This window comes from Notamacropus eugenii, chromosome 4 (assembly GCF_028372415.1).
Source record: "Notamacropus eugenii isolate mMacEug1 chromosome 4, mMacEug1.pri_v2, whole genome shotgun sequence".
Taxonomy (NCBI): Eukaryota; Metazoa; Chordata; class Mammalia; order Diprotodontia; family Macropodidae; genus Notamacropus; species Notamacropus eugenii.
In genome coordinates, this window is record NC_092875.1 from 79,794,382 (window position 1) to 79,924,109 (window position 129,728).

Genomic DNA, 129,728 nt, shown 5'->3' on the forward strand with positions numbered 1-129,728 from the left:
AAGATTTATTGTTGTTTTTAAATACATTAATAAATACTTTTAAATTTTATCAGTTTTAATCGCCAATATGACAAATATTGGTATAAGTAAGCACATAATAAAACCTCTTTGGGGTCCCCAATAATTTTTAAGAGTGAAAGGGGTTCCTAAGATAAAAAAGTTTGAGAACCACTCATCTATTTCATTTCTCTCCATCTTCTCCACAAGAATAGAATAGGATACTTTAGCAAAAGCTCTATTAAAATAGAAGCAAACTAGACCCATTTCACTCCCTTCATTTACAAATGTACTAATCCTATTAAAAATAGAAATGAGCATAGTCTGGTATCAACCTGTTCTTGATGAAACCATGTTGGATTTTTGTAGGTATTAATATAGGTATTATTTTCCTTTTTAGGTGTTCATTATGTCTTTAAGAATATATTCTAAAAAAGAAGGCAGAATAGGAGGAATAGATAGAGTAAGCACTCTCCCCTTCCAACTCCTCCAAAAAGATCTTTTAGGCTTTTGGCTTTTCTCCCTGTTGGGGGTGTAAGCTCAGTTCCATGTGGACAGTCTCAGGCGGGTAAAGGTGAGAACTTCTAAACCTTAGAGTTCTCATGAGGCCCCCCAGGGAACAGCAGGGAATTGAGGTGTGAGACCGAGCTATCTTGTGCATTTCTGCCTCTTCCTGTGGGAAAAGCTGGGAGAGAGCATCCCCGCCCTCGAGATTGGCCCGGATCTGAGCACACCTATTGTTGTCTAACAGGCACGGTATTCAGGTGCAAACTATGCGGCAGGAGAACTTAAGTAGGGTCAGGAAAGCCTGAAGGCACTCTTAGCGCTGAGGGGCCCTCTCCTCTCTTCGCTCTTCCCTCTCCCCTCTCTCCCCACTTCCACTTCTGCTTTCATTCTCTTACTGTAAGATCTTTGCCTCCTTGGGAGATTTCCCTCTCTCCTAAGGAAGAGTTCCCCCTGCACATGTAACCAAGACCCTGAATAAAGCCTAACCCTCGTTCGACTCTGGAAAGTCTCTTCTCTCATACGTTTATCCGGTTTGGCCAGCCGAAGACCTGTGATAGGTAAGGTAAGACTCGGGTAGCCCTCAGGCCTCTAGGCCTGGCACTCCCAAGCTCGGTGCCAGGATCTGCTATTTCAGTTGCATCCCAGAAATAAGATGGTGAAGGTCAGAGTCAACAGATTTGGCTGTATTGGGGGCCTGGTGACCAGGGCTGCATTCACCTCAGGTGGAGTAGACATTGTGGCCATCAATGACCCTTTCATTGACCTCAACTACATGGTTTATATGTTTCAATATGACTCCACCCATGGCAAGTTCAAGGGCACTGTCAAGGCTGAGAATGAGAAGCTGGTGATCAATGGAAAAGCCATTACCATCTTCCAGGAGAGGGATCCCACCAATATCAAATGGGGAGATGCTGGAGCCGAGTATGTTGTAGAGTCCACTGGAGTCTTTACCACCATGGAAAAGTGGGGCTCACTTGAAGGGTAGAGCCAAGAGGGTCATCATCTTTGCCCCTTCTGCTGATGCCCCAATGTTCGTGATGGGAGTGAACCATGATAAATATGATAATTCCCTTAAGATTGTCAGTAATGCTTCCTGCACTACCAACTGCTTGGCCCCCTTGGCCAAGGTCGTTCATGACAACTTTGGCATTGTGGAAGGACTCATGACTACAGTCCATGCCATTACTGCTACCCAGAAGACAGTAGATGGCCCCTCTGGAAAGCTGTGGCGTGATGGGCATGGTGCTGCCCAAAACATCATCCCTGCTTCCACTGGTGCTGCTAAGGCTGTAGGTAAGGCCATACATGAGCTGAATGGGTAGCTCACAGGCATGGCCTTCTGTGTTCCTACTCCCAACATATCTGTTGTGGATCTGACCTGCCACCTGAAGAAACCTGCCAAATATGATGATATCAAGAAAGTGGTGAAGCAAGCATCAGAGGGACCCTTGAAGGGCATCTTGGGCTACACAGAGGACCAGGTTGTATCCTGTGACTTTAACAGCAACACCCACTCTTCCACCTTTGATGCTGGCACTGATATTGCCCTCAATGACCACTTTGTCAAGCTCATTTCTTGGCATGACAATGAGTATGGTTACAGCAACTGTGTAGTGGACCTCATGGTCTACATGGCCTCCAAGGAGTAAAGTGGAAAGCTATGGATCTTCATCCCCAGTCAAAAAAGGAGTTCCACTACTGGGGTGCCTACATTCCTAACTTATGTTCCTGTACTGGGGATACCATGTCCCATTCACATCCTTGTCCCAAAACACCCTTGTAGTAGGGGGGGAGAAGCCTAGAGTCCTATATTGTGTACCACCAATAAAGTCAACACATTCAGTGCAAAAAAAAAAAAATCTCTTAAAAAGATGCACCAGACCTTAGTTCTGTTGCTCAGATTCAAACCCAGGTCAGGAATTTGCAGAACTAAGGTAAGGAGACAACAGTCACACTTTACTATGGATCGGACCATTTTGGGAACAATAAAAGCCTGGGATCCAAAGCTACCACAATTCAATAATTCTGAGAAAGCAACATCAGGACCAACCTAGAGATTCCTTCCAGAAGTGCACAGAGCCTAGCCTTAACATAAAGTCTGAAATCAAGAGTTAGCAAACAAACAAAACATCCCACTATAAAAAGTTATGACAAATAGAGATGTTCAAGATACAAATTGAGAAGAGAATGATTCCACCACACCAACAAGCAAAGCCTCAGAGGAAAAACTCAGCTTGGGTACAAGCTCAACTGGAATTTCTAAAAGCGATAACATAAGAGTTTTGTTTTTTTAAAGAGGTAAAATGTTTTGTTTTGTTTTTTTATTAAAAAAAAAGTGAGAATGTTAGAGGGAAAAAATGGAAAAGAAACAAAGGCTATGGAAGAAAGAACTGGAAAGGGAATTAATAGCTTGGAATAAGAGAAACAAAACCTTGCCCAACTAACTGTAACAACAAGCACCCCTGCTAGCACAGGTTCTTAGATCTGCTTTACTAGGAAAGATAGCTGTTTGAGGGGGTCAACTGTCTTCTTCAATTACATTCACTAGGTCAGGGGAAAAGTCAGCACCCTGAACTTCAGAGAAAATACAAGCAGAGAAATAAAGACCAACAGACAGGGCTCTACTGCCTGAATCAAAGCAATATTGCTACACACTTTACACACATCCCTGGATCAAGAGAGCCTTTACTTCTGAGCAGTTGGGGTGGGGGGCGGTCTCAACCAGGGAATCACAAGGGCCTTCTCATATGTGAACCCCCCCCAAAGTAAAATACCATCCTCTCAGTATAGTTAACAAAGACTCAGCTCCTGATTGGCTCAGAGTCAGTAGGCACAAACCTACACAACTTAGGACAGCTGTGAATTATCAGGGTTCAAAGGAGATCAATACTTCCAATGTTTTCTTTTATATATATATATATATATATGTATGTATGTATGTATATATATATATATATATATACACACACACATACACACACACAGACATATATATAAAATTTATTTTTAGTGTTCTACAATCACTACCATATAACTTCGATTTTTTTTCCTCTACTTACCCCCCACTTCCCCCCTCCCTCCCTGAGACGGCATACAATTTTATATAGGATCTACACATACATTCCTATTAAATACATTTTCACTATAGTCAGGCTGTGCAGAAGAACTAAAATGAATGAGAGAAATCATATAACAAACCAAAACATAATACACACACACACACACAAAATGATCTGCTACATTCTGTGATTGAATAGTTCTCTCTCTGGATGTGGAAGGCATTTTGCCTTAGAAGGCCATCGGGCATTTTTTTTTAAGTCCTTGCAGTGCTATGAAGTTCCAAGTCTACCAGAAAAAACTCTCACACACTGTGATCGTTGCTGTGCACAAAGTTCTCCTGGTTCTCCTCCTTTCACTCAGCATCAGATCATATAAGTCTTTCCAGGCCTCTCTGAAGTCTTCCTGTTCATCATTTCTTATAGCACAATAGTATTACATTACATTCATATACCATAATTTATTCAGCCATTCCCCAATTGATGGGCATCCCTTTGATTTCCAGTTTTTGGCCACCACAAAGAGAGCTGCTATAAATATTTTTGTACATGTGGGACCCTTTCCCATTTTTATGATCTCTTGGGGATATAGTCCTAGAAGTGATATTGCTGGATCAAAGAGTATGCACATTTTTGTAACCCTTTGGGCATAGTTCCAAATTGCTCTCCAGAATGATTGGATGAGCTTACAGCTCCACCAACAATGAATTAGTGTTCCAACTCTCCCACATCTTCTCCAACATTTATCATCTTGCCATTTTATCATGTTAGCCAATCTAATAGGTGTGATGTGGTACCTCAGAGTTGTTTTGATTTGCATCTCTAATCAAAAGTGATTTAGAGCATTTTTTCATATGATTATAGATATCTTTAATTTTTTCCTCTGAAAACTGCCTGTTCATATCTTTTGACCATTTTTCAATTGGGGAACCAATGTTTTCAATAAGCCTGAGCCTAGGAAACTGAACTCCAAAAAGAAAATACCAAAAATCCCATTTTGGTTGCTTTTATAACAGCAAACTCTCTAAAAATTAGAATGGACCCAATAGAAGCTAATGATTCCAAGAGAAAAAATGAAATATTAAAACAAAATCCAAAAGACTGAAAAAAAAAGAAAATGCAAAACATCTCACAGAAAAAAATAACAGATTGGAAAACAGATCAAGGATTCATAATTTAAGAAATGCTAGACTAACTACCTAAAAGTCATGACCAGAAAAGAGCATAGATATCATATTCCAAGAAATCTTAAAAGAAAATTATCTAGATCTCTTAGAACCTGAGGGTAAAGTAGGAATATAATCTACTGGTTACTCCCTAAAAGAAACCCCAAAGTGAAAACTTCCAAGAACATCATAGTTAAAACCCAGAGCTTTCAATTCTAAGAAAAAAAAAACACCACAAGCAGCCAGAAAGACCAAGGAGACACAGTGAGGATCATACAGAATTTAGCAGCCACCACTATAAAGGAGAAGAGAGCTTGGAATACAATATTATAAAAGGCAAAGTATTATAGCTAAAAATAACTTATCCAACAAAGCAGTATTCATGCTACAAGGGAAAAATGGATCTTAAATGAACTAGAAGATTTCCATGCATTCTTCATGAAAAGACCATAGCTACATAAAAACTTTGAAATTCAAACATCGGAGTCAAGAGGTAAATAAGCAAACATGACTGAACAACCACAAAGGACTAAACAAGAATACACTTTCTATTATGGGAGATGATACATATGTCAGGAGTCTAATTAGACAGAGCACCTGAGACTTGTTATGTCATGTCTTGCTGACCTTAAAAAAATAATGGAAAGAGGAAAAGAGGAATATAGTAGAGGGAAAAGGGAAAAGAAGATTAGGGGAAATTATTTCACATAATAGGGGTAAGTAGAAGTCTATACAAAGATGAAGGGGTGGAAGAAATAGCTAATACTTTAATGTCACTCTCACCTAAACTGGCAAAGGAAGGAAAAAGACACAATCACATTTTATTTAACAGGGAAACTGGAGAGAAAGGGGAGATGTTAGAAGCAGGGACAGGATGGAGGATAGATTAGAGGAGGGATTAACTCTAAGCAAAACAAATTTTAACTAAAGAGGTACAAAAATATTCACAGCTCTTTTGTGGTGACAAAGAATTAGAAACTAAGAGGTGTCCATTCACTGGGGAATACCTGAACAAATTATGGTATATAACTAGTGTGGAATATTATTGTGCTGTAAGAAATTATGAAAGGGATGGTTTCAGTCAAACCTGAGAAGAACTGTATGAACTCATGCAGAGTGAAGTGCACAGACTCAGGAGAACAATTTATATATGCAGTGACAAAGATATTATAAAGACTAACATCTTTGAAAGAATTAAAGAATCTGACTAGTGTAATGACCAACCATGATTCCAGAGGACTCATAATGAAACATGATACTCAACTCTTGATAAAAAGGTATTGGATTAAGAATGCAGAATTATATATACATATACATATAGCCATTGTGGGAATTTGTATAATTTGACTATACATGTTTATAACAGAGCTTTTTCTTCTTTCTCTTTCTCAACTAGAGGGTGGTATGAAAGTGAGGAGGTAGATTTTTGCTAACTAAAAAAAATAAAATTTAATTTAAAAATGTACAGAATTCTGGAAAAATATTCATTCTGGAATTTTCCCACATATGAGTCAAAATCATTGGTCTACAGTTTACAAACTCTGTTATCTTTACATATATACTTATATATGTGTGTATGCATGTACACATACATACATATATATATACATATATACACACATATGGACAATATTTGCCTTTGTCCAATCTTGTGATCCTTCTCCTGGTACCACACTCTTTCAAAGATTACCAACAGTAGTTCAGCAGTCATAATTTCCACTTCTTTCAAGAACCAAAGTGTCATTTATCTGGACCAACTGACTTGAGTTCATTAAAGGCAACTAGGTCCTCTCTTTCTAAATCCTTATTTATTTTAGGTATCAACTCCCTCTTGGTCATTTTTGTCCTTTCATTCCCAAGTCAAAGGTCATTTTTCCTGAAAACAAAAGCAAAATAGGAATCAAGCAGTTCTCACCCAATGTGGAGCAAAGTTGCTAGCTTTTTTTATGTCTTCCTTTTTTTCCATATGCATGTATATATAATATATGTGTATATGTATGTATGTGTATATATGTACATACACACATATATAGTGGGTAGACCTGGAGTCTGGAAGACTCATCTTCATGAATTCTAATCTGACCTCAGACTCTTAGGGGCTGGGTGACCCAGGGCAAGTCATTAACCCTACTTGCTTCAGTTTCCTCATCTGTAAAATAAGCTGGACAAGGAAATGGCAAACCACTCCAGTATCTCTGACCGAAAAAAAAAATGTTATGAAGGGTCGGACATGAATGAAAAACAACAACAAATAGGTCTGTTGTTTTTTTTTAATCCACACTTTTTCATTGTCTTCAGCTTTCTTCAGTTCATTCTGAGTTTTTGCCTTCCTGATCACACTTTTACTTGGCTTAATTTCCATCTTTTGTACATTTCTTTAAGATACCTAACTAGGTTGGTGATCTCTCTGTCCATCCACACCTGGCTCTAAAGACAAACATCATTTTTTCTCCTCATTGGAATTCTTTTGGTTTATGTCTTTAAAATTTCATTCTTAAGCATTTCCTATCCCTCCTGAGCTAACTTCTCTTCAGCATTTAAATTCATGATATCCCACCTGATGGGGAATGGGATTCATACCGGACCACCAAAAGGAAAAGACCATGTCTTTGGGACCCGGACCCCAAAGCCCCTGACCCCAAATCTGTGGCATTCCTACTGAGGCACCTGGCCCATGCCAGTCAATAATCCTTTTAACTGCCCTTTCCTTGTGGCCCTCAGTGTCTGCATCTGGCCCCTCCTCCTGCTACCAGCCACTCCTTCATCCCCTCCAGATCTTCCCAGTCTTTCTGTATAAAAGTGTCCATCTTGCTCCCATTAAATTGTTCATATTCTTAAAATCTCAGTCCCTTCTATTAGCAACAGTCATTTTCTATGTCTGAAAGAAGGCTTGAGGGGTCAAGTTATTTTGAGATAGACCCAAGCCTTTTATCCTTACATTTTGGGGTTTTGGGCACCCCTAGATTGCAACATCCCATTTTCTCTAAAACATTTGTGAACTGCTTTTCCAAAATCTATAATGTATATTGACTATGTCTAAATTCCTTCTCTTCTATCACAAATCCTGTGACGGTCATGGTCCCTCCACCACAGAGTTGCCATCATTTCTATCCAAGCAACTAATTTCTCCCTGTTAGTAAGAATTAGATCTAGAACAGCATTTTCCCTTGTTGGTTCCTCCCTTTCTTGAAGTATCAAATAATCACTAAGGTAAGTCAAGATATTATTAGCTGCTCTACTTTTTGTCTGGGGATCAGGGTGGAGGAGAGTGAGAGAGAGAGAGAGAGAGAGAGAGAGACAGAGAGAGACAGAGAGACAGAGAGAGACAGAGAGAGACAGAGAGAGAGAGAGAGAGAGAGGGAGGGAGAGAGAGAGAGGGAGAGAGAGAGAGAGAGAGAGAGAGAGAGAGGGAGAGAGAGAGAGAGAGAGAGAGAGAGAGAGAGAGAGAGAGAGAGAGAGAATGCTCCAGTAGTTGAATGAAATGAATGTTTGAAAAGTATTAATTTATTTATTAAATTAAATAAAATTAAATAAATCTATTTAATTTACTATATGCTGAGCACTGGGGATACAAATACAAAATTGAGACAATCCCTAAGAGTCCCTGGATAATTGGAGTCCCTCAACATTATTACATTTTGCTTTTGTGTCAGACTTGTGATCTGTTTCCCAAATTCCTCATTTATTTCCTTTTTCTGTCCTGGTAGTTTATAGCACATGTCAATGAGAAAATCACTTCTATTTCTCTCTCCATTGACCTTCACCCAAATACTTGTGATCATTTCCCTGTTCTGGTTCCTGGATTTTTTTGAATAAGGTCCATCCAGAGCAGTCTGGTTACGTATTTCACCCCAACAATTCTCAGTTACCTATGAAGTCAAATTTACTTCTTCGTGTTGGACCTTCCAGTTCCTTTTGTTAGTATAAACATTTGAGACCATGGACTTGATCACTGGCTCCTTTCTAGAACTGTATCTCCCATTAACTTTGGGTTATCTCAACCATTATATTTCTGTATGCACTGGTAGCATAGTGTGTTGTGGAATTTTGGAGAGTTTTTTTTAACCAGTTATACCACTTATCTCAGTTGTGGTTCAGCATCTGGGGTAAGGGATCACTCAGAGCCCTTCTGAAGGTTCAAACAAAGGGTTCTTTTGTTAAAAACATATTCCCATACCTTCAACAGTATACCTTCAGCAGTTCTGAAGGCAATTAAAATCTCAGGCAGTTAAAATCAGACAAAAGCCCCATGGCTGGGAGATTAAAAGCAGTCAGTAAGAAGGTTCCCTGGAGCTCTCCCCCAAAGTCCTCCAAAACTGCTGCCATATCTTTGTTGCCCAAAGGTCCTCCAGCAGGATTGCAGGTCAGTCTACCTGGGGCAAAGTGAACCCCAATTGCGCCCCAACTTCTTGCTTGTAAGAGCACTGGATGGAGTCGTGGGATCTGGGGGAGCTTTTCACCCTTGTCCACTTTCCTGCCAGGGACACGACCACAGGACGTAATGGTTTCTAAAACCTGAGGTGGTCTGGCCGACTGATTCCAACCGATAATCGCTGGTGACAGAATTGGAAAGCCGTGCCCAGGGGTTCGGGGCTCTGCCCCCACAGCCCTGAGAAGAAACAGCTAGTCTGCTAGGTGGAAGAGGAATCTGGACTAGACCCTACGAGACTCCCGCCTTGTCTGGAGAGTTTTAAGGGCTGCAGTTTTACATCTGTTTTCTCATGGGAGCCTCCCCACACCGTGAGGTAGGTGCCACGGGGATTATTCTTATTACAGCCATCTTACAGGTGAGTACACCGAGGCTTGGAGACGTTCTGGCTTCCCCAGGGAGCGCAAGGTGGTATCAGAGGTGGCATGAAAACCAGGCCCGTTTTCGCAAGGTTTGGGGGGTGCTCCCACTCCACGCGAAGCGCTCCGGTCGGGGCTCTGGCACGGAATCAGGACAGAGTCCCGCACTGGGAGGGGACTCCCCGCTCCCGGGCGGTGTGTATCCGTGGGCAAGTCCTCTCCCGCCCCTGGGCTACCGTTCCCTCTTCGGTAAAACGGGGATGGGGGATGGGGCCCACGACTCCCGGCTAGGACCTCTAGCTGCACCCTCCTCTCTGGCCATGCGCCGGAGCTCTCACCCTCCAGGTTCCCAGGGTGCTCTACGCACCTCGGCGGAGAGGGGGAGGGGGAGGTGGCCGCTCTCTGCTCGCGCTCCGTTCCCTTCGGCTGACCTAGGCCCCACCCCCAGAGCCTGCAGCCCAATCCTCGAACGTTTGAGCCGCGAGGAGGCGGGTTCAGGACCGGAACGGGGCGGTGCTCCTACCGGCTGGGGTGTGTGTCTCTTTAAGGATGCTTCTATGTCGCGAGCCTGCCGGATCTCTGACGCAAACGTGACAACGGCGGTTCCCGTTGCTAAGGAAGTGATGTGTTGGCGGGAGGGGCGGGCCCGTGGAACGCTCGGGTCCGGCCCCCCGGAAGCGGAAGGGGAGGGCCGGAGCCAGGCCGGAGCGAGAGGGGGTCTGGCCGGAGGCGCCGTAGCCGCAGGGAACCCGAGCTAGGCGGGATCGGTCTGGCGCCAAGATGGTGGATTACAGCGTGTGGGACCACATCGAGGTGTCAGACGATGAGGACGAGACGCACCCCAACATCGACACGGCCAGCCTCTTCCGCTGGCGGCACCAGGTGCGTCCGGGCCGGACTCTACTTCAGGACCTTTCTCCTCCGGCTCCGAGAACCGGACTCGCTCTTACCCTGCCCCGCTGTCCCCCCTACCTGCACCCCCGGGGGCTCCCTTACCCCGAGAGCCTCGGGCCCCCTTCCCGCACTGCTCATCCTGCCCGCGCTCCCGGGACCCGAGATCTGGGCCTCCCCTGGAGCGGAGCTGGGGGCATTCCTCCCCTCCAGTCCCCCGGCCGCAGCTCCCGCCCTCCTTTCCTGTCCGAGGTCCGCCCATTTAATAGGAGTCCGCTTGGCGGCGTGCGGGGCGAGGGGAAGAGATCCTGGCACGGATGTCGGGCCGAACCCCCCTTCTCCCCCATATCCAACCCCCCTAAACTGATGCAGCGACCCGGGCCCTGTTGTTGTGCGAGAACTTTTCCACGACCCCCAACCGCAGACTTTCCCTTCCCTTTCCTTTCCGGAAGGGCTTGGATGGGCCCGAAATCTCCTACCACCGGAATGTAGGTGGGTAGGCTTCAGGAAGGTGGCAGGGTGTCTTCAGGCACTTCCCAGGCTGGCCCAGAAATTTCCATTCCTGCTGGAATCCCTGTGGGATTTTCCTGTTACTCACTTCCTTAGCCTGGCTCCCCTGTGAAATCCAATGCAAGAATTTCTAGGGTTTGAAACCCAGACTTTACGTCGGCTGCCTGTGTGACCTAAATCACTTTAATGCGGGGACTCAGTTTGTAAAATAGCCTTTCTAGCTCTAAATCCGGGGAGCTTTTCTGGTCCCCCCCCCCCCCCCAGATGTCTTTAGTTCTTTGATTGATACCTTTTCCTATCTAAGATGTCCCCTCCCTGAATTAACTTCCTAGGCCCACTGCTAGGGTCCACTTAAGCCCTCATGCTTAATTACTGGCTGTACCCCCTCAGATGATAGTATGGGGCCAATAGAATGTACAATGTAAGGCCCTGGAGGGCAGGTACTTTGAAAAATTTTGTCTTTGTGTGAATCTTCATTGCCTGGTACAGAAGTTTGCATAACTTGGCATTTAATAAGTGCTTGCTGGATTGGACCTGGATGCCTGGGGCCTACAAGACCCAGATCCAGGCCTGAGTCTCCTGACCAAGTCAGTTGTGGTTCCAATTGAATACTGTGATACTCTGCACCGAAGCCAGGTCTAAGCTACATATTTCGCTGACTGTTCGTGTATAACTGTTTATTCACATATCTTTATTTAGCTCAGCAAGGGCGAGGATTTGGCATCTGTGGGTGTTAGGATTGGGCCCATGGGACAAAGAGCAGTCTGCCAAGCTAGCCAGAAGCACTTGTTCCTCTGGATCCCCACAGAAGAGGAGGCATCTCAAAAAACCTTCCACAGAGCAAATTAACTCAGGGACAGGGTGGGGCTGACTTGGGAGGTAGGCTGAGCCCAGTAATAAAAAACCTGTGTTAAAATGGAAAAAGCACCAGACCTGAAGTCAAGACAGTTAGTTTTGGTCCCAGTTCTGATACTTCCTAACTGTGAGATCCTGTGCAAATCACTTCTCCCCACTGTCTGTTTCCTCCTCTAAAATAGGGACACTAGTATTTGCATTACCCATCTACCTCACAGGGTTATCCAGAGGGAAGTGCTTGGTAAACCTGAATGTGAGTTATGATTAATGTTTTTATTTTATAATTGTATTTTTGGATGATAGTGGACTAAGATTAGCTCTTTCAACCCCAGGGCCACCATGCTGCCTGCCCTTCTTTCTAGTTCCACCTCCCCTGGGTCTTTCTGTGTATCCTGCTTTCTCCTAAGGTGGTCACTGCTCTCTGCAGGCACGAGTGGAACGCATGGAGCAATTTCAGAAGGAGAAGGAGGAGCTAGATAAAGGATGCAGGGAGTGTAAGCGGAAAGTGGCCGAATGTCAGCGGAAACTGAAGGAGCTGGAGGTGGCTGAGCCCAAAGGCGGCCAAGCAGAGGTACAGCGACTCCAGGCAGAGGCCCAGCAGCTGCGGAAGGAGGAAAAGAGCTGGGAGCAAAAGCTTGATGAACTGCGCAAGAAGGAGAAAAACATGCCGTGGAATGTAGACACGCTGAGCAAGGATGGCTTCAGCAAAGTGAGCTGGGGACCAGATGTGTGTGTAGCAGAGGTGTCCTATGGGGAGGGGGACATGCTGAGCAAGGGTTCAGGATCTGGGGCTTCCTTGAGGAAAGCAGCATCCAGTTATCTTTTAACCAGTTTCCCTGTGAATAAGCCTGCCTCTTTTCTCTAAGCCTGAATGAATAGACCAACTCCTCCATCTTCCTTCTCATGCAAGGAGGGGAGCCAGGTAGAGGGGCTGAGCCTTAGCATAGGGAAGGTTTGGTTTACTGGTTTCTCTCCCTCACTTTCCCATCACAGAGTGTGTTCAATATTAAGCCAGACAAGGAGGAAGATTCTGAGGAGCAGAAAGAACAGAAGCACAAGACCTTTGTAGAGAAGCATGAGAAGCAGATTAAGCACTTTGGTAAGGCCTGACTCCCTCAGTGCGCACTGGGCTCTCCCACCTGGGATTCTGCCATAGCAGCATCTGCACTTGAACCATTCGTGGGGCTCATTTCCTCAGCTGGGAGAGTGCCCATTGCTGGAGAATTTCCATCTGGGTGGGAAGACTTGATGAAGGCACAAGGTTCCCAGGAACCATAGCCTTGAAGTTATAGTCAGACCAAAGCACTGTAGACTATAAAATGTTTTCAGCCTCGGTTCCTTCACCTGTGAAAAAGAGGATTGCACTAGATGATCTCTAAAGGCCTGTTCAGCACTAACATTCATTTTTCTGGCTTCCTGATCTCAACTTGAGGGCAAAGACAAGGGATATTGGGGTCCCTGAGTGGCTTTCCTTCCTTTTTCTACCTCTCCCAGTGTGTTAATGTCATGGATTCAAAAGGAAAGAGATGTTCAGTCTGTCCCCAAATTGACCCTGAAGTAGAATTGGTATTCTGAATACTGCCAGTCCCTCCAGTTACTCAAATCAACCACTTACATGCATCCTATCTCTCCTTGCCCATGATGCTACTGTGATCTGCTATGGAGGATAATGAAAAGTAAAAGATATAACTTCTAGCTTTATGGAGATTCTGAGCTCATTAGACAAAAGAAAAAGAAACAGATTTATACAAAGTGAAATAAAATTAATGTCTTTGAGATAGTGCCTGGCTTGAAATGTGAGCATAGGTTGTGAGTTTCTCTGAAGTGTTTGCTGTGTCTCCTGGCATGTGGGAGAGAATGAATGAGTGAAAAAGAATGTTTTAGTGGAGAGAGATGTGAACGTATGGGCTTAGTGCATCGAAGACCCTGTCAGTGCCATGTATTCTGACAGGCATGCTTCGGCGCTGGGATGACAGCCAGAAGTACCTATCTGAAAACCCACACCTGGTCTGCGAGGAAACTGCCAACTACCTGGTCATCTGGTGCATTGACCTAGAAGTGGAAGAGGTAAGGACATCCAGGAAGAGGAGCCTTCACCTGGCTGGCCTAGAACAACTACAAGTATAAATCAGAACTGTGTAGAGCAGGGGTGGGGAACCTGTGACCTTCTAGGTTTTTGGGTGTGGCCTTTTGACTGAGTCCCAAGTTTTACAGAACAAATTCCTTTATTAAGGAGACTTATTCTGTGAAGTTTGGATTCAAAGGAGTGCACTTGAGGAACTAGAGGGCTCATGTGGCCTTAAGGCTGCAGCTTTCCCACCCCTGGTACAGAGCAAGCATTTCAGTAGTCTGAGGCGTGGAGGTAAAGGAGATCAGGTTTGGGGAAGGCATGGTCTTTGTATAGCTCCCAGTTTAGTAGAGGTGTAAAATGTGCACAGATAACTGCAGTGTACAACATTACACAATAAATGCTCTGCAGAATTGCCAGAGTAAATGTTTAATGAGGCCCCTGGACAGAGTAGAGGACAGGGGTCCTATCCCAAAGGATGTGCTAGAGCTGGGCCTGGGGAAAAGACCCTTGTGACCAGTTTAGCTTTTTTTCCCCTTTAGAAATGTGCCCTCATGGAGCAAGTGGCTCATCAGACAATTGTTATGCAATTCATTCTGGAGCTGGCCAAGAGCTTAAAGGTGGATCCCCGGGCCTGCTTCAGACAATTCTTCACCAAAATCAAGGTGAGTCTTCAGGGTTCTAGGAAGGGACATTCCCTGGACATGCAGGATCTGCTGCAATCTGAGCATCACCGGACACCCTTGAACCACTGAACATCTGCTAGTTCAGGACACCAGCCAAAAGGTAAAAGGAGCCTTGTGCTCCCATTTATTTCAGCAGAAGAATTGTTCCTCATCTCTCTTCCCTTGTTCATTCCTCACAGACAGCCGACCAGCAGTACATGGAAGGCTTCACAGATGAGCTAGAGTCCTTCAAAGAGCGGGTGAGAGGCCGTGCCAAAGTGCGGATTGAGAAAGCTATGAAGGAGTATGAGGAGGAAGAGCGGAAGAAGCGACTGGGCCCTGGGGGTCTAGACCCCGTGGAGGTCTATGAGGCACTGCCTGTGGTATGTTCTAGCAGCGGGAGCTAGTTGGGGAGCTGCTGGGCCCCAGGGAGATGGAATATGCTAGGGCTCTCTGAGCCCAGCAGGCCCAAAAAGGACTCATGCTCTTCTCCCACTTCCTTGCTGAACCTTTTTTCCTGTGATTAGCTGTTGTCTTAGTCATTGAACACCCTGTGTCTAGCTGTCCTTTTCTGTCCTTTGGAATGCCCAAATGCTGGACAACTCCCCTTATCCATCCCTGTACTTACTTAGGAGCTCCAGAAATGCTTTGACATTAAGGACGTACAGATGCTTCAAGACACCATCAGCAAAATGGACCCTGCGGTGAGTGTCCAGTAGGGGGAGCCTTGCCATGGCCATTGTCACACCCGGTTCCTTAAGCACCTGGGGTGTGGTGCAGGATCCTTGGCTGCTTTTAGTTTCCTTCCTTTGTCCAGACTTTTTATCTCCTGGGCTCCACTTCTCCTTGGCAGTCAGTAGCTGACTCATTCTCCCACCCTGGCAGGGACTAGAGTCACAGGGGCCCACAGCCTTTATGGAAAGTCCAGCCTGGCAGAACTAGGCCCTTGCCTTGTCCCACTCTCTCCAGCCAGGAAGCAACCAGAAGCTTTCTTTTGGAGCATGGCCTGGAGCTTTGGAGCTTCTGCCATCTCAGCCCTGGTGGAGCAAAGTGTTCTGGCCATCAGCACCTGCCTTCATGTGTGTCTAGGAGTTGTGGGTTCAGCTAATGGGCTACACATGCATAGCTGGGGCTTTGGGAAATCCAGGGTGGAGAGAAACTTTTAGGAGAGGAAACATGCTCATCAGTGGTGGAGTAACCTCTTGTTCCAGGAAGCAAAGTATCACATGCAGCGTTGCATCGACTCAGGCCTCTGGGTCCCCAATGCAAAGGCAGCTGGAGGGCAGGAGAAAGGAGAAGATGAAGCCCCAGCTTCAGACCTTGTGGGTGAGGCCAGGAAGGGCAGGGTCGAAGAAAAGGAGAAAGGCAACGTCTGATCTGGCCCCTGCTGCAAACTTTATACCAGACTCTCTTTTAAGACGACAAAACCAACAAATATAAGAATATATAAAATCTGTGAGCTTTCGAGTCTCCTGCTCGCTTTCCACACCAAATCCCCAGTGCTGGCATTCCTCCCAACACCCCCTCTGTCCCAGTTCTGATCCAGATATCTGCTTTGAGTGTGAAGGGGCTTCCAAATGGCTCTGTGTACCACCATTACTGCCCCCTTCCCCCCATCAGTCATTATCTTGCCCTGTGCCCAGTAGGAGTGGGAGCTGGTACCGGGTCTTGGGGGAAGGTGCTTGGTTGGGACTTAGAGCTGACTAGGGTTGTAGGCATGGCTCTGGGCACTGTTATTAACCCATTAGTGTGCTGTTGTGTCTATTTTTGAGGTGAGGGTAACTGGCAAACATCTTCAAATAAAAGATTTTGAGGAGTTGTGACCAGGGTTGGCTTCTTGACATAATATTTTGAGTGTCATTTACCTAGCTTCCCTTGTACCCTTTCAAGGTGGTTTTTATCAAACCCAACCAGATGGTTATCCTGTCTTTATGGACAAATAGGTTCCTTCTTTCTTCTTCTGCCCTTAGCTTGTCACACATAGATATGAGCCAGTACCTGCCTTCCTGTGACCCTTCTATCCCTAGGCATGAGGACAAATTTGGGATAAAGATAGGAGAAATTTTAGTGGCCACCTTCGAATTTCTTAAGTACATCAAGACTGGGAGGGGGGGACTGGAGGAAATGGTAACTTTGATGGTAATAAGGAAGCTAAAAAGGGGAGGGTTTATGGAGAAAGATGAATTAGGTTTTGGACTTGTTGAACTTTATACGTCTACAAGACATCCAGCCCAAGATGTTCAGTAGGAAATTAGAGATGTGGGACTGGAGGTCAGGCTGGATAAGTAGATTTGAGAATCATCAGCATAGAAATGATCATTGAATTCTTGGGAGCTGATGAGATCCCAAGTGAAATAATCCAGTGGGAGAAGAGAAGTGGTCTCAGGACGAGACTGGGGAACAATAAGTATTATTGGGCAAAGGAGGGAATGGAAGGGGAAGAGACCGATAAAGAGAATCCACAAGCTTTTGTGAGAAAAGGATTCCAAAGTTTGCCTCAAACCTTACCAAAATCCAGAACTTTAATTAAAAATAAAAAATTGGCAAGTACCTAAGAGGAGGTAACTGACATTAAAAAAAGTAGAGTTGTAATCATGTAGGTCCTCATAAGAACAAAAAACAAAAGAAAAAGCTGGACTATGATATGCCAAAAAGAGAAAGTGAATTGAAAATGCCCTTACATGAAGGAAAAAGAACCTTTTATAGGATGACAGGTTTTAATAATTTGTTCACAAATCAACAGATATAAGCAAGGCTTTGAGGTCCAAATTCATTAAACTGAAGCTAATTATATGCAGATTTGATAGCCAGAAAGCTTTATATAGAAAGGCAATGTTTCTGTGTGTTAAGGAGTAGATTAAAGTGTTCCGTAGAAGTCCCATCTGGCTTGTGGGGAAACAGAACAACTATCGTTAATCTCGATAATAGTATCAGACTGTCATCCTAAAGGAAGGTTAGAGAAGAGAGGAAGAAATTCATTTAGTCTTTTTGGAATAAAGTCCTATGTGTAGTGCTGCACCAAACTATTGCCAAGGAATTCAAACAAAAAATATTGAAGAGAGTATAGGGAGATTGTGATTAGATTGTTTTAAAACAAAAACAAGTACCTCCTGGGATTAGGAATAGGGCTGGGAAGGAAGGGGTGTGTTTTGAGAGAGGAGATCGGGATAGTCATATTTCAAGCCAAATAAGGTACAGTTAGCAGTACTGTGTTGTAGGTGGTTGGTTTTTTTTAATAGGTTATTTAGCAGGATTTGATAAGAGGGAAAACATTAAACAATAATATCCTTTTATTATAATGACTTTTTCCTGTGTGGAGTTAGGCCAAACACATTGGAGTGATTACAGATCTTATTTATGAGACCCTGAAATGTTCTGGAGCTGGATGCAATCAGTGACAGCAGCAGCACAAAGGAGCATGTAGAGAACCTCTTTGGAGAAGTCTTCTTTGATTTGGTCTTTGCTCCGGATATTGTTAGTGACATTGGGGAACACGTGGAGTGAGTCTGTCTCCCCACTTTTATTACTTGATGGTTCTCAGCAATTAAATGGACAAGAGTTCATAGTGCTAGCCTCTAAGTCCATACAACTTAGACACAAACTCCATAGGAATGATGAGCTAAGTCCTGATTTGAAGAGGAATAAGAAGCAGAATTATTTTTCTTTTCTTTTTTTTACTAGACCTGTAATTTCATCTACATAGTAAACCCAAAGAGGATCTTTCCCCTCCCAATACAAATTGATACCTACTCTGCAATTTAGAGTCTTCAAGAGTTGCTTGGGACCTTGGGAAGTCTAGTGACTTGTCCAGAGTCACCCAGCCAGTATAGGTGGCCAGACATGCACTAATGATGGTTTCTTTGCTCCGTGGCCATATCTGTGGTAAACTTCACAGCTCCTTTAGTGGTAGCCACCACCTTAACCTTGGAAAAAAAAAGTTCTTAAAGCAAAAAAATTTTTTTGGTGATGTATGACTGCAAGTTATAGAATTCCATTCCCCAAAGGATTCAAGTAGATCACCCAGAAGACAATAAAAAAGCGCTTGGTAGGTATGAACAGACTGCAACACTTTGCAAAGAAGGAATTATGTTGGAGACACAGTGTGAAGGAACGGCCTTGAGGGATTTGAAATCAAGGTATATGTGAGAGCTAGTTTTGCTCTGAGCTGAAGTTCCTGAGCCCTCCCTCATGTCAACTGATAAAGGATGTCATTAGAGAATTGTATGGGGGGGGGGGGAAGGAGATAGGTGGCTCCTATGGTGAGATAAAAGGATAACCAATAGGTATCCCAAATATTCCACTGGTACTAGTGAAGCATCAAGAGGTATAGAGGAAAGCTCTAATATATTATGTGAACCCTCCGTGGCAGATTTACAAGGGGACAGAGACAAAAGTTGCACAGGATAGATAGAAATGGATGGGCTATAATCTATCACTGGGGAGAGTGCCCACATTGATGAGATCAGTGATCTAATGAAATAAATTAATATTTTCAATTTGCCTATGAAGAAGGAAACTATAATGAATGATTGGTGAAGGAAAATTATAGGGATACAGAGGCTTACTGGCAGTCTCTGCTGGAGTTTGTGACCATTCAGAGAGAACCAAGAGGTATCTAACTGCAGTGGCAACATCTTGGAATCCAGAAAATATAGGAACATCCCTAAGGCTCCATTGAGCCAGTAAAGAAGACATTCAAGCTGTAACAAAACTGAGATTAGCTGATGATCCTAGCTCAGATGCAGGCACTTGTGGGTGAAATCTCCCATCCCTCACTCCAGCAAAAGAAGGAGCTGGCCTATTATTCCTTTCCTTAACCAATCCAAGACTCTTTTGGAGGAGGTTTCCCAACCTATTCTGAGATAAAGTGGAATGACCTTATTTTTTGATGCTTTACTATTAATTTCTATCCTGATTAAATGTTTTGCTTTTTGTCACCTAGATATATTTGCAGGGTAAGCAAATAAGAAAGCAACATGATGTAGTGGATAGAGAGCATTGGTCCTGGAATCAGCAATACTCGTGTTTAAATTCTCCCTCAGATATTTAGTAGCTGTGTGAGTCTGGGCAAGTCACTGTCTAGGCCAAGGTTTCCCCATCTATGAAATGAAAGTTTGGATTCAGCCTAAATCTATAATCCTATGACTATTTAGACCTGAGTTAACTAAAGAAGTTCTCAGTTTTCTAACTGGGTAATGAGCAAAAGAGCAAGTCCTTACAATTTGAACTGTAGTCTTAGAGGATCCAGAGATGGGAGGATCCATGGACTACAATTAAGTAGAATATTAGCAAAGAGGCTCTAGTAAAAAAAAAGTGTTAAAAACAAAACTTTCATTATGACCAAGTTACATTTGTACCAAGATTTCAAGAAAGTCTCAACATTAGGAAAACTATTAACACATTAATTATTAATAACAAATACATTTCCTTCTGGCTAGGAAAAGGCGTTGACCAGGCTCAGGATGAATGCAGACCTCTTTCTGCTATGCTTATTGGCATATCTGGGGCTTGCCTGCAGAGGAGGGTAGTGAATTCATTCAAAAAAAACAATTAGTAAGCAGAGCTAAATTGGCTTAGCTTCCTACAGTGTCACAGGCTTGGGCACAGTGGTTCAAAGAGGAATAACTGTCACAGCCCCAGATATGAAGTGGGGACAATGTTTAAACAGCCCGTAAATGAATAACTGATTTGTGGGAAAAGTTTGCAGGGTAAGCTGTGGCTAAAACACATTCAAGCATTTTGGAAAATAAAGTGTGTGTGTGTGTGTGTGTGTGTGTGTGTGTGTGTGTGTGTGTGTGTGTGTGTGTGTGTGTGTGTGTGTGTGTGTGTGTGTGTGTGTGTGTGTGTGTGTGTGTGTGTGTGTGTGTGTGTGTGTGTGTGTGTGTGTGTACACGAAGAGGGGGCTGTTTGGAGGAATGTGGCTGTCACTCCCAGAAGCGTAGGGTGCTTGTTTAATGGTACAGCCTGAAAGATAAGAACTACGCGACCCTTGCTCTAGATTCCTTGCAGGGAGATCTTCTACCCTAGAGAGCAGTGGAGGGACAGTTAATAGGAGGGGCCTGGTCCTCTTGGGTGTGAATTTTTGGGGGGAGGAGGTTTAGGAAAGGATTATCCCTTTAATGACTTGGGAGTGGAAGTAACTGCTTCCTGTTGGGAGAGGAATAGGAACTGAAGGCTATTGCAGGAAGTACTCAGAGGAAATTATGGTGCATGTGAAAGCCAGGAGTCCTCTGAGCTGAAGCTCCTGTCCTCTCTTGAAACGGCTCAGCAGCCATCTTCCCTGGTCTCCAGGCCCGGAGCTCTATCCACTGAGCCATCTCACTTTCCCTCAGCTGTTAGTAACATTGGGTTAATCCCTGAAAGAAGTATTTGCCAATTATGTGACAGGCACTGTGTTAGACGATGGAAACAGAAAAACTAAAGAGAAATGAGGAGCTTTCATTCTAATGAGGGAGTCAAGGTGAACGTTTATTTATAAGTAGATACAAAATATATAAAGGAGATACAAGGATGGAGAAGGATCTAGCAACATGAAGGAATGAGAGTTGAAAAGGAGATAGAGAGGTTGGGATAAAAATCTTTTGAGACCTTGACTGCCAGAATGAGGATCAATGACTTAGAACTGGAAAGCATCTTGAAAGTCATCTAGAGCAACGCCCCCTTCCCACTGGGTTGTGATTGGTCAGTCGTTGTAGTCGTGTCTGACTCTTCAAGACCCCAGGTGGGGTTTTCTTGGCAAAGAAACTAGACTGGTTTGCCATTCCCTTCTCCAGCTCACTCTACAGATGAGGAACTGAGGCAAGCAACGCTAAAAGACCTGCCCAGGCTCCAAGGAGAAAGTGAGGCTGGTGACTTTGCCCAGCCCGCCCTCACTTAAATCCAGTTCACTAGCATGTCACGGCAGCACCTCGCTGATGTCCTGGTGGTCTTGGAGAGTGAAGGACAGACAGCTTCACATCATCTTCCACAACACTGCCGGTAGCGTCAGAGGCCAGACTTGAAGATGGCCTTGCTGAGTCCGGCCTGGACCATCCAGCTGCCCCTTCCCATTTTTCAGATGAGGAGTGGAGGCTCAGCGGGGTGCAGTGGCAGGGGCAGAGCTGGACCCCAAGGGCTCTGGTTCTCAGTTTTCCGGTCTCTCCACTGCACACCACGCACCGTCTAAAGATCCGAACTTGATCCTACAGGAAATGGGGACTTGGAGAGCTCTTTATCAGGGCGTGACAAGAAAGTCCTTTCAGAAGACTCTTTCCCCCACCGCCCTTCCCATTTTCTCATTTGGCCGAGGGAGAACTGTAGGGACCGCCCACCTCTTAGGGAGGAAATCTTCCTAGCCCGCCCCCTCCCCACCAAGCCCCCATCCACCTTTTCCGCCTTCTTTCCACTGACCAATCACTGTAATCTCCTTCTGGGCTGGAGGGTCCAGCCAATCAGCTCCGAGCACCAGGTGCGCAGGCCAGACCAATGGGATGCCCTCTGCCGCTCTCCCAATGAGAAAGCGCCGTAGCAGCCACCAATGGATGAGTTTGTTGCAGGAGACCAATGGCATGCGAGCTCTCGGCTGCCCAACTGGGGAGGCCCTGTCAGTCAGAGGGTCCGGCGGCGGCTGCGGTGGCGTAGGCGCGGAGGCGGAGGAGGACCGCTTCGTGGTTCGGCCTGGGGGCTGGGCGCTGGGCTGAGCTGGACGCTGACAGGTGACCCGGGGCTCGGGCCCGAGGCCAGGGAGCAGCGCGGCGCTGGAGGCGTCCGGGAGTCCGGCGGGGTCGGTGTGTGGGATCCCCAGGGACTGCGTGGCCCCAGGGCGGTGGAGGCTGTGACCGGGCGGGCCCTGCGCTGCCTTCTCCGGCTGGCACCGAGGGGGCAGTGCCCGGGACGGAGGCAGTGCCCGGGGAGGGCGCAGATGGGGAGGTGTCCAGGGAGGGCAATGACGGGTGGAGACAATCTCCAGGGTCGGAAGAGTCAGGGTAGTGACTGAGATTGGTAGTGGGTCCGGTGCTTGGGATGGGCTCAGAGAGTGGGAGCCGTTCTCGGGGGAGGCTCGGACGGGGCAGGCGTTTGCCGGGGTGAGAGCCCACCGGGAGCAGTCTGGGATGGGGAGGCAGCCTAGGGGTGTGGAGGTGGACATTCCGGGGAGATGGGAGGGAGGACAGCATCTGATGAGGGGGGATATGAAGGGGATGGACACCACGGGAGGACTGTAGCGCTGCTCGGGTTGGGAGGCCTTCAGTTTCTAGGATGTTGCCTCTGCTGATCCTACACTGCAGCTCTCCCCTGGTTTTGGCCCCAGCTTGGGTTTCAGTTCCCTCAAAGCTGGGCCAATGCCCTGTACGTGTCCCCTCTGACTACTAATCCAGTCCAACAAGCATCCATTAAACCCTTACTGCCTACAAGGAATTGTTCTGTGTCCCTCCCTCCTCCTTTGCATAGATCTGGTCTATGAGCAGGTAGTGGTGGATCTGTGTAGCTCCTTCCCTGAGAACCCTTTTCTTCACTCCTTCAAGGACTGACCCTAACCCTCCAGTAGAATTTTTCTCTGTCTCAGAAACACTTTTACTAGTTCAGTTATGCTTGTTTTCCAGATGACTAAATTGGGTGTTTTGGAGTGAAAAAGATTAAGAAGAAACAGCAGGATGAGCTATGACTAATGATCAGTAGTCTCCTGAGAGTGTTGTTATGAGAGCTAGAAGTAGGGTGGTGTTCACATGCTGCCATCCTCTAGTCTCAAGGGTCCTTCTGGCAAGTGAAAGCTCTTTTATGGAGACCTGAGGGTCTGGGACAAGCTTTGGGAGTGAGCAAATAGATTCTTATGTGACCCAGAGTCCTTTTCTGCTAGAATGGGCCCTGTGGGAATGAGCCTCTTTAGGGAACAGGAACATCTCCTGAATTAGGTATTGAGAGAAATGTTTCTCTCTTGAATTCAGCTATAGATATATACAATATGGCTCTGGCTGCTCCACTGATTCTCTCCCCTTTTTCACTACTCTGGGATTGATGAACATTGAACAGAACAGCAGGGTGAGCTCATGTAGTGGTGAAGTTCAATGTTCTCACCCAGGAAGAGGCCTGTCTACCAGGGACTTGAGTCTTTTTTAGCCAAAGAGCTGAGAAGTTCTGTCCTCAGCTCTTTGATGTCAAGACCCTGGATAGTTAGATTGTGTACTCTTGGGTGAAGACTTCTTTCCAGAACAGTAGGGTATGAGTCTGCCTTTTTACCTCAGAGTTGCAAGCATATCTGGGTGATAGTAAACTTGTCTACCTGTGTGCAGGCTGTATTCATTCTGAGAATGCCTAGTATAGTGGACCCCATTCATCTTCAGTTCTGGGCCCTTGAGTGTCATGCTGTATACTGTCTGAAGGTGCTACCTTCTACCATTTTGGGAAAGGTCTAAAGTTGTTTCTGGAAATTTTAATTTGAGAAAAAAGGGGCTGGATCCAGCTCACATTGATGGAAGGAAGGCTTGCTAAGGATAGCTTAGCTTAGAGAGAATTCCAGCTGCCTCAAAGTGAATTTTTCTACTGACAGACTGGCTGTTTCTAATAGTTATGTCTGCAGTTCATTTTTAGAATTGTGCAGCAGGAAAGCCTCTTAAATATCTAGCCCAGGGGTGAGGAACCTGTGGCCTCGAGACCACATGTGGCCTTCTAGGTCCTTAGGTGCAGCCTTTTGACTGAATTTAAGTTTTACAGAACAAATCCTTTTATTAAGGGGATTTGTTCTGTGAAGTTTGGATTAAGGTCACAGGTTCCCCACCCCTGATCTAGCCCAATTCCTCATTTTACAGAAATGAGAGGACGAGAGGTAAAATGACTTATTCTATGTCTATCTATCATAAGTTTTAGAGCTGAGACTCTGACCAACATCTTTAGACCTCCAAGTCCAGTGGTTTTCCATGATTTTATGCTATGACTTTCCATTTGTTTTCCTCCCTTTTCTCCTGATTCCTGGACTAGGACAACCTGGGTGGAGAGAACTCTGAAGTGGGGGGCCGAAAGCGCCCCTTCAGTTGGCAGAAGGTCAAGATGCCACTATGTCACTGTGCTGCAAGACACAATGACTCCGATGGAGAGAGGGGCTACCCCAGCAGCAGTGGCATCAAGGTTCTCCTCCACTGGAGCAATGGGAATGACCAGTATGTGACCTACAGCCAGGGTACCATGACTGCAGAGGAAGTCTGCATTCACATTGCACAGAAAGTGGGTGAGTGGGGTTTGAAGTAAGAGAAAGTTGGATCAGAGATGAGGACTTAGTGGATTGGGGATAAGGAAGTACTGTAGTTTTGAATCTTGCATAGAAACAGTTTCTTCCCTCTCACCCCCTATATTCCCCTAGTGAAATTGATGAATGAGGGGAGTAGGATGGGAAGGTTGGGAAGGAGACTCCCTGGGCAGGACAACAAAGTCTTCCCCCTACCAAGTTGGTCTCAGTACCTTTGGTAGGGCAAGTATAGTTGTTCCATCCACCTCTCTCAGTCCCATGGATATGGGGAGAGGCTTGTGGTGGCCTCAGGGCTTGGATTCTAGAGGCTTTCCAAGATGAAGTCTTTGATTAAAGATATCAAGGCACTAGTGCCAGCACCTGGGTCCTCTGGAGGGTTCTATGGTGCCTAGACCAGGCTCTAGGGTTTGACTCCTGCCTCTATATTCTACAACCAGCTGGGATCATGGTTGAGCATTTAATTCCTTGCCTTGGGCCTCTCGGAATTTTCTACCCTTATCTGCTGCCTGTCTCTGAGAAAACAACAAAATGTTAGGGTTGTTAAGGAGATTTCTTCCCCTGCTCTCACTTTAGAGTAGGAGAGGGGAAGGAAAATAATACTTTGATACGTGCAGTTTCTTTCTAGCTTTGAGAAGCAGGGACCAACTGTGTGTGTGTGTGTGTGTGTGTGTGTGTGTGTGTGTGTGTGTATTTAACTCTAATGCCCTTCTTCTCTACTTTGTTCCTGCCAGGGATCACCCCACTCTGCTACAACCTCTTTGCATTATATGATACCCAGGCCCAAATCTGGCTGCCTCCTAACCACCTCTTTGAGATCATGAAGGACACCAACCAGACCCTACAGTTTCGAATGAGGTAGCAACAGCTCCCTAAGCTTTGGGCTTGGGGGATGGGGTCATGATAGAGGCATTTCCCCCAGTGGCAACAGGCTCTCTAGGGAAAATCCCCACACAGAACCTTAAGGGACATACTCAAGAAGTAGAGGTTCTTGGCTAATGCTCTAGGCTGGGAGAGCAGTTTCCTTTGGTGGCCAATTTTTCTCAAAATTAGGGGGTGGGTGGACACATACTATCCCATTCCATGCATGTCAATGGCCTACGCCCTAAAGTAAACTTAGAGACATATGCTTTGGCCTGACCTGTTCCCTGGAGATTGAAGAGGGGTGGAGTAGGAGGCTTCCTGTCCTTTATTTCTTCTTGATCTGAGACACTAGAATGAGAAGGAGTAATAGGTGTCAGCCAGTCCTTTCTGGAAAACTAGTTCCTTCCTCACCTATCAGCTATAGGCCCCAGGATGGTAGGCTATGGTGGTACAGAGTAAGGAAGTATCTGCAAAGAACCATGGGATAAGACTACATACCCTGCAGGTATTACTTCCGAAACTGGCATGGTCTGAGCCCCCAGGAGCCAGCTGTGTACCGAAGCATGCCTCGAGGTGTTGAGGTCTCTGAGGAGAAGATCTGCATTGAGCCGGGATGTGCTTTGCTGGACCGAGCCTCCTTCGAATACCTCTACGAACAGGTTAGGGGTTGGGGTAGGGAGCATCACCCCATGGGCAAGATATGGAGGGATGGGTGAGAAAGCCCCAGGGGCTTCCTGGGGGTACTAGAGGATTCAGATATCAGTGATCCTGCTCTCCTGCTTTACTTCATAAGCTTTTCCAAACTGTTTTGCCAGACCTTGATCTGCCATTTCCTATTGAGTGTTGTGCTTGCTAATGATCAGTAGCCTCTGTGGAAGGATCAGGGAGGGAGGGCATGGGAGTATTCTCCTGGTTCATTCATACCACCCTATTCTGTTCCCTCAGGGGAAGTTTGAGTTTGTCAATGATGTTGCATCACTTTCGGACCTACACAGCGAAGCAGAGATACATCACTTCAAGAACGAGAGCCTAGGCATGGCTGTGCTGCACCTTTCCCACCTTGCCCTACAGCGTGGTGTCCCCTTGGATGAGGTTGTGAGAAAGACCAGGTACCTGGCCCAAGGAGACCGTAGGGGTTCCTCAGGGTATCAGTCAGTCAACAAGTATGGGAGTTCTGTTCATCCTAAAGAACAGATAGAGTTTAGATTGATGGAGAATTGGAGTGAGAATATTCTGGGTACTGAGAATAGTGTAAGAAGTGGATCAGAGCTGGGACTCCATCGATATGGGACAATAAGGACATTATCTGATTCAGGAGCTTGGAACGAGGACTGTTTGCCCCTGGGCAAGCTGTGCTTAGAAGTAGTGGGTCCACTGGGGAAGTGCTCAGGGTTGGGACTGATGAGATGGTGCTAGCATCATGATGTGAGGGACCTTAGAGCCTGGAAGAAAAAGTACTTGGAGCTTAGACTGGTAGTTACGTGGAAAGAGGGTTGGAGTGTGTTGGCTCAGTTAGAGCTCTTTCCTATTGGAATTCCTCAGATCCCACTCACCTTTTCCTTCCCCAATCCTCTGCTTGTGCTTTGCCCCTCACCTCACCTCAGCTTCAAAGACTGCATCCCACGCTCCTTCAGCCGACAAATCCAGCAGAACAATTCTTTGACTAAATTCCGCCTAAGGAACGTCTTCCAGAAGTTTATGCGACGTTTCCATCTGCAGACAGTGGGTCCAGGACGTCTTAGTGAACAGGACATTATGTTCAAATACTTGGCTACGCTGGAACAGCTGGCCCCACGCTTTGGCACCGAGCGCTTTCTTGCCCTGACCTTGGCATTGGCCACAGAGGCGGAAAGAGATCTGTGCTATGTCAATAGCAGTGAGCAAGGGCCTACTGTTCCACCAGGAGCCACTCTCTCCCTTGCTGAACAGGCTCCTACTCATGAGGTTCTAGTGACAGGCACAAGTGGTATCCATTGGCGGCTTCTTCAGGTGGAGGTGAGCAGACATGCATGGAGGACTGCCCTTTGGGGTCCTCAAACTCCCTTCACCCTGGATAGACTGAAGTGAAGAGGGGCAGTGCTCTCATTTATCCATAACTGAATTTCAGGATTCTGACTTGGAAATCAGCCTCTCTCGAAGCTCCTTTGCTAAAAAGTCCAAGATCCGGGAGGCAGAGAGCCAGAAGCCAAGCCAGCTACCCACTGAGAGGAAAGAGAACCCCTGGACCTATTTTTGTGACTTCCAAGATATCACTCATGTTGTGGTCAAGGAGAACAATGTCAGCATCCACCGTCAGGACAACAAGTGCCTGGTCGGAGCCAGAACAGGGGAAGTGGGCCAGAAAGGCTGGGGTGGGACTGCTGAAGGCTGGGAGGATAATTCTAATGGGAAAAATCTTGCTAATGCCTCCTTCCCCTATCCCCAGGAACTGACTCTCGCTTCACCTATGATGGCCCTCTCTCTGGTATCTCTGGTGGATGGTTACTTCAGGCTGACAGCAGATTCCAGCCACTACCTGTGCCACGAGGTGGCCCCCCCTAGACTGGTGATGAGCATTCAAAATGGCATCCATGGGCCCCTGCAGTGAGTGTGTGTGTGTATGTATGTGTGTGTGTGTGAGAGAGAGAGAGACTTTATGCCTTATGTAACTTTAGGTCACTGCGTGGTTGGTTGTGTCACTGGGAATATGAGGATTGACACAAGATCCATGGAGCAGAGGAAGAAGTTTCCCCAGGCTTCACATGCTTCCTCAGTTCCCTACTTTCCAATGTTCAGGGAGTCTTATGTCCTGTCCAAACTGAAGCGAGAGGAGGTAGAAGATGGTCTCTACCTTATCCGCTGGAGTTCCTTTGACTTCCATCGCCTCATCCTGACTGTGGCCCGGAAGGACCAGGTAAAGGCCTCATTATTCAGGTAATAGGAGGGCCTGTTCCCTCTTTTCCTGGGGAGCCAGACTGCTCACTCCTCAATGCTTCCACAGGCATTTGGAGCACAGGGTCTCCGTTACAAGCATTTCCGCATTGAAGAGCGGGGCTTGACCTTCCAGCTGGAAGGCTGGGATCAAGCCTTTTCCAGTGTACGTGAGCTCACTGCGGCCCTGCAAGGCTGCACGCTGCGATCCAGCTCTGGCTCTGGTCCTGGTTCCATGCTAGAGAGCTTCACACTCAGCAAATGCTGCCTGCCTCGAGCAGGAGGTACAGTCAGGGGCAGGAAGGAAGGGTGTATAGATGTTGGGGGACTGTGGCTGGGCTCCATGGGCACAAGGACATTTACCCCCACCACAGGTTATTAGTGTTCTTTTTTGGAGGTAGGTGGTGGAAAGTCTGTTTCCCTGTAGCATCATTTGGAAATTTCTCATTCTTGAGACTTCTTCTGGTGGAACTATAGATGAGCCTTCTGTCTTGATTATACCTCTTCGCCCCTATTTTCCCCAGAAATTTCCAACCTGATCATTACTCGACAGCGTCCTAAGGAAGGCCCCAAGCCACTCAACTTGTCCCAGCTCAGCTTCCACCAGATCCGCAAGGAAGAGATCACTCAGGTAGGTCAGAGGTGCTTCTTGGGATGCCTAAGGTGCCTTGTTGGCTTACTCGCTCTTCCACATCCAGATCTCTTGCTTTGGGTTTGGGTGATGGGTTAGATAGAAAATAGGTTTCTTGGAGCTGAGACCCCTGGTTTAGATTGGATGGGACTGCTGCCTTTGTACTGATGCAAATCTTCCTCTCTTCCTTCTATGCTGTCCCATCTCATCCCCCAATTCTCACCTCAGCTGGCTCACCTGGGCCAGGGTACCCGGACCAACATTTACGAGGGACTGCTACATGTGGGAGGTGGAGTGGGAGCTGAGGATGAGGAAGAAGATAACTTCCCCTCAGAACCCAACAATAACCATCGGGACCTTCGAGTAGTGCTGAAGGTGCTGGACCCAAGTCACCGTGATATTGCTCTGGTGAGAGGAAACTAGGGGAAACATTGTGTGTACAAGCATCTCCTGTCTGGTAGTGTGTATCCCCCATGTGTCCCTGTTGTACCGCCCCCAGGCATTTTTCGAGACAGCCAGCCTAATGAGCCAGGTCTCCCATATCCACCTGGCCTTCGTCCATGGTGTTTGTGTCCGGGGCTCTGAGAGTGAGTATATCTCATCTATTATTTACTCCTCCCACTTTTCCTCACTCTCGCTGTTCCTTGAGCCTCTGTCTCCAAAGGCAGAGGTCTTCCCATCCCTGGCCTAAACCACCTCTTGATGTATTTGGTCTCACTCATTATAGACATCATGGTGGCAGAACATGTAGAACATGGGCCGCTGGATGTATGTCTACGCCGGGAGAAGGGCCACGTGCCTGTGGCCTGGAAGATTACTGTGGCCCAGCAGCTTGCCAGTGCTCTCAGCTACCTAGTAGGTGCCTGACCTAGGGAATGAGAATGCCAGTGGATCTGGGGGCTTGGCAAGGAGAAGCCAAAGGCATTCTTATATTTCTCTAACTTGGAAACCAAACCAGAAACTATACACTTTGTGTGAGATGTGCCTTGCATACATGCCATGTGTGAGTTCTTGTCTCTATACTTATGTTCTATGGGTCCCAGAGAATGACCCTCTTTTCTTGATATCACTCTTTAGGAGGATAAGAACTTGGTTCATGGTAATGTTTGTGCCAAGAACATCCTGCTGGCAAGGTGTGGCCTTGGGGATGGCACTCAACCCTTCATCAAGCTTAGTGATCCTGGAGTCAGCGTCACTGCCCTCTCCAGAGAGGGTGAGGATGATGGGGACTGGGGTGGAAGGTCATTAACCCCTAGGCTAGTGCCCACCTACCCTGAAGGCAGGATACAGGTACTAAAGCTCTGACCTCTGACTCTGACCCCCAGAGAGGGTAGAGCGCATTCCCTGGATCGCCCCAGAGTGTGTACCCAGTGGGACTGGCCTCAGCACAGCTGCTGACAAGTGGAGCTTTGGAACAACACTATTAGAGATCTGCTTTGATGGGGAAGCACCGCTACAGGGTCGTACCCCTTCTGAGGTATGACCTCTCCCCCTAACCTCAGTCTTGCCCCCTCTGACGTAATGCCTTCCCCTTCCTCAGGGTCACACTGTCTCTGTTATGGTCTTCCTCACACCTTGTTCTCAATCATCTGGGATGTTCCTAAATAACCAAGATAGGAGGTCAGAATGAAATCTGGTCCTCAACCCTGCCAGGAGCTGAGCCCTTCCCTCCACTTCTCACCCTCCACCTACAGAAGGAGCGCTTTTATGAGAAGAGACACCGGCTCCCTGAGCCCTCATGCAAGGAGCTAGCCACCCTCATCAGCCAGTGCCTCACCTATGAGGCCAACCAGCGACCCTCCTTCCGAACCATCCTCCGTGATCTCACCCAGCTGCAGCCCCAGAGTAAGGGCTGACTCGCTTGTACCTCCTCCCCTCACTCTTGGTTACTTCTATGCCTCCCCTGTGCTGTCAAACACAAAGAAGTGTTAAGCAGCTTCTAAGTACCAGTCACAAGAGAAGATTCACTGTCCAGTCACTTAAGAGCCTTCTACTGAAAGAGGAGATGTGGTTTCTGCTTAGGTAAATAGGCACTTAGACAAGCCCATCAACTGAAGGCTGTTCCTTGGGACCCCAGACAAAAGGGCCCAACTAGGCCCAAGATTTAGGTGGAATAGAGAGGCTCATGAGCTTACATGCCATAGGTTTGTCCCTGATTCTCTTGAACCCCTTCTTCATGGGTCCATGATCTTTTCCAGACCTCGTTGATATCACCACTGTAAGCCTAGAGTTGCCAGCCTCAGACCCCACCGTTTTTCAGAAACGCTACCTGAAGAAGATCCGAGACCTGGGAGAGGTCTGTAGGGGGTAGAAAGAAGGGTAATTTACATGTATGGATGAGGGCAAAGGGCTGCAGGTGCCACTGACCTGGTACAATCTTGCCTGGAGCTAGTTCCTCCCTCCCTTTTTCTACCTCTCCTCAGGGCCACTTTGGCAAGGTGAGCCTCTACTGCTATGACCCAACTAATGATGGGACAGGTGAGATGGTGGCCGTGAAATCTCTCAAGGCTGGCTGCAGCTCCCAACTCCTGAGCAGCTGGCAACGGGAGATTGAGATCCTTCGAACACTCTACCATGAGCACATCGTCAAGTATAAGGGCTGCTGCAGTGACCAAGGTCAGGGAGCAGAGGGGACCCTGGGTCTGGCCTGAGGAAGGAATTTCCCGGCAGTCATAGGCCTTGAATGACAAGCTTTCGGACTGAGAAGGGACCTTAGAAACTGTCTAGTCCCATCCCCTCATTGTACAGATGAGGAAGCTGTGACCCATAAAATGGAATAGATTTACCCAAGGTCACATCCTGAAAGACACAGAGGCAAGATTTGAACTAGAATGGGAAGGATCTTTGAAGGTTATCTATCTATTCCAACCCCCTACATTGAACAGATCAGGGAATTGAAGTCCAGGGAGGTTGTGACCTACCCAGTATCATACCAGGAAGGAGGAGCAGAGCCAGGATTTGAACCCAGGCTCTTTGACTTCCAACCCAGTGTTCTTTCCACTCTACTTTACTTCTTCCCTCTTTTCCTTATACCCTTCTCCTGGAATGGGTTTTGCAGGGGAGAAGATGGTCCAGCTGATCATGGAGTATGTGCCACTAGGCAGCTTGCGGGACTACCTCCCCAAACACAGCTTGGGGCTGGCCCAGATTCTGCTATTTGCTCAGCAAATCTGTGAGGTGAGGCCCCTGTTAGGTGGGGGTGATGAGGGGACTGTGGGCCCTGTGTCCTGTGACCCCAACTTCTGGTGACCCTCCCTGTCCTCTAGGGCATGGCCTACCTCCATTCCCAACACTACATCCACCGAGACCTGGCAGCCCGAAATGTTCTTCTAGAGAATGACAACACTGTCAAGATTGGAGACTTTGGCCTGGCCAAGGCTGTGCCAGAGGGCCATGATTACTACTGTGTCCAGGAGGATGGAGACAGCCCTGTCTTCTGGTGACCAGGGGCACAGAAAGGGGGATTAATCCCACACACTGCCACTACTCTCATGCCTAAGAGTATGAGAGGTTTGGGGGGGAGTGGGAGGGAGCAAGGGCTGATAGAGTTAAGGCCTTTATTTTAACACTAGGTTCCCTGTATCTTTCACCTCTCCTCCTGCCATGCCTATTGGGTACCTCCCATTTTCCCCTCCCAATGGCCTGAGTATCATCCCCAGTGTCCCCTAGGTATGCCATGGAGTGTCTCAAGGAATGTAAGTTCTACTACGCCTCAGATGTCTGGTCCTTTGGGGTCACCCTCTATGAGCTACTGACCCGCTGTGACTGCAATCAAACCCCCCCCTTGGTGAGATCCTGGCCTTAGACCCCTGCCAGCCCTTCCTCCCATACTCCCTAGCAGCATCCACCTGTGTGACAGCTCCTTTTTGCCCTTTCTCTGGTTAGAAATTCATTGAAATGATTGGGGTCACCCAGGGCCAGATGACTGTGCTGAGGCTCATTGACCTGTTAGAGAGAGGGCAGAGACTGCCTTGTCCCAAGGACTGTCCCAATGAGGTAAGTCCTCCACCCCACCCCCAATCTCCCTACTGATGATCCTCCCTTATATTAAGATATGATCCCATTACCACTGCTAAAGATACTGGTAAATTTCACCCTTCCCTGAACCCATTTGAGGTTTCTTCATGTTTGTGGTGACTGATTACAGAACATTGGGAGGTAAGACCTTGCCCAGCCTTGGAGGTGCAGAGTCCTCCCAAACCAACCCTCCCATAAGCCAGAACACAATCCCCCATGGTCCTGACCTCTGGTAGATAAACCCCACCTGAAAATGTGGGGCCTCCTTCCCCCACCCCATTCTTTCCCTGCTAGATCTATGTCCTCATGAAGAACTGCTGGGAATATGAAGCCTCCTTTCGCCCGACCTTCCAGAACCTTGTTCCTCTCCTCAGGAAATTTCATGAGAAGTACAGAAATCAAGCACCTTCTGTGTTTAGCGTATGCTGAAGGAGAGAGGCCTAGAGCAACTGTGGCCAGCCTGGACTCATCTGTTGCACTATGGGAATGGGAAATCTAATTAGGGCCTTATTGCTAGGTCCCCTCAGTGATTGGAGACTGTCTCCCCCTCTCTTCATCTTCCTTAGTCTTGGGGGAAGTGAGACCATATTTAACCCCTTGGGACCCATGGGGAGGGGCCCATGGTGCCATCCTCAACTTTTTTTTCCCCAATGCCAGGTGATGCCCAGGGGTTGTATGGCTGGGGCTGCCTAGCTACTCTTCTATCACATACAAGTTTGAAACTCTGAAAATAAGAGATACTTCGGCTGGTGGGGGGACCTAACACTGTGACCTTTGCCAGGCCCCTCCTTCAGAGCTGGGAATGAGGGGTCAGCCAGCTGTGCTGTCTCTAGAAGCCACTTGCCTTGTGCCTTGCCCCAGTCCCCCCTTCTCCCACAAACACACCTCTGCCTCCCCTCCATCACCTCAGGACCAATGAGGGGAAAACTCTCCAAGAGGCCTTAACCCTCTTCCTCTGCCTTTGTCCTAATCCCCTTTCTCACTCTCCTTTCTGTGCCAGGTTCCATTTTGGATAGGGAAAGACTGAGAGGAGCCTGAGCATAATGGGGACTCTTTAGGCTGGAGCTCTTCTTAGCCCCTTGTCATCTCCTTTGTACTTTCAACTCCAGTCTAACTGTGTGCTCTCAGTGCCCTGCTCTAGTAAACCCATGTTCCTTCTGCCAACAGGATCTTCATCTGTGTAGGTAGAAATGTTAGAGGTCCCTTTTGAGCTAGGCTGAGTTGACCCTGGAAAAAGGCTAAGGACTCTAGTCTTAAGGACCAGCTATAGGAAGCTGCAGGTAAATGTTCTTGTTTCAAAAATTAAAACACAGGGTCTGTCGCTCCCTGGGGTTGGTCACTCAGGCCAGATGAGGCAGAATGGGCTTAAGTCTTGACCTCCATCTTCCCTTTTACTTTAGCCAGACTTGTTTCATTTTCTGTCTCTCTCTCTTTATCTCTCTCCCCCGCTCCCCTTCTTTCCCAATCCCCTTTCCTCACACTGGGTCCCCTGGACTCTAAAGTGAGCCTAGGCTGGGTGTGGATGAGACTGCAGTCAGTCATCATGGTATCACTTCCTTTCTCCAAGACACACTGCCATCTCCTTTTCATTTCCCACTCAAGTCTAGCAGGCTTTTCTGTAACTCAGCTTCTCCCAGAGTCTGACACCAGCCTCTGATAGGTTTGGATTTGGGGCCCCAACCACTCACAGCTCAGAAAAGAGTACTTGTGTGATGTATCTGTATGTGAAAGAGGAGATTGAAAGAGGTCTCCCTAGCCATTGTGTAAACCTTGAAGGCAGGGACTTTCTCTTGTCTTGCCACAACACAGTTCCAGCTAGGGCTTCACACCAAAGAGGCACTTGGAAGTGTTTGTGGTGAAAGAGGAGGAGAAGCAGGTAGGTGCCCAGCAACAGGATCCTCCAAGGATGATTGGTCTGCAGATGTTATGTAGGTTGCTTCGTGACATAATGTATGAGTGTTGAAGACAACAGAATTACAGCCAAGGTAAAGATTTAATTAATAAAAAGGAAGAAGCTTCTGGGCACCATGCAGGTGGATGGGACTGAGGAGGCAGCTGCCTCTGTTTACAATTAGATATCCACCTTCGCCAAAGTTTAGTGCCTTCTTTAGCTTTTGATGATCTCTGCCTCCGATACTTACAGAGATACAGACATGCATGTATATTGATATGCATAGACTTTCTCCAAGAACCTGTCAATCCCTCCCACAGTAACTTGAGGAAGGGAGCACAGTTGGGATAGTAACTGCCACCAGGGAAAGAAAGAAAAGCAGTAGCTGGAATGTCTCTGGCTGGACACTGAGTGTGGCTCAATGGAACATCTTCAGTAAAGCCTGAGCAGCACTGATGGAGGGTTTATGGATGTGCTGAGTCAGATAAACTAAGTTCATACTCTGTTCATCTTCCTCAAGTCATTTAGTCCTTCCCTTAACCCAGAAGCTTCGGTGTCAGTCAGTGCAGTGGAAAGTTGGATTTGTGTGTGTTTGTCCTTCATTGCTGAAGACCATGCCATCAGAGAAATGATGACATGACTTGCACTTGACTTTGTTTTGAGTGAGGGAGGGCTGTGCAGGTCACCAACCTCACTTCTCCTCCAGAACCATCTGAATCTAATGACCAGATATTCATCAGGATGACTGGAGATGACCCAGAATGAGGCAATTGGGGTTAAGTGACTTGCCCAAGGTCACACAGCTAGTGAGTGTCAAGTGTCTGAGGTTGGATTTGGAGTCTAGGGAAGTGGATTAAAGTTTCCCAGCCCTGCTACCTCCTGTATGTGTTACCTTGGGCAAAGCCCCAAGGTAAGCCCCTTTGAACCTCAGGTTTCTCATCTATACATTGATTGGCTAGATGAACTTGAAGGTAGCTTGCAGTTCTAAATTTGATCCTGTTGTAAGGAGTCTATCCTATTGAACTTCAGCAAAGCTGACAGTTGGAAGAGGGAAAAGACAAGGACATTGAAGTATAAAGCACTCTACAGCATAGAAAGAGCCTGAGATTTGCACAAATACAGACTACCCCATGCGTTTGTCTCCAGCTTCTGAGCTGCATAAAACCCCAACAGGGATCTGGGAAGTGAACTGGTTGACCATAATGAGTTAGGGTGAGTTTCCTCACTGAAGGAACCTGGATTTGAGCCAGGATTTGAATCAGAACATCCTTTTGACCTGCCTGGCAGAAATCTTACTTCCTGTGAAGAACACAGCAACTAAACAGCCTGCTTAGACCAGAATGATAACAAGAGACTTCTGCAGGTTGGTCGGTCCACATGCCCAGTGAAGGAGTGGCACAAGAGCAGAACAAACCACTTAATGAACCCAGCAGCAAATGGCGCCATCCATTCAAGACATCTTACCCCAGGAATGGTAAGCACAGTTTAATCAGCCCATCCAATGGAGATGCTGTACCCTAGCAGTGGAGGGACTCATTCATCTTTGTCACCAAAGTTGCCCTGCAGTGAACTTCTTGAGGACTCTGGAAAAAAGAAAGGATGTTAAATCCCTGGGATTCCAGAATTGTGAATTGCCTTGGCTACATGTGTTTTCCACATGTCTGTCTCACTACACTGTACTTTCAATTCCTGTATGCTTGTCCCTAACAGAGTCTATGTATATTTATGGGAGAGTGCATCCCAGATATTTTTTGGGGGGAAATGCTTTGTAACTACTGTTCTTGCTATGCCATTTGAGTAAATGTCTTGTCTAAAAGCTAATTTAGTCTACCGGCTGATTGTTAAGGGGAAGTCCATCAGTGGTGACTAATAGGGGGAAATCCATCAGTGATTAGGAGCGTTGTCACCCAAATAGCAGCTGCCCTTCTGGGTATCCAATTTGCCAGTGCCAATTCAAGTTGAGGGAGTGAGCCCAAGGACAGTGTGATTTACTCTTCTATGAGGGATTCTATTAATTAAACAAATCTTTAATGAACTTAGTGGTGGAATGGGCAGGGAATCCAACCCAATTACACAAAAATTTATTAAGAATGTGAGAGTTTCAGTCTAGGAAAACCCCTCCCAGAAAAGTCTCTAGTTCTGGACTCATATCTATATTTATCCTGCGAATGATCTGATTCCCCCAAAAGAGGAGTCAAGGTATTTGCTCATGCTGCCTCCCCAGGAGTGGAACTTCAGGAAAAATCTCTAAAAAAAAACCAGAACTGTTCATTATAGAGGTTCACTAAAAAAGGGATTAACAAGGAGCCTTGTAAAAAGAGATGCAATATAAAAATTTTATAGCAGGTAGGGGATATTTATTTCCACCTAGATATAAAAAAAAAATACTTAGAAAACAAATAAAAATCCATCACTGTCATCATACTTTCCAGAAAGATAAAAATAATTTTGTGGGACAGTGGAAATAGAAATTTCACTCATTTCAGACCTTCACTATCTGAGTAACTCACAATATCCAGATACCCTGGACTTGGAATTTCTTAATACTTTCAGCTGAAATGTACTCTTGCTGGTAATCCTAATTTTCCCTCCAGAAATAGAGTAGTTCCTTGGATCATCTGTTGGGCAGCCAGCACAGACTCAAGAAACCAGGAACTCTGAAAATTGCAGAGGCATAACAAATATGCACACAAACAACAACTACAAAACAACATTCCTAACAATTAAAGCTATCCAAAAATGGAGTGAGCTGTCTGTTGTAAGTCTTCAGAGTTTGGATGATCACTTGTCAAAGTATGTTAGAATGGGAGTTCCTTTAAAGTCAGGGTTAGGTTCAACAGCATCGAGTTGTACCCTTCCAACTCTGAAATTTTGTTTTTGTGAAGCATAAATGCAGAAGAAGGCAACCAAAGACTTCGGCTCATTTGGACAACACGTATCTTAGATACCACATGCTCAACCTTCCGATTGCTCTTGCCACACTCTACAGGGAAGTGGAGAAATGAGAGAAATCTCCTCCCAGCCTTGTAGACTGATGAGTGGGGAGAGCCTTCCACAAGAGTCTGTTCCCCCCATGACCAGTTTTCTCAGTGGTCAGTGCTCTTTGCTGCAACCCATAGTTGCTGGAACCAAAGAAGTAATCAGAAGTTACTGTGCTGTGCTTATCTACATGCTCAGTACCAAGTATTATTCCTATTACAAGAGCATATCAACTCATCATAGAGTTTAGAGGATGTTTTGGTGTAATGGGTAGAGCATAGAACTTGAAATCAGAAAACTTAGTTCTTAATCTCAGCTTTTATACTAGCTGTGTGACCCTAGACAAGTCACTTAACTTTTCTTAGCTTCAGTTGCCTTACATATATAAGGATTGGGAATGGGATGATTATTGAGGCTAACTTTAAGAGTCAAAATGCTACTCTCTGATACCTTAGCCAGATGAGAATACTTCTTTAATCAATCATAAGCTTTAGGCTAGGTATAAAACAAGTTCTTAATCAATTTGGATGTCTTTGAAAACCATTGGATGAATTGGACTGACCTCACGTAGGGAGTATATTGGTTGAGGAAACTGGGTCACAGCTGTAGGTCATCTATGAAATAGCAAATCAGTTTGGAACCAAAAGATTTGAGCATCTGGTAGCTTTACTAGCTTAGGGCAGAAACCTTCCAGCCCAGTTCCTGACAAAGGATTGTTGCTTAGGACAAAGGGAGGAAACAAGTGAGCCTTGGTCTCCTTACCCTTGATGAGAGGAGGACCATGTAAACTTTTAGGGAACCACAGGATTTTCATCAGTGCCCTACCTAGCAGCATCCCTGGGCAGAAGTGGTTGGTGACAGGATCTGTTTCAGGAGTTAGACATACAAGGTTGTTGTTGTGTCTGTCCTTCGTTCTCAAAGAGGACCATGACATCAAGATGACATGACTTGCAGTTGACTTTGATTTGAGGGAGGGAGGGCTGTGTAAGGTCACCAACCTCACTTTCTTCTCCGGAATATCTCTTGATATTCATCAGAACAACTGAAGATGACCCAGAGATAGAAGGAATGTGATGAAGAAAAAGCCACAGAGCCCAGCAGAAAAGCTACATGATACCTAAGGGGAGCACCCTGAAAACTAGCCAAAAGACTATTGAGAAGCTCCGGATTAGCTCCTTTATTCTAATGCAGTCACATTGTTCTAAGCATAAACTCACTTTCCATGGGACTGTATGTGTCTTTCTGGGAGAGAGGAAGATGACATTTGTACCAACTATACCACAGTGATACCTATTTCTAAAAGCTAACTGAATTTGGCTAACTAATACTTATCAACTGCTAATCAATGGAGGAAGCATACCATTGGGGACTCATGAATTATAGCATTGAAAAGCCACTCCCAGGTTTTCACAGGGCTACCCCTGGAACCTTGAGAAGTGATATAACAGGGGCAACTAGGTGGCACAGTGGATAGAGCATTGGCCCTGGAGTCAGGAGGACCCGAGTTCAAATTCGGCCTCAGACACTTACTACATGTGTGACTGGATAAGTCACTTAACCCCAATTGCTTCCCTCTCTCCCCCAAACAAAAAGAAGTGATGTAACAGCTGGGCTTTGGGGAACTTTCATCCTCAAGTGAGAGTAGGGGTTAAGAGAATGGTTTCAAAGCATGTGCTGTACTTCAAAAATAAGGATAATACTTGTAAAAACAAACAAAACACTGTTGTGGTTTGAAAGCAACTTTGTAGGCCTTGAAATGATATATATGTGTATATATATTGAATATGAATATAGATATGTATTCATAAGAATCTGTTTAAAGAAACAGTTTATATGCATTATATACATCATACAGTTATATACATCATACAGTTTAAATATATATAATTGTAAAGACTGTAAATGTAGTATGAGTTCAGGGAAGGATAAGATGACACCATGGACCTTGTCATCAGTAGTAACTGCTCTGCTCCAAGACCTACAATTCTGTGTTCCTTCTCTAATCACAGCTCCCTATCCTCCTGTCTCTTAGAATCCCTTAGTTTTCCTGTTCTGGAACTCACAAAAACAATGTTGTGCCCAGAAGATTTTGCCTACCTCTCCAGCTCTCTTTTTCAGTGCTAGCTACACCTTTTCCCAACAACACTGATCTTGAAGGATCTGGAATTTGAAATGGGAGCAAGAAAGGCCCTCCCTCTGCTACCATCACTTAATACCTTCTCTTCCTTTGAGGTACAGTCGATCCGGATATATTGCCCTATCCAGATCCTGGTGGCAATTTACTCCTTATTCTCTCTCCTTTCTCCAGGACTTCATTACCTGATTCACAGTCTTATTCTCTACTTCCTTTTAGGAAACTTCAACGTGCATGTCAATGTTCCCTCCAATGCCCTAGACTTGAAGTTCCTAAGTATCTTCAACTCCCAAGATCTATTCTTTCATTCTATCTTAGACACAAGATTGGCCAGAACCTTGATATGTTGCCATTACCCAGAAGTATTTCTCTCCCATAATCAACAATACTGAAAGTCTTTTACCTAGCCATAACCTCTTGTCATTCTGTCTCTTCTAATTTTCCTTCCAGAAATAGAATAGTTGCAGGAATCATCTCCTGTTGGGCAAGTCAGCACAGACTCAAGAAATCAGGAATTCTGGAAATTCCAGAAAGGCATAACAAGTAGACTTACTCATCTTAGACCTTTTCCTCTTCCTCACCCTGACTTCTGGTCCCTCTATTCTCTCAATAGTCTCCTAAGCCATGACCCTGGACGTGGATGGCATTTTGCCTCAGGAGTCCTTTGGGAATGTTTTACATTCTTGCATTGCTGTGAAGGGCTTAGTCTATCAGAAACAGTCCTTGCACATTGTGACTGTTACTGTGTATAATGTTATCCTGGTTCTGTTCATTTCACTCAGCATCAGTTCATATAAGTCTTTTCAGATTTTTCTGAAGTCTGCCTGTTCGCCATTTCTTATAGCACAATAGTATTCCACTACATTCCTATACCACAACTATTTCAGCCATTCCCCAGTTGATGGGCATTCCCTCGATTTCCAGTTCTTAGTCACCACAAAAAAGCTGCTATAAATATTTTGTACATGTGGGACCTTTGCCCATTTTTATTATGTCTTTGGGATACAGCCCTATAAGTGATATTACTGGGTCAAAGGGTAGAAGTTTTTCTTATTATCATTATCATCATCCTCATCATTATCATTGCTAGCATTTACATAATACCCACTATATGCCAGGCATCATGCTAAGCACTTTACAAATATTATGTCATGTGAACCTCACAACAGATAGGTACTACTATTATCCCCATTTCATAAATCAGGAAACTGAGGCAAACTGAAGTTAAATAACTTTCCCAAAGTCACACAGTTAGCAAGTATCTGAGGCTAGATTTGAACTAAAGTCTTCTTGACTCCAGGCCAGTGCTCTATCTGCTGTACCACATAACAAAATTAATGCAACTCTGATTAGTTTTGAACCAGTTAACTAGAGAAAATTTCTCTGATAAAGTTCTTATTTCCAAGATATATAACTTCATTCTTGCTCCTCTAATTTATGATTTTACTTTTTATATCTATATCAAGTAGCCATTTGAAGCTTTCCTTGGTAGATAGTGTGAAGTGTTGGTCCAGATTTTATTTCTGCTAGTGTACTTTCCAGTTTTCCAAGCAGTTTTTGTGGAATAGTGAATCCTTACCCCAGTATCCAGGGGTTTGGAGTATATCAAACATTGGGCTAGTAGGTTCATCTGCTTTTGTGTACTATTTAGCATATCAGCTCCACTTGTTGACTTCTCTGCTTTTTAAACCAGTACCAGATGGTTTTCATGATTGCATCTTGTAATAGAGTTTGAGATATGCTGATGCAAGGGTCCCTTTCTTCCCACTTGCTTTTTTCTTCATAATTTTCCTTTAGATTCTTTGTCATTTGTCACTACAGACAAATTTCAGGAGAAGAATCATTCAGAATTATTCTTTTTCTAGCTCTAAAGTAAGCCTTTGGCAGTTTGATTTGTTAAATATTGCTTCATGTCTTGATTAGGAAAAAAAACCAAACCACAAGCCTCATACCAACACTCTTTCCATAGGCATCTGCTTCCTTCAAAGCAAATGATAATTCTCCTCTCAAGTGCACTTGACAAATTCATGGCCTACAATTTTAATAGAAAGCAGTGGTCTTGAAATGGGCTATTGACATTTGGTTCTCTTGATCTCCCATTCTCACAAACAGAGCAATTTTGTTTACTGTTCCATCTGGGATTCTTTAAAACTTTTGACTTTGAATCTGTGTTGTCCGGGTGGCTTTTTTGCTGTATTTCTTCAATCCATACACAAGAGGATGTTCTAGAGTTAGCAAGGATTAGTTTCCCCTCTTAGGAATTCTTCTTAGCAGTTTTTTGGATTTGGTTTTCCCTTGCCTCCAATGTCTCTCTGCCAATGCTTCAAAATCTGGTGAGTTTTATAAAAATTCTTAATTGCCCATGTTCAGATTATATTGCTGTGGAACAAAGCCACTGCTCACTCAGTTCAGCTAATTGACATTCTCTTCTTTAGACCTTACTGTATCCATTTTGATCTGTCTTTGTAATATGGAGATATAAATGACAAACCTGAAGACTTTAGCTCAGAGGAATCTGAGCTAAAATGTAGAGCCTGTGAATGCAGCATACGATTGGTCTGGTTCTCCTTTAAGGAGGGAGCTTAGGACAGCCATCTCTTCATTTCTCACTAGTTGTACTTGTCTCGACTTCATCATTACCCCACATAAAATACCATTCATCCATCTCCCCTGTTTTCCCTTTTCAGTTTCCTTCTATGTGTTGTCTCCCCGCAATGGATTATAAGTTCCTTGAAGCCAGGGACCATATTTCTTCTTTTTGTATTTGTATTTTCAGTGCATAGCAGACAGAGGTTAAGTAACTTGCCCAGGGTCACACAGCTAGTGTCTGAGACTTGAACTCAGGTTTTCTAGACTTCATGCCCTGAGCTCTATCCACTGAGTCACCTGGCTATATCCCAAGGAACTGTGCACTTCTTCTAATGCTGCAATTCAATGTGCTCTCCTTGATAATGGTCCCCAGTGGTTACTGCCCCAATATCATTTGCCAGTGCCAGTCATTATCTCTTCTGTGGCATCAATATCATTGATAGGTGCACCACTACCAATGTAACCAGTTAATATGTCCTCAATATAACTGATAATTAATATTAATTACCTTTTGCAAAGGGATATTTACTGAAATGATAAAATAACCAAAAGACAAAAACAGTTCTTACACTGAAACACTCTCCCTTCCGCCACCTGAATCCATGGAGAGAGGGACCTCAAACTTAAAATCAGTGCATCATTGCCAGTGAACAGAGATGCTTCCTTGCTTGAAGGATACAGAATCTTAACTGCTGGAGAAGTCCACTGTTGGATTGGCTCAAGCAGATAAGCCCCATTAGAGCTGGCTCTTTCCGAGTCTTGGCTGCTGAGTAAAATCTTCCAGCCTTTTGAAGTTCACAAGGTTCTAGCCTAGTCCATTCCATCTCCAACACTGATACGCCTCAAAGAATTCAGAACAAATCTCAAGAGACAAAGAAATAGACACCCTGTATTCAGGGGTGGTCCGAGGAGATTAGAGCTCAGGTCTTCTCTCTCTCCAACTCGAGGCTTGCAACAGATCTTCCCTTGATTGCCTCAAGGAAAGATAAAGATTGATTTGGCCAGTTCGTGTCCTTTTGCGTTCACACTCAGTTTTGCCTCAGTAGTCAATTACAAGACTTTTCTTCACCATGTAAAAACTGGACAGAAAACAGTTACAGAGTACCTGAACACACTTTGAACTGGGAGCAGGACGCCTCCATTATGTCTCATTCACTTCTACAAACAGGTTTGGCAGCAGACAGAACTCCTAGTACAAACTTCCAGGACTGAGTCCTCATTGGCCAGTGCTCCACGACACTTGTATTTGTACCTGTTGTCTCCTCAAATAGGAAGCTTCTCAAGAGCAAAAATTGTTTCAAGTTTGTCTCCGTTTCCAATGGCCAGCAAAGAGCCTGGAACCTGAAAGATCCCGGAACCTGAAAGATCCCCAGTGAATGTTTCTTGATTTATTTGCCCTGATTCTGATCTTTAGTCCTTCAATCCTTCTCAATTTCCCCCTGTTCTTTCCCAGCCTTTCTGGGCCTCTCTTCCTCCTTATCCAATATTTGACCCTGTGATCAGCCATTGCAATAATGTCTTCTCCAAACTTGAAATCTTTGTTCCCGTGACTTTTCCATGCTCTTCTCATCTTACTAACATTCATCTTAGACAACTCCTACCATCCAACAACTGGGTTCTAATATTCCTGATGGAAGCTAGGAGACTGCTGGGCATATCTGCTATAAATTTACCCTGTCTAACCTCAGCTAGCCCCTGGTACAATTGCATGGCAATCGATCCTTTTTTTTTCTTTTCATATTGTATTTCCTGTCACCCCACCCCCCACTAGAGTTATTTCAAACTTTCTCTTCTCTGAAAGACCCAACTCTGTTTCCTCTACCCTCATTCCCAACAGATGGCCTCACTACCTGTCTTACTGAGGAGACTGAGACCACCTCTACTCCTCCAAACTTCTGTGCCTTCACCATCCTCTCTTTCTCTGTAGTCACAAAGGAAGGGTAGTCTTCCTTATTCCTAAAGTCAATCCCACTACTTTGATCTCATCCCCTTCCATCTTCTCCAAGACTCTGCTCCTTTAATCATCTGGGATAGGATTAGAGTTGGAAGGAACTCTAGAAGTCATCTAGTGCATCCCTCTCCCTATTTTGCAGACGAAGGATGGAGACTCAGATTAACTGACTTGCTCAATGTCACAAAAATCGTTAAGTAGCAGGAGATTTCAAACCTAGGTCTTCTAACTCTCTCCTCTTTCCATGTAGTCTATAAATAAATTCAAGTCTCCTCTATCTCAATACACACACACACACACACACACACACACACACACACTGCTTTCCCTTGATTCTGCTAACTCCTTAAAAATTATTCTATACTTCCTCTTCTTCAGAACCAATCTTCTAAAAATTTAAAAAATCTAAAAAGAAATCTTGCTGGCTTCACTTCACCTCATTCCACAGCCCTTTGCAATCTGGTTTTCATCACCACAACTTTGTGAGAGTATACAAGAGTATAGTCAATATTAAGAGGAGTCAATAGTATTTTGAGGACCCCTTAGAAGGAGGTCTCCAGTGGCGTGCCCCAGGTACCTGTGCTTGCCCCTATGTTAACATTTCTACAACAACTTGAATAAAGGCATAGATGGTATGTAACACTATTTTCATTTCTTGATGAAATAGCAGAGCATAGCCTATTTTTAAAATTTTTCTGAATAATGTCTTATTTTTCCCCAACTAGATGTAAAAACAATTTTCAACATTTATATTTTAAAATTCTGAGTTCCAAATTCTTTTCCTCCCTCCCCTCCCCTTTCCCTGAGATGGTAAGCAATCTGACATAGGATATACATATGGAATCATGTAAAACATATTTCCATATTAGTCCTTCTGTGGAAGAGAACTCAAACCAAAAAAAGAAAGAAAATGAAAAATAGTATGCTTTGATCTGCATTCAGACTCCATCAGCTCTTTCTCTGGAGGCAGATAGCATTTTTCATCACGAGTCCTTGGGGATTATCTTGGATCATTATACTGCTGAGAATAGCTAAGTCATTCACAGTTGTTCATCATACAATATTGCTAGTTACTGTGCACAGTGTTTTCCTGGTTCTACTCACTTTCCTCTGCATCAGTTCATATAGGTCTGTCCAGGTTTTTCTGAAATCATTCAGCTCATCGTATACCACAACTTGTTCAACCATTCCTCAAGTGATGAGCATCTTCTCAACTTCTAATTCTTTGCTACCACAAAAACAGCTGATATATATATGTATGTATGTATGTATGTTGTTGTGTTCCTCCTTCATTTCCAAAGAAGACCATGCTATCAGAAAAATGATGACATGACTTGCACTTGACTTTGTTTTGAGGGAGGGAGGGCTGTGCAAGGTCACCAGTCTCACTTCTCCTGTGGAGTCATCTGGATCCAGTAACTAGATATGAATATCTATGAATCAGGATGACTGCAGATGGCCCAGGGTGCAATAGAGCTCATATATACATATATATACACACACATATGTATACACACATATATATTATATATATATATATTTTACAAATAGGCCCTATCTCCCCCCCTGCTTTTAAAAATCTCTTTGGAATATAGACCTAAAAGTGGTATTGCTGGATCAAAGGATAGGCACAGTTTTATAGCCCTTCGGGCACAGTTCTAAACTGTATAGCTGAGCCTATGGACAAATTGCTCCCTTGCTTATAAGACATGGTATCTTGGCTGCTGGGGTAATTCACTGTTAGTCTAGATAAAGTAAGTCATTCCTGAACTGGTTCCTCATTAGCTTTAGCTGCTGAAGCCAGAAAACAAAATAACCAACTCCCACTGCTAGACCTCTAATCTTTTGTCCAGCTTTGTGAAGTTCTTAAAATCATGTTTTGGTCTGTTCCATTCCCTTAGATCAGGAAAGAAGAAACACAACAGAAACAGAAGAAACAGAGGTATCATTTGTTCACTGGCATGTGGAAGGTATTTGGGCAAGAGTCTTCCCAACCCATCAGTTCATACCCCAAAAAGCAAACTCTCTCATTTTCTCCAAGTATAAAAAATTAGGGATCCTAGAGAGTCTACTTCCCACCTCTAACTCCTGGAACTTAGACAGTCCATAGTCATGGAATCAGAGATGGCATAAACCCAGAATGGCCCTGAGGGCATATGATTTCCAACCATTTCAACCTCTCTAGCACCAGCAAAGGTAATGGCAAAGGCTTCACCAAATTATGGCCCTATTCCTTGCCAAGGATCCCTCTCCTTTTCCCCCACTGAGGTTGACTCATGTTGAGCATCTCTTCAGGAGTCTCATGCAATAGCTTGCAGGCCTTTTTCTTCCTTTCTGACTCTGTCCCTATTTCAGCATTTCCATGTAGTTCTTTGATGAACATGTTCCCTTGTTGTTGGCAGTGGTGTTGTTGGTGGTGGTGGTCTTTCATTTTTAAGAGGACCAATGACATCACAAACGTGATATCTTGACTTATGCATGAATTGGATTTGAGTAAGGCAGAACTGTGCAAAGTCATCAACCTCACTCTCTCTTCCAAGAGTCATTGGAGTTCAGTGGCAAGACAAAGGTCAAGATGACTGGCTATAGCTCAGGATGCAGAATTACCTAAGAATCTTTGCAAGTGACTTGCCATGTGGATATACAAGTCTCCACCTCCCCCCCCCCCCATCCATGTGCAACTATAAATGTCTATCACCTCTCTCAAGGATTTATTCTTATAAAGAAAAATAGTCCCTGGCATGCCTTGTGAAAGAGGAGGGAGGATATACCCATTTATTACAGGTGACCTCTCACCATCTCCTCAGAACTCCAAACCTGCGTTTCTGTCTTTGGGGAATCTCCATTTGGATATCCCATTATCACACCACAATTCACAGAAGATCAGGTAATCCAAGAATCGAAAAAGACATTAAAAGCCTCTAGTCTAGTCCATATTTGACTATAAAGTCCCTCTACAACATCACCCAAAAGGGATTACCCAATTGTTGCTAGAAGACCTTTCAATTAGACAAAAAACAATAGTAGCCCAATTCATTTTCTTAAATAGATTTAATTATTTAAATGCTTTTCCTTCCATTGAGCTGAAGTCCAGTACTCTGCATCTTTCTCCCATTACTCCTGGTTCTCCCTTCTCTGACCAATCCATCAACATTAGCAGTCATGCAATGCTTACTTCATTCCAGACACGGTGCTGGGCAGAAGGGATACAGTCAACTCTCAAAGGGTTTACACTACTGAGGAAGACAATGTGAATTCATATAAAAGTGTAGAGTACGTATGCATTTGGGTGACCATCTAGCATAGCTAGAGCTGGCGTAGATGTGCCCTGGATAGATATCTGCCCTGGGATCTTGCCCATCCTATCTCTAAGAGGTACTACAATTTCCACACTTGTGGAGAGGAGGAAGAAGGTTCCACCTGAACAGTCAGCAGCCTAATTGGGAAGGGCTGGGAAGGATCAAGCTCTGCTGTGCTTGCGTGATCTCTCCATGACTCTGTTGGGCTAGAATTATATCTACCTACTACACATCAAATATCTATGATCTAGAGGTATGATAAGTTGTTGTTCAGTCCTGTCTGACTCTTTGTCATGCCATGGACACATGTCAGACCCTTCTATCTTCCACTATTTCTCAAAGTCTGTCCAAGCTCATATTTGTTGTTTCCATAATACTATCCTTCTCCTCCTCTGCCATCCCCTTTTCCTTTTGCCTTCCATCTTTCCCAACTTCAAGGACTTTTCCAGTGAGTCCTGCCTTCTCATATTTAAGTTTCAGTTCCACTATCTGACCTCTGAGTAAATAGCCTGAATTAATTTCTTTACGTATTGACTGATCTGACCTCCATGCTGTCCAAGAGACTTTCAAAAGTCCTCTCTAGCATCATAATTTGAAAGTATTGATTCTGCAGCATTCAGCTTTCCTTATAGTACAACCCACTAGCCATACATTGCTATTGGAAAAACCATAGCTTTGACTCTATGGATTTTTGTCAGCAAGGTGATATCTCTGCTTTTTAGTAGGCTGTCCAGATTTGTCATAGCTTTTCTTCCAGGGAACAAGTGTCTTTAATTTCATGGCTGTAGTCACCATCTGCAGAGATCTTTGAGCCCAAGAATATAAAATCTAACACTTCTTCTGTTTCTTCTCCTTCTATTTGCCAGGAACTAATGGGACCAGTTATCAAGATTTTTTTTTATGTTAAGCTTCAAGCCAGCTTTTACACTCTCCTCTTTCACCTTAAAGAGGCTTCTTAATTCCTCTTCACTTCCAAGAGTTCAGAATAAAAAGCACTTTCCCTGACTGTTCTCAAGGACAAGGTAACAGTTATTTTACTCTCACCAGCTTGGCTCCCTCCCACTAACAACACAATCACACACATTCTTGGATGACTAGTAAACCTTTTTATCAAAGTAAATAATAAGTAGAAATTGAAGAAGTTATTTCTATTGAGGAAATTATATTTACATTTACACAGGAGTAGATGAGCTTTTGGGGAATGTGATAAGATCTCATATCCCAAGGCGATTTCACAGTGGAGTACAAAGTTCACTCTTAGCAGTCTCTAAGGTTGCTGGCACTGGAAGTCAAGGAATATGGGGATAGTGTGTGTGGTTCCTGATATGTCAGCAGCTCCAGGGAGATCTCTCATCTACCATTTAGAAGTTTGCATTTGCTTCTTGGGGGCAACTGGGTGGCACATTGGGTCTGGATCCAGGAAGACTCATCTTCCTGAGTTCAAACCTGGCCTCAGACACTTCCTAGCTGTGTGACTCTGGGAAAATCACTTAACCCTTTTTGCCCCAATTTCCTCATCTGTAAAATGAGATGGGGAAGGAAAGGGAAAACTACTCCAGAAACTTTGCCAAGAAAACTCCCAGTTGGGGTTATGGAGAGCCAGACAGGATGGAAAAATGACTGAACCAAACACCTTTGTTTCTAGTTGGAGGTTTTTTAGGCATTGACCTTCTTAGAGTATATGCACTGCAATGGAAGGTCTGGCCAAAGGATAGGGACCTTTTAGGCACTTGTTTTCCAGAATGATGAAACTGCTCCCCAGCCCCACCATCAATAGCCATTCAAAGATGCATATGTGGTCCTGACATATAGCTTCAAAGACTCCAGGATGGGATAAAGGTGTTACAAATTACAAAGTTCGAAACAATGGGGAAATATAAGAATAGGTCTAATTGGATCTCGCCCTGCCACAAAATTATTTTTATCTTCTGATATCTCATATTGTGTGCTAGCATTAGCACATAGGCTACCAGACTTAATCAACAACTAGTAGATTTAAAATGGGTAGTAAGGCCTTTCCTAATTTTAATTTCCTGATAAATTTAAAACTCTAATATTCGGTATCCATGACAGAGTGTTGAAGGAAACTAGGGATTCTAGGAGATGAGAGGGAAGGCATGAATTCCAGGTATAGAGGATGGTTAATACAAAGACTAGGAAAATGGAGATGGAATGTTGCTTGGGAGGGAGAGCAGAAAGACCAGTTTGACTGGACCAGGGAGCATGTAAAGGGCAATAAGGGTATACACTATAATACTATAGAGGTAGGCTAGAATTAGTTTGTGAGGGGCTTTAAAAGCCAAACAGAGCAGTCTGCCTTTTCATTCTCAAGGCAATAGGGATCCCTGGAGCTTACTGAGTAGGGGAATGACAGGATCATCTGTGTCTTAGGAAAATCACTTGGCATCTTTCTGGAAACTGGATTAGAAAGAGACTTGAGGGAAGAGGACTAGTTAGGAGGCTGTAACTGTATTGTCACAGTCCACTTAAGAGGTAATGAAGATGTGATCTAAGGTGATCACATGTAAGGAGGAAAAGGGACAGGTATGAGAAATGTTGTGGAAGAAGGGTTAATAAAACTTGGTAACTAGTTAAATAGGAGGGATGAAGGAGAGTGAGGAGTGGAGGATGACACCAAGGTTGCAGACCTGAATGACTGGAAAGAGGGTGTTGCCCTCAACAGAAATAAGGAAATTTTGTGGCAACAAGATGGCACAGTGGCTAGAAGCACTAGGCTTCGAGTCAGAAAGACCTGAGTTCGAATTTCACCTTACTGTTTTGGGCAAGTCACTTCACCTATGTCTCCCTTAATTTCCCCAACTGTAAAATGGGGATAATAATAACACTTACCTTCCAGGATTGTTGTGAAAATCAAATGAGATAATATTTGTAAAATTCTTGGAAAATAGTAGGCTCTATACAAATGCTATCATTATTATTATTAAGTTTGGGACATAAGGAGCAAGGGGAAGAGGGAAATAATGTATACTGTTTTGGAAATGTTGAGTTTGAGATGACTCCAGAACATCCAGTTTGAAATGTCCGGTGGTAGTTGGTGATTCTAAACTAGTGATCAGGAGAGAGATTAGTCCTAGTCAGGGGTGGGGAACCTGTGGTCTCGAGCCACATGTGGCCCTCTAGGTTCTCAAGTGCAGCCCTTTGATTGAAACCAAACTTTACTTCAAAGGGTTGCACTTGAGGACCTAGATGGTCACTTGTGGCCTCCAGACTGCAGGTTCCCCACTCCTGTCCTAGATATAGAGGTCTGGAAGTTATCTGCACAGAGATGATAATTCAATGGAAAATGATGAGGTCACCAAAGGAGAGTATAGAGACACAAGAGATCCCCAAGAGAGTCTTTGGGTGTACCCTCAGGTAGGGGATGATGAGTCAGAAAAGGCATCTGAGAAGAAATAAACCAGTGGGCAGCAAACCAAGAGAAAGCTGTGTCATTACCTTCCAGATAGGCAAGAGAATCCAACAAGAGAGAATGGTCAACAGGGTCAAATGCTGGAGAACAGTCAAGAAGGCTGAGGATTGAGAAGAGGCCATTGGATTTATCAAATAAAATATCATAGAGAACAAAAGAGAGTGGAGACAGCCAAATGAGAGGAAGCATTGTTGGCCAGCTTACCCAGCACACCTCCTCCACAATGATCTAGAAAATGTACCTGTCCAAAGTCTAATCTGGAAAATGAATAAAACATCATTGGTAACTTTGAAAAGATCAATTTCAATTAAGTGATAAGCACAGAAGCCATATTTCAAGGGATCAGGAATTAAGTAAGAGGAGAGTTAGTAAAGGCAAGGCAAGGAGAAAGTTTTTCTAAGAGTTTGTCTGAGAAAGGGAAGAGATATCCAAGATGATAGTATTTGGGGATAGTAAAGAGGTTTTTGTTTGCTTGATTTTTAGGATAGAAAAGGCTTGGGGGCATTTGTAGGCAGCAGGAAAGAAACCATAGATATGGAGAGATTGGAGTTAATCTGAAAATTAGAGAAGGGTTGGATTCTTGTGAAAGCAATCCACTGAAGGAGGTGGGAGAGATTGGGATTACAGGTGTTAACAGGCTTTTACTGAGCCAGTCTCTAACCTGAGAATGATCAAACAGCATGCCAGAGACAAAGTGCCAGGAATAAGGTAGCCATTTAATTAGTTAGTTTCATGATGAGGAACAGATTTTCAAATCTGAAATTCTCCTGATCAGAATTCCACCATGCTGAAGTGAAGACAGATTATATTCATAAATCACAAGTGGGAAAGGAGGGGGGAAGGTGGATTACAATCATTTCCAGAGCCAGAGTGGTTTCCCATGACAAATTCACAAATGAAACACAATATAACAATTCTGGAGTCTTTGGGGAGCCATACCGTTCAAGACCTTAGGGGTCATTACTTAATGGGTCACACAACCAGAGTTCTGTGACAGGAACAGGCTCTACAGTCTTTGATTCACTTCACTTCAGGTATGCAGGCAGAAGGAGGCCAGTGATTGTGAGCCTTGTCAAGGTTTGGTGGATCAGTTCAAGCTGCATTGTGAGTCTGAATCATAAGCTGGAAAAGGCAATTCTGCAAAACTTAATCAATTAGTATATTCTTTACACATATCATATTGATTATTATAAAAATCAGAATTCTCTCCACACCTGTATATAACTTGCTTTCCCTCCACACAGACACACATAGCGGGATGAACTGAATAAGGCACTCCACCTCATCATCAGAAACTATTGAAGGATGATGTGTAAGGGGTCTCAGGTACCAAGAAGGGGGAGGGGGAAGTTCATGGTGAATAACTGGCTTCTGCTTTCTCAATAAGGTATGATGCAACGTTTCTGCTGGATGTGTTGGGGGAGGGTGGAGAGTGGAGGCTTGAGGGGAGGATAGAAGCTTTGGTCTAGCTGCTGTGAGTGCTGCTAGAGAGAATCAATTATGGAAAAGTAAAAGGAACGTCCAGTTGAGATCAGATAACACAAATCTGTGGTAGACTCATCAATGTTGCATGACCTCTATCAGCTATATTCAGCAACAGGTGAATGAATCAGATCACTCACTGAAGAAACATTTATGAAGTACCTACGATATGGCAAATGCTGTGCTAAGTGCTGGAGCAGAAGCAGTGGATGATGGGAGTGATCCAAGGTGAGGTTTTGGCAAGGATTGGAGTGGTGCTAGGATAAAGGGACAAGGAATTTCAGAAGAGAGAACTGGTTAGCTATAGGGTCAAGATTGGGAAGTAAAACCAAAGCAGCTGACCAGATTTCTTGGAGGCTGCTAATGACTGGAAGAACTGGAAGTCAGCATGATGATAAAGAATGAAGTCAGCTGTAAGGCCTGGAGACAAAAAAAATTGTAAGAGATTGTGGTCAGAGAAAGGAATTTCTGAATTCTGGAGGATGTAAGTGAAACATGTGTGGGCGACAGTGAAATCAAGGGTATGTTTATCCTTAGGGTAGCTGAGTTGTTGTGCAAGTAAAGGTCCTGGAAGTTGAGGTGACTGAGGAATTGGAAGGCCATCAAATAGGAGGGAATATCAGTAGGTGTGTTGAGGTCCCCTTGTACAAAGGCAGAAATTGAGGTGACTCAAAGAAAGACTTTGAGCCAGGTACTAAGCTCATTGAGAAAGATGTGAGTAGATAACTCTCAGGATTGGGTTATCTATTTGGATAGGCATCTAGGTGGCCCAGTGGATAGAACTCTGGGCCTGGAGTCAGAGAGACTTGGGTTTAAATCCAGCCTCAGACACTTATTATGTAACCCTGGACAAGTCACTTAATCATTATCTGCTTTGGTTTCCTCAACCTTAAGATGAGGACAATAATAGCACCTTTCTCCCCGGGTTGTTGTGAGGCTCCAAAGAGATGGTATTTGCAAAGTACTCAGCATAGTACTTAACACTTAATAAATTTGGTCCCTTCCCCCTTCATATCACCTCCCCAAAGAAAGAGACTGCTAAGTCTTGGTGGCAAGGAGAGAAGTGACAACAAGGGGCAAAGATTATCCTAAGTCTTCCTCTGGGACCAGTGTAGGAATGAGGGAGACAATGCAAAGCCCATAACAAAAGGATGGCCGAAGATGCTGTGTCCCCTTGGGTAGAAGGAAGGGTTGGCATGGCTGGGTCTCCATGAGTGGCCAAAGTTGGAAGGAGCAGGAGAGGAAGAAGGGAACTTTTTTTTGATGACGATGGAATAGAGATTCAAAGCAAAACATCTAATTCCACATGACACAGCCCTCCCAATACCTAGTAGCAGCATAGAAATGGGTAATATCATCAGGCAGCTGAGAGTGTCTACCGTAACCTGGTGTAGTCTCAGAGTCAGAAAACCTGAGTTTGAGTCTTGCCTCTGAAAACTTTTTAGCTGTATGATCCTGGATAAATCACCTGTGTACCTCAGCTTCCTCCCCAGTAAAATGGGGAGAGCAATGCTTCTATTATGTACATCATACAGTTGTTCTGAGGAAAGTCATTTACAGATCGTAAAGGCCTACCAAGGCGGTTGTGCTGTTGTATTAAGATGAAGACAAAGACTGATAATAGCTAGCTTTTCTAGAACGCCTACAGTGGGCTAAATCCTTTACATGTATTTTCTCATTTAATCTTCACAACATTCCTGGATGGAGGTGCTATTATTATTCTCATTTTTACAGTTGAAGAAACTGAGGTTAAATGATTTACCCAGAGTCACACAGCTAGTAAGTACCTGAGCTGGATTTGAACTCAGGTCTTCCTGATTCCAGGTCTATGTTTTATCCACTGTGCCATCTAGCTGGTTCATAAGTAGATTGTGCTCTTGAGACAGACCCCCATCTGGCCCATTCGGATCCACAGCAGGAGAAACGTGAAATGTAAGGTTCCTACCCAAGGTCCCAGCTTTAGCACACTTAGCATGTCCCTGCTTCCAGGCATGTAGGACTTCTTATCCATAGATTTTTCATGTGTGCTCAGCAAAGATTTGCTCATTATAATGATAAAGTTGTTAGATAGCTCAACTTCTTGAAAGTTTGGTGGGAGGGGATGGGAGTCAAGAATCCTGATAATGGCCCAGGTTCCTAATCCTTAAAGGGTTAGTGACCAGTGTTAGCAAGATGGAGACGCTAGAATGAACTGCTGTTACAAAAACTTCCCTGTTAATGAGGACATTCCACATAATAAAGGCAGCTAGGTGGCTCCGTGAATACAAGGTTAGACTTGGAGTCAGGAAGACCTGAATTCAAATGTGGCCTCAGAAACTAATTAGCAGGTGACCTTGGGCAAGTCACTTTAACCTGTTGTTCTCAGTTTCCTCAGCTGTAAAGTGGGAATAGCGATGACACCTACATCCTAGGGTTGTTGTAAGGATCAAATGAAATCTTTGTAAAACGTGCTTAGCACAGTGCTTCGAACAGAATTGGTGTTTACTAATACTTGTTTTCTTCCTTCCTCCCTCTCTCCTCTCCTTCCTCCCTTCATTCTCTCCTTCCTCCCTTCTCTCTTTTCTCCCAACCTTCTTTCTTTCCTTCCTCCCTCCCTCTCTCTTTTCCTTCCTTCCTTTGAATCATTTGAGCTTCAGAAGAGCATGGTATAGAGTGACCCTGGGCAAATCACTCAACTATTCTAGACCTTAGTTTTCTTCTCCATAAAATTAGAATACCAGAATTTAAGAGTTGGAAGGGAACTCAACAGCCATCTGGGCTGACTCATACCAGAAAAAGAATTCCCACTCAGCATCTGTGACAAGTAGTGATCCAACTTCTTCTGGAAGACTCCCAATGAACTGGAGTCCATTCTTTCTGAAGGCAGCTGGTCATGCTTGGGTTACCTCTTAACAGGTAGGACATCACTGTTGACATCAAGCTTAAATTACCTTTTTCACCTGGTGTTTTGCCCTGCCTTCTGGTCCTAAATACTGTGGTCTTTTTTTGATCCCTCCTCCCCACTGTAAGAACACATGAAGTGTAGAGAAGGTACAGACTAAGCCCAGGCACCAAAGCTGGGCAGTGAACATTTTCTGTAGCACAACCAGTTCCTCCTCCCCCAACTCTAGTTCCACTATTCAAGCCTCTTGTTTAACAGGACGGAAGAAGGCCTAACCCTAACTGTTGGCCAAGGGCTGGTAGCTTCCTGTTGGCAGTAGAGACTAGTCATTTCACCCAAATCAGAGATGCCTCTTTGGGGACTAGAAAATTGGCTCATTGGCCTTGCCCCATCCCTCTCAGCCTTGATACTCACTGAGCAGCCTCCACAAGGGGAGTCAACCAGATCAAGAGCTGTTACTTCCTCTGAGGTAAAAGCCTGTACTTAGAACCTCGGCCCCTACCTCCCAGAAGACAGAAGGCAACCCCATTTCACTCTGCAATCATTTTTCTGCTACTCAACTGAGGCCCTGCATGGCACTCCTCCAAGTTTGGCCCAAATCTTCCCTGCACCTGCTGGTGTTTGCCATCATGCTCTCAGGTGAGACCCTGGCAAAAGACCTAGCTGCCTCAGACTACCTGAGCTAGTTCTCTTACAGTGAGAGGGCTCCTATAGGTCTCAGGGCCCTTGCACTCTAAGCTTTGAGAGAAGGCAAGGAGGGGACAGAGAGACCCAGGCTTCTGTAGCTGGGACGCAGAGATGAGGAAAGCCTGGAAGGTAGTACCCACCAACTTAACCCTGCTTGGTCCCAGGAACAGGCCGATTCCTCAGAGGGCAAGAGGGAAGTCCAGGATTTTTGCATCTATAAGGAAATGTGGGTGGAAGAGGAAGAAAGGGGCCCAAACACTTGGTAAGCTAGGAAGAATGTCCTTAAAGAGAACCTGAGGCAACCACCTACTTTGTTTGCAGGAGCTCCAGGGATCATATGGATAGAACCCCCAGACCCAGTGATCACTCCTGGTGGGAACCTGCTAGTGAACTGCAGTACAGACTGTGACCAGCCACAGCTCATTGGCCTGGAGACCCAACTTGACAAGACACAAGAAGACAAGGGGGTCAGATGGAGTACATTCCTACTAAGAAATATAACCCAGGATACCCTGCTCCTCTGCTTTGTCAACTGCCTTGGGAAAGATCAGATGCTCCACAATACCACTGTCACTGTGATTCGTGAGTGCTTGGGTCGGTGGGGATGTGCACCATTAGTGCACATATTATGTGTACCAGAACCATACCTACGATTTGCCATAGGTTTATCAACATGGGGATCAAATATCCTGTGCACAGGCAAATGTATTTCTTAAATTCCCCCCATAGCATACCTGGAAGTCCTCCAGTAACCTTCAATGCCATGCACGGCAACCACTCCTGCAACTACTACATCTAGGATTTCTCTAACACACCTACTGTGGAGGTCCCCTTTCCTCCTAACCCATGAAGGGGTCCCACCAAGACTCTCTGGGGAAACTGGTCACCCTATCTCTTAGCATGCTAACACCTTAATCAGACAAGCAAGTAGACAAACATTTATTGTTGAATGCCTACTGGGTGCCAGGCACTATGCCAAATGCTTTACAAGTATTATCTCATTTAACCTTCACAAAAATCTTAGGAGGCCGGTGCTATGATGACCCATTTCAGCTGAGGAAATTGAGGCAGACAGAGGTTAAAGTGAATTACCCAGCTAGTAGTATCTGAGGCTAGATTGGAATTCAGGTCTTCCTGACTCCAGGCCTGGTGGAAGCAGGCCTAGCTGCCTCAGACTATCTGAGCTAGTCATGTCTCCCTCCTGGGCAAGACTCCAATGGCCTTCGGGTCAGGTGAGGGCACATGCCATGAAAAACTGTGGGTCCAGGGTCCTGGGCCTGTGGAACAGGAAGATTTTGCACCACCAGTGAACCATGACATATAGGATCTGGATAGGTCGTGTGCCATGAATGACTACAGGGCAGGTGCTTTGTGATTGACCAAATGAGGCTGAGAGGTCAGAAGCAAAGGAAGCAGACATTATATGACAATCAATGCAGCCTCAGTTTCCTCATCTGTAAAATGAGGAGAGTGGACAAGACAGTCTACCTTTAAGGTCCATTCTAGCTCTAAATCTATGGTTAAATGATCTCATGACCAGACCAAATTATTGCCTCCTTCTGGTCAAACCCCCTTCTGTTTCCCCCATCCAGCCAATGAACAATTCAATCAGAATAATGATAGTGAGAAAGTAATATCTGCCTAATTTAACCTTCTTCACATGGCACTTATTATGTATGTCTGTTGATTACAGGTCACCCAGGAAAGATCACTCAGGGTTTAACAAAAATAGCATTAATTTAAACTTCTTCTGTGTTAAAAAGTTAGGTTCCAAAAAAGTTTGACGAAATTAACCAGAAAATTAACCTTTATTAGTTGAGATAAAGTGTTTTAAAAGGAATGTTTAGATATTTAAATACTGAACTAAAGCAGTCAGTCAACATTTATTAAATGCCTACTATGTGCCAGGCACCTAAGAGCTGGGGATACAAAATGAGGCAAAAGTCAGTCCCTGCCCTTGAGAAGCTTACAATCATCAGGGGAGACAACATGCAAAACAAATATATACAAAGCAAGCAATATACAGGATAAATAGTTAATAATAAACAGGGGAAGACACTAGAATTAAGAGAGGTTGGGGAAGGCTTCCAGTAAAGGATGGGCTTTTTGCTGGGACTTAAAGGAAGCCAGGGAGGTCGATCAGTCAAACTGCAGGAGGGAGGGCATTCTAGGCATGAGAGACAACCAAAGAAAATGCCCAGGAGCCAGATATGGAGTGTCCTGTTCAAGGAACAGCCAGGAGGCCAGTGTCACCGGATCAAAGAAGTACTTGGCATCAGAGTAAGGTCTAAGAAGACTGGAAAGGTAGGTGGGGGCTAGGTCATGAAGGCCTTTGAATGCCAAACGAAGCACTCTATATTTGGCCCAGGCGCTCTTAAATCTTGTTTCACTGGGTTGTTTCCAAAGCCGGAGCCCTTCCACTAGGAGGAGGTGGTGGGAAACTAGGGCAGTCCTCTACTCCTACAGAACACTTAGATTTCTCTTCCCTCTTCTCAGGCCTGCCAGAAAATGTGCAACTTGAGCCCTTGCCTCCATGGATTCTCGTGGGCCAGAATTTCATCCTTCGATGCCAAGTCTGGGGTGGGAAGCCCAGGCAAAACCTGACAATGGCACTGCTTCGGGGACCTCAGGAGCTGAGCAGGCAGGCAGTCTCTGAACAAGACCTAGGAAAGGCAGCTGAGGTCACATTCACAGCCACAGCCAGTCGAGAGGACCACGGGGCCAATTTCTCCTGTAGAGCGGAGCTGGACCTAAGCGCACAAGGGCTAGGACCGTATCAGAAGAGCTCAACCCCCAAGGAGCTCCACACCTTTGGTGAGGGACAAAAGGGGCTGCTGCACCATGCCAAAGCTTGTGACACCCTCCTGTCTAGTCCTGCCTGTCTCAACTGCCTCTCTCTTCTGTTCTCTCCTGTCCTCTAAGCACTGGGTACCCCTCGACTCACAGCACCCAACCTCCTGGAGGTGGGGAAGGAGGAGACTGTAAGCTGCGAGATTGATGAGCTCTTCCCAGTGGAGAATGCCCAAATCCATCTGTCCCTGGGAAGGAGAAGCTTGAATTCTACAGTTAAGCGGGGTCAGGACACGCTCAGGGCCACGGCCCCAGTGGCCATTGCAGAGGGAGAGAGAGAGGGCCAGAGGCAGCTGACCTGCAGCGTGATCCTGGGGGATCAGAACCGGGAAGTCCAGAGAAATCTGACTGTCTACAGTAAGGAGGATCACATATGGGGCTGGGAAGGAGGGAGGGGTGTGTGACCGTGACCGTGACCGTGACGGGTGAGTGTCCCCAGAGGGCGGGAGCGAGGGCTTGGCCCGGCAGACTGCAATTCCGACCTTTAGTCTTTCTCCCCTCCTCCCCACCCCGCAGAATCCTCCAGGGACCCTGTGCCCATCGTCACGGGGGTGCTGCTGGCCCTGGGCCTCGCGGTCTTGGCATGGGGGATCGCAATGCTGTACTTCCGGCAGAATCTGCGGAGAGACAGTTACACGCCCCAGCCGCTGCCCCTGCAGCATCTGGCACCGATGGCGCGACCTGAGCCTGGGCCTGAGCCCGGAAACCTCGGCCTAGGTCAATAAAAAATACTACTGAGACAACCTGCGGCCTCTTGCATTGCACTCCGTGGGTTCCTCTGTCCGTCCACGTGGGGCGGGGCCACGGGGAGGCGTGCTCACCATTTCCGCAGATCACTTCAATCACGCCTCCCCACCTATAATACGCTGCCAAAGTCCAATTAGGGAACAGAACTCACCCATGAGTGGGCGGGAGGAGTCTTGTAGCCAATGAGCTGCAAAAGGAAAGGAGGGAGGTGGGACTTGCCCTAGCCAATGGACAGGCGCGGAGCCGTTGCCGCTCTAGGCCGCTCCGCCCCGGCTCGCTGGTCCCAGAAGGCGCCGGGTTTCCCAAGATGGCGGCAGACGTGTCCGTTACTCACCGGCCCCCGCTGAGTCCGGAGCCCGAGGCTGACGCCGAAGCGGGTGGTGTCGGGGAGCGTAGGGTGCTGGACGAGAAGCTGCCGCCACTAGACCCCGAAGAGGTGCGGAGCCGCCTGGAGCGGACTGAGCGCCAGTTCCGTAACCGCCGAAAGATCCTCATCCGGGGCCTCCCGGGGGACGTGACCAACCAGGTGCGACGCGGGGGGGAGGTGGGAGGTGGGGGGTGGGGAGGAAGAGAGGCAGGAACGACCAACATGCCCGATGTGTGTGAGTGTGTGTAGGGGAGGGGGAACTGGGACAGGACGAGAGTTACCAGCATAAAAGTGTGGTTGGCCAGCTGGCAAGAGCGCTGGCTACGCGAGAGACTAAGGGGCATCCGCCGCCTGGGGGTTGGGGGGAGTGGGAGAGACCAACGTGGGAGTTCGGGGCGGGGCACGCCAGGGGAGCGTGCTGCGCTGGGGGGGAGGGGAGAGGAGAGAAGGAAAAGATCAAGGGGGCGGGGCAGTCCTGGACCAACCAACCAGTGTGGGCGAGGCCGAATAATTGACGTTGAGGGGAGGGACCGTGGACGCACTTCGGAGACGCGCTGGTTGGGCGCCTGGAGGGGTGCTGAGGCTGTGGGTGCGTGGGGGGCGGGAGTGGGTCTCCTACCGAAGTGGGGAGCCAGAGTCTCGTGGCCAGCCTGGCCTTGCTCAAAGGCCCCAGGCTCCTGGGCTACGTGCGTGGCTCCGGGCCCTTTCCCTTGCCCTCTGGGTGGAGAGGAGGAAGGAAGGGAGGAAGGCAGCCAGCCTTGACTCCCAAGGCTGGGCCAGGTGGGGTTTGTGCAATGAAAAGACGAAGGCGAGCTGAGAGGAGTGGCAGGTTTCCTCTCGACTAATCCTACAGCCTTAGCAAAACCAAAGTCTTAGACCCTGGGCCATTCTCCCATGCACTTCCTCCATGTCAGTGCTTTTTTTTTTTTTTCCTCCGCACATGCTGGGAAAGTGGAACACGAATTTGTTTTGAACTTCTAGTATCCTTTGAACCTGATAGAGATGAAGAATGAAAGGCAGTTATACCCTGAGAAGGAAGCAAACGCCCCTTTGTAAAGAAATGTCCAAGCTGAGGCTGGCAGTTGGGAATCTGTTAGACGCAAAATTGGATTTGATGGTCTCACCAGTGCCTTCTTTTCACCTGCTGCTATATTTTAGATCTCCAGTCTTAGGGCTGGGATGTGGTAGAAAGTTTTGAACCAGTGAGAATGCTCCTTATTAGGAAGAGAATAGATCTGGAGGCTGATTGCTTGCTTCTGGCCTAATGTTGGCATTTTTGGAGTGGGAGGTTGCCAGTCCTAGTTGCTGCCCCCCACTCTAGCTCTGTGGGGAACATGATGTCTCCCCTGAGGAGCATTGTGCCTGGCACAGATAGCCCGGTTATTTTCGCCCCCACAGCTTTCCTGTGAAGAACAGTGTTGTTGCGGGCATCCAGGAGCTGCCCTGAATCCTGGAGTTGGTTTCTTCCCTTCACTTCCCTCTTCCCCCAATATCCCTTGGTGACTTTCTCAATCTGTTTATTTCTATAGGAAGTTCATGACCTACTCAGTGACTATGAACTCAAATACTGTTTTGTGGACAAGTACAAGGGGACTGGTGAGTGGTGCTCTGGCTGGAAAGTGTAGAGTAGGGAAGATGTGGGGGGCAAGAGAATGAGGTTGTGGGGGCAGTTGTACCAGTTTTGGTGATTATTTCCTCTGTGATCCCTTCACCTTAGCTTTTGTGACTCTGCTAAATGGGGAGCAAGCAGAGTCAGCCATCCGCACATTTCATCAGAGCCACCTGAGGGATAAGGAGCTGTCAGTGCAGTTGCAGCCCACAGATGCCCTGCTCTGTATAGCCAACTTGCCCCCAAGCTACACACAGCAGCAGTTTGAGGAGCTGGTGAGACCCTTTGGCAATCTGGAACGCTGCTTTCTGGTGTACAGTGAGCACAGTGGTCACTCCAAGGGCTATGGCTTCGTGGAGTATATGAAGAAGGATTCAGCAGCTCGAGCCAAGTCGGACCTGCTGGGCAAGCCGCTAGGCCCCCGGACACTATATGTTCATTGGACAGATGCCAGCCAGCTGACTCCAGCACTATTGCATTCACGATGCCTCTGTGTGGACCACCTGCCCCAAGGCTACAGTGATGTGGATGAACTTCGACAGGCCCTCTCCTCTGTACACCCTCCCACCTTTTGCCAGGTGAGAAGCTCTAGCTCTGACCACTTGTTGGGATATTATACCTTTATTAATAGGATCATGGGAGGAACCTTAGATTTCACTTCATTTACTAAAGAAGAAAAATGGTCCAGAGACAGGGAATGACTTGCCTGAGGTTCCACAAGCAGTGCCAGATCCATCATTTGAATTTGGGTTCCTTGACTCCAAATTCATTGGTTTTTTCTATTACATCATGTTGACCTGACCTTAGATTTCCTGACTTGACTATTCTTCAGACTGGGGAGTGGGTAGTGATGGGCCTTTCTATTTATTTCTTTCTGTCTTTTGCCCCACAGCTTGCATATGGGCAGGATGGACAGCTGAAAGGGTTCGCAGTGTTGGAGTATGAGACATCACAGATGGCTGAAGAAGCCCAGCAGCAGGCAGATGGGATGGCCCTGGCTGGAAGCCATATCCGAGTGTCTTTCTGTGCCCCAGGTCCCCCTGGTCGTAGCATGCTAGCTGCCCTCATTGCTGCCCAGGCCACGGTGAGTAAGGTTTCCCTGGACATAGTGCACCAGTCTCACTAAGAAACACATGCTCCCCGGGCTTACAGTGTCTTACATCATGTCCGGTCCTGGGTCATCCTCCATGTGGGAGTGCTGAACTATGAATGGGTTCTTTGGTTTATCTCTTAAGGCTCTGAACAGGGGGAAGGGGCTGCTGCCTGAGCCAAACATTCTTCAGATCCTCAGTAGCTTAGGACCCCCTGCATCTCTACAACTTCTCCTGAATCCCCTGCTGCATGGCCCTGGGAGTGGAAACAAGCAGGGTAAGTGTTCCCCTTAGCCCACTGGGATATGGAGAATAGAGCCTGGGAGGTGTTCGTGGGTGGTAAGGGAAATAGTGAATGGGAATGATTTTTCTGGCCTTACAGGCCTCCTGGGTGCACCTCCAGCCATGCCTCTGTTGAACAGCCCAGCCTTGTCCACAGCATTGCTCCAGCTTGCCCTACAGACTCAGAGCCAAGTCCAACAGGTACTGCCTCCCCTCCCTACTTGGGCTACAATTTCATACTCTGTACCAGCTCTCCACTAAAGTCAGGATTTGGGAGATGAGACCGGGAATGACTGCCAGGCAACTCCATTCCTTTCTGTAGACATGTAACACATTCCTTTACCTACCTCTTGTCTGTGTTTGCCTGCCTGATTGACTAGAGGAGACCAAGCTTGACCCTGGGGTTCTTTTGTGTGGATCATTGTGATCATCTGAAAGTCCACTTTCCGTCCCCACTGTCCAGGAGCTTTTCTTGCCCAGAGACTGCCCTGGACCAGCTCTGCCTGAGGACTTTGACCTTTTCATTGGCCCCTCCTTTTCTTTATAAGCCTCATCTTCCTGACTTCCTGGAATGGACTTTGATTTTCTGTTTTTGTCTATCTGCCTTGTAACAGCAGTCATCCTTTTTATTTGCTGATAAATACTGTACCTTTCCTCCCACTACTGGGGATACTGATGATTTTTTTCCCCTTGGGTTGCTTTGACTTGCCGCTCTCTGCTCTCCAATAGTGTGAACTCTTGGGTGCACAAAGCCACCTGATCTCTGACACTGACTGTGACCAAACTGTTTCTAGAAACCAGGAATCCTTGGAGACTCTCCATTGGGTTCATTCCAGTCTGGAGCCCAGCCTAGCAACACTCTTCTTGGAGACTTACCTGCAGGTAAATTGGGCTTCTGCTACCTACCCTGCTTATTACATGAAATCATTCAAGAAGCATATGTTAAGCACTACCTGAGTGCCAAACAATGTGCACATCTACCTTTACATTCTATTGGAGGGAAATGGCACAGATGCATAATGGGAAGATACAAAATCCACACTGAGTAATGATAGAGCAGCACAAACAACGTGGGGGGAACTAAGTTTTACAGTGGGAGGGTGGTGGAGAGTGGAGGCAACCTATGCTCATGACAGATTTCTCTCTTCGAAGGAGGAGTCCTGTCCTCAGACATGCCCCCAGTTCGAGGAAAGCCATCATCTCTCTTGCCACCCCTGCTGGGCACGGCAGGGGGAGACCGTGAAACTCTAGCTCTGGGGGCTTCAGCCACTCAGCTCACCCCACCTTCTGCCTCACTTCGGGGCTCTGTCCTCAGTGGATTACAGAAACTGAGTGAGAATGGGCCACCACCGGCATCTGGGGTAAGTCTTAAACCTTTCCTCTGGGTGAGGGGCAGGCAGGGTTATCAGAAGCTATGACTTTGCCAAAGGTAACTGTGTCTTCCTGCCCAGGTCTCACTGTTGGGAGAGCCACCCAAGGATTTCAGGATCCCCCTGAACCCTTACCTAAACCTGCACAGTCTCTTGCCAACAGGTAGTTGTCCAGTAAGGTGTCCAGGTTGGGAGTTGGGTTGGAGTAGCCTCAAGTTAGGAGGTGGCAGGGTCTTTAAAGAGAACAAATCTGATATTCTTCCCTTTGGCCATAGGGGGTGGCAGCAAAGCTTTTAACCTGAAATCCAGTATGCTGGGCAGTGCTTCTAGCACCCGTCTGTCCACTGATTCAGGCCTATCCTCTGATGGCTATGGCTTTGACTACCCATCGGTAAGTCTCAGGCTGAGGCTCTGCTGCCATTTTTTCTGTCTTGCTGGTTTTTCCTCTAGTTTCTGTCTCACCACACACATGAAATTCACATGTTTTCTCTCCTCATGCTAATCATACGGAACAGGGAGCCTACTGACCTAGGAAAAAGCTCCAAGTTCTCTCATAGTGAGGCTGAGTTCTAAGCATATTATAGCTTAGGAGTGAGCAAAAGAAGTACCTAGTCAGAAACCACGCAGGCTATAATTATTGAAGTGGTTGTTACAAAGCTGTTTAGGCCCCTTCTCTGAACCTTTCCTTCCAACTGTATATGATCTTTTCCTCAGGACTTAGGACCACGGCGTATGTTTTCCCATCCCCGAGAACCTGTGGGGCCCATGCTGGGACCACTTGGGCATAGCAGACATAAGGTAACAGCTCCCTTTTGTCCACCCCATCCCATTCCAGCTCTCTTCCCCAGTCTCACCCTGGCCTCTGTTTTCTTGGCTCTCTGCAGATGTCTCCCCCACCCAGTGGGTTTGGAGAGCGGGGCAGTGGAAGTGGGGGTCTCCCCCACTTTTACTCGGGCTCCCCTACCTCCTACTTCACCAGTGGTCTGCAGGCTGGCCTCAAGCAGAGTCACCTTAACAAGGTGAGATCCCCTAGTAGGCTGTGCAAAAGGTGGGAAGGAGAATGCTAAGGACCTCTTGCCTGGGCTTGACATGGAAAAGCCCAAATCTTGCAGGGAGGGAGAGCCTAGGGACAGCAGTTACCTTTTCATTGTGGGGGAGCTAAGGTCTTAGCTTCATGGTAGAATCTAGGTCCCCTTGGGGAAAAGCAGTTCCATCTAGTGAAAGTATTCTGTGGGCAGAGGGGAGCTTAGCAAGCCTGGGACACAGGAATTGAGACTGATGGCTCCCTCACCTCTCAGGTTGTTGGCTCGGCCCCCATGGGTTCTGGAGAGGGTCTCTTGGGTCTGGGTCCTGGCCCTGACAGCCATGGCAGCCTGATGAAGGTAAATGGCTTGGGGCAGGTGGTGAGTGGGGCAGGCAGGGGGAGGGGGACCACCTTTCACCTGCTGCTATGTGCTTTGCATTCACAGACTCCCATCGGTGGCCAGAAACGAGGCTTCTCCCACCTGCTTCCCTCCCCAGAGCCTAGCCCTGAAGGAGGCTATGTGGGCCAGCATTCCCAGGGTTTGGGAGGCCATTATGCAGATTCCTACCTGAAACGCAAGAGGATATTTTAATGAACCCCTGATCAGAATCTCCACCCTATCCTAGGCTGGCTGACTGCTTTTAAAGCCCACTCTTGGATTTCTAATTTTTAAAAAAAACAAACAACAAAGTGTACGTGAAGAACGTGCCTTCTGAACAGGGCCAGCTCCCCCTTAGCCCCAGCCCCTTTCTCCTCAGTAGAAATGGCTGTGCCAGGGGTGGGTTGTTCCCTCCAATACCAGCACCTTTTGACATGCTCCTTGGGGCCCTGCAGCTCTTGAGGCTGTGTTTCAGTTGTAGTGGTGGAGGAGAAGAAAAAGGGGGTGTCCTCCAAGTAACAAGTAGGGACCAGACTGGGCAGGGATCAGGATGCCTTTTTCCCCATACCCTGGACCTGTGTCACTCTTCTAGGGCAATAACCTTGCCTTTCCCCACTTTGGACTTCTGGGGGGCCACCAGAGATCCTGTCCCAAAACATTGTAGCCTTAAAAGGCCCCCAGGGTTTGTGACCTCATTCTTGCTTTCTCCTCAGTACCCTCTTCTCTGTGGCCCCTTTCTTCATTGTCTTATTTTTTTCTCTGTCCATTCTCTGTCATCTCTTTGTATGTTGTCTTGCTCCTTTCTTTCTCCTTGGTGTCTCTTGAGAGGCGTCTTGGGCTCCCTGGGTGGCTCCATCAGGCTGGGCCTATGCTGGATCCTGGGGTTTGAGTGCCTTGGACATCGTGCAGCTTCCTCTTTAGGGAAATGCTGCATCTGTAGGTTGCCTTTAAATTTTTTTTTAACAATTGTTTTTATTTTCTTGTGTGTGTTGTTTTTTAATAATAAGCCAGGAAGAACCCAGCTCCCTGATCCCTGTGCATCCCAGGGAGCCTGAGAAGCTCAATTTACATATTTATGGCTTTAAATTTCTTAGCCATATGTTAGAGGTGATTTTTGGCGTGCGCCCCCCCACCCTTTTTTTTAATGCTGCAGGTGTGGCTGCCTCCCATCACCTGTTGCTGCTTCTGGTCTTCATATAGAAATGGCCCTTCTTGTGTCCCCAGATGCCTTAAGGCCCTGAGCCTCAGTCCCTGCCCAGTCCAGAGAACTCAGCATCTGTGGTTCATTCTGAAGCTGCTGGGGCTACACTTCTCTCCTTAAAACTCAGGACCAAACAAACTGAGAGAGGAGGGGACAGATTGGGAGGTGAGCCTTTAAGCGAGCCCCTCCTCTTGATTAGCTCAGCTGGAGAGTGACTTTCTGCTGGATTACAAATCCAGCAGTTGCAGAAGTCTCCTTTGAAGTAAAGCTTTATCTTTCATTTCCCATACTTCACCCCTAGTTGGTTTTTATGGTGAAATTCTGCCCAACCCTGTCAGCTGGAAATCCCAGCTGCCCCTAGCCCTAAGGCCAAAGTCTCCATGCAGAATGATACCTTCCTTGCCCCCAGGGAGAGGAAAGGGCCATCCCAGGCCTCTTTTAGGGTAGGCTGCCCCTCTCCCAATTCAAGTGAGCCAACCCCCTCTAGTGCCTCCATGTGCGCTGAGCACACCACCTCACATGCCTAACCCTTCTCTCCCTCCATTGCCCTAAGACCTGCCGTGCTTTTCCTCATTGCTCTCCCATCTTCAGTATTCCCTTTCGGTCTGTACCTTTGTCTTTGTCTCCTGAGCTGGACCTGGCTGGACTGCCTGTCCCAGGGCTCTGGCTCGGACCTGCTGTCTTTGGACCAGCCCTAGCTTCCAGGGGCCCGGTTTTCAGTGCCTCCACTGTCTGTCCTACAGGAACCCTGGGTGGGGGGTAGTAGCTCTGTCCTCGTAAATATGACTGTCCCTTGAAATCCACATTTGCTGAATTAAAGTTTTTAAGTAAAATGATTTTAATGAAACTGGTATTTGACTGATTATTACACCAGCTGGTGTCATTTTCCCCGGATGTTGCCCGCCTGCCCCTTACGTAACTGTCTGTCTTCTCAGGCCCATGGAGGGCGTTCTCACGTCACTGTTTAAGTAAATGGAGTTGTGCACGGTAAGCACGTTTCTAAATGTTCATTTGCCCGCAGGGGCGGGCAAAGGCCGAGTGCGGTCTGTGTGACCTCCGTATTAAGGGTGAGAGGGCGGGGAAAGACACCTCAGCTTCGCGATGACCCTCGAGTGGTGCGCGCCTACTCGGAGAAGTACAGCTTCCTCGCGAAGATCGGTAATTGGTTGCGCAGGCGCCTGAGGACTTGCTGGTCACGTGGCGCCTGTCATGGCCGCCTCCATGGTGGGGAGGAGCGCGAGAGCCGGGAGGTTGATACGGGCTGGAGGCAGTCTGTGGCGGGGTCCGGGGAAAGCTGTCGCCCAGTCGCCAGTCAGACCCAGGGGCTTCCGGAGCACAGGTGCTTGGGGGAGGGGAGGGGGCTCCTCCCCTCGCGGCAACGTGCGGGCCGCCGAGGGGTGGGGGGAAGGGTGCTGAACGGGCTTAACCCCTTCGCCCCCGGGGCCCCCTCCCACTGCCCATCGACTGGACCCTGCTCTCAAGGCGCTCGCTGTTTTGCAGGCCCTTGCCCCACGGAGGAGGAAAAGCGGCAGCCGGACCCGGAGGCTCTCTCCGGGGACTTGTGAGTAAGACCCGCCCCGGGGGCGGAAGGGGAGAGGCGGGAACCGTGACCCGTGCCCTCCGTGACAAACCACCCCTCCCCCAGGGTGAACGTGGTGTTCGTGGACCGCTCGGGGAAGCGGATCCCCGCGACGGGGCGTGTGGGCGAGGACGTGCTACGCCTGGCCCAGCGGCACGGCGTCGAGTTGGAGGGTAAGGGGGCTCGGCAGCACGGGCCAGAGCCGCGGGGGACCCCCCAGGGACCGAGCTGGAGGGAGCCTAGGCTCGGCTAGCCCGACACTCCCACTTCGGTGCATTTTGGGTGGGTGGGTGCGCTTTTCGTTTGGATTGTTACTTACGAAAGTGTTCTGTTACTAGCTTGTTTGTACGTCACAGTCCTTTAGGGAAACGTTCCTTCCCCTCCTCTCACATTTAAATCCTCTCTTATAACAGCTAAAAGCATCTGATCCAGAGACCTGGCCTCCATCTCAGCCAGGAGCAGGAGAGGCCGGGCAGAGAGGAAGGTGCTTGGTTGAAGTCACCCAAGGGTGCTGCTTACAGTCATAGAGCACCTGAAATCTCTTTAGCCAGCCAGTCCAAGGACCTTTCTGCTTATTGTACTAGATTTAGGAAAGGAGCTGGAGCCTGTCCATTCTAGGCTTCTCCTGTTTCTGGTTGGATGCACTTTCCTCCACTCCTCAGGAGATAACCTAGAGAGATTTGCCTTGCTCGCCCTAACCTCCTATATCCATGCATTTGACCTCACATTTTTCTGTTGTAGTTTTGCTGAGCCACCCACCCCTCTGCGAACTCTCTTCCCGGCTTGTTTTTGCCCAGGAGAAGGAGTTAGGTACCCCACATATGCCCTTTCCTTCCACAGGAGCCTGTGAGGCCTCCCTGGCCTGTTCTACCTGCCATGTCTATGTGAGCGAAGAGCATTTGGCTGTTTTGCCACCACCTGAAGAAAGGTAAGGGTTGGGGAGAGGAGAATGGCGGATGCTGCCTTGGGGCTGAGGCTTTCTGGGGTCTCTGGTTCAAGAGGCTTGAGCCAGAAGCAGATGATGTAGCACAGTAACCAGGGGCCCCGGGTGTCAGGTCTTATCCCCTGGGCTGTCTGAGATGGGGGGTGAGGGGTAGAATTCAATCTGCTTCCCAAACCCACTGGCTCTTTTATTAACCACCACTTCTTTGGGCAGGGAGGACGACATGCTAGACATGGCCCCACAGCTACAAGAGAATTCAAGGCTGGGCTGCCAGATCATCTTGACAAAGGAGCTTGAGGGTGCTCAGTTCACTTTGCCGAAAATTACTCGAAACTTCTATGTGGATGGCCATATCCCCAAGCCCCATTGACAAAAGGATCAGCCAAGTGGTCTGGAGGCACCTGCAGCTGCTGGACACGTGGGCCTCTTTCTTGGGGCTTGGTAGCTGCTGGACTTGAGCATGGGACTCCCTTAATGGACACATAGCCCATCTCTTACCCTACTCTTCTCAGGGCCTAGCCCTGTTGACCAAAGCTGGCCAAATTGTAGACACCTTACACGGGACCAGAGGGGGCTCGGAAGAGAGGCCATGAAGAAGTCTCCATTATCTTGGGAGAGTCTACATTTGTGCTTTAGAGGAAAAGCTCCCTCTCTTGCTTCAGCTTTGACAGGGGAGTGAGTAGGGCTCCTGGGCCCACAAACTGGGGGTGTCTGTTAGAGCCACAATAAAGCACTTTGTTCACCAGTCTGTGGAACCTCTTTGGAACAGGAAGGGGCCTTAGGAGGTTTTTGCCATAATTCTACCACCACCACCCTGACAAACAGAATAAGTCAATTTATAAGAGAGGATTTTTAAATGAAGCACCTTATAGAAAATGGTTCAAGAGGAAAAAGGAGAAAGGGAAAGGACTTAGCTAGTCAGATTCATACATGCAAGCGGAAGAGAGGCAAAGTAGAAACCTGGGTCTTCTGGCAGGGGTCAGACCTGGGAAATTGGGACCCAGAAATCCAGGTCACTCTCCTAGTTCACTTGGCTCCTCTGGTTGGGGGAATGTGGGGTTTCTAGCAGATGAAGAGGGGGATGTGATAGTTAAGGTTTACATAACGCATTTACACATAATGTCATTTAATCCCCACATCAACCCTGTGAGTTCCATGATGTTATTCCCATTTTACAGATGGGAAAATGGCTAATCTTGGTCTTCAGTCCAGCACTCATCTCATGAGCTGCCTCTATGTGGCTGATAAATATATGGACCTGACTGCGAAAAATGGAATCTAGATAAGGAAACTGAGGCTCAGAGAAATGGAATTACCTGCTCCAGGTCAATCAGTAATTTAGGAGCAAAGCCAGTTGTGTGCGCTTGCGAGGCTGGGAAGATTGAATGAGGCGCCTCAGAGGACGCGGAACCGATCCCCTCCCCTCCCCTCATTTTGCACATGAGGAGGCTGGTTCATGGAAGTCGTGGCTTGCCCATACTAGTAACAAGTGGGGGTGGGGTGAGGGGAAGTACTGTATCTAAGGACGAGCCTAAGCCCGAAATCCTGGCCGCCGACAGTCCGGATCCCTGGGCTTCCCTGGACAGGCAGCATGGCCCCGCAGCCTGGGGTCTCCGACGCTCAGCATGGGCTGGGGCCTTCGCGGTGACCACGCCCCCCTCAGCTGCTGCCTGTTCACTCCTGGACCGGGGCGGGGGCGGGGGCCGGAGCCAGAAGAGCCAGAGGTCTGGGGTGGGGTCTCCAGCTCTCGCCATGGAGGGGGAGCCCACCCCGGACTTTTCTGTCCTTCGCGACCTTCTGGCCCCGCCCTGCCTGGACCCGGAGCCAGAGCTCGAGGGGGTGCACCCTCTGCCTCACCCCTCTCCCTGCGCCGGCTCCTTAATCCTGCCCCAAGAGAACCAGGGCCCTGGAGACAGCAGGTGTATGAAGACGCAGACCTTTCCCCTACTTCCCTACACATACCCCTCGGGGCCAGGAAAGACTGGGCCCAGCAGGAGTAGCTGGGATCCTTGGGGTCACCCCGGGGACATCCCCCGGGTTCGCACAGGTTCAGCCAGGGGCCACTCCCCGGGGGCCTGGGGTTAGCCTGCGGGCCCTGGGGGGGGGACGGGGAAGGCAGCTAATGCGTTTGCCTGCTCCCCTAGGTCTCCTTGGCTGGCCCTTCCAGCAGCAGCGACGGGACTGCGCTTCCTGCAGGAGACGGCAGAGCGGCTCCTGCAGGCTCCTGTCCCAGAAGCCTCCCGGGCTGAGCTCTGGCTGGAGCCACCTGTGCCCCCCAGGGCCTTGGCCCCCCTGACGGCCCCTGGGGGCCCTGGAGCCTGGGATGCTGTGGACTCGCTGGCCCTCATCAGCCTCCAGTGTCACAGACTGAGTCCCCCGAGGGCCAGGAAGCAGGTGGGGCTGGGAGTGGGACTGGGTGGGGGACCTGGTCTCCAGGCCCTGGCAGGCAGGACCCTCCGCAAACAGCCCCACCCCCAGCGGGGAGCCGAGGGGCTGGATCCTGGATTCCAGGGTGTTGTGCTGAGGATGCACCTGAAGCCCGATGAGGAAGGCCACCAGCTGCTAATCACTGCCCAGTTCAGGTATTGAGCTGGGATATCCAGGACCCTCTTCCTCATATGTCTCAGCCCAGAGGCTGAGAGACTTGGGGACTGCAGAGTGGGGGTAGACTTGGGGCATGGGGTAGAAAGGTGCTGATCTGAGGGAAGGAGTAATTCTTATGAATAGATCCAGGAACTTCTGGGAACACAGAAATGATGGTCACGGCCTAATCCTCCTCCAATTTCCCCCTGCAGCTCAGCCTGTGGTTCCCGGAGTTGGGGGGCCTTGCCCAGTCCCATGGGGGCATCCACATCAAACCATCAGGATTCCCCAGGTATGTGGGGAAACCAGTCCCTTTCCTGCTCACCCCTGGGTGGGAGGCATCTCCACAGCTGGAAGCTAAAATCTTCCTGTGCCATCTGGTTCCTGCCTGTCTGCCCTTCCTCTCTCTCTTCCTTTCCACCAAGTCTGTCCCTTCCCCAACACCAAGGCTGCTTCTCTTTCAGTGTTGACTACCTGGGTTAAGACTTCTGGACCTTGTGGGGAGGGCCAGACCATGAGTCCCAGATGCCTATTTCTGCCCAGGGAACAGTAACCAGGCCCAAGGCACCATTAGGCCTAGAGAAGGTCTGACAAGGTGGCTATTTCTTCCCTTACCCCTACCACACATCTGACCTTCCAGGGAGTCGATGCTGCGCCTCCTGCCGAACCCAGAGAACCCCACTGTGGCGAGATGCAGAGGATGGGACCCCACTGTGTAATGCGTGTGGCATCAGGTACATGCTGGGTGAGAGCAAGGCATGTGAGATGACCCTGGGCCAGGCTTTGGAGTTCTGAGTTGGCCCAGGGCTCAGGAAGGAAGGTTTATCCCACTCTGGATAGGAACGCAGGCATTCAAGCATTCTTCCTTCCTTTCAAGGTCCTTGGAGAGTCAGGAGGGAGACCAGTGACAGACAGCTTCTTAGCTGCTGAGATGAGCTGGTGCAGTGGATAGAGTGCTGGGCCTGGAGTCAGGATCACTCAAGTTCAAATCCAGTCTCCTATACTTACTAGCTATGTGACCCTGGGCAAATCACCATCTGCTTTAGTTTCCTCTTCTGTAAAATGGGGATAATAATAGCACTACCTCCCAGAGCAGTTGTGAGGATGCTTTGGAAACTTTAAAAGTGCTACAGAAATGCTTCTTATCACTATTACCTACTGCCCTTACACAGGTACAAAAAGTATGGAATCCGCTGCCCTGCCTGTTGGACTGTACCTAGGAAGAGCATCTGTCCACTTGGACATTGTACCCGTTGTGGGGCCTGGCTTTGTACCCCACAAGGCCCTAACAGGAAAGGTGAGGAACTGCCCCTTCCCCGGGCCTTGACCCTGGTCTAGCCTACCTGAGTTTACTTATTCTGTCCCTCTCCCTACATGCCCATCCTTAGCCCCATGGACCCCCATCTACATTCTAAAGACCTTTAGCTGAAGAGGAATGTGGGTGAGGGAGGGTTCATGCAGCTGGAAGGTAGTGGGAAGACACTACCTGTCATGTTTATATGACTCTTCTTTCCCTCCAAGGAACTGAAGGTCATGACTCCAGTGTCCGGCCCCGAGTGCCCCGACTCTGTGGGGAGAAGGAAAAGAGCTTCCCCAGAGAGGCTGCAGTGAGAGCAAGACAGGGAGCAGAGATCCCCACCAGCCTGGGCCAGAGCTCTGATGAAATGTGGATTCCTGTCCCAGTGGGAAGGCCAGAGCAGTGACCTCAGTCATCTCTACCCCTCCACTCATCCAAAGAAAAAAAAAATCAGAAATAAAATAGATCTGTTCACTCAGAGGAAGACAACTGTGTCTGATTGGGTGGGAGGAGGCATAACCCTACTGACCATGGCCCTCACTGCCTTCTCACCTTTTCTTTCAGATGCTCCCTGAAACAATTTGCTCTATGCTTTTGTTGGGGGAGAGGGGGAAGGAAGGGGTGATGCCTCCTCTAAACGCACATATGCCTTGTTACGCGCCTGGCCATTTTCCGTCTCTTCAGGAAAGTTCTTGCTATAGCATCAGAACTCCCCATGGGACTTCTGGGCCCTAACTCTGACAACAGCCTAGGTCCTTCTGTCTGAGAATTTGTTGGGGTGGGAGCAGTGGGGGGAAGCTGGAGGGAGGGGTACAGAAAATGAGGAGAGGGGAAAAGCATCAGCAGGTGGCCTGTCCCTGGCTAGTTATTGCCTCCTCCATGCAGACCTGAAGCTGTGTGTCCTTAGGGGATCTCATGGCATGATAGGGGAATGGGTGTGGGGGTGGGATTTGGTCAAGGCTCTAGCAGATGGAAAGTGGCTCTTTCAGAGGCTGGCATTTACTCTGCCCCCAGGTGCACACACACTGAACCCTTCACATCCTATGTATACTCTTCTCCCCCCACCAAGAATCAATCATATCCAGAGACTGAGGATCACAGACATGAAAGTTTTTGGACATAAACTTTAGTCCCTCAGGTCTAGGGAGATCAGTGATGTTAAAGCAGAGGTTCTTTATCTGAGATCCTGTGTCTAGACACAGGTGGACAAGATAACTCAACTGTTGACCCTATTCTGTACCTCAGTTTACCAATGTATGACATGGGGGAAGTGATCCCAAGGGACCTTTGCTCAGAGTCCTAGAGGGGGAGGGAAAAGGGAGGGTAAGGGAAGAAAAGTTGCCCCACCTCCACCCTTAGACTTTTCTTCTCTCTGCCCTAGTCTCAGTGCTTTAGTGAACTTCTCAGGCAGAGTAAACAGATAAACCTTGGAGTTCTGGCCACTTAGTCTAGCTTACACATCAGCCCTTTGTTGTGATTTAACTTCGTCCTCCACTGTCCAAAGATACTTCTCTGAACCCGGGCTGGGTTTCTAGGAGATACTCTGACTTCCCTCTGTCCCAGGTGGTATTGGTGGTGGGAGGTCCCTCTGGAGATTTGAGGACAACTGAGGAGGCTCTTCCTGACTCCTTAGGACCCCCTCTTGGCCCTCCAAACTATCAATCAGGGTTGGAGGTGGGGCAGAAGCCTTGACCAGAGCTGCCTGCTAGAGTTACTCCCTCCCCTTCTCACTCCCACCCAGTGTAGAGGAAACCCAGGGAGCAGCAGCCTTAGGTCTGGCCGGAAGAGATAGCATGAAAGAGACAGCCTGACCCCACAAAGCCTGGAGTTGGCGCTGGTGCTCACAATCTGTGTATCCTTAGATCCTGAGGCCAGGGCTGGGAAGGATTACCAGGTTGGGAGCAAACCCCTGGGCATTTGTTTTGGCCACTGGTCAGAATGGCATTCTGGAATTCTGGAATGGAGGAAGACCCTCTCAGAGCTCTCCTAGCCTAAGGGCCAAGTGTCAAAGTTCCTTAAATGAAGACCCACCCTAAGGAGGGGGGAGAGGAAAAGATGAGATGAGAAAACACCAAGACATGAAGAGATTGGGAAACAGAAAGAGAAAGGGAGACTTACAGAGATGCAGAATCCTAGAACAGAAAGCCGGTGGCAGGAAGAAATCCCAGAGTTCAAGCAGTCTAATCTCCTCATTATATGGATGTGGAGCCTGATGCCAGAGTGGTGGAATGATGGATTTAGCCAAGTCAGTGTGGCAAAGCTGGGCCTAATATTTGGGGTTCTTCCTCCACCCCCACCCCCAGCCTGTGCTTCTTTCCACCCCACCTGACTGCCTGGGAAACTTGGAGACAAATACAGAAATAGAAATAGACTCACACAAAGAGATAGATATAGAAACAAACTTTCCCACAGAAAAAGATGGAGAGGGAGGCAGAAAAAGAAGGGGGTGGGAAGAGGGAGGGCAAGAGACAGCTGACACGAGTCATTTATAAAAAGTTTATTAAGGGATAGAAAACTCGGGGCAGGGGTTGATGGGCTCCTGGGGGTCCGAGATCACAGCTGCCTTGGCACTCAGACTCCATAAATAAACACATCAATTGATAAATACATGCCAGGGAGGGGCTGCCTACCCAGCTGGGTACAAGGGTGTGGGAAGTCCTACTCCAGGGGAAGGGGGTTCACGTGGCAGTCAGTTGGATGGAGTACACCTCTCCTCCTCCTGCCTCAGTCTCAGCCCCAGCACCACTTCCACCCCCAGGCCCAGCCCCAGCCCCACTCCCATTCAGGCACACAGCTTCCCCAGAGCTCTCAGCCTCCTGCACGTTGTACTCTCCTTTCTTACAGGCTGTGGACTGGAGGTAATAGGTGAGGCCGCCCAGGCTGACCAGCAGCAAGGCCCCTCCGGCCACCCCGCCCACGACAAACCACAGCCAGGGCCCTGTAGACAGCCAGGGATGAGGTCTTGTCACTGAGCCATACTCCTTCAGACTGTGGGCCAGCAGCCCCCTGTGACCCTTCACCCCCACAGGAGAGCTAGGCCATAGGCTGCTGAACAGCTATCCTAGAGCCTTCTCTGTTATGTACAGTTACCCCCTCTCCCCAAGGCCTAGCCTTACCAGTCACATGCACGGTGATCCGAAGAGCATGGCTGCCGTGGGTATTGGTTGCAGCACACTCATACACACCTCCATGGCTGCCCAGGGCACCAGCCACACTGAGAGTGCTGTTGTTGCCTGAGAGACCAATGTTGGGGGCTCCTGGGGGTGTTCGCCAGCTGTATTGGGCTGGGGGGGATCCTTCAGCCCGACAGGTCAGAGTAAAGTTCCCCCCAGGCTTCACACTGCCTGGGGGCATGGCCACCAGTTCTTCTACCAAGGGCCTGTCTGGGGGTGGAGAAGCCTGTTATCCCCAGAATCAGACAGAATCTTGTGCTTGGTTCTGTCCCCTTGGGAGCCTGCCCTCTTCTCCCTGCCCTGAATCTTTTCCAAGACTGGTCACTTACACTCTACCCCAATGGTGATCATTCTGGTGTCTGATCCATGGCTGTTGGTGGCTACACAGTAGAAGGTCCCAGCATCTGCCCTGGAAACACTGGGCTTCTCTGGCCGCTCAGGCCCCTCCCGGGAGCACTGGACCTTTGGAGTAGGGTTTCCCTGGGCTCTGCAGGTCAGTGCTGGTGCCTGTGTCCCCTCCAGCCATGTCTGATGGCTTGGGCAGCTGGCCTCATCCATTTCTGGTGGGGCTAGAAGGCAGCAAGATTAACTTGTCAGTAACAGGGGGCCAGATATACTTATGAAGGCCCCTGCACCCTAAGCCCTGGGTCCCCAGCTTACATTCGGCACTGATGGTGACTGTCTTGCTGGCTGACCCGTGGGTGTTGGTTGCATTGCAGTAGTAGAGCCCAGGAGTAGGATCATGCCCCAAGTGAGAGACTAGGTGAGGAAAAAGCAGCTCCTCATGGCTTAGGTTCCCTGCCCTTGCACACAGCACCACAGGCTCTGGATTCCCATCAGCCTCACAGGAGAACTGGTGGTCAGAGCCTTTGACCCAGGTCCAAGCACCAGGGCAGTCAACCTCCCCAAAGCTTGGTGCATCTGCCATAGGTACAAGACAACCATCAGGCACTGCAGTGCTCTGGGCTGCCCTCTGTCCCTGGCCCTTACCCCATCCCCTTTCCCTCTCCACTCACACTCAACAGTGATGGACACATTTGTGGAGGCTGAGCCCCGAGAGTTTGTAGCCACACATTGATAAGTGCCTGCATGTTCCCGAGTGACTTGAAGTTGCCCCACAGGAAGCCAGGCCCTGGCCCCAGTGGGGATGCAGCTCACAATGGGTGGTGGGACCCCAAGAGCCTGACAGGTCAGCACCTCCTCTGTACCCTCAAGCCATGTACGTCTCTCTGGGCAACCTAATTGATCCAGGACTGGCCCATCTGGTAGCAAAGGGGGAAGGTATTGGTGGGAGTAAGGGGAGGAAAAGAAAGGCACCCACCATACTTATTTGTTGCCAAGTGAGGGCTTCAATTGGTAGAACGTAGTCAATGGAAAGTGACAGCAATGTTTAAAAACAAAGAGAAGAACCTCAATAAAACATTTTTCTAAAAATGGAAGGGGCCCCAGCCCTACTACTCTGCTGGACACTGCTCCATACCAAGTGGACAATGCCCTGGCACTACTGGGTATAACCCCTAACCCATTCCCCACAGTCTCCACCACCCATTCTTGGATGGGAGGGCCCTCCCTCCAGTGGGACTGAGCCAGGGTGGGTGCGGTGACCCCACTGGCACTCACACTCCACAATCACCATCACATCCTTTGTTGTTTGGCCCACTGTGTTGGAAGCTGTGCATTGGTAGGTGCCCGCATGATCCCGGCTGATGGGCATCAGCAGGCCCAGAGGGATGGCTGGCCCCCCCTCTGGCCGGATACATTCCACAACTGGGGGTGGATTCCCTGGAGCCCAGCACTGTAGAGTGGATTCCATCCCCTCCAACCATGTCCAGTTTCCAGGACAGCCTGCTTCATCCAGTCTTGGCCCATCTGGAGTGAAAGAGGGAAGTTCCCTGTTGACTGTGTCCCTAAACCTCAGGGCTGAATCTCCAAGTGGGTCTGAGTTTCAGCTCTATCAAAAGGGCCTTGAGGCTAGGCAAGTAAGGGACAAAATCAGCACAAAATCAGCACAAAATCTTGCCCCAAACCCATCCCTCCTTAAGTCAGAAATAAAGTAAAATTTGAAAAGCACAGAATTTTAGTTTGAATTTCTTGTTTTACCCTCATTTTACAGATGCCCAGAAGGAGAAATGTTTTGACCCAAGATCTGAGGCAGGGATGGGGTAGAGTCAGAGATCAGAAATCAAGAGTGAGGCACTTAGGAGTAGAAGTTCTTCCTTTCTTCAGTTCTCATAGATTTTTACCTCTCTGGAGCTTCTGACATTCATTTTAGGAAGGGACACTGACAAAAAGAGCCCAAGATGAGAATTACTTAAAAGAATTCAATATAGTCTGGAGAGAAGACTTGGGAGGAACATCGTAGCTCATCAACTATTTGATGAGGTTGTCAAATAGAAAAAGAAACTTGTTGTAAGTCAAAGGGACACATTTTGGCTTGACCAAGGTGATCATTTCCTGAGTTCTCCAAAACTGGAATGCACTGCCTGAGTGGATTCCTTCCCCCAACTGGAGTGCTTTCTTCAAGCAAAGCTTGGATTATCCACTTGTGCCATTGTGGATTACACTAGATGGATGGCCTCTAAAATCCCTTCCAACTCTGAAACTCTAGAACACTTGTCTGACCACTTTAGTCATTAGAGTGGATTATTATGTATATCACACTCCTTAAGCAACTCTACACTCCCTTGGTGATCTCGTTCATTCCCATGGATTCAACGACTAGTTCTTCTTGGTTGATGCTCTTCTGTCTCCAGAATGCCAGTTCTTCATGGTCTTCCGGCTGCTGTGTACCCTCTATCCTACGGATATTTAGTGTGGCCTAGTGAACAAAGTACTGAACCTGTTCTTAGCAAGATCTGGGTTTAAATCCTCCCTCTGACGCTTACTAGTTTTGTAAACTATGAATAAGTCATTCAACCTTTCTGACTTTTAGTTATGAATAAGACTACCTATAGTAGCTAGTCTCTGTCAGAGTCAAATGAAATAATGTATGAAAAGCATTTTGCAACTTTGAAATACTAGAAAAATGAAAGTAGTTTTTCTTGCCTCCAGACCATTCCCCCTTAAAACCAGTTTTATCCTTCTAGTCACACTGGCTGGTTAATTGGAAGTCATCATTGACTCTTCCCCTCTTCTTAGATCTGATCAATTGCCAAGTCTTGGCAGGTTCCAACTGTATGACACACTCCTAATTCGTTCTTTTCTTTGAATCCACAGGGCCATCATTCCATATTATCCCTTATACCTTTCATCAGGACTATCACAGTAATAATAAGTAGCGTTAATATAGTAACTTAAAGTGTGCAAAGCACTTTACAAATACCATCTCATTTGATCCTCACAAAAACCTTGGGAAGTAGCTGCTATTATCATCCTCATTTTACAGATGAGGAAACTGAGGCAGACAGGTTCAGTGACACAGCTAGTAAAAGTCTGAAGCCAAACTGGAGCTCAGGTTTTCCTAACTCAGGTTTCAACTCTCTAACCAGAGCCTCTTAACTAGTCTCTTTGACCAGAACATCAGGGGTTCCTTCCAACTCTTCTAGTCTGTGTTTCTGTGATGTCATCCACTGGCTCCTTGCTGTCTCCAACAACTCATTCTAGCAATTAGGGTCTTCCACAGTCTGGCACCTCCCTATGTTACAGTCCTCCCTTGGTGATCCCTGCATTCTGGACAAACTGGACCACTAACTGTTCCCTGACTGACATAACCTCTGGACTTTTAACCAAACTATTCCCCTTGGAAGGCACTTCCTTCTCATCTTTCCTTCCTTCCTTTTTTTTCAAGGCTCTGATTCATTCCTCCTTTGTGCCTCTTCTGCCTTCCTTAATCTCTCAGTTAAGGGGGAATCCTCCTCAAATTATCTCCCATTAGTTTATTTGCATGGAGGCCCCTTCCCAACAGGAAGAATATAGGCTCCTCTAGGTCAAGTACTCTTTCATTTCGGTTTGGATCCCCAGGGCTTTTTTACAGTTAGCATTTTGTTGGAGACAAGATTATCCTGGTTCTATTCATGTCAAGGGACTTGCTTAGAGAAGCTTTGACCTTTGTTGGGCTCAAATCCAAAACCCTTCCTCCTCTTTATCCATTTTGTAATAAGCATATTTCCGCTCAAAATGCCTTCTGAGTTGCCTTGGTTGCTAGCTGGTGAGCTGATTCAGTTACATGAGAAGGGAGCCAGACTCGGATGTTAGTAAGAGCCTGTGGGATTCTGGGGGGAGGGAGGGATAGGGGGAGTGGAATAGATGCACTCACACAGAACTTGTAGCTCCAGGCTTCGGTTCCTACGAAGTATCTCTCCCTTCACCTCCAGGAGAGCTTCGCAGGTGAACACCCGCTCATCGTCCTCTTCGTTAGCAGTCAAGGTGAGCCAGGCTGGCTCCCCGGGGAGAGGTTCTGGAGCTCCATCCAGCCGTACCTGGGCACCTGGACGGGCTTCACAGGTCACGTTCACAAAGGTCCCCTCCCTGACACTGGGTTCACTAACCCTGAGTTTGGGCTGAGGAAAGCCTGGAGGAAGGAGAGCCATAGCCCATGAGCTCAAGCTCCTAGCTTCCCTCCTCAGCTTTCCCATTCAGCCACCTGGCTGGCCCAGCCCTTTTCCCACCTGTCACCTCCTTACTATAGACTGTCAGGTTTTCTTGGGCCTTTCGATCTTGTCCCCCCAGGGTCACGGTGCAGGTCAGCTCCTGTTCGCCATCGCCCTCAACCTCTTCCTCTTTCACAGTGAGAGTAGCAGCAGCCCTCAGTTTTTCCCCATCCAGGATGATGTGGGGGCTCAGCATCTGGCTTCCTAGAGCCAGCTGTATGTGGGCTTCCTCAGCTGGGAACAGCTTGTCCATCTCACAGCTCACCAGCTGCTCTGTGCCAACTTCCAGGAGCCTGGGGAATGCTAGACTAGGGGGCCCTGGGGCCAAGGCTGTGAGGACAGGAAGAAATAAGGAGGAGAGGAGAGCTAGGCTAGTGAAACAGAAGGGTGACAGAGCTAGAGGTCCAGGGTCAAAGGGAAAACTGGAGGTCGGACAGGTGAAGACACTGGCGCATTTTTTCCAGGGGTGAGCACAGACAGACTTAGTGTCATCAAACCCAGGAATCTTCCCAGGCTCTTGTCTAAGACCAACACTCCTTATTGTCCACCTGGAAGGAGTGTGAGGGCAGGGGTCAGAAGCTTGTCTCATTCCTCCTCACTTACCAAACGTGTGGAGCTCCTGTGGGGTGGAGCTGTTCTGAAGGAGCCCCAGTCCGTGGGGCCTAAGATCCAGCTCAGCAAGGCAAGAGAAGTTGGCTCTGTGGTCTTCCTTTCGGGCAGTGGCAGTGAACGTGGCCATTGCACCCCTTGCTCTTGGCGATTCTCCAGGGAACCTCCGCCTGCTCAGTTCCTGGGCTCCCCGAAGCAGAGTGACAGAAAGGCTCCCCCGGGGTCCAGCTCCTGGGACCCTGCAGCTTAGAGTGAAGTTCTCACCCACAGGCAACCAGGCAGGTAGTGGCTCCAATTCCACTCGATCTGGTCGTTCTGTGGGCACAGGCGCGTCAGGAGTGGGAATGGAAGGGGAGAGGGAATTGAAAGAGATGTGTGATGGAGAGAAGAAAGACGCAAAAAGAGAGCCTCGGGAAGGGTTGGAAGAAGGAGGATGCAGCAGGAATGGAGAAGGGCGCAAGTAGGAAGGAGGGAGGACACGGGGGAGAGAGAGGAACGTGGAGGACGGGGAACTCCCGACTAGAAAGGGGGCTAAAATGTTGAGGGAGCGTGGGGGTTGGCAAAGGACTTGGGCACACCAGGTGGGTATTGGAGAGCTGCTCGGAGGTGAAGATGGGTGCGGGGAAATGGAGAAAAGGGTGGAATCGACGGGGAGAGGATTGCAGAGGGTCCGCTTCACCCCTTCCACCTTCACTCACGGTAGGTCAGAATCGTCCCACGCGCCTGAAGGGTCCGGCGGGCGCAGCGGAAGAAGCAGATAGGATGGGCTTCAGGCTCACGGATATCCACCAGTTGGCGGGCAAGCCAGCGAAGCCCCCTCTGCGTGCCGTTCCTCCTAAGCGAGGTCTCCAGCCCTCCCCGCTCGGGTCGTGGACAGTTGGTGCTACAGTTCAGCCACAACGAGCCCCCTCGCTCCACCAGCGCTGACCTGGGCTGCAGGTCTGCCCAGTATGGCTCCTGCGCCGCCCCTACGAGGAGACCAGGACCAGAGACTCGGGTCCAGGACCAGAAGCGGCTGGCTTTCTGAAAGCCAACCAAGCTCAGCGCTTCCTCTCCCTCTCCAGTGAGCCCAGGAATCCCCCACCCCCAATTTTAATCATTCTCCTATGGGGACGCGCAGCCTCCCAGGGACCGCACAGGACCCCAAGCCCAGGATTATTGGCATTTCCTATGCCTTCTGAGACCCTTGGAAGTGGGCGAGAAACCACGAGCCCTCACTCCTCCTGGCCTTTCAGTGGTGTCAGGAGCTTCGGGACTTAAATGAAATGAACGTCGGAGATTCTTGGCCCCTAAGCCGCGTGTCGCGGGGGCGGACGGGAGCGCGCGCGGCCTGGGGTGGGGGATGGAGAGGGTTTGGGGGCCTAAACTGAGTGGGGTATTATTCGCTTCTTTCCTGGCTGGCTGAGGTTGTAAAGGTGATACTGAGATATATAGCAGCTAGTACTCCACCGGGAATCAGCTGCTTCTGCAAGTCCAGGATCCCTATCCCCTGTCCAGGTCCTACAGGCGTGGGATGGGGCTGACTCTTACCTGAGAGAGCGAGCAGCCCTAGGCAGAGGGACCCCACAAGGGCGAGCAGTGCCCGGAGCAGCAGCGGCTGGGAGAAGGTCATTGCCGGCGGAGCCGGAGCACAGAGAAGCGGAGATGGAGAGGATGAGGAAGAGGATGAGAAGGAGAAACGGGGAAGACGGCTTGGCTCCGCTCGGCGCGGCGGGGCGGGGCAGGGTGTGGAGGAGGCCAAGTTGAGCTTAGGGATTGGTTTAACGTTGGTAACTTGGTATCCAAGGAGGAGGAGGAGGCAGAGGCAGAGGCGGCTGAAAGGAGAAGAGATGGAGAGGAGAGGAGAGAGAGGAGTGGAGAGAGGAAATGAGAAGAGAGGAGAGGAGCGAGGGAGAGCAGGATCGAGGTTCAGAAGCATGAGGAAACAAGAAACGAGAGATCCCTAGGCAACTGGAGCATCTTTGGCTTGGGGTTATCGTATCATCAGCGCTTACTACAGTCTTGCACATAGTAGGTGCGTAATAAATGCTTGCTGAATTGAATAAAATTGAGCCATGGGAACCTTTCCTGCAGCCTGTGCGTCTGGGGATTGGGGCTGATCCTTTCGTTCTTCCCCCCCACTTCCCCATCTTCCCCACCAACCCTCACTTGCCAGGAGCCAAGGCGACGCCGCACCAGAACAGCCACTGGGCCTCTAAGTCCGGGCGCGTGGGGGCGGAAAGTAGGTGTGAACTGCGACGCCTCAGCTGAGGGTTTCTGGAACCTACTCGCGTCAGCTCAGTCCCGCCCGCGGGGAGGAGACTACTATAATCTTCCAAGGCACGGTAAAAGAGAGGACATGGCTGCGACTCCACCTGAGCCTTAATCCTGGAACTAGACTCGATGGGGGAACGCAGAGGCCCAAGCGGTGTTCACCTCAGACTCCCTTCCCCAGCTGTTAAGGCACAAGAAGCCTTCATGAAAACCCCGCCCCTATGCAGGCCACGGTTGCACTACAAGCGGGGAGCAGAGCTATGCGAACGATCCTTTGGGGACAGGTCTGGAGAGGTTCGAACCTAGGAAACCAAAGGCAGGCCCGCTGAAGAAGACAACTTGTCCGATGCTGAGACCAGGCAGGGCGGTGGGCGGGGGAGGAAGGGGAGGAGGGCAGGAGAAGTCTAGGGAGAGGAATTTTTTGGTTACCCTACTCTAACCTGTCTTTGGAATCCCAGATGTCGGGTGCGTTTCCCTTTCCATTTCCCAGCTCCACCCTTTACCAGAGTGACTTCTCCCGATCGTACTAGCTTAGGAGAGTCAAGGACCATTGTTCTCAGCGCCCCCGCGCTCAAAAGCACGAAGAGGAGGGTGGGAGGCAGAGCCCAATTGCCTCTGGAAACAGCCGTGTGTATGTGTGTGTGTGTGTCTGTCTGTCTGTGCGCGCGCGCGTGTGTATGTGCGTGTGTGCGCATATGTAGCGGAGTGTGCATGAGCGCATGTGTACAGTGCGCATCGTGTTAGGAGGAATCTAAATTAGGGGCTTTTCGTTATAACGTCCGTATTTACTAAATATGGAGAGGACAAATGTCTCTGCGTAGGCCTTGTGTGCAAGAGCCGAAAATAGGTCTTTCTGAGCAGAACCCTGAGCTCCGTACACTAGGAAACCAACCCGTTGTGCACCTACCTGGGCCCTGGCTAGGCGCAGCACCCTGCTCTGTCCTCACTTAGCCCTCCGAGCAAACCATAGGGCTTGTGGGCTCGTAAACGGACCAATCAGGACTGCCCCACTCGCGGGAGCGGAGCCAATTGGGTCTGGTTGGTAAGCCGATGGCCTTCTGAACCGCTAGCCCCCCATGTGGCCTCAGTCCCTCCCTTCTGGACTCCGCCTTCTCCGCCTACTGCTTCTACTGCTTCGTTATGATAAGGCGCCGCGGGAGAGAAAGGGGGTGAGGGGACGACCCAGCAATGGAAGCCAAGTGGGAAGAAGCCACCGTAGCACCAAGCTGGGGGTTCTCTTCTCCTTGAGGCCCCGCCTGCTATGGCGCCTCTAGGCGCAAGAACTGCGGTCCTGATTCCCCCACCCCAAACCTTCCATTCCCAATCTGGGGTGATTGCGGCTCTTGAGGCGCCGGAGGAACTGGTCTTATTCAGACCCCTGGGCCTCCTGCTCTAGACCGGGGACCGGAAGCTGTTGGTCTAGAGTCTGCCTTAAGAAAGGTGTAGGGGTGACGCATGAGGCAGCGGACTGTGGTCTGGGGCCCCGCCAGTGTGTTAGAGTAGGGGAGAAAAGGGCGGGGAAAGGAGGCGAGATGATTAAGCTCAAGTTTTCCTATAGTCTTTAAGGTTTAAGAAGTACTTTACTCACAACAACCTTGTGAGGTAGGGATTATTCTTATTTTTTAGGAGGAAAAACTAAGGCTCAGTAATTTTCCCAAGGTCACACAGCTAGCAAGTAGATTTGGACCCGTGTCCCCAGACTCAGCTATAGAAGTCTTTCCTCTCCACCGGATCGGTCACCTGAGTTCCTTGCTGCTTGAAGTGCCTCAAAGCTCGGAACCCAGGACTGCCCCTAGGCTGGAGCTTGGAACCCAGAGGAATCCCTTTCCCTTTCCCTAAAATGAAGCGGGTACAGGCTGCTAGCTTGTGGGGAGGAGAGGTGGGTAGAAGGAGCGGCATCCTTCCCAGTTTGTCAGGGGGCCAGTAGGGTCGAAGGCACTATTAGGGGCTTGGCTTCCTGCCTTCATTGGTCTGGCCACTTCTTGCTGTCAGACATATCAACGTCCCTCACACCTTCTCTGCCGAGGTTCCACCAGAGGGGCACAAGGCTTGTGACTGAAGCAGCCCCCAAGACTGCAAGAGGAACACACCTGAAATAAGGAGAAGCAGCCCAGCCAGGGCTGCTAAAGCAACCCAGGCTACCACCTGAGACATCGGGTTCACTGCAGAAGAGAGGGAGGAAGGGTGGAGAGATGAGTTCAGGAGTTACTTACCTCTGCCCTTACAGGTTCTTCTGAGTCCCTGAGGCCTCCTTCTCTTCCCCAAGGTCTCCTTTTCCTTTCCTTCCAGTACAGTCCTTTCTCCTCTGCCAGTACCTTCCTGTCCTTTCCCACCCTGCCTCCCTCTACCCCACATTGATGGAGCCTATGGGAAACGAGTCTCCTCCATAATCCCAATAGTCACAACTCCCCTAGATAAGAAATCACTGGAGTGTCTCCTACTTCTGCCTAGTCTGGGCCTCACCTTGGAAGTGTAGCCTCACTGGCTTGGAGCTTCGAATGACCAGGAAGCCATTGAGGTTAAGCTGTGCGTGGCAGGACAGGAGCTGCCCCATGTCTTGGAGGCGTGATTGGAGCTTGGAGATCCAGGTCACATTGGCTGACACTAGGTGGTAGCCTGATCTAGCTAAGCTAACAGAGTATATGGCCCTCCCTTTGAGGCTCAGGATCATAGTTAGCTTCTCCAGAGGGAAGACAAAGTATGCGTGACAGCGAAACTCATATTCGGTGCCCACATCCACAAGAGTTGGCTGTTCCAAGACCACAGTCTTCGGGGGACCTGGGAAAAGAGAAAGGGAAGATGGAGATGGGCTTCAACAGGTCACCCGCCTCATCTCTGAGCCCTGGAGTCCTCCAAATACTCAGGAATATGGCAGTAACTGGAAGCTATAGACACAATACATCCAACCCTGGAGCCCTAGGAAACCCTAGGCCCTCCCTTGGACCTAGTCAGTTAGCGGGGTGCTCCCAGGTCCTAAGCCTAGAGTCCCCAGCACCTTTTCTGGTTAGTCCCTGTCTCTCTAAGATTCAGGGCCCTAAACCAAAATGAAGATTTACCCCTTTCACTCACTGTAGGCCTTGATTGTGGCAACAGCCTCCTGGGTTTCTCCAGCACAGGTAAAGAAGCATCGGGCTGCTGAATCCCAAGCCCTCACATCCACCACTTGGAAAGCAGCCCATCCTGGTCCTGTCACTTTTTTGCCCTGAGTTAGTGAAGTGATCAGCCCCCAGGCTTCAGGCTGGGGACAGTTTGTACTGCAGTTGATCCAAAAAGAGCTTCCAGGAGGGATGTTCACCTCTCGTGGCAAAACTCGAACCCAGAAGGGCCCATGGGCCTCTGTGGAGGAGCAATGAAGGTAGAGAGGGTCAATTTTCTGTGATCCCAGGCTCCTGAACTTTCTCTCCCTTAGTCCCATCATTCCAAACTAACCTTTTGCTAAGGACAGATAGGAGCTCAGAAATGCTTTCTGAGTCCCTAGCAAAGAAGGCACTGAAAGAAGTCCTTCAGGAAGGGAGGGTAGGCAGAAGGAGGGATAGAACCCTGGAATACTCCTAGTATTATCCCAGACAGGCCAGATATACAAATAGGCACAGAACACCCCCAGGGGGGAGGTGGGGAGAAGAGATGCCACCAGGCTCTCATGCCCACGCCACCTTACACACACACTGTTTCCCCACAACAGCCAGAGTCCCTGGAAAAGAAGCTACAGAATAAGGAAGGAGAACTATTCAGGCTCCTAGCTACAATCCCCCATCTTTCTACCCCAGCTTCTGTGCCTAGAGGACTCCTGTCTGCTAAAATTCCAACTGACACTTGGGTTCCTGGCCTCCTGGTCTCACCATGTCTTATCCAGTACCACTGACCATCCCCCTTCCCCTCCATTTCTCACCTTGGCCACCACCAGTGGCTTCCAGCAGCAGCAGCAGGAATAGTAAGGCAAGAGGAGAGGATGCCCTCATGGCAAGGATCCCAGAACTGAGGGCCTCTCAGAAGGTACAGAGATAAGGTCATAGACAAGCCCCACCCTGGCCCTCTGAGGGCCTCTTTGTCAGGGGCCAGCAGGAGGGATCAGTCACCCTCTCCCCACCCTCTAACAGAGTTTGTCTGAAGGGGGTGCATCTAGATATAGCCCTCCTCCATTCCCCTGCCCTGGCCACTGAGCCAGATGAACCAGTGGAATCCCAGGAGCTCTATGTGGAGGCAAGTATAGAAGTGGATCTGTGGACATTTGAAAGAAGGTTGGGAGGTAGTGGTGGAGGTGGGGCAGAGAAAATGTTTGAATGTGGGCTAGAGTGAAGGTTGGTCTTCCTCTTAAAAGAGGAGATAGTAAAGGGGCTTGAGGAATAGGAATGCCTCACCCCTCTCCAAGTTATAATAAAATAAAATTAAACATTCACTTTAAAAAGGGGTGTTAGTATAAAAACCAAGAAGGGGAAGTACTAGAAGAGGTAGAATTCTGGAAGTTGAAGCAGCAAAGAAGAGAGAAGAGGACCACTGAATGTAGTGGAGGTAAGTCATGGATTTGCCACTCTAAAATGGGGCCAGGAAGTAGTCACTTGTTCACCAAGGGACATGGCAGGAATCCCACATATCATCATCAGATGAGAGATCAGAGTCAGAGGAAGAAAAGGTCATGTCCAACTAACTTCGTCACCTTTTTCAACCAGGTTGCTAGATCGGTACAGTTATCAGAGGGCTACTGTAGATATACAGTTTTAGCAAAGCATTTCGAAAAAGTTGTCATGGATGAAAAACATATTTAAGCTAGGCTGGAGGTTTCCGAGCTTTCTCAGTTTACTGCATCCTTAGTGTCCCAGGAGTTTTTTTTATAGCACCCCTAGGCAACCTTCCCCCAAATAACTAACCATTCTATTTGTTAGTTAAGTCAAAAAATTTAAATATACTGTACTATGCCCGTGTGAGTTTACTCCAGAACCAAGCTACACATTTTGGAAATGGAGAGCTAAGCAGTCTTAAAATTAAATGGATTCAGAGCTAGTTGAATGTCCAGACCCAGAAGTCAGTGATTAATGACTTCAGACCCACTCAGAAGTGATCTTTATCAAAGAGCCTCAGGATTCTGCATTTGGCCATTGCTATTTAGCATTTTTATCTGTGACTTGAATAAAAGGCCTTTATTTAAATTTAATTTTTTTGGCCTGCTTATCACATTTGCACATGAAACAGCTAGAGTAATAGCTGAGATATCGGATGAAAGAGAATTCCAAAAAGGTCTTGACAGGGTTAGAACTCTAGCAAAACTCTAAAAACTCTAATAAAAACTCAGCAAACTCTAATAAGATGAGATTGAATGTCTTGGGCTCAGCTAGAGGGTGTCCTCTAGTGTCACACTGTCCTTCGATGGACTTTTTCTATCAGACTATGTGTCAGGCTCTCGTGTTCATTTCTGGGTGCTTCATTTTAGAAAATATATTAGCATACTGGCCATGTGATTTTTTTATTTGTTTTCGAGACAGGGCCTCCCAATTTCCCCTGGACTGGAAATGCAGGATCACTCATGACCCTGTAGGGAACCATTGATCTGCTCTGTTTCCAGCCTGGGCAAATTCCCTCTTCCTAGTGTGCCTCTCCTCCTCAGGCTTACTATTATTGGTGCTGGAATTAGTATGGTCATTTATTTATTTATTTTAGCCCTGCTGCAGTTCAGAAATCCAGAACTCAAGCAATCCACCAGCCCTATCCTCTTCTAGTAACAAGGATTACAGGCATGGAACACCATGCCTAGATGGTTTTTAAGAACTGGGAATATTCAACTTGAAGAAGAGAAGGTGGGAGAGGGGGACTAATAGGTACTTTCAATTAATTAAATAGTATCATGTGATTAGGTATGCTTTGTTTGGTCCCAGAGTGTAGAGCAAGGAGAAATAAAAATCAAAATATGTAAAATCAAATAAGTAAAAATAAAAATTCGATGTCAAGAAGAAATGCTTAAGGTAAGTTATCCCATAGTGGAGTAGGCTGCCTTAGGAAACTGGGACTTCCCCTAATTGAAGCTCTTGAAACAGAGTTATTGTCTCTGTGCATGAGTGAGTCAGTGTGTGTGTGTGTGTGTGTGTGTGTGTGTGTGTGTGTGTGTATGTGTGCATATATGAGTAGGCACTATATATGTCGGCTGGCCTGGTTTTACAATCAGTGACAACCGCTCCATCTCCATTGCTTTTGGTTTCCACCAGGTCCAAGGTTAGGTGAAAGGGCCTGGGGACCAGGAGGGTGGTGGCTTGAGACAAATTGTTGTTTGCCCCAGAAGTAGAGTCAGAGACATTGGTCAAGTTTTATTGGTAGGAGTAGAGAAGACAACAAGCTATGGGTGAAGACAACCCTCTCCATCTTATTCCAGCATCTTCCTTCTCTCTCCAGGTCCAAAGTGCTGAGGCAGTCAGTCTTCAACTAGTGTTTCCTTCTGTGCTGGTCCAAGGCTCCACACAATCCCACTCATGTTCCCCTGTCAGTGTCACTGGGTACATCACTGGGTCCATTCTCAGACTCAAGTGGTCAGTAGTCAGTCACATTCTCTTCAATTCCACAAGTCCAATCCCCGGGGAATTCTTGAGTCCTGTTCCTGTCACCCAGGAGTGCCTAGCCCAGACTGGTATGTGGCTCAAAGAAGCTTCAGGCTACTTCAGGTCCAGAAATCAAGCAAGACCTGATATGCTGTCCTGAGACCCAGGAAAAGTGTCAGATAGCTTCCTGGCCTTGGCTTCAGGCTTTTGGTCACAACCTGGTTTCTTCAACAAGGAGTTAGCCAGCTCTCCAACTCTCCAAAAAAAAAGTGCTAGTTCAGGGAAGGGTGGGGCCCCCCATCTAGGGGCAGGGTCCATCCTCTTTCTTTATGGGATTCAAGGCTCTAGCTTCCTGTGCCTTCTTCAACTCGTAACTTCTAATCTTCCGCTGCCGGTAAAGGGAATATCCTACACCCATAACAATAGTCACAACCAACACACTGACCAGTAGGCCGATGATAATTGGCCGGGAGTCCACATCCTGGACTGGAAGGAAGGATGAATCAATGAGTATTCCATGATCCTGTCTTTCCCAAGACCCCCAAATTGGATAGGACTTTGGGGCAAATCCTGTCAAAATCCATCTGATGGAAAGTACCCTTATTAAAGCTTCCATAAAGGGGAGGCACCAATTCTTTAGGCTCAGATACCTCCTGGGAAGGAGAACATGAATTCATCCTTGAGGCAGCCCATTCTATATTTTAGGAAAGTTTTTTTTTCCTTCTCCTTCTGTTGAGATTAAATTTTTCTTACAGTAGCTTTCTCCCCACCCTTCCCCTCATTCTGGCCTCTGGCTCTAGGCAGAACAAGGGTAAACCTTTAGCCTTTCAGCCCTTCAGATAGTAGAACAGTTTTCCTGCCTCTTGATCCCTAAGGGCTTTTTTTCTCCAGGTTGAGTATCCCTAGTTTCTTCAGACAATGCCCCAGCTGCAGGGCCTTCACCATCCTCCCCATCTTAATCTGTGCCTGGATGTCTCTGCTGTGTCTATACGACCTTTCTAAAATGTTGTACCCATTCATCCACATGTTGAGGTCATTTATTCAGTAACTGCAGGGCCCTGTGCTCATCAAGGGGATAAAAAGAACAAAAATAACTTTCCTGTCTTCTAGGAGATGAAATTTATTTTGTTCCCAGCCCCTCTGAGTAAGGTCCTATTCCTGAACTTGAGCTACCCTCCCCTCCCTCCCTGGTCAGATCCCTGGTCACTCACATTTCACAAACACTGACACGACTTGGCTTGCTACTCCCAGTGAGTTCTTCGCAGTGCAGTTGTAAGTGCCACTGTAGGACCGAACAACACGTGTTGATACGTTGAATGGCATCTGTTGGTTTCCTCCGTTGACTGGCATCTGTTGTTCTCTGACACATGTCACGGTGGGGGCTGGATTTCCTCTAGCTGTGCACTGCAGGATCTGTTCAGTCCCCTCATCCCAGGTCCTGTTAGGTGAGCATTTCTCATCCAGCTTTGGGGGGACTGTAGATACCAGGGTGGTTAGTGCTGTGTCTCAGCAGGGTCTCCTCCCCTCCTCCCCCAGCATACACAAATATGGAGTTTCTGACTGAGTTCTAGCCCGAGGAGGGAGTGAAAGGTCAGTGCCATGGCAGCAAAAAGGTAGGGTCAGAGGTTGGAGGGCCTTCACTTACATTTGACATTTAGTGTCAGGCTGCTGTTTTTATGGAATATCTCTTCCCGTAATTTCAGGGTGGCCTGGCAGGTGAACGAACGTCCATTGTCCTCTTCCTGGGCTATCAGGGATATTCTGTCAGGTTCATCAGATGGAGCCCCCTCAATCAGCACCGTGGCTGGTGGGTGGGCCTTGCAAGTCAAGTTTACTCGATATCCCTCCTGGACAGGCCCACTGACCATAAGAACAGGTTGTAGGAAGGCTGCAGGAAAAGAGACCTGAGTTATGATCCTTGCCTCCACCAATCTTTTCATTTCCCCCTGAACCCCAACTCCCAACCCAGCCAGCCCAACCTGATCCTTTTCCATCCTTACTATAGACTGTCAGGTTTTCTGATATTCTCCTGATTTCATTTCCCAGTGTCACACTGCAGGTCAGCTCTCTATCACCCATGTCCTCTTCTGTCGCCATGATTGTGGCTGTGACCCTTAGCATGTCTCCATGTCGGGTAATGTTGTCTTCAATAAGCCTCTGTCCTCCCCAGGACAGTTGTATGTGGGCTTTCTCCACTGGGAACACGTTGTCCATTGCACAGCTCACCTGCTTCTTGGTGCCAGTCTCCAGGATCATGGGGGTCACAAGCTTTGGCTGCAGTTTTTTCAGGTCTTGGAGGAAAGGGGGAAAAGATGGAGACCAGTGAGTGGGAAAAGCAAAGTCACCATCAATATGGCCATAATCCTCCCAGGGCCTTTCTTGCTCCTCTCCCTACCCAAGAGGTCCCCAAAGTGGGTAACACTACCCTAGGGGGAGGGGCACTGAAACCTTGGGGGGGGTTGGTAATACCCTCAGGTGCAATTGGAGGGGCATTGAATAAAAATAAGAGGGTGGTGGAAACATAAAGAAGAGAAGAGAAGAAAAATTTGAAAACCTGTTTGTACATGTTTTATCTGGTTGTGTAACAGAGTTAAAGTCATAGTGATTAATTATTTTCCAAATAAGCACACAAAATGCAAGTTATAACGGATCAATAGTCAAGTTCAACAATAGTTCTTAACAAGCAAGTGCTGGCAGGTGAGCTCGAGAAGTCCAGCATGCATCAGCAGGAATATGTTCATGTAATGACTTGTTTATAATATAATACTATACATTTACATGACACAATATTGCATCATCAAAATTTCAACGCAGGAAAACCCCCCCCCCATAATTTTTTGAAATGCTAAACATTAAAATAAATTAAAGAAAGTAGATTTTCAGGGGGCACTGAGTAAATTTTTTTAAAAAGTAGCAATAGGCCAAATAAGTTTTGGAACCTCTGCCCTACCCCGTCCCCAAGTCTGCCCTTCAAACCCCCCGCAACCCCTCACCATAAGTGTAGAACTTCAGGGGTGCTGAGCTTTCCTGATAAAGCTTTAGTCCTTTTGACTGAAGGTTCAGCTCAGCATGGCAGGAGAAGCTGGCCTCATCATCCTCCCTACTGGCTGTGACTTGGAATTTGACAACAGCAGTGGTAAGGGTATCTGGAGCAGGTTCTCTGCTTATCTCCTGCGCTCCCCGAAGCAGCACCACCCTCAGATTTTTCCGAGGTCTTCCACCTGCCACATGGCAGCTTAAAGTGATGTTCTGACCCACAGGGATCCAGGGGAGAGAAGATTGCTCCTGAGAAGTCTCCAGATTCAGCTCCAGGTTCTTTGGTGGTTCTGGAGGGCAGGGAAGGAACTAGGAATAATCAAGTAGGAAGGGGCAGTGACTAGCTATCAGCCCACCCCTTCTAGAAGGTCTCTGGCTTTGCATGGTGGGGCAAACTGGATGGCGTTTCCTAGGCCTTCATCATGGCCCTCTGCCTACCTTGTCCTGCTTCTGCCAGGCTGTTACCTGCCTTTCTTTGCCAAGGAATGCCTTTCTTATTTTCCTTGCCCACCAAAAGCCCAAGCTATCTAGTTAAATATGGAACTGGAATGGGTCTTAAAACAAAGAATAAAATGAAATCTGGGAGGGCCTAAGCCCCTGACCAGTGAGTCCCTAGCTCGGACCACCATTTCTTGAAGCATCCTAGGCATGCTCATTTCACCTCCAACTCAACTCTCCAGACATCTCCCTATCTGCAACAGTTGTCTTGCCTCCAGCAGGGTACCCTCTTCCCCTATTCCCTTTCCAGATCCCCTTTATGTACTCTCTTCCCTTGTACTCTCTTCCCTCTATTAGAACATACACTTCTTGAGGGTAAGGACCATCTTGTTTACTTATATTTGTATGCCTACTACTCAGTACAGTGCCTGGTACATAGTAAGGACTTAATACATGCTCTGTCCATCCACTCATCCATTTATCAATCCATCTACCTATATCCATCCATCCCTCTATCTACTAATCTATTTTATAAAGAAGGAAACTAAAACCAGAGAAGGAAAGTGACTAGCCTAAGGTCATACTGCAGGTCCCCCTTCCTTGAGCTGTCTTTGTTGTTCAACTCCTCTTGTGTGAAGTTCTGCTAACATTGTTAGCTGTCTAATGGAAAGGAGTCAGCTGACTGTCATTAGAAACTCCGCTCTGTCTCTTACTGTGTGAATTTGATTATGTTACTTATTCTCTCTGGGCAAAAATAATCCTTTAAAAGGCAGAGGAAGCAAAGAATTGGAAACTAAGGTGAACTGGGGGATGGCTAAATATTCATGGTGTATAAATGGCATGGAATGTATGGTGCTGTAAGAAATGGGAACGCCTGCATGAATTGGGGTGGAGTGAAGTTAGCTGAACAATTTCTACTGTAACAAATAAAATGGTAAAAACGAACAATTTTTGAGGGATTTAAAGGCAATAACTCTGATGAACACAGTGATTCTAGAGGACTAATGAAAAATAATTCTAACCAACTTCTGACCAACAAGTGATGGACTAAACATTCGGAATGAGATGCAGTTTTGGACATGGCCAACACTTGAATTGGTTTCGTGCGATTGTGAATATGTGTTACAAGAGCCATGTTTTTGTTTTTCCCCCAAGAGGGAGAGTAAAGAGGAAAAAAATAAATATTTGATCATTTGGGGAAAAAATTTTTTTAAAAATCAGGGAAGCAACAAGGAGAAATTCACTTCTGGATGTGGTTTTCACAAACAGGAATGAATAGGTTGCTGAGAGTGGAAATGAGAGAAACTTTGAAAGGAATATAAGCACTACATCCTAAAATTTCTAATAGAAATAAGAAAACTGGCCATAGTTTGACATGAAGCCTTGATTTGGGGAAAGCAAATTCCAAGGCTTCAAGGGGAAAGGATGGGCCAGATGCTATGGATTAAAATTTTACTGGGGAAATCAGATGAGGAGAGATGAGTCACTCTCAAGAATAAAATTCTGAAGGGGATGGGAGAAGGGAACAAGCATTTATTAAGCACTTACTATGTGCAAGATACTCTGCCAAGCACTTTACAATAATTTTGTCATTTGATCCTCTCAACAACCCTGGGAAATAGGTGCTAATATTATCTCCATTTTACAGTTGAGGAAACTGAGGGAAAAAGAGGTTAAATGACTTGCTTAGGGTCACACAGCTAATAAGTGGACAAACTATTAAGTCTTTCTGAGTCTAGAACCACAACTCAATTCACTTTGACAGCTAGCTGATTCTAGGCAACTGTGAAGGTTCAAAAGGAAACATTCTAATGAGGAGGGAAAATGGGAGTTGCTTAAAAAGACCAGTTTGGATATGTGGAAATATATGGATTTTTAAAAGTTACAGACTGAAGATGGCAACAAGGAGAGGTAATGGAGGGTAAATACAAAAGTACGCTCCAGTTCTGGAATGATAACAACAAGAAAAGAAACTGAGGCCAGGGAAGAAATTAAGGATGACAGAAAAGACTGGGTATTTAAGCTATGATAGGGAAAAGAGGAAGATTAAAGGGAACAAGTCGGGCCAATGATGCACGTGGAAGGGACAAAGACAGGGGACAACGGAGAGAAGGTAAAACCACTGTATTCATTTTTTGCTCATTTTTTTCTAAGAACGATCTTTGGAGTGGAAAAGACAAAACAAGAATGGCTAACGGATGTTAATACCTAAGATGATAAGGAGATACCAAGAAAGACCCCAATGGCACTTTGAATGCAAGTCACCTGACTAATACATTCATCCCTTAGTGAAAGAACTGGTGGATGCCATTGCTGAGCCACTGTCTGGGATATTTGAATGATCAGAGAATAAGGGAAGATCTAGAGGACTGGAGAAAAATAAATAGCAAAAGAAAGGGGCAGGGGCAGCTAGGTGTTGGAGTAGATGGAGCTGTGGCCCTGGAGTCAGGAGGACCTGAGTTCAAATCTGGCCTCAGATACTTACTAGCTGTGTGACTCTGGGCAAGTCATTTAACCCCAATTGCCTTCCCTTCCCCCAAAGAAGGGGGCACTGCTGATATGGAAATGGTTTGCATTGCTTCATATTTATAATGAGTATAATATTATTGCCTTCTCAATGGGTAGAGTGGAGAGTAGGAGGCGGGGAGTGACATTGAAACTAAAAATAAAATACAATTGAATTTTAAAAAGGGAGGAAGGATAGAATTTGCAAACCCTAGGAAAACAGAATCTGCAAACTACAGGGAAGAGAATCTGCTAACTCTAGGCCAGTGAAGCCCTGAAGAGGAAATGAGAAAATGCACCTTCCTCCTTTGGCTAATGGGCATGGGACTATAGATGTAGAGCACTACATATACTGTAGCCTCAGCTGATGTGTTGGTTGGTTTGGCAGAATTGCTTTCCAGTTTTTTCCTCTTTTTAAATTTGTTCTTTCTTATTATGATGAATGACTTTCTATACTGGGGGGAGGGGAGAGATGCATTTGCAGATTTACTAGGTGTAAAAGTAGAAGTTATTTAAAAAAAAAAACAAACCAAAATAAGCTTGATTCCAATTCCTGGCAAAAATCATTAAAGAGATGGTTAGAGAACACTTTAAAAAGGAAGCTATATTTACAGTATCAGCATGGCTTTATTAAGGTCATGGTTTATTTTTCAAGTGGGCTTACAAACCTAGGAGTTATGTGTTCTCATTTGCAAAGAGTTTAAAAATAGTAATATTTTTGTATAATAGAGAGTTTGGTGCAAGGAATTTCTTCCTCTGAAAGTTCCCTATATAATGAAATCACTGGTCCAGTCTACCTCAATCCCTATTCTTGTGGAAAATTGGTAGAAAGGTGAGCTAGGTTAGGTTCAGTGGGTATGTAAACACTTCTGGACAAAGAGAAAGATGGTATCTGAAGGGATCTCAGCAGTTAAATGGAAGAGTAAAGGCAGAGACTCCCTTCAGCTCTCCCCCCAAACCCTCCAAATACAGTGAGGGAGGTGAGTGAACTTTACTCTCATCAAAACTGGCTCAAAGAGGGAATAATATACACACTCAATTGGGTATGGAAATCTATCTTACCCTACAGGAAAGTAGGGGAAGGGGATAAAAGAAGCAGGGTATATGATGGATGCAAAGGCAGATTGGGGAAGGGTGAAGGCAGAAGCAAAACACTTTTGAAGGGGGACAGGGTGAAAGGAGAGAGAGAAGAGAATAAATGAGGGGGATAGGATGGAGGGAAATATGCTAGCAATAGTAACTGTGAAAAAAAATTTTGGAACAAGTCTTTCTGACAAAGGCCTCATTTCTCAAACATATTGAGAACTGAGTCAAATTTATAAAAATAAGAGTTATTCCTCAATTGAAAAATGGTCAAAAGATATGATCAGTTTTAAGATAAAATAACCAAAGTTATCTACAGACTATGAAAAAATACTCTAACTCACTATTGATTGGAGAAATGCAAATCAACAGAGTTGAGTGGAAGACTGGAATTCTGGCTTCAGTTCAGACAAGAAGGTGGAAGGTGCCAGAAGCAGAGTTTTTCCTGAGTCATTGTACAATCTGCCCTTAAAAACTTTTTAAGCTGATTCTGCCCTAGGCTCAGATTTCTTTGCAGAAGAGATGTGGAAGGTGGTACTACTCTAATGGAGGAAGCTCCCTAGTGAATTTTACTCTCTGTAGCTGAGGCAGGTTGGAAGTATACTCAAGCTCAAGACTGTCAGAGCAGATTACTCTACTAAAGGAAAGTTTGCAAGAGCTCCCTAACTGATTTTCCCACCTACATGCTCCTTCTCTCAGTTCCATTCTATCCTTTATATGGGTTTCTTTCCCCTCCAGAAAAAAAAATTTCTCCTCACGGACAGATCTGGTTATATCACTCTTCTGCTCAGAAACCTTTCATGGATCCCTTTTACCTAAGAATAAAACCCAAATCCCTTATCCTGGCATTTCATTACCCTCTACAATCTGATTCCACTATATGCCATCCATGCTCCAGCCCATGTGGGCTGCACCTATCAGATAATAATTTGTATTGTATGTAGTACAAAGGGCAAGGAAGGGACTATCTTTTGTCTCAAGTCGTATCTCTTCCAGTGACCAGCACAATATTCTGAAAAACAGTAGATGCTCAATATTTGTCCAACGAATGTGGAAAGAATAAAGTTGGGGATTTGAAGAGCTGGGGGAAGTAGTTTCAGCCCTCTCCAAGGTAGCTTGCTTCATAGTCTGTAGGAGCCTGACTGGGTCACAGGAGGGGAGGAACATTTCTCAAGTTCACTGTTCCTTCTTGATCACTCAACTGGTCACGACCTTTTCTGAATGGCTGACAACTCTTGCTTAGTCCCTACCTTTCCTCCGGTAAACTTGGCTGTCAAACTGTAGTTGTCTGTAGGCTGTGAGCTCCCTGAGGGCAGGGGCCCAGCTCCATCTAGTCTCCCATTCCTTTTTGCTTCCCTTAGAAGGTTGACATAGTCAGTAGCATTAAATATTTGTTTTGTTGAAGTGAATTCCTAAGCAAATATTCAGGTGACTGAGTATTTGTCTGCCTGCCAAATCCAGCCCTTTCTTCCCGCTAGCCACTCTCTCAGCCCAGGCTAACCATCACCATACCACCAAGGTTCACTCCACCTCCTTCCTCCTTACTTAAGGTAGATGCCACCTCACCCAACCCCTACTAGCCCATCCTGGTTATCATTCACCATACCAGATCCCCTAGACTCAAGATTCCTGAAACCAACACCTCGATTTCACTCACCATAAACCATGATATTAGTCCTGCTGCTGCCTTGACCCTTTCCAGGGCAGTTGACATAGCATAGGGGACTGTTATCCGAGGTCACATTGCTCAGCCTCCAGACTTTCCAATTTGTCCCGCGGCTCTCCTCGAGGGCCTCTAGACTAGTCTCCAGGCCGATGGCAGGGGAAGTAACGCAGTCGGTGCTGCAGTTCAAGACTACTGAACTGCTAGAGAGGATCATTGGGTTTAGGGGATCCACCTGGACCCGAGGCTTGGTCGGGTTCTCCTGGGCTCCTGCAAAGACAGAGCCCGGGTCCCGAGTCTGATCTTTGGAACTGAGTCACTTCTATTCCCCCACCCCCAACCCACACATTTTAACTCGATCTCCCAGGAACTAATCTTAGGAGTTTTGAAGGGAACTCCCCCTGGGTTTGCCCCACCCCAAGTCTGAGAGCTTTTGACTCTTAACTTCCTCGAGGGGAACCCAGCCCTGGAATTCCCCCGCCATGGGTAACCATCAGCTTCTCCCCCGGGAGGGATCGGGAGGGTAGAGAAGGCTTCTGGAGGGCAAGGTGCCTTAGGACCCCAAGAAACTAGGCTCCCTCCTAGCCCAACTCAGTCCACTGTCGTGTTCTTTCCCCCGCCCTAACTCCCTTCGGAGTCTAAGGTCAGCGAGCGGCGGGACTTCACTCATTTCTACCCTACCTGCCACCTGAAATGGGAGACTTCAAAAGTTTCTCCAGTTCTTTCCCACACTCAGTCCTAGCCCAGAGTAGTCAACTGAAGCTCCGGGGCTGGACGCCAGCCCAGAACGACTAAGAATTGTGCCTTCCCCCATCAGTTCTCTCGTCGGTCCCTCCCCGAGCAAAGCTAGCGATCCGAGACAGGGGCCGGATGGGCAAGAGCCAGATGGAGGATCTCACCTGAGGATAAGAGTAGGCACAGGAACAGGAGCGCAGTCAGAGCGGGAAGGGGCCTGCGGGCTTGCATGTTGGCGCGGGAGTCAGAACACGAGCCAGACTCAAATCGGAGCGCAGAATGCGAAGCTGAGATGCGGGGCTCCTTTTATGATCTCCCCTTGGTAATTAGGGGCTGGGCTGGAGCGAGGGAGGGGGGAAGGCGGTGCTGTCTTCCCGGAAACCTCAAGCTTTCCCCTCCAGAGCAAATTGCCCGGTATTTCCGGATGAGGAGTGGGGGGTGGGGGGACGGGACGCATGGGGGATCAGTCCCTCCCAGTTCAGGAGTTTCCAAAGAAAAGTCACACAGCGCGTGCGAGCCATTAGTGGGGGGTGGGGGTGGGGAGCGGTTTGGAGGCCAGACAGGAGTTGGGCAGAGGATTTGGGGCGTAAAGACAAGGAGTCATATCTAGGAGAAAGATGACACCTAGCCCACCTCAGCCACGTAAGATTGAAGATCTGGTAAATCTGTTGATTACCATTATTTTTTTAAAAATCCATCCAGAATTTTTAACGTATTTTCGGCCCACTCAAAATGTATTCTTTGCTTAGATCCGGCATTTGCGTCCCTAATGTTTTGGTTTTATTTTTGAAGGTTCTTCCTATTTTCTGATCCTGGAGTATTCTAACTAAACCTTGAGAGGGGGGAGTTACCAGAGCAGAGGAAGCTGGAAGGGACAACTAGTGGAAGGAGGGTGATTGGGACAGGACCTAGGAATTCCAGGCTCCTGTGAAGAATAAGAGAGTATAACCTTCAGGGCCCTTCTCCTTTCCCCTAATCCCCCATCCCCCTAATGCAGGTAGCGGAATGCAGAACTTTTCCCGAGTATCCCAGGATCCTCTGCCAGCGACAAGTCAAGGCTCTAGCAGAAGCATCGTGAGGTGACCATGGGAAGGGAGGAAGCGGGGGCAATAGTCACCAGGACAACTCCAGAGTCACAACCACGTGTGCTTGCCATCCTGGTCCCTTATAGACACTGTTGTCATATTTGCCAGTACTAAATTTCCCTTTGCCCCAGCCTGGGGGCGACAGCATAGTTCAGAGAAAGAGGAAGAAGGCACTTTTGCAATGACTTGCCGATTAACCTCTGGCCCCCAGGATGATTCGCCTCAGAAAAACTAAGCCCTGTAGCTAGGGAAGAGAAACGTCTCTGCCCCTTCCCTCCACCCTCACAGCCATGTGCCCCTATTCCGAGGAGAAGATCAAGGCACAGAGTAGAGGTATTTTGTTCCCGAGGCATGAGCAGCATGGAGGGTGACCTATACCCGCAATGCATTGACAGCACCCAGGTGGAGCCGGGCTTTCCGCGGAAACTCGTCCAGGAGCCGGCCCCAAACCTCCATCCACTCCTGGTGGCTGAAGCCGCGGGGGAGCAGTCACCTGAACCAGGACTGGTTTACTGGATCTACCGAAACCTAGAATTTCTTAGAGTAGGCCTGGCCACTGGGAAACGCGGCAGGAAGCCCGGGGTCCATCCTTCCTATCTCAGAACCGCCTTCCATGGATGAACTGAGCCCGTGCCCCCTGGATCGTGATCTCTGCCCATCCACCCACTCCAGAACTGAGAACTCCGGAGGAGAACTAACTAGATGGATTTCGGAAGTTTAGGGATCCCTTTCCTATCTCTGAGGGAGGGTCTGCTAGACTCAGCTCAGAGGCACCTCGGCTCTACCCTTCCCCCTCTCCAGTTTCCTGTTGTGGGACCAACACTAAGTTGTTGCCATGGTGTCCACAGGACGAAGCAGTCTCCGAGCAGAAAGGGAGGGAGACCTATACCGAGAATGAGATGACACTGGAGGGCTGTGTCCTCATCTGCGGAGCCCTCACTTCCTCGGAGACCCCAAGAGGGGACCGCCCCAACCCCTTTCCATTTCTAGAGCAGTAACCCCAGTTGAATAAACAACCTAATTCCAATACAAATTGTTTCACCCCCCCAGAGCAGGAAAAGTGAAACTCTCAGCCACTCCCTATCAAGTCCCAGAAACGAGATCCAACTGTCCTGTTCCTTCCCCTCCTCCTCCCTAAGCCAAAGGTTTTTGACCGGCTGACACAGCATGGTCTCTGAAGGAATTTTTACAGGGGAGTGTTGGGAGAAGCAGCTTAGGAAAGTTAATTAAACCAAGAGATCTTCTGGGATTTGGGAAACCCACGTTAAGGTTCGTAGGTCTGGAAAATCCTGAGCTGTTGGGTGGGAATGTACAGGTTATTTTTAGGTGGAAGTTTCCCCAAGCTAAACTGAACAATGAGTATCTGAACCTTAAACCCAAGACTTGTGGCCAAGGGCGGCCCCATGTGGCTGCACTGGGATGGTGGGACTTCGAAGTTTTCAGACTCAGGTTTTCCCTGACAATGCCCGGGGAAATCTGTAGTAGAGAATTAAGGGATGGGGTTGGGAGTGGGGGGGAGGGGTAAGGTACCCCTAAGTCCTGATTCTACACTCATCTGTTAAGTATTGGAGGTAGGGGAGAAATGAAGGAAGTCTAACCCTGGTCCTTCATTGGCTATGTGGGGTTGTCCCATTTATCAAGAAGCAAAGTTTCAGTGGGGAAGGGGGGTGAAGGGGGAAGGAGGGGCAAGGGAAGAAAAGGAAACAGATGTTCTACTGCCCTTAGGTTTGAGGGCAGATTCCTCTTCCCAAAGGGGTATATGGTTGGGAGATAGGAAGCAAGATTAAGGTGCCTGGGGAGGAAAGAAAGATTTGGATTTCCTCTAGGGTGCCAGGCAACCTGATTCACTGACCAACCCTTGTTGGAGGAAAAAGAGAGGCTGCCTAAGGAGAAGAGTAGGTGGAAGGGGGAATGAGGGAGGTATTTGGGGGAGGAGGGAGGACAGAATCAGAACCAGAACTGTGTGATACTTGCCAAAACGTAGCAATTAAGGTCCCATATTTAACAAAGACAGGAACAGGTGGCAATAAGTGACAAAGACTCTTTATTCTGATACACCAGGAGTGGGGAGTCCCAGTCACTGTGGAGGGTCAAGGGAAGTCACTGTAGGGCAGGCGGAATGGGTAGAGGGCGGTGTAGCGCTTATCATGCCATAACAGCTTCTTCTCTAGGAAGGAAATAGTGTTGAGAGTCAAGACTAGGGTCTGGTGCTTCAGCATACTGTGCACATTGAGGCCTGTAGGGACAAAAGAGGAAGGCCAAGATTAGAGACATCCCATCACATATCTCACAGCTCCCAGATCTAGCCTAATGCCACAGGCCAGTGACTCAAAAAGAAGGGAGGCCTCCTAAATGAGTGGAGTTCCCAAGCTGGACCATTCAGACCCAGCCACTCACCAACTGCAGGCACCAGGTTGATGGTCTTCAGGTTGGATACAGCAGAAACAATGTTCTGGGGCATCTCCTCATCCCTGGAACACAGTGCTAGGTAAGCAGCATGTCATCTCAAAGAACATCCAGAATGAAGAGGTCCTGAATGGGCCCAGGAATCACTTCTGACCCTTCCACCCAATCATGAACCGAAGTCCTAGATAGAGTAGGGGAAATTGAGCCAAAGGAAAAACTGGTATGATTCCCACTGCCCACAGGCACCACTCACATATCAACAAGGAGCACAGAGTCACCCCAACATCGGTGCCGAGCCAGGTCTAACAAGTATCTTGGGTCTGAGGTTGGCAGCTCCAAGGAATCTACCACATGAAGGTCGTCCTGGGAGGTTAGAGTCAAGTCAGCCCTCAACAACTAGAGCCTCTTATGCATGGGGCATTCTGGCTGTTAGCAGAAAAGAGGCATCAAAACTCTTGCCAGGATGCCAGAGTCCTGGTTTCCAGCCCCTTCCAGAACACCAGGGCCACTCCCAGGGGATAAGATACTTCCAGTCCACCTCCCGTTTTCTGTGCAAGGAATAGTAGTTGGTACCTGCATCAGCTTGACTGTCAGGGCCACCTTGAGGCCCAGCACTCGAACCTTCATAGGCAACATATAGTAGTAGCTTGTTGGACCCCGTGGACCATGGGCAATACCACCTGGAGTAGGGATGGGGGAGTCTGATAAATGCCCAGTGAATTCCTACTGCGGGTACCTTGGTTCATGAGCTCCAAAGATGTTTTTGTGCCTTGTCCCCAACACCCAAATTCTCAGGACTGACCTCCACGCCAGATAGGAGAACGGATGCTCCCATGCCGGGCCCGGCCTGAGCCTTTCTGCTTCCAGGGCTTCCTCCCACCACCTCTCACCTCCGCACGGGTCTTGGTCTTGGCATAACTCTGATGGGGGCAGGCAGGGAGGGAAAGAATGAGAGAAAAGAAGAGCAAGAGACAAGTTATTACAATGCCCACTTCTATCCCACATTGCCCCTACCCACTAATATGACACTCACAATTCTCTTGAAGTTCTTCTGCCATATGGCAACCTCATGCAGAATATCCAGCCTGAGGAAGGAAAGAAAAGTCATAGGTAAGAGCTGTGAACTCTCAGCAAATGGTCCTCCAGAGACATTTTAATCGCTAAATCTGATGGCTTTCTCTCAGGTCTCATCCTCCTTGACTTTTCTGTAAGTACTGACACAGCCACTAGGGTTCTCTCCTCCTAGATATTCTTTTCTCCTTCTCTTTCCTAACTACTCCTCTGGGTCCTGTTTGCTGGTCTGTCAGCCAAGTCCTGTCCGTTAACTGTGGCTGTTCTCCAAAGTAAGTCCTGGGACTCTTATCTTGTCTTTCTATACTCTTTTCTCTTGGAGATTTCATCAGCTGTCATGGGTTCACCTTCCACCAAGGTTCATAACCTAGAAGTCAATGCCAACTGTTTTTTACTCCTTATATCCAATAAGTTGATGGGATTTACTGATTCTGCCTCCATAAACATTTCTTTCATCTTAAATGATTACCACCATGGTTCAGGCCTTTTACCCCTAAACGGAAAATTGCTATAGCCTTCTCTCCTGCTTTTGAATAACTCTCCCTTCTATTGGACATCTTCCAATTATCTCATTGGTTTATGAAAAAAATTCTTCCTAAAGTACAAGTCGGGTCAGGTCATTTCCCAGGTTAAGAATCTTTAATGGCTCCCTATTGCCTTCAGTATAGGGAACAAATTCTTCAGCTTAGGGTCTAAAGCCCTGCAAAGGCTGGCTCCAGATAACCTCCTTTCCACACATATCATACTCTCCTTTCCTTGTTGTTCCCTGATCTCAGCCCTCTTTATCTCCAGTTCACAGAATCCTTAGCTTCCTTCAAGGCTCAGTTCAGGTGCCACCTTCTATGGGAAGCCTTCCTTGATATCTCTAGTCATTAGGGGTCTCTCCTTTACGAATTCAGCTGCCATTTACTTATCTATGTATGTGTTACAGTATATCTCTGTGTATAATCCCCCAGTAGAATGTAAGCCCCTTTAGGGCTTCCCCAGCACATGGGATAGTGTTGCCTGTTGAACTGTACTGGGGTGGGAGGTAGTTGCCTTAGGCTGGGTTACAGTTCTCCTACGGGCCATTAGACAACAACAAACATTGACAGAGGACTCAGCAGCACTACAGAAAAGAGATGGAACACAGGACACTTTCAGAGAATGAGAAAAGGAAAGGCACCCAGTCCAAACCAGCATGCACCCCCTGTACAACTGAGCCAACCAGGGGCCATTCATCCTTTGTTCGAAGACTTCCAGCCCCTAACACTACTGGCTGTTGTGACCCTGTGGTAAATCATTTAACCTCTCTGGAATTCCAGAAGCTTTCTGACTATTAGTTGCAGGGCAAAAAGAATTGAGCAGCTCTGCTTTTTCACAAGATCCATTTTCCACACTGAGCCATCCACACTTCACAGTTGTGTTGATTTCTGTGATTTCCCTCTTTCTTCCCATATAGCTCTGAAAGACCTTACACTCCATGCTGTAATATCATGCTGCATTATTCAACAAGGACCTGTGGATTCATTCCTTTCTGTTTCCTCTCCACTGACAAATATTCCTCTGTCTTCTCTGCCTTCAGAGATGGTTCAGCAAAGAGCTGAAAAATGGATCATATCTCAGCCAACTCCCCAGGGATAAATTTCTCCATACTTAGCTGGGGCTAATCCTCAAAACAGATACCTGATGGGCCTGAATTCAAAGCCTTGTGCTGAACATGAATCTAGGCTTACTAGCTATGTGCTCTTTAAGCACCAGGGATATAAAAACAAAAATGAAAGTTCCTACCCTCAATAAGCTTACATTTTGTGAGGAGAGACAATATACCTACATAAGAACATATAAAATAAATACAGGGTAATCTGGGTTGTGAGGAAGCACTAGCAGCTGGGGATAATCAAGCAAGGCCTCATGTTGGAGCTGGTGATTGGGCTGAGCTCTGATAGCATCTATGCATTCTACAACAAATGAGGAAGAAGGGAATTTCAGGAATGAGGGGATGAACTGTCCAAAGATGGATGGAAGCCCTGGATGAAGGATAGCAAGAAGTCCAGTTTGGCTAGACCAGAGAGTATGTTGAGGAGAAATGGAAGTCAGATTGTGGAAGGCTTTAAATTCTAAACAGAAGGGTTTGAATTTCATCCTGGATAGTGGAGCTCCTGCAGTTTATAGAACAAGTGACATGGTCAGTCTAGTATTGTAGAAAAATCAAACTGGCAGCTGTATGACAGAGGATTGCTTAGAGGAGAGACCTTAGGTAGGGAGGCAGCTAGGTGGTGAAGTGGATAAGAAAGGGCCTAAAGTTAGTAAGACCTGAATTCCAATATGGCCTCAAGTCACTTATGAGCTGTGTGACCCTGAGCAAGTCAATTAACTTCTGCCTCAGTTTCCTAACTTGTAAAATGTAAAAAATAGCATCTACCCACATGGTTATTTTAAGGATCAGATGAGATAATATTTGTAAAACGATTAGCATACTGCCTAGCACACAGGAGGTGCTCCCACCTACACTACCAATTAGAAAGCCACTTCAATGAAACAGGCAAGACGCATCCTGGGCTAAGTAAAGTAGGTAGAGTAAGGGACTGATGTGGGCATGAAGCTTCATTTCTCAGGCCCATTTAAATGAAAGGGTTGAACTAAAGGATCTGCTGAGATCTAAGCAGCGAGGAAGTCTCATGGTCCCTTCCGGCTTGGTAAAAGCTGCCAGAGTTTGTATTTTCCTAGAATCGTTTTTAAGAACCAGGGCTCCTGATATGCTTTAATGAGGCATCTGAGCAAGGGGGTAACTGATGACAAATTTTGGTAAATGTGAATGTGTTTAACGCTAAAAAGGGGCTGGTTAGGTGTTTACTCTGAGAAAATGTGCTAGGTAGGATGTAGGACATCCGGAAGGCTACAGAAACGAGGTCAAGGAGGGAGGGGAGGGGGCTTGACTATGCAGGTGACTGCAAAACAGGTCGCAAATACCTGGTTGGGGACGCAGGGCTGGAGCGTGCCTGGTTTCGTCCTGGTGACCCAGTTCACCGAGCACGTACTAAGCGGGTTGGGTGGGGGTTAGGGTGGGGTCCTCTCCAACTCACCGGGGTGGCACGGCGAACACGTCGGGGTGCAGGTCGGCCAGGCCCAGGCGCGTTTCCTCATAGCCCCGGAGGGATTCCACCCAGGCTTGCACCGGAGTCCGGTGCGCGGGAACAGGGAGCTCGCAACGGCGGAGCAGGGGGATACCGGCGGGGCTTGGGGGTCCTGGTGTGGGGGTATGAAGGTCATGAGCACCGGCCGCGACCCCTCATCCTCTGAGCCCGCCCCTTCCCTAGTGACCCCTGACCTGTACTTAACGCATGCTCCGGGCTCGTGAGGTCTCCGCCGGTCAGCGTAGACAGGGCCTGTCCGGGGAGGAGGCGATGAGAGTGGCCCGGGTGACCTTTGACCTCTGCCCTCGCACCCCCTCAAGACCCCTTCCCTTTACCCCAGCTTGGGCTCATTTCGGCCCAGCCCTCACCCTTCGTGCTGGAGTTAGGCCCCGACCGGGTCCCCAAGCCCCCAAGGCCGCCCGGATCAGCAGCATAGCGGCACCCGGCTCCGACCTCTAGCGAGAGGGCAACTTCCTGCGGCGCTCGGAAATTACGTCATGGGTGACAGACGTCGAGAGCTTGAATTTCGAGCGGGAAAGTCTGGACCCCCCGTGCAGGGGGCGGGACAGCCTCGCTGCGGGACCATGCTCGACCCCGCCCCCACTCAGGCCCCGCCCCCTCGGCGCCCCGCTTAGCGGCCTCTTCGTGACCCCGCCCACTCCCTCGTGGGCTGGAAGGGGCGGGGCCAGCCGGGATCGCGGAGGATCGGGAGCCTCAGGTCCTCTCCCGGCTCCCGCAGCCGGCCTCCAAGGCCGTCCTGGGCTCAGAACCCGAGGATTTAGATGGGAATAATATTAATGACAATCACAGCCTAATTTACCTAGAGATCTGAAACGTTGCTCCAGGCACTATGGAAGGGACCTCACGTCCCTTGCCCCCGACCCCTTCATTTTTCAGATAAGGAAACTGAGGCCAGAAAAAAACACTTGCCCAAGGCCATGCAACTTGGTGGTGCTGGAGGGAGGATTCTAAACGAAGTCCCCCCTTCTCCAAGAGTGTGCACTCAGACTGCTCTCTGGGCCCCACACGGGGCCGCCACTGACGTCACTTACTAAAGCAGCTGCCGGGTCCATCGTTCCGGTCATAGAAGTCGGCTCACCCTTTTTCTCCATGCAGCCCCTCGTTGGGCTCATGTGATCCGTACACATCTCCCCCAGTCAGGGCGATCCCTATGGCACCTCTTCGGTATCCGTGGTCTGGGGAAACCCCCCTTGATTAATGTGGTCTGGCTGTCCTGGCCCCCGTCAAGAGTAGAGCTGTTCTCACCCTCTTCCAAACTCCTCCAACCTTCCCATCCCAGCACCCAGAGGATAGCTGGGTGTCTTACTGTGTCTCCCCAACAGTGTGGGCTACAGAACCAAAGGTCAGGCTCTGCAGACTCCTAAGTCAATCTTTAACTCGCTCTGTTCACCTGACCCCTTCCCAGGGCATTCTGACTATATCCCCTCAGAGAGACTGAGGCAGGGCACCAAGCTTTGGCTTCACAGAGACTCAGGACTAAAGATATGGCTTGCTGAAGGAAGCAGGAGCCCCTTCCCTAACCACAACTGAGCTCCCTTCCTGCACCTTCCACCATGGCCAAGCTGGAACATGAAAAATTCCGGGAGCAGGGCAGAGCAATTAGATTGGGTCCAAACATTGAATCTCTGCTGCCTGTACCTGGCCATCTATACCGGATGTCCTGCACTGACGAGATGAGGATGCGGGTCAAGAGGGAGCGGGGAGCTGCAGTAGGCAGGTCCCAGACTCTGTAGCTCCCTTCAGTTGTAAGAGAGACATCCTTCCCCCTAAGTTCGTTAGTATAGCAGGAGGGAAGGAAAGCTCTCAGGGGCACACTACCGCCTGTTTTGCATGTGAAAGAGCCAAGAAAGCTGAGGAAATTTCTGTTTCCTGGGAGTAGAAGTAGGGGGTTGGGGGTAGGGGTTAAGTGCTGGAGAGAAAGGTGGGCCAGTAGTAGATAAGGGATCGCCAGGGAGTGGAAAAAGCTGTGCAGAAGGTGAAGGTCTTTAAACTGTGATTGAGTGGTCACTTTTCAGGAGTGGTGCAGAGGGTATTCTTGCTAAGGAATAGGTTTGATAAATAATTTTTGAGTTTCTCTTCAGCCCAATTCGATGATTCTGAGAGAAGCAATTTGGCTACAAGGAGAAAAACATCTTGGACCTGAAGTCAGGAACACCTGACTTCCAATCCCATCTGTGACACTTATTAAATGTGTCACCCTGGGCAATTAAATTAAGTATTATTAAGAATCTTGTTTGAGCTTTTCTAGGCAAAGACACCGGAGTGATCTACTATCTCCTTCTCCTGCTCATTTTACAGATGAGGAAACTGAGGCAAATAGGGTTACACGACTTTCCCATGGTCACACAGCTAGTATGTATCTGAGGTTGAGTTGAACTCAGAGGTCTTCCCCACTCCAGGCCTGGTGCTCTATCCACTGTGCCACCTAGTTGTCCTATTAAGAATCTACTATGTACTAGGCTAGACTGAGGAAACTGAGAAAATTAAAACTCTTCCTTGAGCATACATGCATGTACATAGATAAGCAAATGCAAGATAATTTGAGAAGAAGGCACCAACTAGGGAGATAGGAAGTGACACCTGAAGGGAGTCTAGGAGACAGGGGTGAAGAGGGAAATAGGGCAAAGGCAGGGAAGAAAGAGATGAAACAGCAAAGAGATGGAACAGTTTGTTTGGAATGTAGACTCTGTGAAAAGGAGTAGTATTAAATGTTTGGAAAAGTAGTCTGGAGCTAGATCATGAAGGGCTTCACATGCCAAGCTGGGGAGTTTGTATTTTATACTAAGAGACGATGAGGTGCCACTGAAGATTCTTGAGCAGGGAAATAACCTGGCCACACATTTGTTTAGGAAGGCTATTTTGACAGCTCTGCGGGATATAATTTAGAGAAAGGAAAGGTTAGAAGTAGAGAAACTAAGTAAAAGACTATTGAAGGCAAGTTTCTTTGATAAAGGTCTCATTTCTAAAACACATAAGGAACTGAGTCAAATTTACAAAAATGAGTCATTCCTCAATTAATAAATGGTCAAAGATCAGAACAAAGGAGGTTTTCAGAGGGAAAAATCCAAGTTATTCATAATCATATTAAAAAATGCTCTAAATCACTAATAATTAGAGAATGCAAATTAAAATAACTCTAAGGTAGTTGTCCAAAGGGCAGCTAGTTGACATGGTGGATAGAATGCTGGGGCTGGAGTCAGGAAGAAACATTTTGGCTTCAGACACTTACTCAGACATACCACTACTAGATCCATGTGCCAAAGAGATCAGAGAAAGAGAAAACAAACCTATATGTACACAAATATTTATAGCAGCTCTTTTTGTGGTGGCAAAGAATTGGAACTTGAGGGGATGCCCATCAGTTGGGGATTGATTGAACAAATTATGACATATCAGTTCAATGGCATATTATTGTGTTGCAAGAAATGGTTTCAGGAAAACTTGGGAAGACTTCAATGAAGTAATGTAAAGTGAAGTGAACAGAACTGGGTGACTAATTTATACAGTAACAGCACTATTGTTGAAAGACAATATCTGATCAACACAATAACCAACCACAGTCCCAAAGGACTCATGATGAAGCATGCTATCCAGAGCGCAATGGAAAGATAATGTTTTTCTTTTTCTTTCTTTTTTCTTCCTTCCTTTCTTGTTTTTGCTTTTTGTTTTTGACATGGCTAATGTGGAAATAAGTATTTCATGACTGTATGTATTTGTAATGGGTTATGGTTTTCTTGCCTTCTTAATAAATGGGGAGGGGAGAGAGAATTTGGAACTGAAGTAAAACTAAATTAAATTAAAATCTAAACTAAATCAATAAATTAATAAATAAATTCCCTCCTCTCCCCCCAAAGAGTGCCATTACAGTATCCTATTCAAAAGTGATAAGGGTGGTGACTACTGGATAGAGAGACAGGGAGAGAGAAGTATCATAGAAGTAGAATCAACATGTCTTGGCAACTCATTTTGATTCCTGATGCTTTGGATTCATTTATGAAGCCTAAAAGATCATGAGATCACAGATCTAGAGGCAAGGGACTTCAGAGGCCATCTGGTCCAACTTCCTCATTTTGCACATGAGTAACCAGGTTAGTTTTTTTGGGCTACTGTCAACTGTTGGTTCTTTTTGGGTTTATGGTCCACTAAAATCTCGATATCCTTTTCACATGAACTATTTTTTTCCCCTTTTGTGAAGCTGATGTTTATGAAGTGGCTATAAAGGGTAAGAGAAAGCAAAGAGTTGAGGTTGACATTGAGGTTGTGAACCAGGAGAAGCAGGAAATTGAAGGAGGGGGATAGAGATTTAGGTTTAGTGGGGGATGACAATGAGTTCCATTTTGGACATGCTGATTTGGAGATATCAAATAGTTCATGGAGAGATCCTCAGCAGACAACTGGGGATCTAGAACTGGATGAATCTCAGATGAGAGATGAAGGCCAGAAATATAAATTTGGAGGTCATCTTCATAGAGAGGTATAATTGACCCCCAAGGGAGCTAACGGACATCACCTTAACCTCTCTATGCTTCAATTTCTTCATCTGTAAAACTACTTCATAGACTTACAAATGAAGTTTGATCTAACACACATTGGGGATGAAAAAGACAAAAAATGTAATAGTCACTGTGTTCAGGCAGTTTTCTGTTACATATAGGTATATATGTATGTATGCATGTATATAGATGTATATGTGTATGTATATGATGCACACACATACATACACACACACACACACACAAACGGATGTGTGTATAATGAGCTATTATACTGAATGTGGCAGGAGACAGATGTGGGGGTAGACAGGGAAAACAGGTGTCTAGAGCAGCTGCTTCACTTTCCCCCACCCCCAGTTACCCATACACACACATATGCAAACACAAGACCCGAGGTAATAGGTGAGATATTTGTGGGTAAGGGCTCATGTTGTGTCCATCCTTAACTCCTGAAGAGTTGATTCATCCTTCTCTGAGAATTGGTGACAGGATTACTACACTGTTGTAGACGTGGCTAGAATTAGGGCTGGAGTTTCAAGGCCCCCCTAGTGACTCTTGCAGCCAAAACTGAGCCCCACCCCCTCAAATTCCCATTCTTCCATCCCCCCCAATTCCCTCTAGAGTGCCAAGAAGAACATCTGGAAATCTTCTTTGAAGCAGGCGTTCCCATCCCCCAATCCTGGATCCATTTGTCACTTGGGGTTGGAATAGCACTGGGGATGTTGGGGAATGATAGCTCTGACCTTCTCCCCTAATGGGGTCCTGCCTCCCTCCCAGGATTATTCCCTGTATATTCTATTTTCCAGATGCTAACATTTGGCAGGCATAGAGGGGAAGACTAGAAACTGGAGTTAGGGTTCCATGGTCTTGGTTCTACCTCCAAAGAAAATACTGGAACCTAAAGAAGGGATAAATGTTCAGTGGGGTAAGGGTCATAAGACTACTGATCCTTCTTACTCTCCCACCCCACCACACTAGCTAGACTTAGGGGTATGTATGTATCAGAATCTGATGGGAGTTATCTAGAATGATTGAGGTGGTAAAACAGAGAGGCATCTGGAAGTCCCAAGTACAGAATGACCAGGGCAAGAGACTTCTTATCCCCTCTGCCTCTTTCCAAACACATAGGTGACTTCTTTATGTCTTAAGGAAAGTAGGTGGAGCTGGACTGGTGGGTCATCTGGTTGAGATTGCTATGAAGTGAGCTCTGTACCTGGGACACATGAAAGAAATAGCAAGAGGCTGAGTCTGTATATCTGAGAACCACAGAATCTCAGAGCCGGAAGGAACCTTGAGAGGTGTACATTCCAACTTGGACTTGAACAGAAATCTCATCTACAATATTCCCTAGGTGATCATTTAAACTACTCATCAAGGTTTTCACTGACAGTTGGCTTATCATTTCCTCAGGGCTCCCCTTCTACTTTTGAACATCTCTAGTTTTTCTTTATAGCAAGCCTAAAATATCTTTCTTAAACTTCTAATTATTTCTCCTAGTTTTGTTCTCTAGGTTCAAACACAAATGTTTTTATAGCTTTTATATAGCACTTTAAGGTTTGCAAAGTGCCTTACAAATATTACCTCATTTTATCTTCACAAGGACCCTCAGAAGTAAGAGTTATTATGATTCCCATTGTACTGATGAAGAAGTTGAGGCAGACAGCAGTTGAGTGACTTGTTCACGATCACATAGCTAGTAAGTGTCTGAGATCAGATCTGAACTCTTTCCTGACTCCAGGTCCAGACTGCTATTCACTTCACTACCCTTCAAATACTTTAGGGCAAAGTCCTTCTAAATCTTCCCTTCTCCAAACTAAAAAACCCAATTTTTTTTTTAGTTCAACCTCCTCATTTTATTTTTTCCAGTTTTACATTTTAAAATTAATTAATTAATTTTGTTTTCAACATTACTTTTATAAGATTGTGAGTTCTAAATTTCTCCCTTCTCCCTTCCCCCTGCCCAAGACAGCATACAATCTGATATAGACTGTACAATTATATTAAGCATTAGTCATGTTGTGAAAGAAGAATCAGAACAAAAGGAAAAACCACAAGAAAGAAAAAAAGAGAAAATAGTAAGATTCGATCTGCATTCAGCCTCCATAGTTCTTTCTCTGGATGTGGATAATATTTTCTATCACGAGTCTTTTGGAATTGTCTTAGATGATTGCATTGCTGAGAAGAGCTAAGTCTATCAAAGTTGGTCATGGCACAATGTGGCTGTTACTGTGTACAATGTTCTCCTGGTTCTGCTCCCCTCACTCAGCATCAGTTCATATAAGTCTTTTCAGGAACAATAGTACTTCATTACATTCATATACCACAACTTGTTCAGTCATTCCCCAATTGATGGGTACCCTCTTGATTTCCACTTCTTTGTCACCACAAAAAGAACTGCTATAAATATTTTTGTATATATGGGTCCTTTTCTCTTTTATGTGATCTCTTTGGGATACAGACCCAGCAGTGGTATTGCTGCCTCAAAGAGTATGCACAATTTGGTTTCTCTTTGGGCATAGTTCCAAATTGCTCTCTGGAATGGTTAGATCTGTCCACAATTATCATATGGAATCCCCCCCAATCCCCTTCCTTTCCTGGTCAAAGTCCTTTGCATTTACTGGTTTGTCACAATGTCCTTCCTAAAACATGATGTCCTGAAGTGGAAAACAGCAGATGGAATGGGCAGTGAGTGTCCCTTCCCTCATTTTTACCCTTACTGATGCCTCATTAATGCACCTTAAGATCATTGGATCACAGGTCTAGACCTGGAAGAGACCTCAGAGGTCATTTAGTCCAACACCCTCATTTTTCAGAGGAGGAAATGTGTTGGACTATTTGGTTGCTTAGTTATCATACTGTTGATTCATGTTGAGCTTCTGGTCCTCTAAAATCCCTGTCTCTTTCTCACATCAGCAGTTGTCTCCCTCTCCATCCTGGACCTGTAAATCTCAAATGAAGACTTCACATTTATCCCTATTAGATTCAATAAGATGAGATTTGGCACATCTTTCTATCTATGACTTGTTTGAGTTATAACTTCCAGCTTCACATCAACCATGAATTTGATAACCATTCTCTTCACATTTTTGTCTTAGTCATTGATAACAGTACTGAACAGTTCTGAGCTAAGGACACACCTCTGGAGCCCTCAGTTAGCCACATCTAGTCTCCAAGTTGTCATAGAAATAGCATCATTCAGGGTCACCTAGGTCATCTAAATGGTGCAATGGATAGAGCACCAGCCCTGGAGTCAGGAGGACCTGAGTTCAAATATGACTTCAGACACTTAATAGTTGTGTGACACCAGACAAGCCACTTAAACATAATTGCAAAAAAAAAAACAAACCCAGTCAAACAAACAAACAAAAAAACCATCATTCACTACTCCTGATTGGTTCACTTAACCTTCTACTATCTTCTACTAGCTTATACCTTTCTATCTTACATACTATGAGTTCTGTGAGACTGTCTGAGAAATTGGATTGTTGTTGAGTCTGAGTTCAAAACCCTGTAGGTAGGGGTGTCTGTATCTTTGGGTTTATGTGTTTGTTGTCCTGAGTCTGTGCCAGTCAATGTATGGGTCAGAGTCTGAGACTGTGTGTCTCTTAAGACCACTGGGGTGGGGGGAGGGGGTCAATCTTGGTCTCCATTGTAGGGAGAGAGAATCTGAATCCTCTCTCTGTCTGGGGCAGAAGTGATTTCACAGTCTCGCTCCTCTCCATTTCTGTACTCTGAGGCAGTGAACCGCAAGCAATTACCATGACATGACTGAAAACAGTAGACAGAAGTGGAGCAGGGTGACTTCCTCAGCAGCTTTCAGGTTCCTGAAGTGGTGAGGGGATATCCGCTCAAGAAAATTCATCTTTCTATATCATTCTCAGGTGTCTACCTGTTTGGCAGGGCAAGGAGGGATGAGGAAGAGGGAAACTCCAACCACCTGGGTTCAAGGTTGTTCCTTTTGGCTACAGATGTTTCCTAGGATTAATGTCCTGAAGTGGGCCCCAGAAAGAGGCCCAGTCTGGAACTGTTCAAGATCTGACATCTATGATCATAGCCCAGTCTGACTCCTCTGCTACCACATGGTCCAGGCTCAGTCCCTCCATGATGACAGTCGTGACCTTCCCAGCTTCTAAACCCCTACAGCCCTAGCCCCATGCACTTCTGTTACAGTAGAAATCTACAGGGGCTTTAAAAAAAATACCGGGACACTGAGGCTGAACAAGGCAGCATATTAGATGGGACAGAGAAGTCTATTCTGGGGAGAAAATAAAGGGGAAAAAATACACCTTTCTGCTGAGGACAGAAAAGAAGGAGGTTAGGGGGCTGTAGAGGCTGTGTTTGGGTCAAGGAACAGGCTACTTTGAGGATAAGGCTCACATCTGGAGGGGAGGAGACTAAAAATCTGAGCTGAATCAGACTAGAGTGAGAGGGAGAGTCTAATCAGAATTATGGATCAAATAGGGCTCCAGACTGGGAAAAGGAGATAAAGGATGGCCTAACTGAGCAAACCTGAGTGAGTTCAGAGGAAATAAACGTTAAGTGAGTCTGGGTCTGAGGGCAGACCCATTTCAGAACAATGACCTAATCAGTGTATTGAAGCCTTGGTCCCTCCACCAAATTCCACTTCCCATTTGCCCCCATTTGTCCCTCTCTGTACTCCCTCAGGTCTCTCCTCCAGTTTTACGATGGCCTGTATACTCTTTGAAGTCAGATGTCTCTGTGCCCCTTGGCCCCTCCACTTCCCAGGTCACTACAGGTGGCTCTCTGGAAAAAGACCTACAAAATGAAACCTCTGAATTACTAGACGGAGAATTTGAAAGAAGTCAGGGAGAAGGTTGGGTTTGATTTGAGTGTGGGCTGCTGAGAGAAGAGAAATCTAATCTCAGCAGGGCCTCAGAACAGGAGATCCCAGAACAGGAAACCTCTGGGAGGTGGAAAGTGGAGGAGGCTGAATTCGAGTGATGGTGTAGAAAAGTGGACCAGTGAAGTCATGGAAACAATCCTGTTTTCAGAGAGTTGGAAGAATGTCCACTTAAGTGGGCACCTGGTGGGTTGGGGGAGGAGGGGAAAAATACTCTTTTCTCTGGCTCAGAGTGCTTGGGCCAGGTTAGAGCCCTGGCTCCGAGTGGGAGAGTGACAAGGGACAACGTCCCTTGAACTGCCCTGGGAAGGTTAGCAGTGACATTCTAGCTAAGGCCAGAATGAAGTCATAGTTTTCTCCCTCTGCCCCCCTCCACCCAGATTGCCACAGCTTGGGCAGAAAGGGAATGTGCTATGAAGGTAGCTGCTTCAGTTTCTCAGGTATGTACTTTTGTGCCTCCCCCCCAACAATTTCTCTCCCCCAATCGAACTCTACCCCACCCCTGTATCCTAGCGGTCTTTCTCTCTCCTACTGCCCCTTCCCCGGCCTCCCTCCCACCTCTCCAGAGGCGCGGGGTTCAGCCACATCTGGAAGACATTGGCTGTGGCGGAGCCGCGTCCGGAAAGAAGAAAAGGGGGAAGGGCTCGGGGAGGAGCGAACTGCTGCAGAGGCGGTGGCTCTCCCCGCCCCACGACACAGGCACCGCGGGGCGGGCTGGGGAGCCCCAGCCCGAGCTGCGTCCACTTTGGGAGCGCAAGAGGGACACGGAGCACTCGGACTGCGCGCTTGGGCCGGCCCCGGCCGGCTTAGGGGCTCGCATCGGCCGAGGGAGGGAGGCGGTTCCAGAGGCAGAGGCAGAGCCCGGCCCGGGAGGAGCCAGGTGAGCGTGCGGGCGGCGCGCGGGAGATTGTCACTGTGAAAGAGGAGGGAGGCAGCAGCAGGCTCCCACTGGACCCTGCTCAGGCTACCTCCCCAGCCCCTCGCTCGGATCGCTCGGGTCCCAGGCCCACCGGGGCCAATGGGACCTAAGGGCGGGGGGCCCCGTGGCCGAACGAGGGCGCGTGCACACATAGATTTCCCCCCTCCTCCACCTTGGCCCACCGCCCGGTCGCACGGAAAGGGGGCTTTCCTCCTCTTTTCTTCTAGCGCTTTTCCCCTCTCATCTCCGCAGCAGAACATGCCCTTTGAGGGTCCGGAGGGAAATTCTGCACCCACTTCTCTTATCCGAGGGCGGAGTCCTCCTGGTCCTCCGAAGCCCCTCTACTCTCCTTTCTGGCCCCCTTCTCGCATCTCTTCTCCCCTCCTTTTCCCTCCTCTCGGATGGCAGGAAGTCTGCACGGAGGTGGAGGCGGAGGCGGAATCTGTACTTTCATAGTGCACGGAACGGGGGCGGGGATGGGGTTCCTGGGGACTCGGGAGATGTCAGACGGGACCTGGCTGAGGAACTCCCGCACACTGGGTTCGGGTTGGAGCTCCTACTCCGGTGATTTGGAGGGAGGAAACGGTCCTTTGAGGTTCACCGAACTGAGGAATCCGGGACTAGGCAACTTTCCCAGAAAAAGGGCTGTCTGTCCGGCTGATTCTCGGCTTCCTTTGCTGACTGCTGCCTCAGTTTCCTTCCCCTTTCCCGGAGTGGCGGGGCGTACTTCGGAAGGGAAAGCGAGAAGCACATGGAATCAAAGAAGCTTTGCCAGGAACCTCCGGGGACGCGCGCGTGTCACAGAGGGTGTCTCGGCGTGTGCTGGTCCCTGGCTCCGTGCGTGGCCCCCAAGGACCCGAGACTGACTCACAGCAGTGGCGGCGGGGACTTTCCCAAGGGGCTTATGACCGTCTGATGTTCCTCAGGCACCGGGCCCACGATGCAACCCTCTGGAAGTGGTCCTGAGTGGAATGGCCTTAGTCTCTACCAAGAATCCTAAGGATATTAGGGTCTCGACCCTGGAGCTGCTCGCCAGGCTCTGTCTGGGCGACTTTTAGGAGTTCGTCTAGTCCCGATTTCCCCTTCCCCACCCCCCACCCCCCTTCCCTATCTTTATGGAAGAACTTTCCCTGAGACCCAGACACTTCGCCACTTCCCCTAGATCCTCCTGGTTCCGCCCCCTCCTTCCTTCTTCCCCTCCTCTTCTCGCTCCCCCCCTTTACCCCGCCCCCCCCTCCCGGTGCCCAGACCTAGAATTTTGCTGGGCTCTGGGGAAAGTGAACCCGGCGGCTAGGTTTGTCATACGGGGGTGGGGGGTATTTGGGCTCTTGGCCGCAGCCGCGCCCACGGGGAAAAACTAAGGAGTCCGACTCCTGGAAGAAGAGCAAGGCCTGAGCTAGAGCCGAAGGAGAACCCAAGGCTAAAAGGCCACAACCTCGGAGATAAGCGGGGCGGCCCGGTGCGGATACCGAGCATTCCAGGGGCGCGATAAGGCACAAGTGGACTCCCCGTGAGGGCGGGGCCATCGTCGCCATGGATTTGCACTCGGATTTAGCTGGGGTATTGTGGACCGAAAAGAAAACAGAGATTCTGTTTCCTCAAACTACCCCCCACTCCCCTCAGATACTAAGTATAAATAGACAGATTCGGCTCCCAATACGCAGCCCGAAAGCTCTTCTGGTCCTAGAGGGTTTCTCGGGTCGGCCTGTGGAGTCGGCTCCCGCCTAGGTACTCTGGGAACCAGAGAATGGCCGTCTGCATCCGGAGAGGCAGATAAGAATCTCTCCTTGTCTTAATGGGCATTTCCCTGTGGCGCCTCCTAATGCACTGAGCCGGGTGTTGGATGTGCTCTGTGGCAGGTGCTCTGGTCAGTCCCTTTGGCTATACACGGGTCCAGAGCAGAAAAGGCTCCCTCCGGAATTACGATGTGTTTAACAGTCAGAGGTATCCACTTGACTTGGGCCTATGGAACTGATGTGGATGGAGAAGGGAGGTACGATGATCTATCCCCTTTCTCTCTCCCTGACTGGAGGCACTTGGCTGGCGCTCTCTTGCATTAGGCTTTCTATTGCAACCCTAACGCAGGCCAAGCGGCTTGGACTTTTCTCTTCGCTTCCCATCTCCCTAGACTGCTCTGTCCTGCTGGCCCCTCATTCCATTTTGGGTCTGGCAATTTCCGGAGCCAGCTCTGGAAAGATTTTTAACTCTTGCAAAGCTGAGCCTGGATCCTGGCAAGGAGGGAGGTGGGGCTGGGAAAATGTCTTATTGTCTGAGTCTGGCTCAACTTGTATCCCAGGGGGGGTTAGTTACTTTGCCTGTATCTGCCTGACTCTCCCCCCAAACCCCAGTCCTGCATACCTGAGGGTCTCAACTCTAGCACAGAGAATTCTACTGAGTCTGATGGTAGGGAAGGGTGATACTAACTCGAGGATGTTTCTTCCATAAGATTGGGAAGTGGAGATACAGGGGGCCAGGGCCTTGGTTTACCCATCTGTGACTTCTCTGCTTCCTAGGTCTCTGAGAGACCCTGAAGCTGATGAACTCACTTCCGGAAAGGTTCAGATCAGCATAGGGGGGTGTGGGAACTGGCAGTAAGTGGCCAGGGCTATGTTTAGGGCAGTCCTGGACTTCCTACATGCAAAACTGAACTGCTGTCTGGGAGGGAGCAGGAAAGAGGAGAAATCTACTGATCCATTAACAGATAATTATTTTCCTTCTGAAATCAACTGTCAGTCAATCTTTGGATCTCTGGAGCTCTGGAAAGTGGCTAACTATGGCTATATGCAAGTTGTAGAGGCTGTGGCCTCTCTCTTTCTTATCACTTCACTTTGAGACTGAAACAAAACTTGTGGGTGCTGGGAACTTCAACAGTTCCATTCCAGTCCATTACACCCTGAAGGATAGAAATAATCAGATGATAATAAAAACAACCAATGGGAGTAAGTGTTCAAAGAGATAGAACTTTTATTGGTTTGTTAGTGGAGTGGATCTGAGAAGGCGGTTGTTCTAGAAGGTTAGGGTTGCCCACTTGGGCTTTGGTCCTTTTAGTTAACATCTCAATCCCATCCAACCCAGAGGTCTAAAATTGGCATTAATTCACTCCTCAGAGGAAACCTAGAGTTTTCTCTTTGCCTTCTTAATAGAGCCATAGAATCAGTCTGAGGATTTTAAGGAATGCTGTCACCAGCTGGACTTAGTGTGCATCAATAAGGTTTCTGGAAAAGGAAAGAATCAAGCAGTAGACTTCTCTGACTGGGAAATAGATCAAAAGATGCACTGGCTCCTTTGTGGGACTCTTCCCATAGCTTTAGGCCAAGCATGTAAGTTCTGTACTGAGCTGAGGGGCCTGGGCTCCAGCAAAGTTCAGCCTCTGGTTGAACTCCATCTGGCAGAGGGCGTCACAGAGCCCAAGGTTGAGTTCTAGAAACAAGGGGCCTCTGTCAGCTGAGCTGGGCAGGGCCACAGTCCAGGGAGGGAGACAGACAAATCCTCCTCTGTTTCCAAACCAGGACTGATGCCCTCTCTCCTGCCTCAGATTTCCCCCCTCCCTACCCCAGACAGTAGAGAACTAGGCCAAGAGCCAAAGCAATCATGCACGCCGGACCCTCAATCTTGGGCATGTCTTGCCCCTGAGGACTGGACAGTCTGGGGAAGTCTCAGTTCAATGGGTTCCTAGCAGAACTAGTGAGAAAGTACAGGGACCTTCACAAGGTAAAGTCCCAGTCTCAGAGGTAGGTATAATCTCTCAGGATCATTGCTGCACTTTCAAGAGCTAGGACAGTGAGGCTGGTTGTGGGACAGACTGTGTTAGTTTACCAGAGAAAGGGAAGGCACTGACTCCTGTTTCTTGTCATGATGGAGTTTGGGGGAGTTGGTGGCTGCCACTCCAACACTTTCCCCCAGTCCATAAGGGGAGGCCCCAGGGTTACAGAGTACAGCCTACTGAGATGAGAGGAGTTGAGTGGGTGGGGGTGGGGAGAAGGGCGGGATACAATTGCACTCCTATTTGGGAGAGGCTGGTCTGACCGGGAGCATGAAACTGGATGAACTGGGGAGCTTTCTCTGTAGAGAGACTCTCTTTCCCCGCCCCTCTCCCCTTGCCCTGTACAACCTAAATGAGGCCCCCTCTTGTTCTGAGTTGGGCCAAAGACTCAATACCTGCTTCTACAAGAATCTGGCCACATAGTCCCTGCCACACATCTTGCCTTCCCGCTCCGAGCAAGGTCTCCGTTTCCGTGTTTGGAAATTTCTCATTTGAAGACTGGACACTCCCCCCAACTTGTTCTCATTCTCCAGTCTCCCCCTTTTCTGTGATCTCCCTCATGCTGCCCATCCCCCTAGTGTTCTCTCCCTCATCAGTTCCCTGGACCGGATATGACCAGAGCATGGGCTCCACCCCAATCCAGAGGCCTTGCACATCTGGAATATATCTCAGCACAGGGGTCCTCCCCCCTCCTGCCTATTCTCCTGGGACACCCTGTCTGAGCTCACCCTCCACCCCCATTCCCCCACTCCCGCCCCCATCCTGCTGATGACAAAGAGTTGTTTTTGAAAAAGAGCTGTCTCCTCCCTGACTCAGCCCCTCATCCCCACCCCCCCTAATGCACGAAACTGGACAAAGTGTGTATGTCCCTTTCTTATATCAGAGTTCCCTTCTAAGGCCAGAGGGAAATCTTTACCACCAGACTCCTACCAGTTTGGGGGTGGAGCATCACCCTGAGCTTCAGAGTAGTTCCATAGAAAGAAGGGCATGGATGAACTCAAGCTCTTGGCCTGGAGGGCCCAGGAAAACAAAGAGAGGGATAGAAGAGTCTCTGAAAAGAATATGTATGAGTAGCTGTTTCAGGATTCAGCTAGACTCTGGCCTCTCTTCTGCCCACCTGGAATCACCCTGATTCATGCAGGCATTTAAGGTTATGGAGTTGTAGTCCTAACTGGGAAAGGATGGGGAGCAGGCAACAAGGGTGAGTACGTAACAATGGTGCTTTTAGCCCATGATCACCCTCTCTCAGGAAGTTATGGAGCATCATAGGTTGTACTTCCAGTGTACAAAAACTTAGACCTGGGCACTTTGGGAGGAGGGTAAAGAGAAAGACCACATCTATAGATAGCTCACAATTTGGGTGAAGAAAGAGAATTTATGTCTGATAAAATCCCCAGAGCACACAAAGCAGCAAAAGACTGTACACATTGGTGCTAATAGACTAGTACAAATGAAGTCTATAGGTATTGGGGGAAAAGAGAGCGGAGTCAAGGACGGGTTTCCTGGCAAGGCTGAATTTTGAACTTTGATGGAAGGAGAACAGGTGGGAAGCGGTGATGAGTAAAAGTGGAATTAAGCAAGATGCACATTTGGGGAATACTGAAGATTTGTATCAGGTTCTCTCTGATGCCACCCTGAATCTCTTAGACCACACTTGGACCATGAGGATCTGTCCCTGATGATGGGCCACTGGGCAAAATATCCAAGAGTGAAGGCCACTGTTCCTGCCCCAGGGTGTGTGTGTATGGGGAGAATGTAGCATGCCTACTCTCCAAATCCAAGAACATATCATCTATGACTTTGGGTGGGAGTAGAGATCATCCTGTCCCCCCCAAGTTCCCTCAGGTTGGTGACTAATTTGTTTTTTCTTTTCCCTAGCTCTCACAACCCCATGGCCTCAAGTGACTGCTGAGTCTCATCTGGCTTTTGGTAGGGGTGGGGGGGTGGGGTGAGGGACAACACCCCACCCCACCTGGGGGCTGGCCATGGGCAGCCCTTATGAAGATTACCTGAATCCTGACAAGGTGTTTGAACACTACAACTTCACTAAGGAGACTCCTGTACCCCCAGACACGCCATCCCGCCAGGCAGCCTCAGTGTTCATTGTCCTGCTCTGTTGTGCCATCATCCTGGAAAACCTGCTAGTACTGACTGCTGTTGTCCGGAATAGCAAGTTTCATTCAGCCATGTACTTGTTCCTGGGCAACTTGGCAGCCTCCGATCTGCTGGCTGGTGTAGCATTCATCGCTAATACCCTGCTGTCTGGCCCCCGAACACTGCAGCTGACCCCTGTGCTCTGGTTTGTTCGAGAGGGCTCAGCCTTCATCACACTTTCTGCCTCAGTCTTCAGCCTGTTGGCCATCGCCATTGAGCGGCATGTAGCGATTGCAAAAGTGAAGGTGTATGGTAGTGACAAGAGCTGCCGGATGCTGCTACTGATTGGGGCTTGTTGGGTCATCTCTCTGGCCTTGGGGGGTCTGCCCATCCTTGGTTGGAACTGCCTAGGTCAGCTGGATGCCTGCTCCACAGTGCTGCCACTCTATGCCAAGTCCTATGTCCTCTTTGTGGTGACTGTCTTCACTGCCATCTTGTTGACTATAGTTGCCCTCTATGTGCGCATCTACTGTGTGGTACGTTCTAGTCATGCAGAGCTGGCTGGACCACACACCTTGGCGCTGCTGAAGACAGTGACCATTGTGCTAGGTGTTTTCATTGTTTGCTGGCTGCCAGCCTTCACTGTACTCCTGCTAGACACCTCCTGCCCTGTCCGTGCCTGCCCTATTCTCTACAAAGCCCACTACTTCTTTGCCTTTGCCACGTTCAACTCACTGCTCAATCCTGTCATTTATACATGGCGAAGCAGAGATCTTCGGCGGGAGGTGCTTCGGCCTCTGTGCTGCTGGGGGCCTCGAACCCGGCAGGGCCGTGGAGGGACCCCAGGGCGCTGCCTCCTGCCCCTTAGAAGCTCAAGCTCCCCAGAACGTGGCACACAGATGCCCACATCACCTACATTCATGGAGGGAAACACAGTGGTGTGAAGGGTGTGTGTATGTGTGTGTGTATATGACTGTGGGGTTAGAAGGAGGTGCTATAGAGCTTATTGTAACCAGAACAGGGAATGATTCTTTGGGGCTAGGTCAGAGTCCACAATCTCTGGAAGGCTGAGGATATGAGGTGGGACAAACTGCTCTTTCTCAAAGAGCCTGATATAAAATTAGAGACATATGAGGGACCTAAGTTGTCACCATTGCTTCCGTAGATATCTCATCTTTTCCATCATCACCCCCCTTACTTGTTCCTTCCTTTGTGTAAATATCAGTGCCTTTAATTTCCACCTTTCCCTTCCAATTTCTAAAGGGTTCAGGGACTCCTCCCTCTCTGTCCTTCCAAATGTACAAGTAAGTCCACAGCTTCCCCAAATCTTAGCTGACGGTTATATCTTCTTCCCTTCCTCACCCACCACATGCTGGGAAATCACAAGATGGGAAGGGGGAGGGCTGCCAAGCACCATTCTTGGGCTTCTGTGGCTAAGTACACTGTTGTGGGGTGGAGAATAAAGAGAGAAGACACTGAGGTCCCAAAGACTTGACTTGGAGGATTAGGGGAACAGGGAGGAGGCCAGTCTGTTGAAGACCTCCCCCTAGGAGCCAGGTTCTTCTGGAGGTCTTTTCCTGTCACCTCCCCGACTCACTTGTTAGACCAGTTTGGGAATAGGGGAGTATTCTTGACATCCCATATTAGGGGTGAAAAAGCTGGGGTTAGCTCTTGTGGGGGTTATATGCTACTCTCACTGTGGACCCCAAGCTCAGTCCCCGTTCCCTACTCCCAGCTTTCCTCCCTAGTTATCCATCCTTTACTAGCTCCCACAAGGTATCAAATCCCCTAGAACATGTGAGACCTTTAACCCTAGCAGAATGGCTATTGCCCAGTTCAAGTCAGATGAAATTGGAAGAATAAATGCCCTGAGGCTGCTCCCCCTCCCTACCCCCAACTCTGCAGAAGAAAACCTGGAATCCTGTGGATGAAAGGGAATCAAACGGTACGAGTGACCATGTATATTTATGCCTGTGAGAGTACGAGTGCTTCTGTGTGTGTATGTGTGTCTCCATCCCTCCACTCCCTTGTTTTTCCTCAGTGACTTGTAGTTCGAATATTCCACATTTTTGTTTCTCTGGTCTTTGTTGAAAACTCAAGGGGAGGGGGAAACAGTTCTCTCCTTCCCGTCTAATGCTTTTTGTGTTATGACAAGGAAGTCATTCCCATTGGGGGTGGGAGGGGGCAGGGATCTTGCTGGCTACCTATAGTCCACTAATCGGGCAAAAGGGTCCTTCCTAATAGGACTCTTGAGAGGAGACTTTTTGCCAAAGACAACTGCAATGAAGATAAAAAGAAGAGAGAGGAACAAACCCTGTATTATGTCTGCCTTCTTGGGAAATCCCTCATGCCTCTCCCTTCCCTCAGCCTCTGACCTTGGGCTGATTAAATGGTTCAGTTTGACTTCTCTCAGAGTTTCCACTTTGAGCCCTGTCTTCTGCTTGGGTACTGCTTCTAAAGGCGAAATAAGACTTTTATCCTTCAGGCTTTGAGGGGTAGGCCCCTCTACACACACATTCTTTCCTTGCTGGGGGAGGTGGGGGGGGTGGGGCTGTCTGAGCTGGAGAGGCCACTCCAACCCCAGCCTGCCTTTTTTCTCAGCCTCCCTAGGCTACCTGTTGACTTGTTGACTCTGCTGCCCTAGAAACCCTCCTCCTCTCTTGCTTCTGCCAGGTCCCTCCCCATACTCCAAAGACAGGATCTTGGTGCTTCTAAGAACAGAAGGTCAGTGACAGACCCCCCCACAGGCTTGTCCTTCACTCTGGATAGCCATCCCCCAAAGAAAACTGACTGTAATGATTTTATTGATCCCTACCACTTACTGCTATCCAGGGACTTTTCCATATGGCTTTGTCAGTAGGACAGGAGAGCTGAATGGACACTCGAGAAAGTCAGGAACACCATGTTCTCAGGAGGCTGGTTTGATACATATTGGGCCACTCCCTGAAGAGACAGATTTCCTCCCCACCTCCCCCCATTAGCAGGGCATTCCTCTAGGACAAAGCCTTTTGCCCTCTTCAGCCTCAATAGAGGATTCTGAGGAAACTGAAGCACAGGGCAGGACCACATCTTGCCAAGGACAGCTGAGAAGAACGCAGGTATCCAGGTCCCTAGCATCCTTTCCAGCCACCAATAAAGACCAGAATTTTGGGGGAAAAGAAGAGCAGTGGTTTTCTACCCATCTACCACCACCACCACTACTACCACTCCCACATCCCCTCAACCTCACAGGAAGGTAAAGGCTGCCAACTCCAGTCACAGAAAAGCTCCAGATGTATAGCTATAGTGAATGGTCTCTCCAGAACCTCTCCCCAGTCAAGCCTCCTTCTTGGGTCCTAGGAAAACTTCCTTGGTTCCTTCCATTTACACTGGGCATAGTGTGAGGCAGCTCCTAAGGGTGAACCATGGATTTCCTCTGAAAGAGTTCAGGACAGATGGGACAGGGGTTGGGATGAAGGTGGTGTGAGAAATGAGCCCATCTTACAAGCCCCGAACTGTGAGAAACATGCTTTCCTTAAAAAAGGAACAATGCCTGTTGTGAAGCCAGGAAAGCCTTTATTAATCTTTACTTCCATCCATTCCCCCTGAATGGACAGGTAGCCTCCCCAGTAAGGTTACAGGATGACTATAACACGTTCAGGAAAATGGAACTTCTTATACTGTTTTCCGAACTTTGGATCTCCCTCGACACTGTCCCCTGGTCATGTGACTTTATGTTCTCTGTGATGGGCTTTCCTTCAAACAGCTCATCAAGCCTGTGAGGTTTCTGACCTTTACCTGACCATCCTAGGTCATGACTGTGGAAACAGAACTTCCTTGTTTCCCACAGTGGTAAGAAGAATAATTAATTCTTCAGGTCATAAAGCCTTAGTTCTCTATTAACACTCAGCAACATACAACCAAAGACACAAGGAATGCTCTTAGGAATATGTGGAAAGAGACAAACCCAAAGACAAACCCACATACTTATTTCCAAGTATACCTATATATAGGCACAGAAAAAAAGGAGACACAGTGTACTGCATGCACAAGGTACATTTAGAAAAAGAAAACCAATACATGTAGACACAAAAAGAGCTGAATTTCAGAAAGACCCTCACAGTTCTCTCTTGACCCAGCTGCACACTCTTTCTAGACTAAACCTTCCCAGGGCCTCCCACCCCCTTAAGGTCAGGAAGAAGGGGAGCTCGGAGACAACTTTGTTTAGAAACTTGAGCTGTTGGCCAGAGGCACTGGGTAGCAGCTCCTCCAGTGGACACAATCCCACATGGCATTTGGGTGGGGCTACAAGTGTGGGGGGGAGTTTTGAAGAGATGCTTGGTTATGGAACTTGGAAACTCACATTTTAAAAGGAGCCATTGAGTTCTGTAGTTCCCCTCTTTTTTTGTGCCTCAATTTCCCCCTCTGTAGAATGGCAGCAACATTGCCCCCAGCTCCCAGTGATGGAAAGGACTTTTGGGTCAGTTTTCTTTAACCCAGAATGGCCCCACAGAGATGGAATGTCCAATTTTCTGGAGGAAGGAGTGGTTCCCATAAGCCCAACCCCGAAAAAAGTGGGGAACTGAGCCTGGATACAAAATGTTCTGGAGAAAGTCTGGTTCCACACCCCATGTCATAGTTTGGGGATAGGTCAGGAAACCTGATCCTATCCCCCACCCCTCCATACACACACCTCTCAAGCCTTTTCTGGGCCCCAGACAAGACTAGAATACCCAGTTCAGCAGGTAAGAGGGGGTATTCCACCTGTTTTTTTCTGCTACATTTCAGTGAGGGCATCAGTTTGTGCAAAATTCATCTCTACAGGTCTTTTGAGTCAGAGATATGGGAACAGGATCGGGCAAATCCCAGGAGCAGACACCCTGCAGGCTGATGTGGTTCTGTTGGGCTGAGAAGGGGTGGTGCTGTCAGTTCTGGGCCCCTGCACTTGTTTACATTTACTCTCCTCTACCTTTGGGAGAGGGAGCTCAGTAAAGCTGTCAGTCCATGTGGGTGACTAAACCTACTGCACTGTTGGTGACTCAGCTCCACTGGTCTCCTGGCTGACTGACCACTATGTCACTGGCAATGTACATTTCCCACTGAGTCTGACCTTGGTTTGGCTGAAACTCAGATTCTTGATCCACTTCTGAACTCTGCCTCTACCCTTGGGAACACAGCAGGCGGTTGTAATTGGGAACAGGAAGCATTGTTCAAACTCTCAGGCTAGTTGAAGCCTTTTCTAGTTCTGCACATCTTTTCCACCCAGGCTAGGCAGGGACCTTTCCAAAGTTTACTCATTAACAGCCTAGAATGCCAGACCATTGGATAATTTCCTTTCCCTTAGTGACCAAGAAGGGATCAATTATGGGATGGGTGGCTTCAGATTCAAGCCCAGAGCTTTTTAAAGAATCTCTGAAAATGGAGAACACTAATATTTTGAGTCTAATAATAACAACCTGGGGACCCAGGTCCATCCTGCGTTTTGGGGGGTGTTTTAGCTTGTCAACAGACTTTCTTATAGGCCAGGTA

At 47.8% G+C, this 129,728-nt stretch overlaps 11 protein-coding genes, 1 long non-coding RNA gene and 1 pseudogene across 23 annotated transcripts; 9 read left to right on the top strand and 4 right to left on the bottom strand.

The window, feature by feature from the left end:
* Positions 1 to 1,141: 1,141 nt before the first annotated feature.
* Positions 1,142 to 2,202, top strand: LOC140498181 (glyceraldehyde-3-phosphate dehydrogenase-like; annotated as a pseudogene).
* A 7,926-nt stretch (positions 2,203 to 10,128) lies between these two features.
* Positions 10,129 to 16,329, top strand: CDC37 (cell division cycle 37, HSP90 cochaperone). The gene is made up of 8 exons (XM_072602414.1): positions 10,129 to 10,399; positions 12,201 to 12,482; positions 12,767 to 12,872; positions 13,725 to 13,840; positions 14,384 to 14,506; positions 14,707 to 14,889; positions 15,139 to 15,210; positions 15,718 to 16,329. Exons 1-8 carry the CDS (start codon positions 10,298 to 10,300, stop codon positions 15,880 to 15,882), a joined length of 1,149 nt encoding a protein of 382 aa, XP_072458515.1. The 5' UTR covers positions 10,129 to 10,297; the 3' UTR covers positions 15,883 to 16,329.
* Positions 16,330 to 22,007: 5,678 nt separating this feature from the next.
* Positions 22,008 to 35,032, top strand: TYK2 (tyrosine kinase 2). 7 transcript variants are annotated; one of them, XM_072602417.1, is made up of 24 exons: positions 22,008 to 22,268; positions 24,458 to 24,704; positions 25,454 to 25,577; positions 26,089 to 26,242; positions 26,529 to 26,692; positions 27,188 to 27,578; positions 27,691 to 27,894; positions 28,009 to 28,166; positions 28,359 to 28,476; positions 28,564 to 28,777; positions 29,018 to 29,124; positions 29,353 to 29,532; positions 29,624 to 29,711; positions 29,852 to 29,979; positions 30,202 to 30,337; positions 30,450 to 30,601; positions 30,819 to 30,969; positions 31,323 to 31,420; positions 31,548 to 31,740; positions 32,183 to 32,301; positions 32,391 to 32,563; positions 32,794 to 32,911; positions 33,010 to 33,120; positions 33,436 to 35,032. In XM_072602417.1, the coding sequence occupies exons 1-24, from the start codon at positions 22,023 to 22,025 to the stop codon at positions 33,568 to 33,570; spliced, it is 3,909 nt and encodes a 1,302-aa protein (XP_072458518.1). In that variant the 5' UTR covers positions 22,008 to 22,022; the 3' UTR covers positions 33,571 to 35,032. The 7 variants fall into 7 exon arrangements, with proteins under 7 accessions (XP_072458518.1, XP_072458517.1, XP_072458516.1 ...); XM_072602416.1 differs by having other exon boundaries at positions 29,018 to 29,119; positions 29,348 to 29,532; XM_072602415.1 differs by having other exon boundaries at positions 27,691 to 28,166; positions 29,018 to 29,119; positions 29,348 to 29,532.
* Positions 35,033 to 56,241: 21,209 nt separating this feature from the next.
* On the top strand, positions 56,242 to 60,057 carry ICAM3 (intercellular adhesion molecule 3). Its single transcript, XM_072602426.1, has 5 exons — positions 56,242 to 56,416; positions 56,786 to 57,046; positions 58,961 to 59,278; positions 59,387 to 59,671; positions 59,831 to 60,057. The coding sequence occupies exons 1-5, from the start codon at positions 56,350 to 56,352 to the stop codon at positions 60,037 to 60,039; spliced, it is 1,140 nt and encodes a 379-aa protein (XP_072458527.1). The 5' UTR covers positions 56,242 to 56,349; the 3' UTR covers positions 60,040 to 60,057.
* Positions 60,058 to 60,328: 271 nt separating this feature from the next.
* Positions 60,329 to 68,231, top strand: RAVER1 (ribonucleoprotein, PTB binding 1). Of its 2 annotated transcripts, XM_072602422.1 has the most exons (14): positions 60,330 to 60,587; positions 61,958 to 62,024; positions 62,146 to 62,615; positions 62,930 to 63,121; positions 63,273 to 63,405; positions 63,511 to 63,611; positions 64,205 to 64,292; positions 64,563 to 64,771; positions 64,862 to 64,943; positions 65,056 to 65,171; positions 65,495 to 65,578; positions 65,665 to 65,799; positions 66,079 to 66,162; positions 66,250 to 68,231. In XM_072602422.1, the coding sequence occupies exons 1-14, from the start codon at positions 60,369 to 60,371 to the stop codon at positions 66,394 to 66,396; spliced, it is 2,127 nt and encodes a 708-aa protein (XP_072458523.1). In that variant the 5' UTR covers positions 60,330 to 60,368; the 3' UTR covers positions 66,397 to 68,231. The 2 variants fall into 2 exon arrangements, with proteins under 2 accessions (XP_072458524.1, XP_072458523.1); XM_072602423.1 differs by lacking the exon at positions 66,079 to 66,162 and having other exon boundaries at positions 60,329 to 60,587.
* A 168-nt stretch (positions 68,232 to 68,399) lies between these two features.
* Positions 68,400 to 70,651, top strand: FDX2 (ferredoxin 2). 2 transcript variants are annotated; one of them, XM_072602429.1, is made up of 5 exons: positions 68,400 to 68,542; positions 68,885 to 68,949; positions 69,030 to 69,136; positions 69,804 to 69,891; positions 70,120 to 70,651. In XM_072602429.1, the coding sequence occupies exons 1-5, from the start codon at positions 68,486 to 68,488 to the stop codon at positions 70,274 to 70,276; spliced, it is 474 nt and encodes a 157-aa protein (XP_072458530.1). In that variant the 5' UTR covers positions 68,400 to 68,485; the 3' UTR covers positions 70,277 to 70,651. The 2 variants fall into 2 exon arrangements, with proteins under 2 accessions (XP_072458530.1, XP_072458529.1); XM_072602428.1 differs by lacking the exon at positions 68,400 to 68,542 and adding an exon at positions 68,559 to 68,723 and having other exon boundaries at positions 68,885 to 68,945.
* A 571-nt stretch (positions 70,652 to 71,222) lies between these two features.
* Positions 71,223 to 74,266, top strand: ZGLP1 (zinc finger GATA like protein 1). 2 transcript variants are annotated; one of them, XM_072602424.1, is made up of 6 exons: positions 71,223 to 71,825; positions 72,051 to 72,488; positions 72,702 to 72,781; positions 73,130 to 73,223; positions 73,662 to 73,786; positions 74,011 to 74,266. In XM_072602424.1, the coding sequence occupies exons 1-6, from the start codon at positions 71,347 to 71,349 to the stop codon at positions 74,190 to 74,192; spliced, it is 1,398 nt and encodes a 465-aa protein (XP_072458525.1). In that variant the 5' UTR covers positions 71,223 to 71,346; the 3' UTR covers positions 74,193 to 74,266. The 2 variants fall into 2 exon arrangements, with proteins under 2 accessions (XP_072458525.1, XP_072458526.1); XM_072602425.1 differs by lacking the exons at positions 73,662 to 73,786; positions 74,011 to 74,266 and adding an exon at positions 73,367 to 73,522.
* Positions 74,267 to 76,268: 2,002 nt separating this feature from the next.
* Positions 76,269 to 84,155, bottom strand: ICAM5 (intercellular adhesion molecule 5). Its single transcript, XM_072602435.1, has 11 exons — positions 83,688 to 84,155; positions 82,856 to 83,125; positions 82,152 to 82,472; positions 81,582 to 81,878; positions 81,215 to 81,469; positions 78,580 to 78,828; positions 77,976 to 78,221; positions 77,620 to 77,880; positions 77,289 to 77,528; positions 76,903 to 77,169; positions 76,269 to 76,724 (listed from the first exon to the last, which is right to left on the bottom strand). Exons 1-11 carry the CDS (start codon positions 84,073 to 84,075, stop codon positions 76,465 to 76,467), a joined length of 3,054 nt encoding a protein of 1,017 aa, XP_072458536.1. The 5' UTR covers positions 84,076 to 84,155; the 3' UTR covers positions 76,269 to 76,464.
* Positions 84,156 to 85,970: 1,815 nt separating this feature from the next.
* On the bottom strand, positions 85,971 to 88,458 carry ICAM4 (intercellular adhesion molecule 4 (Landsteiner-Wiener blood group)). 2 transcript variants are annotated; one of them, XM_072602434.1, is made up of 4 exons: positions 88,300 to 88,458; positions 87,480 to 87,746; positions 86,874 to 87,188; positions 85,971 to 86,572 (listed from the first exon to the last, which is right to left on the bottom strand). In XM_072602434.1, the coding sequence occupies exons 1-4, from the start codon at positions 88,367 to 88,369 to the stop codon at positions 86,418 to 86,420; spliced, it is 807 nt and encodes a 268-aa protein (XP_072458535.1). In that variant the 5' UTR covers positions 88,370 to 88,458; the 3' UTR covers positions 85,971 to 86,417. The 2 variants fall into 2 exon arrangements, with proteins under 2 accessions (XP_072458535.1, XP_072458534.1); XM_072602433.1 differs by lacking the exon at positions 88,300 to 88,458 and having other exon boundaries at positions 87,480 to 87,909.
* Positions 88,459 to 90,678: 2,220 nt separating this feature from the next.
* ICAM1 (intercellular adhesion molecule 1) lies at positions 90,679 to 100,813 on the bottom strand. Of its 2 annotated transcripts, none has more exons than XM_072602430.1 (7): positions 100,556 to 100,813; positions 99,651 to 99,926; positions 93,925 to 94,257; positions 92,932 to 93,222; positions 92,577 to 92,819; positions 92,143 to 92,406; positions 90,679 to 91,417 (listed from the first exon to the last, which is right to left on the bottom strand). In XM_072602430.1, the coding sequence occupies exons 1-7, from the start codon at positions 100,620 to 100,622 to the stop codon at positions 91,233 to 91,235; spliced, it is 1,659 nt and encodes a 552-aa protein (XP_072458531.1). In that variant the 5' UTR covers positions 100,623 to 100,813; the 3' UTR covers positions 90,679 to 91,232. The 2 variants fall into 2 exon arrangements, with proteins under 2 accessions (XP_072458531.1, XP_072458532.1); XM_072602431.1 differs by having other exon boundaries at positions 90,679 to 91,412; positions 100,556 to 100,802.
* Positions 100,627 to 102,504, top strand: LOC140500128 (uncharacterized). Its single transcript, XR_011965620.1, has 2 exons — positions 100,627 to 100,713; positions 101,389 to 102,504. It is a non-coding gene; the product is annotated as an uncharacterized lncRNA (long non-coding RNA).
* Positions 102,505 to 103,503: 999 nt separating this feature from the next.
* Positions 103,504 to 108,645, bottom strand: MRPL4 (mitochondrial ribosomal protein L4). Its single transcript, XM_072602432.1, has 9 exons — positions 108,438 to 108,645; positions 108,264 to 108,321; positions 108,019 to 108,181; positions 104,916 to 104,967; positions 104,685 to 104,802; positions 104,456 to 104,562; positions 104,136 to 104,245; positions 103,874 to 103,947; positions 103,504 to 103,712 (listed from the first exon to the last, which is right to left on the bottom strand). Exons 1-9 carry the CDS (start codon positions 108,501 to 108,503, stop codon positions 103,567 to 103,569), a joined length of 894 nt encoding a protein of 297 aa, XP_072458533.1. The 5' UTR covers positions 108,504 to 108,645; the 3' UTR covers positions 103,504 to 103,566.
* A 9,512-nt stretch (positions 108,646 to 118,157) lies between these two features.
* S1PR2 (sphingosine-1-phosphate receptor 2) lies at positions 118,158 to 126,629 on the top strand. The gene is made up of 2 exons (XM_072602439.1): positions 118,158 to 118,324; positions 124,005 to 126,629. Exon 2 carries the CDS (start codon positions 124,112 to 124,114, stop codon positions 125,162 to 125,164), a length of 1,053 nt encoding a protein of 350 aa, XP_072458540.1. The 5' UTR covers positions 118,158 to 118,324; positions 124,005 to 124,111; the 3' UTR covers positions 125,165 to 126,629.
* Positions 126,630 to 129,728: the final 3,099 nt, after the last annotated feature.

Coding starts and splice junctions, on each gene's coding strand:
- CDC37 (XM_072602414.1), top strand. CDS start 10,298: ATGGTGGATTACAGCGTGTGGGACCACATCGAGGTGTCAGACGATGAG. Junction 13,841..14,383: donor TTGACCTAGAAGTGGAAGAG/GTAAGGACATCC, acceptor TTTCCCCTTTAG/AAATGTGCCCTCATGGAGCA. Junction 15,211..15,717: donor TCAGCAAAATGGACCCTGCG/GTGAGTGTCCAG, acceptor CTCTTGTTCCAG/GAAGCAAAGTATCACATGCA.
- TYK2 (XM_072602415.1), top strand. CDS start 22,023: ATGGATGAGTTTGTTGCAGGAGACCAATGGCATGCGAGCTCTCGGCTG. Junction 28,778..29,017: donor CTGCCTGCCTCGAGCAGGAG/GTACAGTCAGGG, acceptor TATTTTCCCCAG/AAATTTCCAACCTGATCATT. Junction 32,912..33,009: donor GCAATCAAACCCCCCCCTTG/GTGAGATCCTGG, acceptor TTCTCTGGTTAG/AAATTCATTGAAATGATTGG.
- ICAM3 (XM_072602426.1), top strand. CDS start 56,350: ATGGCACTCCTCCAAGTTTGGCCCAAATCTTCCCTGCACCTGCTGGTG. Junction 56,417..56,785: donor GTTTGCCATCATGCTCTCAG/GTGAGACCCTGG, acceptor CTTTGTTTGCAG/GAGCTCCAGGGATCATATGG. Junction 57,047..58,960: donor TACCACTGTCACTGTGATTC/GTGAGTGCTTGG, acceptor CCCTCTTCTCAG/GCCTGCCAGAAAATGTGCAA.
- RAVER1 (XM_072602422.1), top strand. CDS start 60,369: ATGGCGGCAGACGTGTCCGTTACTCACCGGCCCCCGCTGAGTCCGGAG. Junction 63,406..63,510: donor TGGGAGTGGAAACAAGCAGG/GTAAGTGTTCCC, acceptor CTGGCCTTACAG/GCCTCCTGGGTGCACCTCCA. Junction 64,944..65,055: donor GCACAGTCTCTTGCCAACAG/GTAGTTGTCCAG, acceptor CTTTGGCCATAG/GGGGTGGCAGCAAAGCTTTT.
- FDX2 (XM_072602428.1), top strand. CDS start 68,594: ATGGCCGCCTCCATGGTGGGGAGGAGCGCGAGAGCCGGGAGGTTGATA. Junction 68,724..68,884: donor CAGGGGCTTCCGGAGCACAG/GTGCTTGGGGGA, acceptor GCTGTTTTGCAG/GCCCTTGCCCCACGGAGGAG. Junction 68,946..69,029: donor GAGGCTCTCTCCGGGGACTT/GTGAGTAAGACC, acceptor CCCCTCCCCCAG/GGTGAACGTGGTGTTCGTGG.
- ZGLP1 (XM_072602424.1), top strand. CDS start 71,347: ATGAGGAGGCTGGTTCATGGAAGTCGTGGCTTGCCCATACTAGTAACA. Junction 71,826..72,050: donor CAGGGCCCTGGAGACAGCAG/GTGTATGAAGAC, acceptor CTGCTCCCCTAG/GTCTCCTTGGCTGGCCCTTC. Junction 72,782..73,129: donor AAACCATCAGGATTCCCCAG/GTATGTGGGGAA, acceptor CTGACCTTCCAG/GGAGTCGATGCTGCGCCTCC.
- ICAM5 (XM_072602435.1), bottom strand. CDS start 84,075: ATGCTTCTGAACCTCGATCCTGCTCTCCCTCGCTCCTCTCCTCTCTTC. Junction 81,470..81,581: donor AGAAAACCTGACAGTCTATA/GTAAGGAGGTGA, acceptor TCCTTCCTCCAG/GCTTTCCTCAGCCCAAACTC. Junction 76,725..76,902: donor GATCACCGTGCATGTGACTG/GTAAGGCTAGGC, acceptor GGCTGTCTACAG/GGCCCTGGCTGTGGTTTGTC.
- ICAM4 (XM_072602433.1), bottom strand. CDS start 87,828: ATGATGGGACTAAGGGAGAGAAAGTTCAGGAGCCTGGGATCACAGAAA. Junction 87,189..87,479: donor TGCCACAATCAAGGCCTACA/GTGAGTGAAAGG, acceptor CTCTTTTCCCAG/GTCCCCCGAAGACTGTGGTC. Junction 86,573..86,873: donor AGTGAGGCTACACTTCCAAG/GTGAGGCCCAGA, acceptor TCTCTTCTGCAG/TGAACCCGATGTCTCAGGTG.
- ICAM1 (XM_072602430.1), bottom strand. CDS start 100,622: ATGCAAGCCCGCAGGCCCCTTCCCGCTCTGACTGCGCTCCTGTTCCTG. Junction 94,258..99,650: donor GACTAATATCATGGTTTATG/GTGAGTGAAATC, acceptor CCTGCCCTCCAG/AACCACCAAAGAACCTGGAG. Junction 91,418..92,142: donor CGTGTCAGTGTTTGTGAAAT/GTGAGTGACCAG, acceptor CCTTCCTTCCAG/TCCAGGATGTGGACTCCCGG.
- MRPL4 (XM_072602432.1), bottom strand. CDS start 108,503: ATGCTGCTGATCCGGGCGGCCTTGGGGGCTTGGGGACCCGGTCGGGGC. Junction 104,563..104,684: donor TTCTCCTATCTGGCGTGGAG/GTCAGTCCTGAG, acceptor TCCCTACTCCAG/GTGGTATTGCCCATGGTCCA. Junction 103,713..103,873: donor CAACCTGGTGCCTGCAGTTG/GTGAGTGGCTGG, acceptor TTGTCCCTACAG/GCCTCAATGTGCACAGTATG.
- S1PR2 (XM_072602439.1), top strand. CDS start 124,112: ATGGGCAGCCCTTATGAAGATTACCTGAATCCTGACAAGGTGTTTGAA.